We start from the raw sequence: 121,896 nt of genomic DNA, 5'->3' as shown, positions 1-121,896 counted from the left end.
TTTTATGTGGTTATAAGAAGGTGCATGTTTTATGAATATAGTTTGGTATATAATATGTGCCAATAGCAAATATGTGGTTTTATTACTGGTTGTCTAATTTGCAAACTTAATTTTCATAACTGTAATGTTGGAGGCCATATTTCCTTGGCATATTAGTAGACCAATGTTCCAGCAGTTAATGGGTTAAAAGTTCCATCCCAATGCCCTGCTTCTCATCATGTGTTGTTGTGCTTGGTGTATGGGAATGTATGCTTTCCTCATTGCGCCTGTCAATACAAGTATGCGGTTAATTAAGCACACCTGCTTCTCATGCATCATGACTACAGTGTCTTCTGTCTTTGCCAACAAATTCTTGCTTCATCCTCAACCAGGTCTTTAAAAGTCATTCCAGTGTTTTCTAACACATAACTCTGTTCACACAGAAGAGAATAAAAAAAAATAAAATTAAAAAAAAAAGGAGCTGTGACTAACGTTTTTAATGCCAGTCAGGAACTAATCTATTTTTATCTTTATGATTGTCATCCTAACTTCCAAAATTCCAAATACCCATCTCAGCTTGGGTGTCTATAAAATCAGCCAATCTAGTGCATATGTCTAAATAGCTAACTTTTTTCTAGCAAATGTCTACCCATATCCACTTTATTTTTGCCAATCTCCTGCATGGTTATATATAAAATAAAACTGTAAAATGCTACGATCTTGCTAATAAAATGGGCTGAAACTAAGACTATTTCCTGTTTTTCAGACTTAGTAATTATGTAAGGAAATTAATAAGATTTGCTAGGTTGTGGAAAACTAGTGTAGTTGGGTATGAGGTTGTGTGACTCACTGGCACTTGACACCATTTCCCCATGAGACAGTAGAAGGAATCTAGCCCATCCCAAAAAATTAGAATAGCTGACTGTTAAAAAGCCCTGCTGAGCTGCTTACACATACCTGATCTGAAAACATGGCTCCACTATAGAAGAACTGAAAAGTACTATTATACGTTTGGAAACTCAAAACAAAAAGAAGGCATTAGAAAGTGCAAAGAAACCGTGGCTTCTCTAATTTCAACAATGACTGTAGACATCCACTATAAACCAGTTCCCTATATGTGAATTTTAGCCTTTGGTTCACACTTTAATATGGAATTGTTACGTTAAAAAAAAACAAAACAATGTACATATCAACGGATCTACACAAAAAAGTTTATTGAGTTTGTTAAGAAACCCATTGTAACATAAAATGTATTCATCCCCTATAATTGAATTCAATTACAATAGCACCGAAGCCATATGTTCAATTGATCACCCAAGCTTTCAAAAATAATAACCCAATACAATAGTCTTTTAAAATTTAAACACTTACAAGACCCTGAATAACTGCTGCTGTGCCACACCCAGGCAGTGCAAGTATGTTGCAGCTATACTGGTATATGTACTGGTATGGTGTTAGTTTAAGCCCACTGCAAAGGGCGTTGTTCCTCTGCTCCAAAAGGAGCCCATTTTAAAAGTTCACATTGGCAGGCACTCGCAGAGTCACGAGGTATTGAGACAAATGCTCACTGCCCAGTAACACAAGCAGTGTGCCACGGTCAGTCCGAATCTGAGAGAATGATCACCTCTTCTGGGTCACACTGTGTTGCCACATTCACCTGTGGATAACAACATAGGAAATACTTTATTCTTTGTTTTACATCCTTACATCCAGTCATTGTGCTTTTGCAAAATCTCATAGGAAAGCAAATCTAAGATATTTAATCTCAAATACTTTAAACCAAATTAATTGCATAGGAGGAAATATCAGACAACTAATATAGGCAGAAGTGGCTGGTTAGAAGTGTCCAAGTGTAGTGAGTATGAGTCAATACAATATCTGTTTTGTGTGCATCATCATTCAGGTTATTATAAATTATATGGTGCAGGGCAGTAACACACTGTGTTTGTTGCCTAAAACACTTGGCTAATGCTGCTACTAAACCTTGCATAGATTAAAATTTATAAACAGAATTTCTGTATTGGGATTTTTTTCTTTGCTAATAATGGTCATGTTATATTCGAAGAGATTCTTATGTTCTATACCTTGTCAGAAATTGTAGCTATTATTTCTTAAAATTGTACAGAAGTAAAATTTAAATTCATTATATCCATCATTGGCCACACTGCTCTCAAAAAATCAGTATAGACAGTGGCCCTTGAAAAAGACATGAAGGTAATCTACTACCGCATCTTCTTTCATAGCCTACTGAAACAGCATCAGCATGTTGGACATAAGTGGGTCAGAGTGGAACCCTGAATGCAAAGACATTCATTTTTTTTCAGTCTCTGTTTTGAAAGCTATAGCCAGATAGCTACAGTGATGGAAAGTCAGTCAAATAAATGTAAAAAAAAAAAAAAGTGACTTCTTCAGTTTAGTTCTGACAAAGAAGCAAAAAAATGAATAAATAATGCAATTCCTAAATCAGCAAAATGGAAGAAGCAAGAGTCTCTTCTTGTGTGTTCCTAAAGTTTATTGCAAATCTTGAGTGAAAATGCCTGTTTTATATTTCACTGCTCATGCACCCTGTAGCCTAAAATAATTGGTCTAGATAATGTGAGGGTACATAAGTTCTTGAGTATACACTGACTAGTGGTTATCTAAAGAACTTCTCATTGGTGGAGAAGTCTATCTGCACATAGCATGTTCCATTTTTGTTCAGGTGGCCTGGTTATATGTAGACGCCCAGGTTCCAAAGACTGACCATATCCATATATGGTGCCTATACATGTCTACATGCATTTTCAAATGAGATGGCTGGAAAAGAAGGGGCTCTACATGTGTGAGTACGTCTGTCAACTCTCAGTTCACTTTAAAGGTATATTTTGAAGAATTTTACATATTTCATTAAGCATTTTCCATGCTGAGTACCATCATTAAAGGTACCATTAGCGATTTTAATGCAAATCGGAAGTTTTGAAAACCAACAGCTAATACATCCACTCTCTTCAGTTGAATGGAGAGATGCTTCTTTTTCATGATTATTTGCTTTCAGTCTGGACTAATATTTAGAGATGGCACAATACCATTTTTCAGTACTGATCTAATACTGATATGTTGCATTTGAACATTGCCCGATATTAATACTGAGATGATATTTTTTCCATTAAAAACCAACCCCTGTGGAGATTTTTGTGTGGGATGTATTATATATGCTATTTCACATATTATGCACTGATAGGATAAAGTTAAATAATTTTAAAATGTTACACACACCAGTCACTAAGTGAGCTGCAGAGGGAGTCTTCCTGTTCTACTAGTCTCTTCACTTTTCCTCTGCTTAAAACCAATAGAAATTTAGTCTGATAACTAATAGTGTTTTTTTTTTCTAGCCAAAAAAATATCTATGGACAGAGTTCTCTGAAGTTTATTCTCCAATTTCTTATTCACAATTTCCAGTCCACCTTAAAACTCAGCAGGCTAACAGAAGACTGCACTATTTACCATTATTTCATGCAGTTTGAATATGCTAAAGCCATAGAATAATTAACTTCATGAATTTAGAGGAGAATGCTTTACTTGTTTGGTTATTCTTTCTCTCCTCTGGCTCAGTTTCTGAACTTTTTTTTACTTCATGGCCAATCTAGAAATGTTATCATTTGTTATTTTTTATAGAATTAATAAGCAAATAACCATGTGTGGCAGATGCATGGCAGTAAGCAGTAAATGTTACAGTTAAACTCTACAACTATATAAAAAGTGTTCAAACTAATCTGGTTGTTATCACGTGCTATGTGGTGTGTTGCTGCAAAGCACTGCTGTGCTTTTTTCAGGCTGGATCTGTAACAGTATCAGATCATTTCCTTAAACATTTCTCAACCAAAATCTGATCCAGCAATTTTTTCTGATATCAACCTGATGGTATTGGATCAGTGCCATCTCTACTAATTATATATGTAACTGAATACAGCCCGAATTAATCCATCAGCTAGGCACTGATTAATCATATTGGATTCAGAGCTTTCTACCCCAGTGTTGGAATTTTCATCTGGTCTGGACCCCAGGGGTGTTTACTCCAACCAGCTATTTTTTTAACATTCATGTTAAATGTGAATCGGAACCAATGTGTGTATTTCTTTAACATGATATATTTCTGAGTGAAATATCGAAAAGGTATGGGTGGGACATAATTTTAACAACTGATATTTGGATTGTGAAAACATTCAGATCTGAACACTAGCCTGTACTCTGTCATGTAGGAATATGAATACATTTATACACTCTTTACCATTACACACTGTTAGATGGTCAGTAGTTAGGTGAAAAATATTAGGTTAATAAGAGTGAAAAGGGGAGCAGAGCATTGCCAGGGAACCTATATATAGGCTGTCATGATTACTATGACAAAGGACATGAGTTAAAATGGTAAAAAAGAACATTTGGTTGCCTGAAGAAGTGTGCTTATTTATAAACAACCAGGGCAAATGCTGGATAAAAGGTTTGAGTTCAGTCATATTCACTTTATTTCAATGCAAATCTAATCTAATTTTGTAGTGTGTACAACAGGCAAACTATATTAAAGTCCTCATGATGAGGCCGTTTATATTATTTACAGTATAGTAGCTCACACACATACACATATAGACTTGCCTTGTTCTTTTTAGGGGGAGGTGTGGCACGAGAGCTGCTGACCAAGTCCTGAGTTGGTGTGTCAGCCCGGGTGGAATCTGCTCGGACAGGACTGCAAGCTACTCCCATATCCAGAGGAATATCAGTCTCACTAAAGAAAACCACAATGTTTACAGTGAATAATTTACACATAAAATACCCAGGACATTACACTTACTTAACTCTGAACCATAAAATTAACAATTTGTGACCTTCAAGCCTAAAGTACTGAGCAAAGATGACAGAACACCAGCAGCCAGTGCAGAAGAAAGTTCAGAGTACTGCTGCAAAATTTAGATGGTTAAAATCACATTTGAGAGAAGTGAGAGAAACATTCAGGGACTTGTCTACAAAGGTAGGTTCTGCATATATGGCAAATAAAGAAAATATAATATAAATAAAGGATTATTGCAAAAATAAAAATAGTTTGGAGATTGACTTACAGTATAGGAATGAGATACTTATAAGATATTACACATCCCTGAAACCTAGGACTTCTCTTTAGTCATGTTCAACTTTACCTGGCACTGTTCCGTCTGATGTTGCCATTTTGGACCGTCATGGATTTCATCTTTGAATCACGCTTCCTCTTCCTGCCATTACATATGTCAGTCACCCCAGGGCTGTGTGGCAGTGGACTACAACTGGCTGACACAGTTATTGGTGTAGATGTGGAGTTCTCATTAGCTGACACAATCTCTGTGAGATCACTGATACTGTCAGGAGCAGATGCAAGATGATTTTGGGAGGCAAATTTGTCCATGTCAGACTGAAGTTTCCCCATCTCTGATTGGCTGGGGCTTTCTGAAGAAGAAGGACTTTCTATGCCATGCTTGCTGTCAAGTGATTTTTCGGTGGTCACATTCCTGCATACTTCACTGACAGACTGCAGGACATCACCACCACTCTCACTTTCATCTTCAACCTGGCTGGGCAATATGACTGATGGGGAAAACCCATCTTTGTTGGATTTTTCAACATCACAGTTGTTCAACTGCTCCTCTTCATTGTCACTGCAGTCATCTGAAATGTTTCACAAATAAATAATTCCTGAAAAATGTATTCTGCCATGAGAAAATGACTTTAAAATTAAGTCTTATGAACAGAAAAACCTAACAAAAAAAACCATCTGGAATTTAAACATCAAATTAGGACACCAAATGTCAGCTATCTTGGTCTGCTGAGCCAGACTTACTAGTCAACCAATTTAGAACAGATTCAGAGACCAATCTGGTGTTCCAAATGACTTAGTAGTGTGACTGATGGTGCAGCATTTTAAAATCCAGAAGTAGAAGAACTAAATGTAGAAAAAAACTAGGGATGATATCATTTGGAATAGAATTTAACCCATAAATACTACCATTTCTCTTATTTTACTATTATTTCTTTAATCATCTAGGCCACTCAAAACATAAAATGGAACATAATAACATACATAAACCTGTATGGGGGGAGACACGTTTGCTTTGCAAGTCTACTTCAAGAAATACTGTAGGTTTTAATTAGACATTTGAAATTCTTGCCAAAATAAGTTCTGTTTTGCCATTCAGTGCACTTCAGAATGTTTGCATTATATTGGCAATAGCGCTGGAGTAATAAGGTTTAAGATGAATGCATTCAGCAGTCATATGTGCTTGCTTGTGTTTTAATCAACTGTGTCCTAAATTAAAAAAAGATTATGTAATTGCTATGGAACATAAAGCTCATGGAACTGCTATGTAAATAAATGAGCTATTACCTTCTTACAGTGTATATTGATGATTAACCTTTTTTTTTGGATTGAGAAAGCATTTAACTTTTGATATATTTTGAAACAGGTATTTTGAGAATGTCTAATACAGCTGCTTGGAGGTTTGGGATCTAGGATGAGAAAAATAACTTGACTGTGATTTTTTTTTTTTCTTTTATCACAAACCTTATTTTTTTAAAGCATACAAAAAAGCAACCATCCAGTTTTTTATTGGATGAGGGCTGTTGAAGATAGGACAACTCGTTAAATGTGAATGTGTTAAATAAAAACAAGGCAAATTAGACTTTGATTTGTGAGCCCATGATTCACTAGATATGGGTTTAAAGCAGACTAAAATAACATTCAATAACTGTATCCTTTGATTTTTATAACCTTGGAAATACACAACTGTCTTATAATGTGTACGTCTTCATTAAAATGTCTGTGCAACTTGGAACAGAGGAGCAACAGACTACTTGTGGTTCATTTAGGAAAAAAGGAGAAATTTACCTTTTCAATGCCACATTGAACCTTAATTAAGTTTAATTCTGAATACAAGATAAATATTTTAATTTGAAACCCTTAATATTTGCATCTTAATATTCCACAATAATTAATTAATCACACATTTAAAACACATCATTAAACCAAATGGGCCAGTTGGGTCATGACACTTCTTAAATCATTTTAAATGCGTGTCAAACAGGATAATCATATGATTACACAAAATTTTACTTTTATTTTTTTAACTCATATTTCTTCACAGTAATACATTTTTTTTTAAATACATTAGTTTACACATTTCTTTTCTTTGGACAACTGTCTATGTCCATGACAACAGGTCTAAACCACTTCATGCCTAAGATAAAATTCTAAATATGGGAAAATCAGTGAAAGTTGGAAGTCCTTTTAAATCTACTGCATGAACTATTTAGAAGTGAGTCTATTCAAATGAGTGATTCTTGAATAAGGCTCAAACCATTGATCTAAACCCCAAAACAGGCATTAATGAGTGCGAGCTTTATACTCAACATTTCTGTCCCCATATTTAAAACATAACCACAATCAAAAAGGACAATCCTGAGAATACCCAGGATATTAGAAGTTCTTTACTTGGAAGAATGGTCTACACCAACTTTACTAAATATCTCAGGTGTAGGATTAATTGCAGAGGCTACAAAATATCTAATTAAAGTTTTCTAAAGTTCAAGTTTGAAATTAAACTTAATTCTTAAAAAAGTTACTTTCTACAAATTAATTTAGGACCACAAAGTCTATGCTACACTTCAACAATCTACTGGTGCTATGTTGTACAATGTAAAATGTTTAGATCCCTTTCTGATTAAACAAACAACAAACCTTACACCTTTAAGCTGTTATTCTCCTTTACTTGCTTTTCACATCTAGGTCTCACCTGCCCCCAGTTGTGCCTCACTGGCCTGGATCTCCTCCTCAATATCTACATCTGAAGAATCCTCATCTTCCTCCTCCTCCTCCTCCTCCTCCTCTACCTCCTCCTCCTGCTCATCTTCACTCTTCTCCTGCTCGTGTGCTTTTGTTTCACTCTGCTAACCATGTTGTGCCAAAGTAAGAAACAGTACAAGAGGGAGAGACCAAAAATCATTCAGTTTTGTATAATGAACCTCACAGGAGACCTTTAAAAGAAAAACGTCATTCTCCACCACTTAGGAATTACATGTTGTAATATTTTGTTAAGGCTCCAAGTTAAGATCTAGTTTGTGAAGCAAAATCACATATCCAAAAATTTCATTTAGTTTGCTGTTAAAAATATCTAATGATTTACCTGGAGAACTGCAGAACAATTGCAACATATAGCAAATTACTCAAATATGTCTGCCATAGGCATATGCATGCACATTTTTGTTCAGCTGTACACAAGTCTATTAACAGATGACGACCCAACACATCTTGCCTTATTGTTTTCAACCGTACCTCTTTCTTTTGTCTCCCCTTTTCCTGACGTTTTTTCCTCTCTTCTTCCTCAGTGTCATCCTGTTTATTGGCATAACTGCTGATAACCTCCTCCAAGTTGGTGAGAGCCAGCTCTCTGTTATAGCGCAATTTCTGAGCCAACACTGAGTCACTTAGGGCAGGGTCTGAGGCTAGAGAAATAAGGAGACCCAGAGTTTAGCATTGCCTTATAACTTATTGAGAAATAAAGAGACAGAGAATTTAGCAATGCCTCATAACTTAGTGAGAAGAGAACCAGAGTTTAGCACAGTCTCAAAACCCAGTAAGACCCAGACTTAAGCACAGCTTCATAACTTCTTGAAAAATAGAGAACAAGAGTTGAGCACTGTCTAATAACGTAGTGAGAAACAGAGACCCAGAGTTTAGTACTGCCTCACAACTTGGTGAGAAATAAAAGAGACCCAGAGTTTAGCACTGCCTCATATCTGTGAGATAAAGAAAGTAGTTCCTTAAAGAGGCCAAAAAGATACCTGTAAAAAAATACCTGCACATCACTGCTCTTGTTATGGCTGGCTATTATGTACTTTTATATGGCTGAATAATAAAGTGACCATAAAGTATTTGTGTCATGCTACTGACCTGTTCAATTATTCACACATTTCAATTATTCATTTTCCATTTTAAGTGTTACAGTACATAAATTCAAGAGACATGGAGAATGATTACATTAGTGAGAAATTTAACAACCAAGGTGAATTACTGGTCTTGTAGAAATCTGTTATGTGGGAGCCAAAGTTGTACACCATGTCCAAATGCCGTCTTTCCTGGAGCCGATTGCCGGTCTCACGGAATGCCTCCTGTGCAATTTGTGCCTGTTGCTTACGGCTGAGCAGGAGTTCATATCGATCATTGGCACGCTTAACAACCTGCAGGATGTCACTGTAGTCTGGAGGATTATGTTGGGCTTCCAGTCTGTTTATGAATCGCTCAATCTGTCCAAAAAGTAAGGAACATAAAGGAGAGACAAGTTAGAGAGAAGGGAGCTATGACACAGGTAGCAAATGGAAAGGTGGTGGGGGTCCTGAAAGAGCTGCACTGTTACCATCTTAAAATTACAAATAATTTGGAAATCTTATAAGCATTAAGGGTGCCCATTTTAGTTCTGCATTTTAGTTCACTAGTTGTTCCCTGTCTTGGAAACAGAGACTGACTCTGCAAGAAGAGTAATGCAAGTAGGGTAGTGGATAAACAGAAGGTTGCTGGTTCAAGCCTCACCACTGCCAAGCAGCCACTGTTGGGCCTCTGAGCAAGGCCCTTAACCCTCAATTGCTCAAGTTGTACTCAGTCGTAATTGTAAGTCGCTTTAGATAAAAGCATCAGCTTAATGCCATAAATGTAAATGTAATACTGGTTGACAAACATGCCAAGGGTAGATCTCAGACCTGGTTTGGAACTTTTGAGAAAACACAATTTTCCTTATAATATTGTCATGATTTGGCGGCTGTGTGGGAGACAGCTGAGAGGCAACATGTCCGGAAACAGTAGGCTCTGCAGAGAAGTTGATGGAGGTGCTAAATATTTGCCTGCACAAGAAAGCTATCCTTCACAATCATGTCATACCTTCTTGTTGATCTCTGGGTAACGTGTGCCGTTGAAGGGGATCCTCTGCTCTATCACTCTGCCAGTAAGTGTGCTACAACCCTTTAGCTCACATAGTTTATCATAAATCTTCATCATCTGAAACAGAAGAGATGGCACAGTAAAGTGAACATTCCAACTAAAAAGTAAATAAAAGATGTACATTAAGGAATAACACAAATACATTAAGTAAAACTTACCATATAAGAAACAGAAATAAAGAAATTAGCAGATACATACCCTGAGGGATTCAAAACAGACAGTATATTGCCAAAAAGAATCGCTCACCCATCCAAATCATTGAATTCAGGTGTTCCAGTCACTTCCACAGCCACAGGTATATAAAATCAATCACCTAGGCATGCAGACTGCTTCTACAAACATTTGTGAAAGAATGGGTCACTCTCAGGAGCTCAGTGAATTCCAGCGTGGTACCATGATAGGATACGGCCTGTGCAACAAGTCCAACAAGTGAAATTTCCTCACTACTAAACATTCCACAGTCAACTGTCAGTGGTATTATAACAAAGTGGACGCAATTAGGAACAACAGCAACTCAGCCGCAAAGTAGTAGGCCATGTAAAATGACAGAGCAGGGTCAGCGGATGCTGAGACACAGTGCGCAGAGGTCGCCAACTTTGTCAATCGTTACAGACCTCCAAACTTCATGTGGCCTTCAGAGTAGCTCAAGAACAGTATGTAGAGAGATTCATGGAATGGGATTCCATGGCCGAGCAGCTGCATGCAAGCCTTACATCACCAAGCACAATGCAAAGTGTCGGATGCGGTGGTGTAAAGCATGTCACCACTGGACTATAGAGCAGTGCAGACGTGTTCTCTGGAGTGGCGAATCACGCTACTCCATCTGATGGATGAGTCTGGGTTTGGTGGTTGCCAGGAGAACAGTACTTGTCTGATTGCATTGTGCCGAGTGTAATGTTTGGTGGAGGGGGTTAATTATGGCATGGGGTTGTTTTTCAGGAGTTGGGTTAGTTCCAGTCAAAGGAACTGTTAACACTTACGTATACCAAGAGATTTTGGACAATTTCATGCTTCCAACTTTGTGGGAACAGTTTGGGGATGGTTCCTTCCTGTTCCAACATGACTGCGCACCAGTGCACAAAGCAAGATCCAAAAGGCATGGATGAGCAAGTTTGGTGTGGAAGAACTTGACTGGCCTTCGCCTCAAGTCACCTCAACCCGATGAATTAGAGCGGAGACTGCGAGCCAGGCCTTCTCGACCAAAATCAGTATCTGACCTCACAAATATGCTTCTGGAAGAATGCTGAAAAATTCCTATAAACACAGTCCTAAACCTTGTGGAAAGCCTTCCCAGAAGAGTTGAAGCTATTACAGCTGCAAAGGGTGGGCCAACATTATATGAAACCCCATGGATTATGATTGGGATGTCATTCAATTTCATATGTGTGCGAAGGCTGATGAGTAGTACTTAATAGGTAAAAGGTACTTAATACTAAATTAATATCTGAGATAAAGCATGAGGAAAATGTGCATCTTCAAGGAGACATACTATACATTATATGTATATAGACTACATAATACAGGTTTTTTTGAACAATTAAAAGGTTCCCCATCTGGTAAATTAATTGATTTTCCTGCCCTTGTTACATTTTACCCATATTTGGCAGATGGACAGATATTTATTTTCATTCCTGCCTATATTATGTATTTTCATTTCTAACATGTCTTCCATTTTTGAACATTCTGAAGCCAGACAACCAAAACCATTTATGCCTTAACTATATTCAGAGGTAGATGAGGTGAATATACTGATTTATGCAGAGTATTATGACAAAATACATCACAACTAATTTAAGTTAATATTTTGAAATACCAATGGAAATATCAACAACACATGCAAAATTTGAGACTGTGTGCTGCATTTAATTCTTATTCATAAAGTTACTGTGTTGATAATTAGTGATAATTGTCTTGTACCCTAGATAAGAGCCAAACAAAATGACATCCAAATGAGGCAATGCAGATTTAAGACGCCAAAAGACATAAGACTGACTAACCTAATTATGAGACCAGTGGTATGCTGAAAACTGCCAGTTACATAAAAATTTGATATATTTTTCACAAAGACAAGAACTGCATAGCTGCACTGAGCTGATGAACTCTTCTAAATAATGACAGATCAGCAAAATTATGACTCTCCTCAGTCTATATCCATTTACAGTTTCTTCCTTTCCAACACCCGAATTTACATTTCTTAAACCAAGTCACCTTCCTCTTTGTGTACTCCTACTATTGTAGTTGTAAATTTACCATCATGCTTACTCCCTTGTCAAATAAATCTGTCAAATAGCTAAATCAATACAAAATACAAATGGTTAAATTAGTTTAAATTAGATTAGATTACTGTCTGTCATACTTCAAACTAGAGTACTGTTGCAAAAACATAAAATTTTACTAATCCCACCTGAAAGATTTAAATGACCTATTTATGACTGAGGCTTGTGGACATCTATATTTGATAAATTATTTGATAAATTAATCCAGCTACGGACAGTGTTTTATATACACACTAAGAGGTGCACCTCGCAAATTATTATATTTTTTGGTTTTACAACAGAATTAATACTCTCAAAATAATAATGAAACCATGACTACAGTTTGTATTTGAAGTAAATAGACTCAATCCTAAAATGAAATAACTGTCTACCTGTGTGAGCTGTTGGGGGCTTTATCTGTGTCCATGGTTGGGTGCAATGACTGTAATTATTTATTTTACTTAATTATTTTGTCTGAGTGAGTTTAAAGCTAAAAAGGTATTTGAAGTACTTATTTTATTTGTTTACACAACAAATGGTCAGAAACCTTAAATTTCAATGTGTAATATTCCTCATTTATAAACTTTATATGCAACTGAAATCTGGTAGTTAATCACTGAAATATAAATTCATTCAGCTCAAAACTAGTTTAATTATTATTTCTAAACACTGTAAAATGTTCAAAGAATAGCAAAGCTTAGAAATTATAGGCAAAAGCAAAGCACAAAGGTAAATAGTGCTGCTATCTGGGCTATATATCAGAATCAAGTAAATGTTACCTGAGCAAGTGTAGACTAGCTTTCTTTGTAGATTATACAGCAATGCTGTTGCAATGTCCAAATAACGTTCAATAATGGATTCCATGAAACATTCTATTTTATAGTTTGGAGGGTTTCCTATTATTAAATGTGTCCCTAGTTGACAAATCATTCTTGTGTGCACTTTTACTAAACCTTTTACAGGAAGTATGATGGTAGGAGGGGAGTTAAGCAGGATTTTATCTGAGGTAAGCAAAGGTAAAAAGACAAGTATTGGGACAAAAGTCACAATGTGTTACTGCAATATCTGAACACAAAGCCACAATAGGTTTGAAAAATTCACAGATAACAATAAATTGCCATTGACTGGGAGCAATCATTGACATTGATGTTATATCTGTACTTCAGAACACAGTGGTAATAATTCTATTGGCACAAAATTTACTCTTTGACTATACGTTGATATCTGATTATAAAAGATTCATTATTGAAAAGTATATAATATATAAAATCTCCAAGATTGGAAAAGGTCCAGTTGTTCTCAGCAGAGAAGAAAACAGGTTTGGAAGTATGATTGATATAATATAAATACACACTGATTGTCACAAAAAAGGCTATATCTATAAATCTCTGAAAATGAAAAAACTACTTTTGTCTTAGTTCACATATACTTGTTCAGATTAAATGACCAAGGTTAACCAAACAAAGCAATGTGAAAGAAATACCCAAGTGAAAGACTCTCAGACCTCTAATCTGTGCTTCTGTATTCAAATAATAACAATAAGAATAATAAAGATGGATATATTGAATGACTAATTTAAGAGAAGATGCATTGTTCTATGGTTGAGTGTTGGAACTGATCAGCAAAAAGATAAAAATCCATATGATACCAACAAGCCAACAAGCCAATTTCCGAGAGAATTTTAAACCACATTCACAAAATACGTAGCTAGCTACACAATTATAAATTGAATGAAACATGCTGAGATGGATTATATGAGTGCAACATGATGATGTTCAGATGAAACAGCCTGAATAGAATTTCTGAGTTGTCGAGTTCCAAAACCACTGGCTAGCCAACTAGGTTAAGTTATGGTAACATTAGTTCACTATCTAGCTTGCTAATGCCATTTGTGAATGTATTTGCTAAGAAGATTCAACAGGACTGAAGAATTTTATATGATAAATCTTACCAAATAGATTTTTTTCTCATGTAGATACAAAATCAGTGTTATAGGTTATTCATAAGAGGGCTACCTGGCTAAAGTGCTGACAGACTAAACTCTAATCAATCAGCATCATGATAGCTGTACGAAAACTTTGGTGCTGACCCATTTATAAAACTTTCTAACACAAATATGAGGCTTCCAAGGTAGGAACAATAAGTCAAGGTAACTGTTTCAAAAATGCCTTAGCAACCTCAGTTTACTGAGTGATAATGTAAAAGCTTGACAAATGATCAGTTTACCAGGTGTTTTGTCTGGGTGTGAGTGAGTTTTTTCCCCTAATGCAAGTATGGAAATAAACCTGCGCCATACACCTCTTCACTAGTTACATCAAAATTTAGTTTGTCATGTTCACTGGGCAGTTTTTAGATTTACAATTGGGGACTGGGTAGCTGAGTTGGTGGCAAAAGTTTAATGGACCGACAGCAAAGACACACCTGAAGCATAAAATGTATGACCATGCAATTTTAAATTTATGACAACTTAAGACTTAATGGATTGAATTTATAAAAATGTTATATATATTATTTATTTATTTAAATAAATGAAGACTTTTTAAGGACCCATGGGCATCCTTTTGATAAGTTAGATCAGAATTATTTTCTTAATTTTAGTCATTAATAGTTGGCGTTTCAGTGTACTTGGTAGGACTAGCTTCTCACTGCCCATAATGGTTGTGCCCCTGCCCATGACCTATGCCTGAACCAAGACCAAGTGAAGGACCTGAAAAATACTGAATAATATAGGAAAGGCATATGGAAGAAGGAGGCATCACATAATGACCACCTGAGAGCAGAACACAGGAACCAGTAACCATCTAGCAAATATCCAAGAAAGGGTCTCAAGTATGAAGAACTAGACAGCTCCAGGCCCTGACATGGCCCAAGCCTACTGGCTGAAGAAGCTGCCTACACTCAGCAAAACAAATGATCCAGCTGCTAATGGATGGAACCCACCTTGAATAGTTAATTGAAGGACCCCAAGTCACTTGAGACTCTAAGACAAGACAGACCAACCTGATTGACACAAGAAAGACTATAATTCAATGTCCAGCACAGGGATCCTGGAATTCCTGAGGCCTTATAACATCAACAGAACTCTAAGATGACATCAAGCTGTATACCAGACAGTGAACAAGACATCAGCTCACTAATCTTTCTCACCAGGATATACAGCAATGACACTGGAGTGTCATTTGGACTGGATGGTTACAAGTAGAGGAAAGGTAGCTAGAACAGAGGGGATTGTACTACCAGAAAGTAACATAACAGTTGTTGATGGCAGCTACAAGTGCCTTGGAATCCCACAGGCAAAATAGGGATCATGAAGAGGTTACAAGGAAAGCAGCGACAGCCAAATACCTTCAAAGAGTGAGGTAAGTCCTGAGAATTTAGCTGAATGGGAGAAACAAGCAATCATTGCCTATACTCTGCCAGTCATCAGAGACCTTGCGGGACTAATAACAATATACTGGCCTACAGAGGAGTTAGAAGCCAGTGATATCAGGACAAGGAAACTTCTCAAAATGCATTAAAGGTTTCATCCCAAATTCAAAAATCTGAGACTGTACAGTAAGTGGAAGGAGGGGGGCTGAAATCTAGTGAGTATCAAAGCCTCTATCTTCATCTTCATGGAGAATATACACACCAATAGCCTGTAGTCTACAAACCTTGCAACAGCACATATGGATGTGTCATCCTGCAGGAGCTGGAGTATCTGTGCAACCTAAATGCACTGCAATTACCCACATTATACTACCAGTAGTAAAAATGACACATGAGAAAAATAAGATGTGACCATCCACTAAGACAAATTTTTTTTTATCAATTCAATAATATGATAGGGTATATGTATAAATAGCACATTTTGTTAACAACAGTCCTAAATAAGTATAGCCTATATTATTTTAGGCCAACATCATTACTGACCAACTTGCAAATTATTTAGGATGAAATCTCTAACAATTCATCATACTGTAGTGGTTAGGCAGTGACTTGCATCTTGGTTTCACAAATGCAACCCCAAGTAGTTAATATTCTTGAATAATTGAGTTCTGCTGATGTGCCCAATTCTTACAGATATACTGTTAGTATAAGTAGCTGAGCTTTAATACTGAGTAAAATATAATTTAACTGATTATTAACTTATTATTTTTCACAGATAAAACCAGTCACACTGGACTTTTGCCTCGCTATTTTCATTGCTGGGGTAGAACAAAATCAAGCAGTTGCTCTGCAGTTATGTGGTTTTGGAGTGCACCTTTCTCATAACCAAGGATGATTTACAATTGACACACTACATGATGCTTTTACATCCAGTCAACACACCAGTGAGTAAATGTAAATATACATCTACCTACCACATAATCCAGTAGTAATGCGCAGTGCATTCCGGCTATTGATGTCTTTGTTTTCCTTAAAGATTCAGCTGTATACAACAATGAGCAATTCCTTCATTTTGTTTGGGTTTTTTTTTGTTATTTTTTGAATAAGTGGTCATAGCCCCACATTCTTGTTTTGTATTGGCCTACAAATCCGAGGTTCATGATTTTGTATGGTTAAAACATTTACAGCTTTTAGCTGAAAATTCACCCAGATGAACATTACACGAAGAAAAAAATAACTGCTACCAGAAACAATTTTTTTTCACAGTTCTATGTCATGTCCCATTCATATTGTTTTTGCCATGCAGATTCTATTTGCATTCAGTGTGATCTCATCTTAAGTAGAGAGGCGTGACACTAACTTTGCGTTTGAGCTTATGCTCCTGGATGTAGCTGGAGTCCTCCTTTTCCAGATCCTCCAAACCCAAATCCCTCTCCTGCAACCGTCTGATTTCATCATTGTAAACTTTCAGGAGGTTCTCCAAATATGCTATCTGAGTAAGAGCAAAAGAGAGAAAGAGTCAGAGGATGACATTGAATCCAACATTACTGTTGTATGACATTTTGTGTTTAGGTGTACCACTAAACTAGGGAGCACATGACATACTTTTCATAGAATGTAAATGTTTTACAGACCAAAAGATCACAAAAATTACTCAGACTGAAACATGTATGTATATACCACCATAGTATGATAACTGAATGAACAATATTAGGATTGTGGATTTTTTGATCCTAAATGACAAATAATTGTCTTTAAATATTAAAATATGGAATAACTTATGGAAAAATATGGAATAATGAATGTATCTTTGCACTTTTTTAAATACTATGCCTGTAAAACATTTCACTAAAAGAGAAAAACATCATTGCTGTGAAGTGCTGTGTTAGATTTGGCCCTAGTAAATTCACAGGAAAAACTGGTACGTTTCAAGGATCTAGTTTCTCAAAAATTGGACTTCCCAGATTTTATAAGACAAATGCAACATTTCACAACTTTTCTTAAACAGCTTAAACACAACTACACAGCTAGGATAATAAACCTTCCTGACCTGGTAAGCTAAGAGTCTATCTTAATGACTGAAATGCAAGCATGGAACATGAGGAGATGGTGTTTGCTTTCATTCTCTCTCACGGACATGAAAACTGTCTTTTGAAATGATTCCATATCACAGAATTTGTTGATAAACTGTGGCATCCTAACATTCATACAGAAAGATGCTAGAGCCTCAAACAAATTCCAGAACATAAGTGATGTTTGCAACCTCAGCTAAAGTTTTTGTTAAAACCAGTAAAGTCAGTGTTTGTTAAATTTAATTCCACATCAGAGGTCCAAAATATAACTCAGGCACAGGTGAAAAATGGTAGTTACTTTACTATTTTTAAGAAATTCCCTGTGCGATGTTCTTGTTTGACTAATTTCCATAGCAACAGGCCAAAGCAACAAGCTCTGGCATTTGAATCTGTGCTGTCGAGTTATGACATGTATCCAACAGAAATGTATTCCCTGCCCCCACCCAATATTCCTGCATTTGATGGAAAATTTGATATGTCCTAGGATAAGGCTGATTTTAGAGTCTTTGACAATTTTCATGGCCATGGGTTTGGCACAGGCCCAAATATAACCATGGCTCATCACCTTGTGTGTGGAACAGTGCTAAATTAAGCACTACATGATTCTACATTCTACATAATATTGCAGCATTTAGGTATCCAGTGAGGATCTTTATTTTTATAGATTTTCAGATTTTACAGTATCCTAAACCATGCCAGAAAGTCTGCAATAACAAGTGTTTACAGAAACCATTTTGGTGTACTGCACTCAAATACATGCTATCTAAATCAGCATCATAATTCCAGTATAAAGGTACTAAAGGAAATGACCATTACCAAACAAGTCTTTGTGTACTTGTGTAAATTCCATTTTTACCCATAAAAAAAATCACTAATACCACAAGGAAACAGAAAGCCTTTCATTCTTCATTCTTCTGGCTATCTGTACAATGCTGTAATGAGAGATCTATACCTGTCTCCTGGAAGCTCTTTTTTTGATGTTCTCCTCCCCCCCCTCTAGCTGCCCTGATATAGTTGGGTCCGGTCCTTCTACATTCCGTTTCTCTTTTTCACATATGCTCCACTTTGTCTCTTGCTTTTTGACATTGGGCTGTATTAGGGCCCTCCTCTTGGCTGAGTGCTGTTTGAGCACAGTGCAGAGTTCATTGATGTAAACAAAGGTTTTAGCTGTGTTGGCTTGGGCTCGTGTAAGACAGCGGCCCAGAGCATTCCGGAACTCTACTGAGGACAGGTAGTCAGGTGAGGCTTTGGAGTACTTCATCTGCAGGAATGCCACAACCTCTGGGTGGTCCTGGGTGTGTGTTTTGCAGTGCTCCACAAACTAAATGGAGTCAGAAGAAAGAAGGACCCATTAGTGACATTTGCGCAAACTCACTTGATACATCAAATACAAACACAAAAGGACAAATACTATAACAAAGTAATAATGCATTAACCATCATGAGGTAAAAAGCATCCTGTTTCATCCTTAAAACCAAAGACTGAATAGTTACAATTGGGATTAGCATGTTTATTTGGTTGAGGATTTAAGAAGTATACTATTAACTGGGTTTCTTCATTTAGCAAGTTGGATTTGACTATAACTTTGGGCCTGATGACACCAGCACAGTATCCTACCAAATGTTCTAAATTAAGTAGCAACGTTTTTTTAACTGATCAGATACGTCATGTGGTGATGGTCCTTCATTGCACTAAATAAAGCAGACACTTTTTAATCAAAAGTTAGACTTGAGTAATCCACAAAGCCTACACAGACTTAATGCATCCTAATGTAGCCTTTAATGTTCATCTTTCCTCTGGACAACAGATTTTACAGGATACCATGGTTTTGTGCTTAAAGGAATTATTTTGCAAATATATATGTATATTACACACACATACACAAACAAAAATCAGATTTCCATAATTTTCCAATTGTAGCTGATTAATCAAGACATGTTTTCGGTCTGACATTTCCTTCATTAGTTTACACTAGAAATAAAAGGCTACTCTAGTTAGCAAGAATCTGAAACCATTTTTAAGAAAAACCTTTGTAAATACATCCTAAACTTTATACAGTTCCCTCAATCCACATTAGTTCTTAAGTAATGTTACACAAACTTGCTCATCACAGTGTAGAAAAATAGCTTTTTGGATGAAATGGGAAAAAAAAAAAAAGGTTTCCAAGTCTTGCTAGCTGGATTAGCCTCACAGCTCCCAACGCAAAACTAATTAAAGGGTAAAATTGTGTAAACAATTTTCCATTATATATAGCTTATCATTTCTCTACTAAAAAGAAAACAATACATTTGTACAAAGTTTTGAAAAAGAAATTGCTTCTTTTTGAGTTTGACTTATTACTGTGCTGTGTCTCCAGGAAGCACCATAAAATAAAATTAACACAGCCTACATAACCACCACAACAAAGTTAATACATCAGTAATAAAGTTACTCCAAACTAAAAATAGACCCACCTTACAATCCCAAAATCTGATCTGTTAAAACAGAGAGTGTTAAGTCCCCAGATGTAGTAATTAAATGAACTGTACTGTCCTGTACCATGTAATTCATGTTTAATTCAGCCATCACTGGTTTTGTTCTTATTTATACACATCAGATTGGACAAAATGGGACATATGTCATCTCAAGGTGCCACCTTTCAACCCATAATTTGTCTCCTTGCCACAGGTTTTCTGAACATGAAAGTATAAATAGTAGCCAATTTTGCCAGTAAAAACAGAAGCTAATTACCCTGTTTTTATGACTAGTTAAAATCTATAAAGGAGGATAACATTAACAAATCTGAGTGACAGGAAAAGTACTAAGGAGTCATCAGTTACCAGTTATGATAATGTACAAGTCATAGCTCAGAAAGCCATCACCGACTGCAGATAGGCAAGACAAGGTTAACTTTATTCAATAATACCCATTTTCTTCAACTGAAAAATTGTGTGAATCACTAATGCACTTGTAGACGTTTCTAAGTAATGTGAGCAGCTTAGGTCATTTTTATTATTGTTCCAAGTAAAAGACTAAAGCAAGCACACATTTTTGAACACTGAAACCTTAATATGCAGGACTAAAATCTGAGATATCTCTGCAGTCGAAGTAATGATCAATGTTACTATGAAGTTATGGCTTAAGGAATCTAGTTTTAAGAAAATATCTTGTTCTTTCCATGCGCACAAGTTCCCCCACATACCTCTCCAAAAAGCTTCTCATTCTCTGCTTTCAAGACATAGCCCTCCTTCTTAGCAGTGCCAAAAGGTGACTCTGTGATGTGCATTGGCTTTGACAGTCCAACCTTAGATGTACTGGATACACAGGATGTCGTTTGAAGACACAAAGTGGATGAGGAAGGTTCTTCATTATCATCATCGACGATCACAATGCTGTCCATTACCTTTATGATTGTTGCAGAAATCTTCTTCAGATCTCAAGTAAGAAGGGTATTAGAATATAATTTAAATTAAACAATTATATACTGAAGTCATACTAAACAACTTGCACACTACTGAAGTTACTCTATTCAACAAAATTGTCCTTTGTGGTCTTCTTGTATCTCTCAAAACTCAGAGTTGTGTTTTTATTTATCCTCATCTCCATAAGTTACTGCGTACCATTACAGAAGGGTAATTTAGGCAGTAATCATTTACATTTATGGGATTTAGCTGACAATTTTATCCAAAGCGATTTACAATTATGACTGAGTACAGCTTGAGCAACTAAGGGTTAAGGGTCTTGCTTAAGGGCCCAACAGTGGCAACCTGGCAGTGGTGGAACTTGAACCAGCAACTTTCGGATAACAAGTCAAGTACCCTAACCACTAAGATAGCACTGCCCAGAATCAATATTTCATCAGTTAATTTATAAAGTCCCGATAGCTTCTAGACATTTGTCAACAGCATACGGTACTGTCATGGAAAAATACTGTAAAGGCAACTTCCTCACTTTGCGATTTAACTTCTCAAACGAATACCTAGTCTGCGCTCTAGCTACCGTTAGTTAGCTAGTTAGCAAGTCGTCGTTACTAACCATTTAACACCTATAACGTATTAATATAGTTAGCTTGCTAGCTAGCTAGCTATAGCTAGAGTTGGGAAGAACAGCGTGGTAAGATAGATAACTAGTTAACCTAGCTAGCGATTTAGCGGTGTGGAATCTTTACAATGTTGGTCGACTCAAACAAATGTACTTAATTCCAATGTAAATCAGATTAATTTATTTTAGCTACCTATGTAGCTAATGCAGCTAGCTAGCTAACTACTTAGCTATCTGAATGCAAATTAATAGCAATGTTCAGACAGTTAGCTAGCTACCTTGCTAGCTACCCCACTGTTAACAGACTTGAAGCACAGAGCGATGGTAGCTAACCAGCTAACTTGCTGGATCTCTTTCTTGTTGTGTTTCTTAGTTAACGCTAGATCACCCGCCAGTTAGCTAACCTATTTTAGCTTACTAGCCGGGAAGCTGCCTACAGCTACCATTCCTGCATTCGGATTTCAGATGGTGAGCAGTACTTTGAGCAGATCACTGTGAGCAGAATTTTAAATGTATTAAAGTAATTATACAGTACATCCTCACTATTCAAAACAAATTTGGCTAACAGATTCCGGTCAAATGTTGTTTTATATAAAGCATTGTGTAACAAAATGCAACTTACGCGCAACACTCTGGAACCCAAACGCTGAATTTAACTCCGCAGGTTGCCAGGTCTTTCAGATCTAACCCACCCTTACAACTGTGATACAAATAGTCCTGCGCTAGAACTTTGAACCAGTATAAATCAAAACTATGCTTTATATTGTATATTGTACAAATATTTCACGTGATGGCTTTAAAATACCGCGGGAAATATCTTTCCTGCAAGTACAAAAGTGGACAATACAGCAAGTGAAACGCTGGTGGCAACACTGATCATTCCTCAACAACGAACTGTCTGGTTGGATAGAACCCAGTACTCTCTTTGGTAATTGGATAAAAAAATTTCTTCTTCGTTTTTTGATATTTAATGTCTTTTGGCGCTCATTGTCGCCATCTACGTTGAAGGGACGGATGGATGGATGGACGGCCGGACGGACATTCAAAATTGAAGCACACAAGGTTTCCAGGAAACAGAACTATTCTGACATAGGTCCTTCATTAGCTGTGGTTGACATAGATAGATCTATGAATGAATTCGCTTGTTTAATTATTTGAATTATGCTATACAAGAAAACATCCTTAAAAGTTAAACTTTCAACTATTAAAGTTGGGAAAAAGTATTTCTGATGGTTAGTCTTGGCTGTTCAGAATACTTCAATAAAACACAGCTAATTTAGATGTGATGTCTACAGTTAAGATAAGTTAGGGCGAGTTTGTGTTCGCTGGGTGAAAGTGAGTTTAAGAAATCTAGGGGAATGTCCCTATATCATTAAAATACCTAAATTGTTAAATAGTTAGATAAACACATTTACTTTACACATTTTTCAATTTTTCATTTTCATAATTTTCTTTCTCAAGTGCATAAGCCATATTTGGATCTATTATATATGAAAACTAAATGACACGGAACGAAAACTACAAATGCGAATACACAAATAATTACACAATTGGAGTTTTATTTAAAGCATATTGTCAAAACAGGGATATTTCCTTCTGCTGTTCTTAAGAGACATTTAGTTTAAGTTCAAAATGTACATAGACAATGATGGACCACTCCAGAATGTGTAGCATCATTTTGAGGGGATTATTTACAGGACTTTTTTCTCAGGTTATTTGAACATCCAGGAAGATATTTGAGCATCATGGTTACTTGTCCTTTTAAAAGAGAGATACAATAGATTTTGGTGGATAAATATAGAAGACATAAATATTTTTATATGATTTGGAAAGAGCTAGGCAAAAATTTGAAATGAATAAGTGGATTATGTGTTGTCATTTCTAGCTATATATAAAGAATATGTATATTACCTTTCGGTCCTTTGAATCTATGCTGCTGGTATCTACAGGGATACATGAATTAAATAAAGGCATGATAATATGAATTTAACAGATTTCACATTCACACATTACTCTCCAGGATAATATGCAATATGCAGTGCATGCTAATATGTACCAACTACCAATATCCTATAACAAGCTGAGGGATTTTTCATTTCCTAAGTAAATTTATCATTAAATTTATGAAGCTCAAAGCACATTTGGTGAACTCTGGCTTACCAACAGAACTGAATGTCCAGAAAAAAACCTTTATTACACCATAAAGCACAAGGGCTACAGCAACCATTGCCATAGAGTCCTCTATGGATGGAGCACTGACACCTGAAATATTTAAATGAACAATTAACATTTTTGGGACCTTTCTTTCAGATTCAAGCAAACATAACATTTTACCAAAAATGAATCTTCACACAAAAAAATAGAAAATGACAGGTATAACAAAGAGCAAAAGGCTACATAAATATTATGACTTCAGACACCATTCCATCTTCATACTCTTTGTACTCTTTTTCCTCTTAATCACCTCCCTGGCTATAATATCAAAAATAACAACATCATAAAAAGTAAAGCGCTCATCACCTCCTTACTCACCAATGACATTCAGAGTCACACTAGCTCGTCTAGATCCTCCTTGGTGATTGGCAACACAGCTGACCTCCCCTCCCCTTCCGAGTCCTAGCTTGGTGGGCTCCAACTCCAGACGAGTGCTCTGGCTATAGGTGCCATCACTGGCCTGCCTGTGCCCAGTCACACTGCCTTGATCAATGTGTCGCCTCTTACCATCAGCCCCAGTAAACTCCCAGCCAAGGTCCAGAGTGAGAGGAACAAAACCTGAAGCTTCACAATGGACTGACACCACCTGCCCAGGGACAGAGAAAGGAAGTGGGGAGGGGTAGATGGCAAGGGACGGAGGTTCTGGAAGAAGAAGAAGCAATGGGAGATATACAAAGGAAATTAAGCTACTAAGCATTATTTCAGTAACTAATGTGTAAGTGATATGGCCATACCTCATATATTTAATTAATACAACCAGAAATGGCAGTGTATGTTGAAGGGAATCAGGGAATAAGACACATCAAAAGACACTGGCTATTACTTAGCATGCAGTTATACAAATTATAGAAATAATTGAATGATTGGGAAGGACAAAGGCAAACACATCACATTTAGGAGGGATAAGAACCTGAACCTGAACACCACTGGGCTAATGTCCAATTGGACATTTCAAGTCCACTTTCTCCCTCTGCTGGTTAATCAAGCTTTTTAAAAGCTGATTTAAGGTCTAACTCAGTCACTAATGAAACCCATCCTGAGTTGAATAAAGTGTGTCAAATCATGAGAATCACTAAACAACTCCAGAGCCTTCCAGAGCTGTGAGTAGAAAACTCTATTTAAATGTGTTTAGTCAAAAAATGTCACTAAAAACATACCGACTATCTCCAGGTCCATGGCCACCTGAGCCAAAAGGTGTGGTAGATAAATGGTGCAGATGTAGGTGCCAGAGTCCCTCACTTGTGCCTCCTCCAGGACCAGTGATGCATTTCCTCTCTCATAAAGGCCACTGATGTCCAAGTCAACCCCTGTCTCTGATGTCTCAGCAAAGCGATCGCTCTTACCGTCATAGGCCACAACCAGCCTCCCCTCACCTCGGAACTGGTAGCGCCATTCCACAGCAAAGCCAGAACCATGAAGAGGTGAGGTTGGGTCTACCCAGAACCCACAGTCTAAAAGAACAGGCTCCCCCATTCTAGAGCGTACTGAGGCAGTTTTACTGGTAACACTGAGGATTACTGCCAGAGTGATAAAGAGGGAGACAAAGCAAAAAATATACTTTGTGTTAAAAAACCTCTTTCCTACTGCTGTCTTGTTTCTTTCCACTACAAATAAAACAGCTGATGGATTGGTATAACAGTACAAAGAGACAGACTGGAATAAGTGAACTTGAATTTAAAATGTATATAAAATATAAATCATATCGTAAGTTCGATGTTGTTTTTAGCCTTGTACATAAATCAGTGACGCTCATGCAAAATTAAAGCAAAACTTTACCATTTGGCTCATTAGATGCTGATGAAGCTCGCATTAGATTTGACAGTGTTAGCTGTCCATCAAGGCCCTGTGCTGCTACAGAAAACCAGTTAGCATCCAGATATACTGGGCTTTGTGCAGAGTTTGTGAGTGCAGCAGCCCATTTGACCATAGATGCTTGAGGAGTGAAAGGGTTTATTTCACACTGAGGTTTTGTTACAGAGCCCTCAGGTGGATGGAGAGCTGATCTGCAGAAAGTAGCAGAAGGATCTGGAGAATTGAAAGTACAGTTTATTATTAATCAGATTTTGCTTGTTGAAATAGTCTAAATATAATGAAATTATGTTCTCATTATATATGTACATTTTTACATTAGTGTTCAATGTTCACTAATACTAGTCACTTCAAGGGCATTCGTAAGTGTTAAATGTTTACTCTTACAAGAATATGTTATGCTATCTTCTACAAAAAGATCTGATTGCTAACAGTGCCTATAATGCTGGTAATCTAGTTATTGATTTGAGCAAAACTTTGCAAAATAATTGCTACATTAACCACAAATAAGTCAATACCTACCAGTCACATAGTAAATTCTGGAAGGGCTGATGTCTGATGGAGGTTTATATTGTGTTTTGTCACTATCCAGGTTGGTTCTGATGTACATCAAGGATTTCTCCTGGCTCATTGCAGCAGAGAAACCCCCTCCGCGACCAGGCTTTTCCTGTACAAACCAGCACTCCAATACCACGCATCCCGAACAAAGGGCTGCAAACCAAGATACTTTTATTCACACCCAGTGCAGGTCTATAATTGTTTGCATATTTCTAAAGGCTAGCTGGACGAGTCAGATAGAACGCATCAAAACACTAGACGGAGCCCAGACAGAGCACGCTAATTTATGCTGAAGTGTAGGACTTCTAGCACGTCTAAACAGTAGAGCTAAAAGTAGACATATAAAATAAACACAAGTGCCACACTTGCAAGGTAAGATACCTACATAACCTCCACTGACAAGTCTTTTTAGACGTCTAGCCATCTGTTTCTCATGTGGCGTAGGGTACATTGCGCTTATATTTTATTACACTTTTAACACGTTGCGTTTGCGTTTAGTAAGTGAGAATGTATAATGCTGTGAATCGCTACTTACCACCGAAGAGCAAAAAGACGACAACAAATATCGCTGTCTTGAAATTGGTCGAAATATTGGACATGACTTTTTTCTTTATGATCAGGGAGCAGAACTATGGGTTAGGTGTTGTCGAATAAATTGAAAAGCTCAACGGACGTTCCTCAGAAAACACCCAGCGTCATATCTTAGTTTCGCTTTTAAATTTAGAATGCGCAAGCGCATGGCAATGTCCTTGGCGATCTGGGGCCTGCCATTTGTTTAATTTCATGAACGTGCGACATCGTTAATTTTGTAAACTGTATTTTGAGGTCTAAGGAAGTAAAAAAAAGTGAACTTTCAATCTTTAAAAATCTAAATCTAATATCCTGCACGTTTCGCACGTCCACCACTAGAGGGCATATTGACTCCATTTGATCTTATTCTTACTGTTTGGATGTTACATGATTTATCGGAACAAGGACGCACTCTACGTTTACAAAATACAATTTGGCATAACTGAGTGCCAAGAGAGTCCACATTAAATACTGACTTTTGCCTGTAGAAGCCTTTTTTTCCCCCTTCGAAAACTGTTAAAAAAAAAAAATTGTGTACATATTTCCTGCATTTTCTCTTTGTATCTTTGTATCTATTGAAATAATTAGATATGGTCACTATATTTGATATGCATGTCTTAAGCTATATAAATGCTTGTATAAAAATAAATAATATCAAGCTTCAAAGTGTACTCTTTAGACTATTTTTTCTTATTTTGTAAGTTAATGGCATAAATTATTTTAAACACTTTTTAAATACTTTGCAAAGTGATATCAGATACTTGGTTTTGAATATTTTTAACTCCTGACTCATTACTAGTGTGCATGCACATTTTAGACATGAGAATACTCTTTGTGGATACAAAACCAGAAAGATGCAAAGGCTTTGTATTTTGTTACATGATAGATAAGATACTTTCATTATATAACACAGCTTATATCTTAGTTTTTATAGTTTTTGAGGAGTACATAACAGTATTGTCAGATGGCCTTGTTAATGACCAGATAAGTGAATTTTTAGGATGAACACCTGGAAAAAAATAAGGTAGTAAAAAAAGCAATAAACTCAAGGGGTAGACATATCATGCCAACTATGAGCTCTCTGCACACAGGCTGTACTGTGCTGCAGTGATCTGTAAACTTTTTTTGATGAACTTTTGTATGCCCAAATATATATCTATGTTGTTTAACTTTAAATATTCTTTAAAACAAGACCTGACATGACAGCAAAATATGTCCACCTAAGTGAATAATATAAGACCAGTTTAATTCCGATTGGAGGCATGAGCTTAGGTATGCATCCCCAACTGTGTGTTACCAGACCTTCTCTATTTTCTCACGAAAGAAGAAGTTTCTCAATTTCAATGAGTTGAGTCTTTTGGGTCGCAGAATGACATTTAATTCAAAATTCATTCACCCAACATCACTGACCAGATACACCTTTGCAGACTTTAAAACCTTTGCTACAATGCTAGCTGTTTAAACTGTGGTGACAGGTAAGGTCCATATTATCTATCTTTCTGTGTGAGGAGGCTTTACTCCTTTAATGTATGAATGTCATTTACATATTTGATGAATCTCTATCTGAATGTAGAGAATCAGCAACAATCGTTCCAAAATGTGTGCGCTACAAAAGATAATAATAATATAATAAAAATAATAAATGTTTTACATTGTGTATCTTTACCTTTTATTATCAAATCCAGACATACAATCCTGCGTTCAAACTATGATGACAACAAGATAAATCATATTGATCACACATTACAGCTGCAATTTAAACTACTGAATATCTGAATAATGTAAAGGATATTGCTATCTAACACTACAACTGAATTTTAACACTTTTAGCATTTTTGGACTTTACTGTTAAGATTTCTATGCAATATCAACAAATCCGTTTACCAAGACAGCTGGAGTTGGATCACTTATAAGAAGTAAGTTACAAAGCCCTTTAAACAATTTGGTAATTAGGTTAAAATCATCTTTATTTTGAATTGTTTCAGATAGAATTAAGTACAGTAGCAGAGCGGTTTTTGTGTAAATAAAAGGACAGATCTTTGATCAGAACATCCCTTTCCTGTAATGATGGATTAGTTCTGATACATCCTCCTTGCAGACCTTAATCCAGCCATCCTCCTTCATGTGATAGACTGAGAAAATATAAAAGAGCATACAAGATAAAGATGCTGATAAATAACACACACATACATATCCACACATAGAAAAAGACTCTTTACTTAAAAAGTACAACACAGGCTGAATAAGGGCTTTGTGGTGTCTTGTTATTGCAGGATAACTACTTCCTGAATGCCACTTATGTTCAGCGACCCACTAACCATAAATATGCTTCAGAGCCCCTTGTTTTAAAAGATCCTTATACAGAATCTGATCTTATATGTACTGATCGACACAGTATCTGTGTGCAATTAGTGGATATCACTTACGGTTGACGACTCCACCAGAGTATGCATCCCTGTGAGTAGCATGTGCAATACCACGGCGGCCCAGCTCATAGGCCTCTTCAACTGTCATTTCCTCATAGTAGCCACTATCCACCACTCCATATGCATAACTGTTCCCACAGCCCGTGGAAAACATTCGCCCCGAGAGTCGGGTGCCATTGTCATCAACATAATACAAACCTGGACCCTGGGTGTGCCAAGAAAGACAATTAACAACTGAACAAAGCATTTAGGACCAATTTAGCAGTTGAAGGTAGATTAATAGAAATGTTACCAGGGAATGTAAACTAAGTGAAAAAAACCTCTACACACGCAGACACACATAGTTGTACCTTCTTGTCCCAGCCACAGATCATGCTACCCATGGAGAGTCCCATGCCTTTATAACCTAACATCATGTTGGACAGCAACTTTGAAGCCGCAGACACTGAGATCCTCTGCTTATTACGTAGTTTGTAAAGCCTAATTACATACACAAAGCACACATCCATTAGACATTAAAAATTATATTACTGATGCGATTGGCATATTTTTGATGCTAAATAGTCATTTATTTGATGCCATTTTAGTCTAGAACTTGTAATAATATAGGTTGCAAGAAGTGTGTTACAAACTCAAGTTGATTCATAGCCTTTTTTCTACTAATAAGCAGTGCCATGCTGATTTTCTCAGACACTTACCCATTGGAATTTACAGGTATTTTTGGTGTAACTAATTTATATATGTGTAGTTTTCCTTACTATTTTCTATATTACTGTATACTATTCTATATTGCTATATTACTATATTGCTATTACTATATTTTCCTTACTATAATTTTGTAACATACTTTTTTATTACCACTGGGAAACTTCAATTCAAGCAGAACTTGTTGCTTCTAAGATGTGAACATTTAGTACTAGATCTAACAGTCCTCCTATTACTATACAATTATTCTTGTTCAACAAGCCTTTCTAATGCTAGATACACTAGTACTAGACATGGGATTTATGAGTTGCCTATTAGTATTATGAAATTCTTATTCTTTTAAAGTTTACAAATCATTCCTACTGGATATTTCTATGCCATTGAAAAGGATCTTTATCCATCGTTGGAATAAACAAATATTCCACTAGATACATTTCCTGACCTAACTTCACACAGACACACACACACACACACACACATGCACACACAGAAGGGTAACATTACCCTGTGCATGGACTCAAACACTCCCCTCTGCCCATACATATATTCATGCCCAGACAGACCTGCACTCTTTAGCCAGAAGTCTTTCCCAGTACTGACAGTCTGCCGCACTGCCAGACATGGTACCTAGCAGGTAAGGGTTGATTTCAATCACCTTATTTGCCTCCTTTGATGCTGTCAAAGAACAAAATCATTGAGAGTAAAAAGAATATAGAATATTAGAAGATGATGAAGAAGTAGGCTGTGTATAAATATGTGCTCTGGCTTGTTGTCTTGCAAACTCTGCGTCATTGTAGAACCCAGTGGTAGCCTTTAACATGTTCAAATACATTTTATATTTGTGTAGTGATGTGAGCATACCTACCAATATAGCTACCAGATGAAGCCCTGGAGTCAACTGCCACAATGACACCATGACGGAACTTAAAGGCTAGTGTTGTGGTGCCATGGTTCATGTCTATTGATATGCCGTCCTCATGACTGCATGATTTCAAAAAGGCTGAGGGCTGAAATAAAATTAAGAAACTTTCCACTACATTACTTTACCTATGTTTTATAACCTTAAGGGTTGAGAACATATATTTGATATAGTATGTGCTGAGCTAATGTCTCCAATATGAAGAACTTCCTGCTCTTAAATTCAGTGATTTAAGCCAATTTAGCCACTTTTCTCAGCAGACAGAATTCAAAAAACAAAATCATAACAAAACTTAATGTTATTTTTTCACTTATCAAACTTATGAAACTGGAACCTCTATTAACTGCATTCTACCTCTGCTGAAGTACAAGACCAAACTAGGTGGCTAAACATGCATCTACATGTAGGCTAACAATACACCTACAGGATAATTTAACATGAGGGGGGCAATGTATAGGACTATTGGGCACATGGATGTCAGTCCATGTTGTCTTAAGTAAGGAAGAATACAACAATCATATACCAGTGGGAAAAATTTTTGCATATTGCATTCCTCAATAATTTTCTAATAATAAAACATTGCTTTGAAAAACAAATATCAATTCATCAAATTCATTACTTACATCATTCCCAACAGGTACAGCAAATTCTTGAGATTTCGTCCCAAAAATGTAGTGATTCGTTGGGCCCACAAGCTGCGTTTGCCTTGAACCAACGTGCTGTTTGCCGAATCCGGAATGGGACAAGTATCCACTTACTTCCAAAAGAGCCATGCTCTGCTTAAATCAAGACAAAAATATTAGGCTAATGTGAAAACAAATTCTGTAAAGAGAAAACGAGTTCGTTTAGCGCCGGTGAAATATGATCTATCGGCTGAAGACAATACCCTCGAAGGGTTTTGAAAATATACTTTTCGAAACCGAAAGTTTAGAGATGAAGGATTAGTTTATTTAGTTTCGTTTATGATCACATTTTACCATTTTTATTAAAATAATCTGTTTCATGAAAATGTTGAAAAATAGGAAAACATTCACTTATATATAACTCTCTTTTTACATTAAAGTCTTTAAAGTAAATAAAACAATTTTCAAGAGAAAAAAAACTAACCTGACAAGGTCGCATACACGGATGTCCAATTGGAACTTTTGTTTGTTCGCGTCACCAGTTTTTAGGAAGATTTTTTTACTACAGTTTGCCCCAATATCGTCATTAACGCTACATAAGTAACGGTAATTAATGAAAGTGTTACGTGTTATAAGTAACTTATATGTAGCTTTAGTAGCATTTGTACCTTAATGAACCAACTTATTAGATTCATGAAGTAACAGAATTTAGAAAACATAAATGAATATTAGTTTGTGTTTTTCATACGCTGTCATACTGATCCAGTGATATTTACATATATAAGATACTGAACGCAAATGGAACCTAGTCTTGGTTAACTTCATAATCATTTGATGCCACTTAAGTACATTAATGGCTAACTTTATTGAAGAGAAAGAAATCACTTTAAGTAGAATAGTGGTAGGCTATATTAGCTTTAAGATGTGTATTTGTCCTGATTGTGTCTTTCCAATGTTGTATACAATCTTCATAGTCCACAATCTTTACAGTTCTTTTTAAAACTTATGGTTTATTAATGGCTTTGCTTGTCTTTGTAAAAAATACATGGTTGCTTTTTACATGGTAGTAAGGAAAAAAAACAAGCAATACATTTGATTTGCTTTATCATGACAAAGCAGTGCTGCCAGACTAGAAACATAAGGATTTTTCACTCTTTTTTTAGGCTGTTTCCATTGTCTGAACCATCTCATGAACCAGCTCCAGCTCCAAAGGAACTATGTTTTCTGTCAAAACAGGGGTTGTACCTGGCTTATATTTATACTTCTCCTGCCTGAAAGAGAGAAGGAGACAAAGGGACACCAAAAGAGAAAGTCATAACATATTACCCAAATCCATCCAGGAATTTGAATGTGTTCCAAAATTAGAAATATTTCATTAGGGGCTCCTGTCAGATATAAATGTAGTAGTATGTGATCTATATATATTCCAGGTGAGTAACTGCTATGTTCTGTAGTAAGACATGTAGATATTCAAAATTGTAGTGAAGTACACAAAGTTTCCGGAGAAACAGAACGTTTCAGACAGAGATCCTTCATGAGCTCTGCAAACAAAGTTTATATTATCTTGTTGTATATTTACCTTATATTTATAGAGTTTTATATTATCTTGCTTATAGCCCCTTTTCTTGTATATATACAAAAAAATTACTCAAATTATATGTATAGTTTGTTTATCAAGGTGGCCTGCACATAATGCACTTATGAGAGATGAGGAGTTATGCTAGATTTTTGGTGCTACTGTAGTGCTTTAGCATATCTAAAGGGAATAAAAAAATTAATCTTTTAAGACCTTTCTAATATTAGTTGAAATGCAAATTAAGCAACCATTTGGCATGCACAGTGACACCTCTATGGTGGTGAAATGTAGGATTAAATTTGCAATACTGTATCTTCTCAGTGTAACAAATAGTTGATAGATACATTGGCCACAGTAGCATAAGTGCCATTAGATTATTTAATACTAATTCTTATTTAACAATAAAAAATCTAAAAATGAAATATTTAAAGCCTTAAATTGATTCAGTTAAATGTAAGATTTTTAAATACTTCTTAAGGACCCACAGACAGTGGGCTTAATCATATTGTATGTTAATTTGTTAAATGGTCTTCTTGATATATGTTGTCTTACCTCCTTTGCTTGTATTCAGACTCCTGATAGGGTCTAATGTAGTCCACCCCCCTCCTGGTGATGATACACAAATCTATGTTGTTGCCTGAACCAAGGTCAGTCATGATGCCTGCATGGATGGCATCACACACCAATGTCTTGGCCTCCTCTACCTGGAGAACAGTATGAGTGTGAGTGTTAATTTTTAAGCCTATTCAGCCATATACTACATGCCGTTCTGTGCGAGCTTACATCTGAATTTTAAAATCTTAATTAAAACAACAAATTATCTCCAAATTGACTTAATTAAAACAACCAATTACCTCCATATTGACTTTAAACCTGTCCTCCAGTATACCCATAGCAGCCAAATCACCAGATCCTAAACAGACCCAATGGACCATCAAAGAATCACATTTCACTTAAACAATATAAACAAATAAACAAACATAGAATAAGAGTATAAGAATGAAGTTGTTGTTCTTGTTACTGAATATAATTGATTTATTTACTGAACTATTTATACTCTTTTTCAACAAAACACATTTTTACTGTTGAATCTCACATGCTTACCCATGGCAAGATATGGAACCTTGTCCATGCTCCCAAAGGGCCCCACTCTGTAGAGGTGATTCCCAGTGCAGTCCACTCCTCCAAGTATTAGATTTGCTCCAATCATACCTCGATACCTGAGATATGACATGGACAAGCAATAACAAACTGGCAGCAACAAGCTCTCACTTAATTACAACACTCTTGCCCTGAAGAGCCTCACATTTGGAAAGCATTACAGAGCAGGCTGATGTGATCAGTACCCTGGTGTCTTGGTGTTCTGGACATGAGCATCCAAGGATGCATGCACTCAGAGGCCCCAGGACCCTCCCTTCTCCACAGTATAATGTTTTTATTTTTCTAACAGGCACAGCTAAACCTATGATCAACACCTACAAAGAGTGGTGCTGTTTCATAACCAGTGTTAAGTCTCTTCAGGACTGGGAGTGAAGAAAATGGTTTTACAGATGCATATTTTAAATACTGATTGACATCTGACATGGCCACCCCCACACACACCTGAAAAGCATATCCTGTAGTATGTTAGCTGCCATGACAACCCTAGGGTTTCTGCCACTATTCATGGAGAAAATGGTGAGGTTGGATGATAGCAAATCTGTGGTTTTCTCTGTGTCTGCTGCCGTCCCTGCTCCACAGCAACTAAAATACATGAAAAAAAGCAAAAATATGAATGTACTCAGGGGTTAGGGGGCATTATTATAATTATTAAAATGAAAGCGTAATTACATTTCAGAAGAGTACTTACTATATGTTGGGAGCAATGTAGTGAATTTTGGCACATGTTTTGTCTGCCACTACTTCACTGGAGGTGGCCCTTGTGTCTGCTCCGAGAACCACACCATTCTATACATGCAAATTCCCAGTGAAACAAAGAAAAAGAGAAGGAAAAGGACATTTGTGTCATAGTCAATAAACAACAAAGATAAAGTATATTATCCTACACTTTAACACTTTTTTTATATTTATACCTTATACACCACTCCTGCGATTGTGGTGCCTGTCTTCAGAGGTTTAGGGGCCTTGGTTTTTCCCTCATCCAGAACATTCTCCAATAAAATATTTCTGAATGACAAAGTAAAAAATTCGGCATGAGATGAGACATAACAAGGGAAGTCACGGCAGATTTCCTGATGATTTCATTCGAGAATAAAACATTAAATGTTTCAACTGTATAACCAACTTCTGGGATTTGACGCTACAGTATAACCTAATAACCTGTTTCGTTCCCTAGAACAGTGCGTTTTACTAAAAGCGGTTGTTGATTTTTTTATATGGAGACGAACATACTTTCGTTTTTGACAAGACAGCAGATCTTGTACTGTAAAGCAAGGCTTAGATGTTTTGCCCACTATTATCCACCATTTACTTAAACAGATATCAATTTTACTTACCTTGTCGAGTTCTCAAAATTAAAACCTGATACAGGTGTTTCAAATACATGCGATAACGCCATGTCCACCGAGAGCCTATTTTTTTTGCCCGATCTATTAGGTCGCAAGCTAGTGGGGATCTCTGTAATTGCAGTTCCGTGTCCAGTGGTGACGCTGTTCAACTGTTTGGTAGCACAGGTTTCTGGGAAGTTATTCATATGAATGAGGCGACACAATACAATTTGAAGTTGGAACGGTTAGGCTACCACCAATTTAGAACTATGGAAAGGCACCCAACAAACTATCTATGTAAAGGTGTCAGCACAGGTGTAAGTACAGCTTTACTGTATTAATGCGCTTGCAGGCTATTTGATCGCTGTTGCTATTTCAATGATGAGTCAGACTAATGCAAAGTTGCCTTGTCTGAAGAATTAAAAAAGGGATAGACGTCATCTGATGAAAGTTTAATCGTTTATTATAATTGTTATTTGTTTTTTAGTCACTTTGCAGTACAGTGTTAACATATTGTGATTGTGGAAATATGTTATCGTTTTTAGAGTTACTTTCACTTTCAAGTACAAAATGGTTTACCCTGTTACTGATCACTGCTTGTTTGCAATGTGATAATATTGTTCACATGTGCAGGCCTACTGCAGTCATTAAATTCATCAAAACTTATACCATTAATTCCTTTTAGTATTTATGATGGACAAATCACTTGGATATTTAACACATGAAGGTATCTAATTTGACTCCCACACATATGTTTTCACACTTCCTTTTTGGTAGACAACTATCCTTGCAGTAAAGTTTAATGGAGGCGTTATCATTGGCTCTGATTCTAGGGCATCAGTTGGTGGGTGAGTGTTATAAAAGTATTAATCCTAGATTATAGATTCTAATCATTATGTGCTTTTACAAATACAAGATACACACACACACGCACACACATACACACAAACACACACACATTGTTTATTTGTTGTTTATTTCACTGATGTTGACTGCGCCTATGTTGACTAACTCTAGTATTTATTTTTTATTGCACTCATTGTTGTCTGAGATAGATTTTGTGTTTTGCACTTCTAGGCATCACCAATGATCCGTGTATTTGAACAATATTCTATTTCAGTGGTATCTTGGACTCTGACCTGCTGTACTGGCTAGGATGTATTCTATGAGTAAATGACAAAGTACTTTTGTAAGTCACTCTGGATAAGAGCGTCTACTAAATGTCATAAATGTATTTTTTTGTTCTGTTTTTGAAATTCAATTCATAGGTCTTATGTGTCCTCTAAAGTCATAAACAAGCTGATCCAGATTCATGATAAGATATTCTGCTGCATAGCTGGAACACTGGCAGATGCACAAGCTGTAACAAAAATGGCCAAGTTCCAGCTATCTTTCCACAGGTACACTTACTTATCCTTTAACCTTCCAAAGGATTTTGAGATTTTCATTGTGAGATCATGAAAGTATATTTTTGTATAAACCATAAGAAGGTTAAAGAGTGTGGAACCAGGGATACAGCGCATCCAGGAAGTATTCACAGCGCTTCACTTTTTCCACATTTTGTTTTGTCTTATTCCAAAATGGATTCGATTAATTTTTTCCCCTTGAAATTCTATACACAATACCCCATAATGACAAAGTGAAAAAAGTTTGTTTGAAATTGTTGCAAATTTATTTAAAAAAAAAAAAAAATCACATGTACATAAGTATTCACAGCCTATGCCATGACACTCAAAATTGAGCTCAGTTGCATCCTATTTCCACTGATTATCCTTCAATTGCTTCGACAACTTGATTAGAGTCCACCTGTGGTAAATCTAGTTGATTGGGCATGATTTGGAAAGGCACACACCTGTCTATATAAGGTCCCTTAGTTGACAGTACATGTCAGAGCACAAACCAAGCCATGAAATCCAAAGAATTGTCTGTAGACCTCTGAGATAGGATTGTATCGAGGCACAGATCAGGGGAAGGGTACAGAAAAATGTCTGCATCATTGAATGTCCCAATGAGCACAGTGGCCTCCATCATCTGTAAATAAAAGAAGTTTGGAACCACCAAGACTGTTCCTAGAGCTGGCCACCCAGCCAATCTGAGTGATCGGGGTAAAAGGGCCTTAGTCAGGGAGGTGACCAAGAACCCAAGGGTCACTCTGACAGAACTTCAGCATTGCTCTGTGGCGAGAGTAGAACCTTCCAGAAGGACAACCATTTCTGCAGCACTCCACCAATCAGTCCTGTATGGTACAGTGGCCAGACAGAAGCCACCCCTCAGTAAAAGGTACAAGACAGCCCGCTTTGAGTTTGCCAAAAGGCACCTGAAGGACTCTCAGATCATGAGAAACAAAATTCTCTGGTCTGATGAAACAAAGATTGAACCCTTTGGCCTGAATGTCAAGCATCATGTCTGGAGGAAACCAGGCACCACTCATCACCTGGACAATACCTTCCCTACAGTGAAGCATATTGGTGGCAGCATCATGCTGTGGGGTTGTTTTTTGGCAGCAGGGACTGGGAGACTAGTCAGGGTTGAGGGAAAGATGAATGCAGCAATGTACAGAGAAATCCTTGAAGAAAACCTGCTCCAAAACGCTCTGGACCTCAGACTGGGGTGAAGGTTCACCTTCCAACAGGACAACGACCCTAAGCACACAGCTAAGATAACAGAGGAGTGGCTTCGGGTCAACCCTGTGAATGTTCTTGAGTGGCCCACTTGAGAGTCCAGACTTGAACCCGATTGAACATCTCTGGAGAGATCTGAAAATGGCTGTGCCCTGACACTCCCCATCCAACCTGATGGAGCTTGAGAGAAGAATGGGAGAACCTGCCCAAAAATATGTGTGCCAAGCTTGTAGCATCATACTCAAAAAGACTTGAGGCTGTAATTGCTGCCAAAGATGCTTCAACAAAGTATTGAGCAAAGGCTGTGAATGCTTATGTACATGTGATTTATTTATTTTTTTTAATAACTTTGCAACAATTCCAAAAATTTTTTTTCACTTTGTCATTATGGGGTATTCTGTGTAGAATTTCGAGGGGAAAAATGAATTTAATCCATTTTGGAATAAGGCTGTAACATAACAAAATGTGGAAAAAGTGAATACTTTCCGGATGCAATGTATATAAAGTTTCCCTGGATAAAACCTCTCAGTCTCCATGTCTACATGGCATGTCATATGGATCACAATATGGAACAACATGATTAAATTCAGTATAATTTTATATACTTGAGAAGATGTTCCACCTTTAAGTTAACTTAGTAAATGTTAACTTGCAATAAATGTAAATTATAATTAACTTGTAACTAAGGAAATACCATTATACCAAACTAAGAAAACAAATATTAGGAGTCACATTAAGTATATGTTTTCATACTTGGGGTTTTTAATAGACTGTTTGCGCTGTTTAATGGGTTGTTCAATCTGGATATACACACGCAGTATGTTACTCTTGTTAGTTAGTTAGTAGTTAGTCGAATTAGTTAGGTAGTGGTTAGTCTTGTGCTAACACATACCAGTCTTGATTCAACCACTGGTCAAGAGTGAACTTAAGAGTGTAGCTGTAAATACTAATAAACCTGAACATTTAAATGAATAATAAGGGGAACATTAAAAATTATACAATTTTCCATTTGCTAAAATGTATTCTGCTAAAATGTATTTAATTAGCCAAGACATGTTTGGTATCCAAATTTGACTTCTTTTGTGTACTGGGACTTTGAGCCTAACATTGGTGACAAACAATGCAATGATCACCAATTACCATCAGGCAAGAAAAAATGAAAAACCAAGCATGTCCTTGCTGATCGACTACATGTATTTTGTGTTAGCTGAAGATACAAATCAGATTGAGTTCATACTGGCTAGTCATGCATACTTGCATTTTGTGTCATAAACTACTTCCCTTGTGAAAAGAGATAATTAAATTGGAAAATTCAATTAGCTAAAATCTTAAATGTCAAAAGTATCAAAGTTGCTTTTAATGATGCTATCTTTCTCTAGTATACAAATGGACTCACCTCCCTTGGTTAAAGCTGCAGCATCTGTGCTGAAGGAGCTCTGCTACAGTAATAGGGAGGATCTTGAGGCTGGTTTCATCACAGCAGGTTGGGACAAGAAAAGAGGGCCACAGGTACTTTCTTATAGGAGGATATACACTGAACATATTGTAGGACACTGCATCTAATCTAGATGAATATACGATGACTATATAATAGTTTAATGATTTTTTTTTTTACTACGGAAACAACAAAGCACTATTGTAAGTCACTGTGGACAAGAGCATCTAGATGAATATACGATGACTATATAATAGTTTAATGATTTTTTTTTTTACTACAGAAACAACAAAGCACTATTGTAAGTCACTGTGGACAAGAGCATAACTGTAAATATAGTTGTAGGGACATTTGCATTTTGGAGTACTTAGCTGTGTAAAGTTTCGTCCTGCCATTGGGAGATCATGAATTTGACTCCCTGTGATGCAACAGCCTTGGCTTTGAGTCCAATAAAACACAATTTGCCCTGCTCTCTTGATGGGAAGGATGATCTACTTCTTATTTATTTGTGCTGATTACAGTAACGGCATCCAATAATGGGTATCTGCTCAGTAATCTATTTGGAATAAGTTATACTAGGACTCTCCTAGTATCAGAATTAATGAAAAATAATTATTCATTATTCTGTATTATTTATGTTTAAAATTTAATTTATATGAAGACTGTATATACACTCTTTCTTTAATCATCCTGTTTGACAGTGTAACATTTCTAGTAGGAATCAGGTGAGAGGCAGAATGCAAATGGAGGAGGCAGTTCAATGAGTGAGGGTAACAAAACACAGGAGGCTAATAAACAGAGACACAGGGAAAACAATGAGGCAAAGAAATAGACGAACTAGGCCAAAAAGCGAGGGTGATGACAGAGATAGCAAAAGCAAACTTAACAATGACAGAGATAGCAAGAGAAAACTGAACACAACTGAACAAACTACATTTTCCACAATAACCGAGACAAAACACAGGGCTTAATTAAATAACCAAAACAATTAAGGACTAGCCAGACAAAGGTGAACATATGAACTGGGAAACCAAAACAAGGACTGGACTTCAGGAACAGACAAGGGGCGGAGAAAACGAAACCAAGGAACAGTCAAGCAAGTAAAGGAAAACAGACACGACGGGGAAACTATGGAAACAGGGATATCAAGAGGGTGGCCAATCATTACAGACAGAGCCTAGCTAGGTCATCTGTTAACTTATGTGTATAGAATTGGACAGATGGACAATCCTACAAGCAAGTTTAGCTGTTCTATGACATCTGATCGAGCTTGCACCCACATCTTTTTCCAGATTCACAGGAAGCGCATGTAAATTCTGAACCTCTCAGATTGGTAGTAGTGGGATGCTACTGGGAACTGGCAACAACTAAACTGAAAGAAAAGAATTGGGTGAAATAAGTACAATTGCTATTAGGAGAGTATTGTCTCTTTAAGAATACATTCCCAGTGTATGCATATATATATATATATATATATATATATATATATATATATATATATATATATATATATATATATATATATATATATATATATATATATATATATATGTGTGTGTGTGTGTGTGTGTGTGTGTGTGTGTGTGTGTGTGTGTGTGTGTGTGTGTGTGTGATTTATTTATTTATTTTGTGCTCACTGACTTAAGAGGAAAACAGAGTAAGTGTTTTAAGGCTTGGTTTGGGTCCAGGCTTGAATTTTGACAGTACAAATCAAGCCATTTGGCCATTAATTTCTTGGGCCTGGGCTGGGGTTGGGCTTCTGTTTCACATGTCTTGGAAGCATGTGAAATCACACAACAAACATGAACATTTTGTAAGTCAAGTTTTTTTATATATTGTGCATCTGTTTAGGTATACACAGTGTCCATGGGAGGGATGCTGCTCAGTCAACCCTTTACCATTGGTGGTTCTGGTAGCACCTATATCTATGGCTATGTGGATGCTAAATATAAACCTGATATGAGCCGAGAGGAGTGCCTTCAGTTTGCTACAAATGGTACGGTGAAATTTAAAATACTATATGGAATTGGAATGCTATATTTTTGTTGTTCTTTTGTTTTTTCACTTACCTAATAATTGTCTATGAGCACACTGCACACACACTAATGATCCAATTTAGTGGATCATTGATGGAATATCAATACAGAATGGCATGGGCAAATCACAGTACTTTAAAGAATAGTATAATAATTTTCAACCTAATCTCTGCCTAGCACATAGTCAGTTATGAGGGACAATATTTCCATGTTCTTTTAAAATAATGGAAAAACTCAAAACCAGAAGCACAAATACAATATATTATAACCATTTTATTCCTTTACATTTTATGCATACTACAAAAATATTTGGTATGTTTACAAACCAATGTAGCATCTATCTATCTATCTATCTATCTATCTATCTATCTATCTATCTATCTATCTATCTATCTATCTATCTATCTATCTATCTATCTATCTATCTATCTATCTATCTATCTATCTATCTATCTATCTATCTATCTATCTATCTATCTATCTGTGGTACATATGTAAAAAGAGCTATAAGTGAATGATGTATGTTTCTTTCATCCCCAGCTTTGGCGTTGGCTATAGGCAGAGATAATGTGAGTGGTGGTGTGGCCCACTTGGTGGTGATCACTGAGGGTGGAGTTGAACATGTGGTTGTTCCTGGTGAAAAACTGCCAAAATTCCATGATGGATAGAATATAAGCAGAAAATTTACACTCTACATTTTAAAATAGCTAGAGTAAACATTTCATCCCTATAGCATACTGCTGAAGGTTGAAGTCTTGTTCGCATGTTGTCTTCAATACACTGCTCAAGAGTAGATTTGATTCCTCCAAAAAATATCTGTTTATTGTGAATTTTTTGCATTCTGTATCCAAATATGTTTTCAGAATTTCTCTGTCACACATAGTTTTTGTTGTTCTGGTATACTCTACATCGATGTTCCTGAGGCCAAATATAGGCAAATCTCATACACTATATATTTTAGAATTCAGTTTCTGCATATTTTAATTGTAATAATGTCATTATTTATTGAATAAGTAATATATAATTGATGTAAAGTATAATTGCCCTGTCACTTAAAAATGATGCATGATAGAAAAATTCTAAAACCAATCAAATTTAGCATAAAAAGTACAATAGGTTCCACCTATTAAAAAGTTTTGTTTCCCAGGGATATGTTTCATAGTCAGTTTAAATATATACTTTCTTTCTGTGCTTTAAGGTAATGTTAAATTAATATTTCCCTTTTAGTAGATATGTAGTACATTTCTGTTCTAGTAAAAGTCAGAATGTGGCAAAACAATAAAGTTGTTTTCTGGAGTAATCATTTATAACCCTGTCTCCTTCAGTTATCTTGTTGTCTTAACATAACCTTTTACGTAGGGTCATACATCCTCTTTTTTCCAGACGTCCTCTTTTTGGGATCTAAAAATGTATCCTGCCAGGATACATTCGTTTCATGTTGACGTTTACATTCTACAGTCGACATACTCCGTGCTGGTGTCTTTGACCATTTTTTATAGATCACACCTTCTTGCATGCCACAATTGGTCAATTATGTATATACCTTAAATGTAATCAGTGCTCAGACTGCTTCTGAGTGTTTGTGCGTATAGCTGCTTCACAGAATGCTTTACCGAAATGTATGAAATGGCAGATTGATCTTCAGGAAAGTTCTGAAGTACATCAGAACTGCCAGTTGTTTCTCTGGCAGCAATGAAATTAAGAAACTCAAAGAAAAAGAACTGATCTAAACTCTTGGAACTTTAGAACCCCATAGAATGAGTGATTTCAATGTCTTTTTCTAATGGAAATTGATTCTTCCAAGCATTTGCTTGCATAGCTCATGAAGGACCTCTGTCTGAAATGCCCTGTTTCTCTGAAAACTTTGTCTATGTCACTATAAATGGGACAGTACAGAATTTATTCAATTAGAAAATATAGTCATACCCAGCTAACACCATGTCTTGGGTTGTCTTAAGACATGTTGAGGGGTCTCACAAAATGAAGACATGTCTTTAAGGCCATCTCTGCATCTTAAGATGTCTTGATCATAACAACCACCCAAGATGTGACAAGATGTAGGATGCACATTATTTATTTTTTATTAAATATTCCTTTGGAATATAACATAGCAAAAACTCTAGTAAAGAATATTATTACTATTTTTTATTTTATTCTAAACACAAGTTTAAAAATGTGTAGTGTATACACACAAACATTATTATTTTATGCACATGACGTTAATCATATGTCAGAAAGTGTCTTCTATAAGATAAGATTTTTATCGTAACCTTTTTTTTTACAAACACAAAAAGACTCACGAGTGCAAGGGCTATGCCATTTGGTTAATGCCTACGCTACAAAACAGCTTCATGGCACGTACTCAACTGTGGCTTCGCGAAGCTAACCGGAGAAGAGCGTGAGAACTGCTTTCGTTTTCAGTTTGGAAAACGGAAATAATGTGATTCGTACGTGAATTCTAGGCCTAGCTAACTACAAAGGTGTTTTCAGATTTAGGTCTAATTATTTCCTTTTCCTTCTTTATCTTTTTAAACAAATCTTTAAAAGTGTAGGAACGCGTTCAGAAATCTTGTAATTTTGTAGCTTCATATCGAATTCCAAGCTGATAAGCGTCAGACGCGCAGGTTTGTCAAGTAAAAGTAACAGCAGGCTAATTCTGGAGCAGTTTTCGACGACTTACTTTTCAACATAATGTTGGAACAAACGCCCTCGCAGCCCGAGTGGTTGTGTGATCAGGTTAAAACAGGGGTAAGTAGTAGGCCTAAATCTGTAATCATCTAAATAGGAAAGACCATAATCGCATTCTCTAAAAGCGTCGCTATATTGATTGCCAACTGTCAGTTTGATAGTCGAATAATTAAGCTAATATAAGGATACATAGCCTTAATGTATCTCTTTTAAACCTATTTTCACTTGTTGAACCTAAATTCAGCTTGCACTATTAAGTGTATAATATAAATGCTACTTATCTTTCTGGGGGTTTTTTTTCCCCCAGACCACTATTATAGCGATTGCCTTCGAAGGCGGAGTCGTTCTCGGCTCCGATTCACGCGTGTCTGCGGGGTAAGAGATTTATTTCAACATTAACAAAACTCACAATATCTTCAAAGGATGATAGTAATGGAGAGAAATGCAGAAAAGGTTTAAGCTATACACTGAAAAATGTAGCTGTTATAATAATACTTTTATAAAGCACTTTATGAGGTAGAATAATGAACTTGTTTGGTCACAGGCCATTCTTAGTACTTAGGCTTTCAACTATTTTTAGATATATCAAAAAGCATGCTAAAATAATGCATCACGTGGTGTAATGTCATTTTCCAAATAATTCTATTTATGACACAAAACCAGACACTTTTTCCAAGTTTAAGGATAAGTCCTTTTTTACTAATTTTCAGTTCCGGTGAATGTAGCACTTTTGAGTTACTGTAGTATGAATACAGAAGATGTGAAGACTTTAACTTACTAATTTTATATGAGCAGTCTGAGTTGTGATCTTGGAACTGAGTCTACAGTAGTTTGTCATATTCTGCTTAAACCTAATCCATGCATCCTGAGATGGTGTCTATAGATACAATTTTACTTGCTCAAAATTTGATTAATGTTGAGGGCATTAATCTTAAATTAAGATATAATTGTTTAGTTCAAATTCTCACTTTATCTTATTTCTGTGATTACACTGAATTCTTTTGCAGGGAGGCAGTAGTGAATCGAGTCATGAACAAGCTGTCTCCTCTCCATGATAAGATATACTGTGCTTTGTCTGGATCTGCTGCTGATGCCCAAACAATAGCTGAGATAGTCAACTACCAACTAGATGTGCACAGGTAGAGTACTGATCACGTATAAACTACCTGCTCTGTTACATTCCTTTAATTTGCACAAATTATACAAGTGTGGTAATAGCAAATAATTTGCACATATGCAATATGATTTAAAATACTGGATATACATGCAATGTTTTTACCACAACTCAAAATCTTTCAGCACCTTCTGAAGTCTTACTTTTTACATTACACTCCAGTTTCTTTCAGTGCAATGAGCATATTTTCAAATCCATTGCAGGATATTACCAACTTGAATTAAAACTGGCAAGTATTAAATACATTGGGCCAGATTTATCAAACTTACATACTATTAAATACTTTGGGCCAGATTTATCAAACAACACAACTGTGCTACAATATACAAAATGTATGACTCCATGTTTAATTTCTATTCCTAAAGTCACCTTGGCAATAATTTGTGTGCCAGTGTCAACTTACCTTTGTGGAAAATGTACTTTTTCACAAGATGAAAGCCAATCAAAATCAACTTGTAAATGACAAAGACCAAAAGACTAGTCCTAGTCTTAGGATTAGTCCAGTGATATGATAAGAATTAAATAGATTTGTCTGTTAGATAAATGGGTTTAGAATATTGTTGAAGACTTGCTTGTTTGACCAAACATTGTTAGAAGAAAGATCATCAAATTCACTGTCACGATGTAAGAAGGCAGAGGGAGGATGCAAAGGCGAGCATTGTCAGACAAACATTTATTTAGCATGCAACAAAACCCAAAGCCAAAACATGAAGAAAACACTGTGCATTAAGAAGACACAACATGATGAGTGATAAATGGTATTTAGCGTAGTGACAATAGGCACAGCACAACAGGGCAGCTGAAGCACAGTGTTGACAAGGTCAAACACAGACAAAGGACACTCACAAAACAGGACTTTAAATATATAAACTAACAAAGACGATAACAAAGTACAGGTGTGAAAAATAATTGGTTACCAAAGGAAGGGGCATGGCAACGAAGAGACAAACTTACACACACACACCAACAAAAACCAACAAGACATCACACAGATTGGTGTAAGTTTCCAAATAGCTGTATTATATAATGAATAACTGTCATCATATAAATAACAGGACAAAATGCAGTAGATAGTACCATGCAAATGGTAAAGTACGCCAGAAATCCACATTTCTGGAAAATGAAATGTGTTTCCATGATGCTTGCTGTTAATTTTATGTTAAATCTTGCTATATGTTTTATGGATTTGGCCCATGATCTCTTGTTAAATTAGCTACTCTGTTTTCTATGTCATCTAACTTCTGTACACAACAGTGATGCTGAACAAAACAATTGATATCTAATAATTAGTAGTACCAGGTGTGCCAGCCTAAAAGGTACACTTACACATAACATTTCTTGGTAGCCATTGGGTCACTGCATAGGCAAGTATTCCAAATTTGTGGCAGTTAGGAAGAAACACAAGTCATGGTGGCACCATCTCATATGCCTAAGGAAGTTGTTGCATCCATTTATTTGTACGTGTGTATGTATGTATGTACATAATAGCATTGAGGTAGGAGAAGACCCCCTAGTTCGTTCAGCTGCTACATTAGTGAAGAACATCTCCTACAAGTACAAAGAGGAACTATCTGCACATCTCATTGTTGCAGGCTGGGACAGGAGAGGTGGAGGACAGGTTAGTGACATCCTGAATCAGAAGAGTGTAGTTTTAATTAAAATATGAACATTTTCATTTGCAAAGATTGTGTCTTCTGTATTTTATATTTTTTCCCAAAATGTTGCCATATGTTTATAGGTATATGTGACACTGGATGGCCTTCTATCTAAGCAGCCGTTTGCTATTGGTGGCTCAGGAAGTTCATACATCTATGGGTTTGTAGATGCAGAATACCAGAAAGGCATGACAAGACAACAATGCCAGGAGTTTGTTGTTAATGGTGATTATTTTGACCTGGGCATTATTCTAGGCACAAAATATTTATAATGCTGAGTGGATATGTTTTTTTTGTTTTGTTTTTTGTTTTTACAATTTTTCTTTGTTTTGTCTTTTATATGTATTCTTTCTAGCATTGACTCTGGCTATGAACAGAGATGGATCCAGTGGAGGTGTTGCATATCTTGTTACCATTGACCAAGAAGGAACAGAGGAGAAGTGCATTCTTGGAAATAAACTACCCGTATTTTTTGATGAGTGAAATATAAAGAACTATAACAATCCTAAGAACACCCATATTTTTTTCAAAAATAACCTTTTTATTTTTTTCAAACATAACATTAAACACTTTGCTTATCTACACTGACTGATTGCAAATTTCAATGATTGACAATAATAAAAAAGTTACAAACTATTGTTTATTCATGATGACTCATTTCATAAACTATAACATTTTTGATCAGTTAAAATATTGCATTGAGCCAAGCGCTGAGTAATGTCACAAACGAAAGGTAGAAAGAAAGAAATGCAAACCTGTTATGCTAGTTAAAAATATGCTTTCATATTATGCAATATTTTCTGAATTTTTACTAGTTCTTTCAAACGTGTATAAAAAGTGAAACTTGGGCACCTTTAAGGACTCAACAGTTGCTAGGTATACATAAAAAAGCAGGTTTGTAATCCTAAAATTTGAAAGCCTCAGGTGGTGACAGTATCAGGTATGTTCAAATATAGGTAGTATTTTCCCATGATGTAAATGGATATTTTCTGAAAGTATTTTGTGTGCATATATATATATATTTTCTTTTCTCAAAAATGTTCTCATATATATATATATATATATATATATATATATATATATATATATATATATATATATATATATATATATATATATATATATATATATATATATATATATGAGAACATTTTTGAGAAAAATACATCTAATATGTAAATTACTTCAAGCATGCTCAAATTAAAACATTACAAATTACAAAAGTAGGCTACATTTAAAATGATATCTATCAGGAAAAAAACATTGTGCTCACTAGTACAAATGGCTCTCTGGTGAGGTAATTTCCAGTGTACGATGCCAAGATGTGAACCTAGCTAAAGTTAATCTCACTGACTGTGACTGCATCAAAATGCAGTTAACGTCCATTACAGTGAACATGTGCATTACTGTGACAATTCTGATAGAAGCACTGGGAATTTATTAAACCATCAACCACCAAAGTAGTATTAGCTAGTCAATCCAGTAACACAATACTCCGATTTTGTGTGTAAGATTAAAACTGGTATAATATATCACAAAAATTAATAAATAAAACTAAATAACAATTGAAAAATCAAGCGCTCTTGGGGGTCCTCTGGTGGCCAAGGAAGGGTCAGGGCGGCCCAGCTTGTCAGTTCTTAATGGTTCTAAATGCAAACCACATCACATCTTCAATGTCAAATCATTAATGACCCAGCGCATTAACCACAGTGCAGTAACATAATGCTGTGAGTAACAAATTATATGAGCAATAATGAAATGCCTTATACATAACTAGAATTCACCCAATAACTAAAATAATTCAGAATATGTGCAATAAAATATATCTATGAACTACATAGGTGCAAGTAAGTATATCCAGTCCTAACAACAGGAAACAACAAAATTTCAATGGGATACCCTTCTTGGGATATAGCTAGATGACGGAGCGTGAGTTTGAGGGGACTGTACATCCTTTCACTTTTAGTTTTATTAGAAATTGAGAAATTGCGTGAAGTTTTTTTGTTTCTCACGTTTTCGGCACTTCTGTAGCATACTGCATTTCACATGTTGCTTTGCCATATGTTTTTAACTTTTTTTCAATGACTGGCACCACTGCCATGATTTCTGTGCTCTGCAAACAGTTCTCAAATTTGTTACGCCGCGTTTTTAAACGTCATCAGTTGCTAAGCAAACACGAGATTAGCAGGTTTTACGACTTATCAGTAACTGGAAAGAGTAAAATAAGGCTTATCACTTTTCGTAGTTTCAAATTCTAAACAGATTTTTAAAAATTATTCTGTCGTGTTTTTAAGTTAGGCTAAATAATATCTTAAATAGCCTACTACTACTACTACTACTACTACTACTATTTTACTACGATACATTTTTGTAAATGTAAATGTTTATCAAAACAGGCTTAGATTGTATTGGTAAAATAATATTTTTAACCCTAGCAATACTCGTTTAGGGTCAAATTTTAGGGTCGTTTAGGGTCAGTTTTATATTGCCTGCAAGTGGGGGGATTCCCCTCTGGTGAACGTCAACATGAGCAGCTCGAAGCAAAGAAAATGAAATTGAAACTAGCTCATAATCAGCACGTTATCATCTTGCCCGAGCTCACTTGTTAGTACTTAAATTGCCGTGAAACATGAAAGTGGATTTATTTTAACGGATTAAGCATACGAATACGCTGGAGTCCGTGTTTAGATATTTAAGCGCCTTCACATCATAACCTTTATGTACGAAGCTTCGGCGGTCTATAACCAATAACATGCGGAGATATTTGGTGTTCGCTTTCACTATATGTACGGATTTTTTCATGCTCTATATGCTGGATTTCGTAGACACATGTTTGAGGTGTCGACAAAGGAGTTTAGACGGTACTGATAAACTGGTAAGACAATGGGTTAAGTCAGTACTGCGATGGGCACTGCTATACACTGCATCTATCTTCTACACAGACTTGAGAGGGTCGGTGGCGAAGCGCTGGATTTTGACCCACTGTTTCATTGGTCCGATGTACGAAACTGGTCGCTTAGCTCTTTTTGGAAACTATCCGCTAGCGAAGTTTGATATGTGGTTGGTTGGTAGCGTCGCTGCTGCCTTGGGGTGCTTGTTTTGGGAGATGCTTTTTCCTGACTCTAACGGAGAAAGTAACGGAAAAGAGAGGAAACAGAAAGCCAGGGTGCTCTTTATGAGAGTGATCCATTTATACCAACCTGACTACCTGTTATTGATTGGAGCATCGGTCTTTCTAGCGTTAGCTGTTCTCTGTAAGTAGTTAGCTTTTTGTATTTAAAAAAATCGAAGGTCAGTGATTGAAACACCAATGCTGACGCGAGATATTATTTTATTTTCAGGCGAGATGTTCATTCCACTATACACGGGAAAACTGATTGACATCTTACGTGTCGATTACCACTGGGAGGAGTTCCGAGCGGCAATAATATTCATGACGTTGTACTCATTTGGAAGGTCAGTAAAACGTACTACACGTGACAATAATCTATTTATATTATTAAAGCTGCACTATGTAAGATTTGTTAATTAAAATTGTAAGAAGTATTTCTCAGTCAAGAGGGAAGATGTCTGCTAAATAGTGTCTTGCAGCTGTGAATCACCCTGTAAAGCATGAAGTACTCATTCGAGTCATAGGTGTCGGATATGGCGGGATTTTTTTTGGACTACGTCTTTATGTAGGCTATTAACATCACATGCACAGGCTCAACAAAAAAGTCCGGCTGGTTAACATTAGTGGGGTGTGTGACCTGTACATTGCACAAAGTTGGAAGGAGATACTGCTGAATATGGAGACATTGGAACAGTAGATCCTGTCATCCTCTACGACTTCAGCCATGGTCAAAGTAAAGAAAGCTGGCCACCTAAAAGCGACAGACCTTGAGCTAAAATCAGAATAAATATTGGCTTAGATTTTCAGAGTTGATGACAGCTCTGTGACCTGAAGGGATTTAGGAGTGATGCTGAGTTGGCTTTTTTATTATTGCTAAACAAGTAAGTTATGTGGGTGGCTCAGTACCTAGCTCGCAAACCACCAGGATGCCGAGCACCCAGCTGGAGGGACACGCCCACTGACACACACCGCACCTGCCCCACTCCCAATCACCTAAGTACTCACCATGAGCACTTGTGATTTGTGTGTTTCTCTTCTATTTAAGCCTACAAATATCTCCTCCAGCCCTGTGCACTGCTCGCTCACAGTGCTAATGATGACGCCACGAGTTGTTAGACTCTTTAACGTCTACGCACTGGAGTCATTACTGCCAGCATGTGTTTCCTTTTTTATTTTCTAGTTTGGCCAGCTCTCCGCAGTGCACTGTTATTGAAAATGAAGATACTCCTTACCCACACTTGTGTCTCGCTCCCTCCCTGCCGATGTCACATTGCTTTTGTAGTGTAAAGCAATGTACCATTATAACTATTAAGTTGATTTAGCTGTACAGACAACAATTTGTATAGACTAATTAGCTAATGTTAGCCAGTTACTTTGCTGTCTTTTTATGGTTGAGTTTGTCTTCTGTGGTTTGACAAACAAGACTAGTCATTATTGTCAGATCATTTCTAGTGTTATCATCTGTTTTTGTGTAAACAATGATACAGCTACAGTGCATCCAGAAAGTATTCACAGTGCTTCACTTTTTCCACATTTCGTTTTCTTGCAGCCTTATTCCAAAATGGATTAAATTCATTTTTCCCTCGAAATTCTACACACAATACCCAATAATGACAAAGTGAAAAATGTTTGTTTGCAAAATCACATGTATATAAGTATTCACATTTCCATCACCGAGTTCTGATCAAGTTCATTTTGAGTACTCATTCAGCATGAATGCATTCACTATCATCAGAGAAATTTGCTCAGGGAAATGGATTGCTACGGTGGATGTCGTAGCTCATAGCACTACAACTCTACAAAAAATGTTTTTCTGCACATTTCTTGCAATTACATATTTCCACTGAGAGGTTGCCAATTCCCCAAACTTACACAGTGCAGCTTTAAGTTTCATTTTTAGAAGCCAGCACTGTTCACTTTGCACCTTTCGCATAACTGTCAAAAACTGTAACCAGTGCTGTAGCTATTTGAATGATCATTGTATGATAGATATTAAGATATATATAGACCTAATGCTTTTTTCTCTTTATTCAGCTCGTTCAGTGCAGGCTGCCGAGGAGGCCTCTTCATGTGTGCTATTGGCAGCTTCATTTGTAGAGTAAAGCTTCAACTCTTTAGCTCCCTGGTCAAGCAGGAAATTGGATTTTTTGAGACCACAAAGACAGGTAGACTTTTATCTGCTCATGCAATATTCAGCTGCTTGAAAACTGAAACAACAAACCTCTCCATGGATCGACTGCATATTTTTTAATAAAGGCCTATTGGGCAAGTGATGTTTGTTGTAACTTTTTGCTTCCATAGTGATACACTGCTACAATATATCTTTTACTTTTTCTAATGACTGTTGTTTGAGATTGAAAGCCAATTATGACATTTTCTGAAATGTGCATATTTTCTGTTCTGTAACCCTTACTCAAAACATAACAGTAGAAGCTGTAATGAGTTAGGAACATTAGCCTGCTGCCAGTTATGATCTTGACTGGGTGGAGTGGAGCAGTTTTGGATATCTCTGTTAAAGATTTGTTGTGTAGTAATATTTGGTGGATTTGTTTTTTTTTAAATATTGTTTATTGTGGCACTTATGGCTCTCTTTATCTTCCTTTCTGTTTAATTACTGGGTCCATTGTCATGCCTTCCATAGTGGAAGAAGTAGGAGAACCAAGTAAAAAATGTCAAAATGTTGAATGATGTCACTTTTTGCACTTACCAGCCTGCTCTACATATCATCCATGCATGAACAGTGCACTGCCTCTCATTGCATTTTTTGTTGTGAACTCAGTTTACCTAGTTGAAGTAAAAGTGGCTAATATAATCTGGAAGTGTGTGATTTGTGAAATAGCTGTCCTGCTATCCTATCCAAAGAAAAGTTAAAGCAGCAAAGTGACTCACAATAGGGCCCCCTGCTTGGTCACAGTTAAAATTTCTTACAAGAGTGTATGGAAGTACAGAGATGTTCATAAACAGAATATTGAGTGTCTATGATTCTTACATTTGGACTTACATTTGGCAAACTTTGTGTATTCTAAATTTGTCATACAGGAGACATCACATCCAGACTATCCACAGACACCACTCTGATGGCTCGAGCTGTAGCTCTAAATGTGAACATCCTTCTACGGACTTTGATTAAGATCCTTGGCATGCTGTACCTGATGTTCAGTCTTTCCTGGAAGCTTACACTACTGGTGCTGATGGAGACACTTTTGACTGGCCTGTTACAAAACATATATGATACTCACTACCAGGTATTGACCAAAACAGAACTATATATTATCTCAAAACATGAACCTTATCATCTAGTAAGATAAATTTGGAGTGGGTTTTGTATGTCTCTGTCAATACTAGTTTAAAACAATGTCCTATTCCTTCTTTGTTACAACATATAAAGAAATGCATAATGTCCACAGATGATCCACTTTATTCTTGATGTATGAACCCTACTTTGTCCTCCATCATGATTCCCTTTTCTAAGGCCTAGGCCACTCAGAATTTGTGTAGAATATTTACCAAAGTCCTCTGAGGGACAATTGCTCACAAAGGATTAAGTCAAACTCAATGTCAATTTATTTACATAAATTTTTTTCAATTGCTGTTGTCACAAAGCAGCTTTATACATGTCCAAGTCCAAGCCTCCAGTAAGCAAGCCAAGGGTGACAGTAGCAAGGAAAAATTCCTTAGCGTATGAGGAAGAACCCTAGAGAGGAACCAAGACTCGAAGGGGGGCCCATCCTCCTTAGGCCGACAATGGACACTACAGTAATAACAATATAAACAACAAAGAGCAGAATAAGTAGTGAGAGAAAATAATAATAGTAAAAATAAAGAAATAAACAGTTAATGTCTATTCCAATTTTCTAGAAGTCCTAGTCTGGGTTCGACGGTATATGTGTGTGCCAAACCCATTTTGCATGAGACCGTCTATCAAGGTCAAAGGAGAAATAGCAGGCATCAGCGGGTGGTGGGAGGCACCATAGCAGCTGAGACAGGTTGAGGCTTAGTAACAATATGACATCAGGAATAGGTGTACCTCAGCAGAAAGCGTGAATAGATTAGGCATGTCCAAGTACAAAGGTGTGTAAATTAGGGAACTATAATTTGCAAAGATAGAGTCTGGCAGATCTAGATATAGCACCACAGTCAAAATGTTAGAGCAAGAGGGAAACACAGGCATTAGGGCATCCTGGAACATCAGCAGGCCACTGCTCTGAGTCAAGCAAACCTGAGTGACAAACAGAGGTGAAGTAACAGCATCATAACATTACCATAACTCTCAATGCCCATGGACTCCCAGATCTACACCTTTACCTAAGATGGAAAGTAGTTAATAAAATACCTGACTGTACAGGTTTTCAGCCTAGCCTTAAATATTGAGACTGTATCTGAATCTCAAACATTTACAAGAAGGTTAGTCCATAGTGTGGGAGTTTATAGGAAAAGGCACTGCCTCCTGTGGTAGATTTTCTTATTCGTAATTAAGCATTATCTTTCAAAATTCTACTCAGTTGAAGATAGTTTGAAAGTTTAAAGCCAATTTGGTTGAAGCAAGCATCTGTAACCATGTAACCTTTGTAACTTTCAACAAAAGGTTAAAGTGTTTGTGTTGTCATGTCTTTCTTATTTTTGTTCTTCATATAGAGACTATCAAAGGAGATTCAGGACTCCATAGCTAGAGCAAATGATGCTGCGAGTGAGGCAGTGTCTGGCATTAGGACACTTAAAAGCTTTAACACAGAGCAGAGTGAGTCCCATCGTTATAATGACCGGTTGATGAATACTCATAAACTAAAGACCCAGCGGGACATAGTCAGGGCAGTGTACCTACTACTGAGAAGGGTGAGTATGAATTAACCACCTCCAGTGTTTTTTTTTTTTATATAATATTATTTTTCAGGTTTAATGGCACTATAAAAGGGCCAAGTGCATACGTAAAAACAGCAGCTATACTGTTTTGTTCTGCATAGTGAAACTATGCAATGCCAGCTTTCCAACCATCAGGTACCAAAGTCTTTTTAGAACATGTTGTACATGTTGCAAAATCTTGCACAGCCTTAGTATCAGCTTTTTCTCTGTGTGCTTCTTTTTACATTTGTTTTTATGTGAAATTGCATTTCTATTGTTTGTGTCAATTGCAGCTGATAGAGTTGGGAGTGAATGTGGCTATGCTACACTATGGCAGGTTGTTTATCCAGTATGGTCAGATGAGCACAGGAAATCTGGTCTCATTCATCCTTTACCAGTCAAACCTTGGGAACAACATCAGGGTATGTCTAACTAAAGGTGCAAAACTAACAGAACTAAAGTCTTTAAAGAAATTATTCTGTGCCTTCTATAATAGTTTATGAAAATCTTCTGTGGCTGTATTCTTTCAGACTTTGATTTACATATTTGGAGACATTTTGAACAGTGTGGGTGCAGCAGGGAAGGTGTTTGAGTACCTGGACCGCACGCCTGAAGTGAACTCTGATGGGATCCTGCAACCAGAGGAGCTGAAGGGACATGTCTGCTTACAGAACCTCACCTTCTCCTATCCAACACGTTCTGACCTCAGTGTGCTGAAGGTGCAGCTCTTAGATCAGCTGACACTTGTAACTTGTAATGTTGGAATCACACAAAATTACATTTAAAATTATACTGCACAAAATCTTGATTATTTCTTACTGATTGAGCACATTTAACATTTATTGATAACCTCAGTAGAAACATTTTTAGATAACAATTCACATTCATAAATGTTTTATTCCATACACTCATTAATGCTTGTTATAAATATGTATTGCAAGAAATAGTTTCAAAGGTAGCTTTAACATTCAGAAATCTATCTATCTATCTATCTATCTATCTATCTATCTATCTATCTATCTATCTATCTATCTATCTATCTATCTATCTATCTATCTATCTATCTATCTATCTATCTATCTATCTATCTATCTATCTATCTATCTATCTATCCATCCATCCATCCATCCATCCATCCATCCATCCATCCATCCATCCATCCATCCATCCACCCACCCGTCTGTCTGTCTGCCTGTCAGTGAAAAAAAAAAAAAATCAGCTCCATGTGTTGCTTTATTCAGGACTTCTCTCTGGAGCTGAAGCCAGGTCAGATGACTGCCTTGGTAGGGAAGTCTGGTGGGGGCAAAAGCACATGTGTCAGTCTACTGCAGAGGTTCTACCAGCCTCAACAAGGGCAGATCTTACTAGATAGACAGCCTCTGGAGAACTACCAACACAAGTACTTGCACAGCAAGGTAAGACTATACTTTACTTTTACCATACTGTTTCCAACATAGTTTCACTGTGCAATTAATACTTGTTCTGCACATTTTTGAAAATGTAACAATTTATATAAGTAGTAAGCCAATGTATAATAGTAATGACTGTAATGATATCATAGTAGGGACTGTTCTGAATTATTTGTTTAATATCATATTCCTTGCATTCATATTTACTGCTTCAGATTGTTGCAGTGGGTCAAGAGCCTGTTCTTTTCTGTGGTACGGTGCGAGAAAATATTGCCTATGGCCTACCACATTGCTCAGATGAGAGAGTTGAAGAGGCAGCCCGCAAAGCCAATGCCCACGACTTCATCTGCCAGCTACAAAAAGGTTATGACACAGGTAAGTACACATGTTAGATAAATCTTAAGTCTTCACATTCTCAATGTAAGTATATTAATTGCATTTATTATATCCAATATTAATGAGATTAAAACAATAAGTATAATGGAGTTTAACTATGATCTTGACAACATGGAGCATTAAGAATATAGATTTGTAATCATGTACTTAATATTTTCTGTATGACAATATATGCCAGTGAAGATGAAAATCTTTATAAAAAGATTCTGAAGAAATGTTGTTCATCAGATGTAGGTGAACAAGGAAGTCTTCTCGCTAGTGGTCAGAAGCAACGCATTGCCATTGCCAGAGCTCTGATCAGACAGCCACAGGTTCTCTTACTGGATGAGATCACCAGCTTTCTGGACACTGAGAGTGAACAGATGGTAAATATATGCATAGACACACACACACATACACAGTAGAAGGAGCAAAACTGCATTTATTTAGTCAGTGAAAGTTAATTAAATTACATGTAGAAAAAGTGAACAGAATGGCTATAACAAGACTGTTATGGTTTACAGGTCCAACAAGCCTTGGCCAACTGCCCAAATCAGACCTTACTTGTGATTGCGCATAGACTGAAGACCATCGAGAGGGCAGACCAGATAGTTTTGATTGACCAGGGGAGAGTGCTAGAACAAGGCACTCACCAAGAATTGATGAAGAAAAGGGGTCATTACTTTAAACTGAAAAACAGGCTGTTTACTGAAGAGTCCACTCACAGTGAGATCTCTTAGTAGCTAGCTACGTCAGAGTAGTGTGGTGCATGTGGATTGTGGGAAGACAACTTGATTTCACAGTTTATGAATTTGCAGTATGAGGTAACCCGTGATTAATTGCAGTCAATGTATGTTGTCTGTGATGTCTAACATCACAACAAATAAATTTGTAAACATTGGTTATGAGGAATTATTTTTAAAAAAAGAAAACAAAGCAAAACTTCTGTCCAGAGGACATTTTCTGCAGTCTAGAGTGCACAATAAATTGCACTGATGAGGAAGTATGAAAATAATCACATATTTCATGCTAATAAAAAATGTGAGTAAGGAGGAAATACACTATGCTGCATCTTTACGATACAAAACAAATATACACCATAATGTATATTGACACCATAATGTATATTGAGGCAGTCTGAAATTATATTGAGGCACTCTCAAAGACTTGAGAGCCTAAATACTTGCATTCCTAATTTCCTCCAGTGTCTATCTTCTAAATCTACTTGCTATAAAATGAAAATGTGCTGTATATACGTAAATTGCAAATTAATGGCTATAAATGTTGATTTTGTTGATTATTGAGTGGATGATGCTAGAATAATTGTTCTTCATTAAAGACAAATATTTGAATAAAACAGAAATTAGATATCAGATGTACTAATTTATGTAAAAGATTAACAAAAAACTCATTCATAACATGAACATCCCCATGTATTATCAGTGCTAATAAAACTTTTAATTTTCCTGCTTTGATGTAAAATGGTATATTATATATGATGGTGCTATCCCCCTGCTGAAGCCACTGGCATTCGGTAGAGATCTTGCATGATCATTCAGGTGTTTATGTTGTTTTTATGTTAATTGTCACTTGTCTTTATGTTAGTCCACTTCTGCATCAGGTGGCGTTTGCTGTCCATCAGTAGCTATTGGGTTGGAAATTTGCATTTGCTTTCTTTTTTCTGTACATTCTTTGCCCATAACATGCATTTTCTGAAACTCTGCCTTTGAGATTAGGGATAGCATGAAAATGTTTACTAGAGTTCTGTGTATGTTCTATGAGCTCTGTGTATGTTGCTATATTAACAAAAATAAAAAATAAAAAAAAATAAAAAAATAACAAAAAGTCATTATGTCTCCCTAGTTCCCTAGACTAGAGGTTCCTTAGACTTTCAAGCTTTTTTTTCCTCTTCATCGTTGTTTATCTGTTTAATTAGAAAAATTAAAACGATTGGAAAGGAAAAGGACTTCAACATTGTCAAATTTTGTATTGGACAAATGATCATGTTCTGTATCCTTTGTCTCCATGGTGCATTAAATGAGCAGTTATGATTATAATGTGTTTTGTTTGCTTCTACATGCTGGACAGTTGCTATTGTGTTGTATGATATTGTTGCATTAACTACTATTGTGATCATTTAAGTTCTTGTGGACACTAAGGGTTAATTCAGAGAATCTTATTAAAAGCATACTGTATGATAGACACACCCAGATTGCTAGACCTGCTTGTCTGAAACTACAGGTTTGGCATTGTCAGGGTGCACCTGCATTGCCATGGTGTAGTCTGCCATTTTGTGATCATTTTTTTGGCTGCATCAAAATGGCAGAGAGTCTGTCCATCACAATCAAAGGGACTCTTTGGAAAGTCCCTTGTTCTCCCATTTCACTTTCCTTTTGGTGTTTCAGTTGACCCTGCCAGCAACTTGCTGTGGTGTCTAAATTGCTTGCACTTGGTGCAAAGCCAAAACCATGTCTAATGTTTCATGTAGGTCAGTGACGGGAGGGGACGCAGAAGGATAATGAATTTAATATAAAATAGCAAGATTTTCATTGCTTTTTTTTCTTCTCGCTCTTTTAACATAGGAGACAGTATGATATTGTTATATCCTTTTATGATTCAGCATGTGAAGGAACAACAAAGTGAAACTTACCAAGCCCATCACACACAGTAAACCTCAGCACCATAGTCTAAATAAAGAAGTACAGTGGTTTTGCTAAAGATTATTATTTTATTTCATTTTATTCCTTTTCAGAATGACCTGATGCCCTGATTATTAATACTAATTATAAATACAATACTAATATTAAGACTAATACTGATTCTAAAAAGACTATTCAAAATGCATGCACCACTTTCCTTTTATCCTTTACTTTTATCTTATTTTAATTTGTTTTTTCTCTCTCTCTCTCTCTCTCTCTCTCTCTCTCTCTCTCTCTCTCTCTCTCTGTGTGTGTGTGTGTGTGTGTGTGTGTGTGTGTTTCATATTTCATAGTCAGTAGTGCCATCTTGTGGAGTGGCACACATTTTTTGAAAAATACAAAACATTGGTAAATAAACCAGTTAAATTTGGGGCAATGGTGCACACATTTCTGGATTATGCTTAAATTACATTTTATTAATATTTTATGTGCATTAAAATTTTTACTGCCTTTATTCCTATCATTGATGCTGCAGTATAATTATAGTTATTTGCTATAATTATTTGCTATATATAGTCCTAAAGTGACTATGCACAATTTGTGCTATAATCATCTTGTCACTGATGGTCAGTTCATGTGTAGAAGACTAATGACTAGATATTTCTTGGTGGTGTATTACTCTCAACTCAGAAGTGACAATGACAACATGTAAAGATTCGAGCGTTGCTGTGCCTTATACCAGCAAAATACTCACTACTGTAGTCGTGTATAGGCTGAAAATATTCATATACTTGCTCCGATTTCCACTCGACCTGTGGAAAGAAACTCATCCCTGATGGAATTGAGGTTAGCAGGTGTAATTGTACATTTGTAAACTGTACGTAGGTAGGTCTATCTAATAAACTGACCACTGAACATGGCTACCGGTAAGTGTTTTTTATCTGTTCTGTGTGTTTTACCTCTTCTGAGTGTTCTGTGAGTGTATGGTGTAATAAGCCATGTGTGCAATAGGCCATGTGTGTAAAATAATAATATTTTCTCTCAAAAGCGGGTACATTTAGGTATTCTATAACCAAGGCAGGTAATGAACATTGGAACTCATAAACCTCCATTTAATTGTCCTACCAATAATATAATCCATTACACTCATACTGTAAATTAGATGGATACAGATCCATCATCAGAAATTGTCAAGTCAAGTCAAATTTATATATATAGTACTTTTTATAACAGATGTTGACATGAAGCAGGTTTACAAATGTCCAAGTCCAAGCCTCCAGTGAGCAACCAACAGTGACAAAGAAAATCTTGTTGGACCATGAGGAAGAAACCTTGAGAAGAACAAAGACTCAAAGGGGGTGCCCATCTTCTGGTCAACCACGGACACTACAATGGTAATGTGTGTGGCTGAAACAACTTAATAATTAGGAGGGGTATCCACATACTTGGCCATATAGTGTAGTTCTGTTTTATTTGTGCACACATTTATTAGTAAATATTGTCACAGTGTACAATTACAGAGATCCGAGTAACAGGCACTCACTCTTAAAGAGCAGTATGGAAAAAGCTCTACATTTTTAATCAATGATAGCCTGCGATTTACATTGTGATTGTTACGTGTATGAATGAACGCGTGTTTCTGTTTAATGCGACTCATCTCCGCATCCTGCTTAGCCTCCAAGTTACAATGTTATAAAAATGAAAATAACTGTATGAAAAGACCATGCTATAATAATGAAAATAAGTGATAGAAAAAAACCCGGCTTGTTAAAAAACAGTTAACCATCAGATGAGAAAATTCTCAAAGATAAATGAAAGATCTCAGAGTAAAAAGGAAAATGCACATAGAGTACTAATATTGTATTTTAGCAGGCTACAACTAAAGGGAGAGGAAAGTAAGAGTTCTAACTGCAGGAAAGCGCAGTCGGGGGAGAGAAAATGAGCATCTTCAGACACACCTGCACGACTCCTTCCAGCTGAGGAATGGCCTTACACTCACACACATACAGCCCCTCCCAACTGATAGAAGCCAATCACAGACACACACAGCTTCATCCAGATGACAGAGAGGAACAGCAACACCCAACAGATACCAGAAGTAATCAGAAAATAAGATACAACAATTTTATTGTTTTTTATTCTATTTCATTAATTTTATCATTCCACTCCATCATTTCATCAAATAATATACATTATTTGCCAGTAATCAGTAAAGCATAAAATAGAAGAAGGAAGGACACCCCTTATCTTAACTAAGAAGGAACTGGAAAGTCTTGAAGAAATGAAGAAACGGAACAAAATGATTAGCAAGAAAGAAAAACAATGGTGAATGAGAAGATCCTTTGATGAAGAATTATGCCAAATAATAAGAGACACTGAAAAACAACAGAAAATTAGAAAAAGAGCTCAACTAATTGAATAACAGTGGGAATTAGCAGTATTGCAAGCCTTTTGAAAACATGCAAAGCAATTGAAAAAGAAAGAACTGGAATACAAGCAGAAGAGTGAAGCAGAGGAAAAATGTGAACAATATTTACAACTACAAAAAGAGATACTAACACCATATGCCCCAAGACAAGATGCTACATAAAATCTATATCCAGTACTCACTACAAGAGAATGGATGGAAGTAGAAGTACAGATGGAAGGGAAAGTGAAGATAAGGGCTACTAATGAAGAATGGAATGGAGGTTTGCTGAGAGAAAGAATTAACACCAGAAAGCCAGAAGTAAAGGAAATCCCTTTATAGTTCCAAACTCAGGGCATAACCCTAGTTAATAGTCTATCGACTATTTCAGAGGGTAAAATAAAAGAAAAGTCTCCACCAGCCAGGTTAAAAACTCCATACTGGGAAAACGAGAACTATAATCAGAATCGAGAAGTGATCCATACAAAGAAGGAAAAGGCCTTCTTTTGGGCAAATCAAGAAGAAGAGCAGGCTAAAAGAAGACATGAGGTTGTACAGAAAGAGTAGAAAGAAATGGAAGAGCAAGTGAAGAGAAGAGACATGAAAGTATGTTGAGAGAGTTGGGTAAAGTGAAAGCTCATCATGAAGAACAAAGAGGACAAGAAGTTCAAAGACAGCATTGAAAAGAAAAAGAGCTTCAAGAATTCAGAGTGTTTTCAACAAGATGACCAAGAAAATTGCTGGAAGTGAAGTGAAAAGACAAAAGAAAGTTATGAAAGAAACTTAGGTCCAAATACAAGAAGAAAGGTCCAAATACAAGAAGAAAACTTAATGTATCCCAGTAAGCTAGAAAACATGGAACTGTATATGGCCTCTTCCCTTTAATTCCACTGATTGTAATAATCATAAACCTTGTCCATTCTGGTGTTTACTGTACAGAGGTATCTCACACTTAGTTTAAACAATGAAAAATATGTCATCCTGTCAAAGGTTTATTGAACAATATAACACTATTCTTTCCCCAGAGCATTACTGTATTATTGATGGATTTAATGAGGAATATAGTGAAAGTGAAAGTGAAGATGAACCACCCAGACCATCTGCAAGATTAACACAGAAATATCCAGTTAGAGAATGTCCACTATCACAAACAGTATATAAAGGACACAAACACACTTATATGCCACGGTCATTTATGGATTTAAAAGGACTGATTAAGCAACTGCAAAACTAGAGCAGGTCAAAGATGGATTACAGCCTTTGAAGAATGCACAGCAGGACATCAATTGGCTATTGGAGATATAAAAGCTATCTTGTCACAAACAGTTGGAAAAGGAAGGATGGAAAATATTTTCTCAATGGCAAAAATGGACAACCACATCAAGAATGGATGGGATGATACTCCGTTTGACCCACACAAAACAAGATGTGGGATGCTATCAGACAAGAATTCCATCAAAGACGGATTCCAGTCAGCTAGAAAACATGGAACTGAAGTCAAGCACATGTGTCAATGGGCACATCAATACCTTTCAAAAAAAGTAGCTGGAGGAAACAGGGTCATCATGGAATCAAAATGAAACCAATCAAAGACTCTTTCAAATGATGCTTAAGAAAAGCCTGCCTCAAGAAGTGCAAAATGCATAAAAAGAATTTGTAGGTTTAACTGAAAAAGAAAGAGGAAAAAAAGAGGATGCAACAACTATAACTGCTGTAATAGTTAAGCCACAAATTGAGACCCCAGTAGTGCCCCATCCAAGTGACACCATCTCTCAAGATGCAATGACAAAGAGGTAGAGAATGAGGAGGAATGCAAAGACTAAATGGTGTGTACCAGCAAGATAGAAATCAATAAGTTCAACAATTAATAGAAGAACAGCAAGATCAGAGACCTCAGACATATTGCTAGACATGTAGACAACCTGGACATATAAGCTGCATATGCCCCAATGAAGGATGGTATTGAAGGGGACCTAAGGGGGGAGCACTTGCAATTTTTAACTTCAACCTCATTGGTAGGGGAGCCCAAAGTGCAAGATTCAATTAACAGTCAGCAAAAATCTCTGTTCCTGGTAGATACAGGTGCCACACACTGGACCAGAAGGCACTCACCTCCCCTGTCCAATGAGCAGATCAGGACATAAGGTTTCTCTGGGAACACAAACACAAACTGGATTATCATCCAGAACTGTTTGGTATTAGAGGACCATTTGTGCAATGGTCTTGATTGCTCATGTTAAAGTTCAAGTTTGGTTTATTTGTCACATACATAGTCATACACAGTATAGCTCACAATGAAATGGTTTGAGAGTGCTCTGTCCAAACTGAGGAAAAAACAAGGGTGTATAGGGAAATATATATTTATATATATACAAAATATATTAACAATGTATGTACAATATATGTATGATATGTTTATATACACAATGTACAATGTATATATGGATATGTATAAATGTATGTACCCAATGTACAGTTCCAGCTTACAATTGAATATTTACAGTTACATTGTGGTGGTGGTCCCCACAGTTTATCAGTTTCCCTGATTCAGAGCCCGAATGGCCTGTGGGAAGAAGCTCCTCTTCAGTCTCTCTGTCTTGGTCATCAGGGAGTAAAAGCGCTTCCCTGACCTCAACAGAGAGAAGAGCCTATTGTTGGGATGGGTGGGGTCCTTCACAACCTGGCCTTGGTCTGGCACCGGTTGTAATAGATGCTCTGCAGGTCAGGAAGTTCCATATGAGTGATGCGCTCTGCTGAACGCACCACCATTTGGAGTGCTTGTCTGTCCTGCTTGGTGCTGTTCCCAAACCAGACTGTGATGTTCCCCGTGAGGATGCTCTCGATAGTGCAGGTATAGAAGTTCCGCAGTACCTTGGAGGGCAGTCTGAAGTCTCTTAGGCGTCTGATGAGAGGTAGGCCCTCTCATCGTTGTCCGAGATCAGGCCCATGACAACGGTATCTTCAGCAAACTTGGCAATGATGGTAGAGCTGGAAGTGGCTCTGCAGTCGTAGGTGTACAGTGAGTAGAGCAAGGGGCTTAGGACACAACCCTGAGGAGCTCCATTGCTGAGGGTGAGGGTGGATGAGACACAGTTACCCACCTGTACTGATTGTGGTCTGTCTGTTAGGAAGTTAGAGATCCAGTCACACAGGGATGTATGCAGTCTTAGATCCTCCAACTTAGTAGTGAGTAGGGAGGGGATGATGGTGTTAAATGCTGAAGTGTAGTCTACAAACAGCATTTTAACATAATTACCCCTCCCTTTGTCCAGGTGGGTCAGTGTGGTGTGGAGCAGATGTGCAAATGCATCATCAGTGGAGCGGTTGTGGCGGTATGCAAATTGCAGTGGGTCCATGGAGGCTGGCAGTGAAGACGTGATGAAATCTCTGACTAGCTTCTCAAAGCACTTCATCACGACTGATGTGAGGGCAACAGGGTGGTAGTCATTGAGGCCAGAGGGTCGAGGTTTCTTCGGGACGGGGACAATGGTGGAATGCTTGAAGCTGGATGGGACGATACCGAGCGTCAGGGAGAGATTGAAGATGTCAGTGAATACCAGGGCTAGCTGGTCTGCACAGGCTTTGAGGACTCTCCCGCAGATACCATCTGGTCCCGCTGCCTTCCTGGTATTCACCTGGATTGTCTGTGTTATTGCAACCTCAGCTGTTTTTACCAACAACTGGATATGGTTAAGTAGGGAAGATGTGCATACATGCATCAATCACACACCTGCGGTATGATTAAGAGGCACTACCATATCACATTTGATCAATTACACAGTAGAAACAGGACTAGGACAGAATAAACGGAGTGTTATTCACTCTCTAAAAAACTTGCTTGAAGTCTTCATGGAACAATTAGAGGTTAATGCATCCATATACACTGATAATGTATGGCTGTCTCATGCCAGTTATATAGCCGGGACCATAACAACAGATAATTGTATTGTGTGTGCTAAAAGTAGATCCCAGCCAATTATATGGCCTCGTCCCTTTAATTCCACTGATTGTAATGTTCATAAACCTTGTCCATTCTGGTGTTTACTGTACAGCGGTATCTCACACTTAGTTAAAACCATGAAAAATATGTCATCCTGTCAAAGGTTTATTGAACAATATAACTGTGATGGTAGCAACTGCACAGAGGAAGCGAGAGGCAAGGTCGAGCTAAAGAGCTCTTTATATTGGTCAAATGAAAACACTCATAAAATGCAAAAAAAACCAAGTATTCTTAATATGAGGATCTGGGGAAGCAATGCACGGGATGAGCCTCCCATCTGGCTTAGTCCACTAATGTGCAGCGCCTTCTCCAGAGACCTGTAGGTTTAAATAGCAAATGCACGTATGCACAGGTGTAATTGATTAAAACTCCGGTGATTGGGAACGAGGTAGGGGTGTAGGACAGCCCCTATCTAAAGTGGGTGTGTCCTCTCTGGCGGATGACCAGCCAATCGTGACAATAATACTACTCTTTCCCCAGAGAAATACAATAATACTGTATTATTGATGGAAATCAAACTGATGTGAGGGCAGTATGGACCAATTCAACTATATTTCCTGATTGTTGTATTCTACAGAAGGATCTGGTCACAGTCTATGAAAATTTCACAGGTTTGTGTAAAAGGATTTGGGTTGTGAATCATGCCAGTTGAACGTTTTGGGGTTCTTGTCATTTTAATGCTAGTGGTCACTTAATAGTTGTACAACAAACTGACCATCCTCTTAGTGTGGTGAGGGGAGACAGGGTGATATTGTCATTTGGGTATGTGGTCATGATGAGCTGTAACACTGGTAGTGCAATGGGCAAGTCTTTGTGCAAGGGTGATGTTAGTAGTTCCCTTTTCCATGATTTCTGTCCCTGTGGGTGCATTGACCGGACACAATAATCATCCTGTTCATAAGTGTGCTGGGGTATTAGGTAGCTTTGATGATAAGGTATACATAGATGCCATTGGGGTTCCTAGGGGAGTACCAGATGAATTTAAGGCCAGAAATCAGATTGAAGCAGGTTTTGAGTCTTCCTGCTTTTGGTGGGTTACCTTCGATAAGCATGTTGACTGGATTAACTATATTTATTATAATCAAGAACAGTTTATTCATTTCCCCCCTGATGCTTTGTCAGCTGTGGCAGAACAATTACAAGCCTCCTCATTAATGTCTTGGCAAAGGTTGTGGCTTCGGATATGCTGTTGGCTGAAAGAGGTGGTGTTTGTGTTATGTTTGGTGAAACATTGTACATTTATTCCAAACAATACAAGCATTGTCTAAATTAGAGTCATTGCACAATGCATTAGCTGAAAACTCTGGTGATAACAGTATTACTGGATAGTGTAGTGGTAGGGAGGCCCTCCTTGCATTATGTGGGTGTTGTATTATTCCATGTATCAGAGGTCTAGTAAACCAGTATCATCTCAGATGTTTGTTGCTTATCAAGGTATAGTGATGCCACCAGTATATGATAAGCAGGTACCCTGCTACGTCACACCTGCATCTGAATATGCATTTCAGGCTTTCAGAGGTCTTGATACTCTTAATGATTTTGTGTAATTTTGACCCACGTTATGCTCTGAATTGAGCTTTTTCTACTATCCTTTGTTTTTTATTTTAGTTATGAAGGTTTCACTTATTCACTTGATATGGTTCGTAAGTTTACCTTGTTCCACATTGCATATGGCAGACAGGTGCCTTATTGGTGGGCAACTGGTACGGAAAATCTGGCCACCGTACTGACATCGCCTGCATGATGAGTGAGTGATGATATTCAGTTGAGAAAGGCATGTGACCGAGGACGGGTAAGATCCTGGGTGTGCACTACCTAAGGCAGGCACTGTTGCTGTACTGGCTCGAACTCCTTGTGGCAGCCTAAGTCCACATGTCTCTTGATGTATGGCCAGAACTAATGATTCATCTGGAAGCTAGTCCTTCTGCCTCAGTTTCTGAGGTTTGGCCTCTGTCTTCAGTGGTCTCATTGATGCACAGTATGGGTTTCATACGGTGGAGCAGGGGGAAATGAGATGAGCTTTATCAAGTGTTTATCAAGTGTTTATTTTGTTCATTTACTTTATTTATTTTTGTTTGTTTATGAGTGATTATTTTGTTCCTTTATTCTTGTTTGTTTATCACTGTTGACACTACCAAAAACAGAGATAACATAGTGTTGCTATACACAATATTAAATTTGCCATGAATTATATTACACATATTGGGATAAGTGTAATCATACCTATCCTATGAATAGACTGTGTGTTTAAACACTTGTTAAAATGTTTGAAAAGAGTAGCAAAAACATAAAGTCACAAAAGGGGGAAATGAGGTAATAAAAGAGTGTTAACAGGCAAAAGACATATTAATGACATAAAACATAAAGGAGTATAGAAAGTCTTTGTCCTTTTAGAATGATTTGCATACAGGGCCTCTGTAGAGGCCTCTGCAGGCTTCAGCAAAGGATCCTGGTTAGGCTTTGGTGGAACTCAGGGTAAGATATAAGACCTCTCCACCAGGCTCAGTATGGTACAGAAAAACAATCTACTTTAGGACAAGGTTAAGAGAAGTCTTCTATTTGAAAATGGTGGTAAAGAATTCCAACTGATGTAGGTGTTTAATGTCAGTTTGCGTATGTTGACTAATGTATGGTTTGGATGTAATGGTGGCGAATGGATACACTAGTATGTAAAACGGTGGGATGAATGAATAATCAATTCTGACCAATGTATAAAAACGTGGGTCCTATGTTTGGTTGTTGGACATTCTCTGGAGGGTGCCTCAATAATGCTTGTTAATGTTAACTTGCAATAAAAGATGGACCAGCTATTCTCTTTAACTAATTCTGAAGTTTGCATCCTCATTTTATATTTGAATGTTTAACTTTACAACTAGCTGACTGGGGATTTAGGAACGACAGTATATTCACAAAACACCATTTTCATGTAAGAAATCATCATAAGGAACCGAGTGGAACACATACAACCATTCCCTGAGTAATCAATGCCCTCTACTCCACCATCAGCAAATCTGAATGAGCAGCTCCAACATCTCAGTTTGTCTGAGGCTTCACTGTGTCCTTGAATACACATATCTGCACCTTTGTCTGTAGCAAATAAATAAATAAATAAATAAACAGCCAGCCTGACAAACTGGATATGTACCAATATAAAGATTGAATTCTTCCACAGGTGGAGACTTTTAAGAAGAAACATGACTTCTTCCTGAGGTTGTTTTGATTATCCTAAGTAATTGCTGTAGTTTTTCTGGTGAGATTGAATAGCAAATACAGACATTTGAAAAAATCACAGCTATAAGAAGTGATTAACATTGCTGTCAGATGTAAGTTGTTTGTATTTTTTCTGGGTTTTGTTTGGGGAGGGGGTATATAGATTAGGAGATTCTTGTCAACATGTTTTTTGTACTGTGCTCAGCATCTTTTTCTTTTTTTGTATCACTGCGCAATATTCTCTAACTTAAGCAATTTAATGGATAGAATTGAACAGAAGAGGTGCTAAATATAATTATACAAAGTACATGAAACAAATCATACTTGGCTGAAGTTTGGGCTGCACACTGCACACATTTTTTGCAGACATGAGGCATTGTCTCCAGTTGTATTTGTCAATAAAAGGTTTTAAAAACTTATGAAATGCTTATAATTCTACTTCACTATACCATATAAACATCTGACAAAAGGATATAAAACAAACAAACAAACAACAAAACCCGAGACAATAAACTTTGTGAAAACTTGCATTTGTGTCAGTTTCAAAACTTTTGACGACTATAGACTACCAACAATGAGCATCATTTTCTGATGTAAAACCAATTGATGTACCTAAACCTAACATCCCAGGCAACACAACTCAAGCAAGTATCCAATAAGATAGCAAAGACCTGGTTGATATTTTTAACAAATAAGCTAAATGAGTACAAATACTCATATTTCGTATAGGATAATTTCAATTACAATCACTACCGTTCAAATTATTGGTTAAGACAAGGCTTGCTTTGGGGCACGACATATTTTTGTATAGGTAGGCCTAATTTCAAGTCTCAAAATAATCAGTGGCTACATATTTCTGAATGAGAGAATATTTAAGTCTATAGATCAAAACTGATGTAAGTCTTTACATCAAAACTGATGTCTCAGACATCTGGTGGCGAAATAACTTTATTACGGTAGCCACGTGGTCACAGATAAACAAGGAATTTTCATGTCAGCGATGGGGATATTTATTCACTCTCTCCAAAAAAAACAACAACCCACATACGCAAAGAATCACTGTCATGATTTCTTTAGCTATTAAATGATTGGAATTTATACAGCTATCTACAAAAACAGTAAGCATGGTGGACATACAGTTTTCTTCTGACAGTTACGGCAGCCTAATTCACGTGATTCTTTTACCCAGTCAGAGTGCGGCTGACGTCACTAGCACCGTTCTCTTGGATAATTCTTTGAAGATATCGACAGATGAATCTGTAATACGTTATGCATTTATTTTGGGTTTGTACCAATCATAGTATTTTAACGGTAATTGTAGGATGTTCACGGGCTTTCAGGTTTTGCAAAAATCTGTGAGTAGCCTTTGCCATTTGTAGTTATGTGAATATCACATGACTTTTCCCTCCCCCTACTTCGATCCAATGAATGGAGAAGAAGAAGTCGGACATGTTGGAAGGAAATGTATTGAGTAAAGAAACGTGGCCGAAGAAAAGAAGAAAGGGGGGAAATGTGTGAAGTATGAGGATTTCAACGTCAGCCTTATATATATATATATATATATATATATATATATATATATATATATATATATATATATATATATATATATTATATATACACCTTCGATAGATGTATAGGTTGTATTATTTTACTAGCCTTATATATTGAAATGAGTAGGGTTTTTTAAATCGACAATGTATATATTTTAAATGTAAAATAGTGTGGAACTTTTTTGTTGTTTAAATTTTGCATAATTTAGATTTAAACTAGCTCTAGATTTCGTTCAGTGACGTTAAAAATACGTACCTTTCGTAGTGGGGGATGGGTAAGAGTAGTAGTCTCTTAGGGAAATTGTTTCAAATCGAATCTTGGCGGCTAACTAGCTATCTACGTTGCACAAGAAACCTTCAAACTTTAGCTAATCTAGCTAGATAACGGATGATTACCCTGAAATATTTTCAGTATTGTAGCTATGTGTCCCTCAGTTTGATGTACGTAGTAGTTTGGATTAGGCCCCATGCAAAAACAATATGCATTTATAGGGACTGTAGCCTATTTTGATTAACCCATGTTATTGGTAAATATTGGGATATTTTTTTTTACTATTGCAAGTTGTAGTTTATTACCTTGTGGCCATGTGGATTCGAGTAGTCATTGTGTGGGACGACTGTCCTTTAATTGTTAAATATGAAACACGTGTGCAGTCTTTGTTAAGATTTTTAAGAGAAGAAACAAGTGCTGAAGTTGCTGCGTCATTTTAGGGCAGACTGTGTTCCTAGGCCACATAGGGGAGACTTTGACGCTGGTTTTTGTTGGCTACGTTTTAGAATTTACCTGAGGTGTGAGCAACACTAGGATTGCGTAGACACTTCGTTTTGCAGTACATGATGGCTGGCGACATACAAATCATATTTTTATCTGGTTGTACAGTACGAACGTGGTTATTTTACATTACTATCGCGGTGATGTTCTAAAATGGCGACTTCGTTGAGTTGGAACCGCTTTAGCGTGGACTGAAGTCCCGAGTGTCGCTTTTGTCCGATATCCGTAACTGATCGAACGAGCCAATAGCATACCTCGAATCGTCCACGGATAGTCGCGCCTGCGGTTTTGTGACCATTGAGCAATATGTGTGTACGCATATTTACCGAATTAATTGAAGATAATTTATGGATTTATACCGAACTTAATCGCCTAATACTTGTTTTGTGTTGTCTGCGTCTCACAAGGAATGGCGAATTCTAGCCGTTTTTGTGAAATCGTCAACTGACATGCATGCGTCAACCTTTGTGCGTAGCAAGGCGTGGCTTGTGTGATTGACGAGCACGGTTGCGTATAGAATGCGCGGAGGCGTGCGCGCGTGCAGTTCCATTAACCAATGAAGTTGTTGTAAGGTTTATAAAGGTTCGGGCGGAGCCAGTGCGTCGCCATTTCACTGTAGCTGTGGCTGGGGAGTTAAAGGAAGTTAGCGGTGCAAGGTCGGGAGGCTCACAGCTTTCAAGGGACCCGGTTTTAATTCATAATCCAGATCCATCCTGATGAAGGCGGCCATAAGCCCGCCCCTTGACAGGTATAGAATGAATTAATTGGTGTTTAATTTAAGATCAGTACGAATATTGTAGCTGGCTGGTTGTCAAATGTTCATATTTTGTGTTTTTGTTTTTACGAATGAACTCTTACTTTATCGGTGGTAGGTAGGTTGTTTTTGGTTGTGCCATGTCATTACGTTTTGCGTTTGTTTACTTCTCGTTTATTTGCGCTTATGTTGATACTTTTGCTAGCTATAGCTAATAGTATCTGAATACTGTTTTGAACTCAGTCACACTAGTGCGCAGGCGCCATCAGACAGCTAATTGCCCTTCCAATCTTGCAACACGAATAATTTTAATGTAGAAGAAAGTGTCGTCGGTGAAAGTAAATGACAACAGCCTCCTTTTCACTTAATTGTTGATAAGCTTGTGATATCGCTCTTATTAATTTAAAATGGACGTGGACGATAACGTTCAACACTATGGTAGATGCAATGTTCTCAATATTCTCAGAAATCCAGAATCACTCGCTAATTAAAATGTAAGTTTTAATTCGTTAAACAGCCTGTCGTGTGGCAAATTCTGTAATTGCCTGTTTTGAGACCTTTGGGACCTTGGTAGTAGCTATGTGGTGTTTTTGCTAGCTAGTTAGCTTACTAGCTATCTAAATAAACCGAGATAGCTAGCGTTAGTTAGCTTTTGGTAGTATTAATGGCAAGTGTGTGTCGGTCGTACATCGCAAAGTTTTAACTTGATCCTAAGATGGGTAGTTAATTAAAACTCGGGTTCACTACAATAAGACCCCATTGTCATCCTAAATTCTGAAATTTACTCTTGAGATAACCTTTGTGAGGTAGCAGCTGTTGAAGCTAGCGTTTTTACGCTTCCGGGCAACAAAACGGTAATGGATGCCTAGCTGGCTGCCTAGGTTACCAGAAGCCAGACAGCTAGACACCTGCGTTGTATACATCTAAACCACCCGAAACCCATTAGATGTTAACTGTCGGCTATATTTGACATTGTTTCTTTATTTGCCAACCTGAACGGCCAAACAGGAAGTTTTCCGTCTTGTCTCATAGCCCAAACTCTAACGTTATAACTAGCCATTTATGCCGCTAGCTATGCTTTGAATCTGTGTATCGTTTTCTATATACATTTTGGCTACACCTATTCTAATCACAAAAAGTAAGTTTTTCTTCAGTTGATGTCATTATACTAATTATGATAGATTTTTTTTGTGTGAATTTTGTACAAGTATAACTTTTTTTAATATATAATAAAGTGTTTCCAATGGCAACCGTTTGAAACTTGTGTCATTCACTAGGTTAAGATATTACCTATTTTATTATGCCAAGTGGAGTTATTAGACACTTTGCAACATTAAATTAGCAAATGAAAATCTTCATAATGTTAAAATATTGCTCATTCCTTGTGTAAATAAAACATGACTTATTACCAGATATTTCCATTGCCCCTAGGACAAGTGAACTGAAGAACATATTAGACTGAAATACAGTTCAGTCTAGTTAAAGGGCAAGGTTAGGTTTTTTTTGGGGGGGGGGGGGTCCACTAGGGACTGCTCACAACACACAGCTCATGGATAAAGAGGGGCCTTTCTTAATTTAGTAATGGCTTAGATACTTGTATTCAGGTAAGTTTGGGTTGGATAGAAGAGCAACCTTGGCCAACCATGGTCTAGTTCTGTTGAAGGAAAGTTGCTCATATTCTCTCAATTTCAGATGATTTCTAAAGCTGCACATATTCTCACATTCATTTCTATAATTCTATGAATTACAACTTCCATGTCTTGTAGGGTCGCTTAGTTTCCATAGTAATGGCTGCCAATGAAAAGTGCTATTAGTTTTATCATCAAGTGACAGAAATGAGCAGTAAAAACATCTTTATTGGTGTATGAAAAAAATATGAAAGAAGGTTTAAGTTATTGAAATGTATCCTGATTTGCTAAAAAATATGTGTAAAGCCATCTGGAGGTTGCAAGTTAATGCAGCATGGGTCTAGGTAATGAAGCATGCCCTCTAGTCCATTTTTTACTATTGAGCACTTGTAATACAGTATTTTCTGCAAATGTCAACTGAAGTTGACAGTGGATTCACAAGTGTCTTGTAGTTACAGAGTACACGTGACCCAGTATAAACCAATCTTTGGTTCATATTTTACTGACCTTTTGAGCATCGAAAAACTTCTTGATGTGTTTAGTTTAATAATACATCTAATGTGAGAATAATGCATATAAAATAAGTGGATCTAGCTTTCCTGTTGGGGATGAATATTGCATTATATTAGTGCCAGGGATCTCTGGTAACAAAATATTTTCCCTAACAAATAATGTTAAGTACATCACTGGTGAACTGAACTGCAGTCAAAGAACCACTTTCCTGTGCATATGTATATTATACACTATATATTCAAGACTGCCTGTTATGGAATAGAGATTTCTTTTTGTCTAAGTATTATGTGCTTTCTTGATAATATTTCCTTAATATATTTTAATTTTAATCTCTCCGTCTTTTCTTTGCAGTGACATGGGTGTTCAGGGGTTCACAATGATGGAGCAGCCTATTTCTGGCCCTGGGAAGCGGATACGCAAGCCATCACTGCTCTATGAGGGCTTTGAGGGCCCTGTACACCCACATGCTTTCTCCACTGGACCGCCCCGTCCTCCTACTCGAGATCCAAGCCGGCAGGGTCGAATGACCAACCAGCTCCAGTTCCTCCAGAAGTCTGTCATGAAGTATCTCTGGAGGCACCATTTTGCTTGGCCTTTTCATGAGCCTGTTGATGCTACAAAGCTCAACCTGCCTGTGAGTTATTTTACTGTCTGAATGATGCAACAGTATACAAAAGTTTTAAGACATAAGCAATCAGAGAACGTGGGTCACTTAACTACTTGATGGATCAATATCATGGTAAAATACCTCCTAAGAGAAACAAGTATAATTATCTAAATATTTAAAAAAAAGCAATATACTCTTAATAGACTACATCAGTTACATTAAATTCTCGAAGGAAATTTCCACATTTAAGTAAATTAATGTAATTTTATGTGGTGGAATTTGGCACAAAGGCCATATTACTGATATTTTCCCTTTTTTCTTCTGATATAGGACTACCATAAGATCATCAAACAGCCGATGGATATGGGCACGATTAAGAAGCGACTAGAAAACAACTATTACCGCAGTGCTACTGAATGTCTGCAAGACTTTAACACCATGTTTACTAACTGCTACATCTATAATAAGGTCAGTCATTTTTCTCTATATGGAGCTGTTTGTCAGAAGACAACTCGCTGTGGTCCATGTGGTTTAATTTAATGCTTTCATTTCAGTCATTCAGTTTATTATATCTTTTTGGAATGGATTAGTCAACTTATTCAGTGCATGCCTTGGTAATCAAGATATTCATAATTTTATCTCGTAGTCTTATCTGTATTGCCTTGTCTGTGCATGGATTCTGAATCTATTGTGAATGTCCCCAAGTCAACAGATGACATAGTTTTGATGGCTCAGTCTCTGGAAAAGGCCTTCTTACAGAAGGTAGCACAGATGCCACAAGAGGAGGAGGAGCTACCCTCACCTGTCCCAAGGGGCAAACCTGGCAAAGGCCGCAAAGCCATATGTACTTTACTTTATTTGCCAATACAGCCATTACATCAGATTTCTCTAGTATCATGGAAGTAAAATTTAATGCTTAATACTATATTATAATGTTGTTTTCTATAATTTGTTATAAAATTGAAACTTGAAATTTGCTCTTTGTCTGTTTTTCTTCTTTTTTCTTCTCAGTTTCAGGTGGGATAACGACTGTTCACCAGGTCCCTGCTGTATCTTCAGTGTCTCAATCTGCATACTCTCCTCATACCCCGGATATGCCAGACTCACTTCTCTCCACCCCACCACAGATGCTACTAGCCAAGAATCCACTGCCCACTCCTCTCAGTGCCCCTGCATTGATGGGTTTGCCCCCCACCCAGCCCACTGCAAAGGTAAGGTATAGGGCTTGGAGCATTGCCCATAGCAAGACCCATAACAACACAACCTAGATTCAGTAAAATAAGATTTTGACTGTATAATCTGTATACTTGGAGATCACACCAACATAGAGTTTCAATCAACTAGCCAAGCTGTGCTAAAAATGGGACTGTAAATCAGTCCTTTTGCAGAAGATTTGTCATATATTGCTTGGCCTTATTTTTCTTTCCATTTATTTCCAGAAAAAAGGAGTCAAGCGCAAAGCTGATACCACTACCCCCATGGCCATGCCCCTTACCATTGGTGTTGGCGGTATGGGTCTAGGCATAGGCAGTGGGGGTGACTCTCCCCTGACCCTCTCTGCTCTTGGAATTAACCCAAATCGTGACCTTGGCCTTGCCATTGTCCTTGGAGGAGGTCTGGTTGGAGGGAAAGTGCCAGCAAGACGAGGAGGCAGTGGTAGACCCATCAAACCACCACGGAAAGACTTGCCAGATTCACAGAACCAGCATCAGCCAGTGCGGAGGGGGAAGCTAAGCCGGCAGCTACACTACTGTAATGGGATCCTTAAAGAGCTGCTATCAAAGAAACATGCAGCATATGCCTGGCCTTTCTACAAGCCCGTTGATGCGTCATCATTGGGGATACATGACTACCATGACATTATCAAGAATCCAATGGACCTCAGTACAATTAAGGTACTTAATATAATTTAGTTTTAATTTGATTAGCTTGCAATTCTAAATTATAATAAAGCAATACTACTAGCTCTACTAAGATCTTAATTAATTTCAAAATGTTTTTTATAGTGTAAAATAGATCAGCGAGAGTACAGGGAAGCACTTGAATTTGCAGCTGATGTTCGACTAATGTTTTCAAACTGCTACAAGTACAATCCACCTGACCATGATGTGGTGGCTATGGCTAGGAAACTACAGGTACAGTATTTGGTCTTTTTTTCTTTGTGTATTGTACCTTGCACAAAACCTATAATGCTGAAAGGCTTTCATAGCAGATTATTACATGGCACAGTTGAATGTTTGAAATTGAAATGCTTCAAATTTAGTTCACCATTTGGGGGTTTATTTTGCTATAATGACCAACTAGTTGTATAATGTCCCTTAATGAATATTCTCTGTCTGTTTCTCATTTGTATTTAAGGATGTGTTTGAGTTCCGTTTTGCCAAAATGCCTGATGAGCCCCAGGATTCCCTCCCATCTGCCTCTCTAGGCAGTGGTCTAGGTGGTCATTCTTCGTCTTCCTCCTCCTCTTCCTCGTCTTCATCTTCTGAGAGTGAAATAAGTAGTGAGAGTGAGAGCAGTCCTAGCTCAGATAGTGAGGAGGAGAGAGCACATCGTCTGGCTCAGCTTCAGGAACAGGTCTGTACGCAGGTAGAAACTGAGCCTGAGCATCTAGACACGTACAGCATACCCACACACAGATATAACTATGGCCATACAGGCACCTAACAATTTCTTGCTGCCTGTTTACAACTTCCAACCATATGTGGTACCTAATGATGCATATCTACATCCCTCCATAAAACAGCTGAGGGCAGTACACGAGCAGCTGGCTGCTCTTTCTTCAGACACAATAATCAAGCCAAAGAAAAAGAAAGACAAGAAGAAAAAGAAAAAGTCAGAGAAGCATAAGCGAAGCAGGGCTGTGGCGGATGATGAGGTGGTCATCCGGGCATCCAAAATGCCCAAAATCACAAAGACAGCGAAGAGTAGGAACAACAGCAAGGCAACAGCGTCCTCCACACAAGGCAAGAAGGGACCCAGCAGGAAGAGCAGCAAGAACAAGTATGGATGTTACATTAAGCTTTAATAATAAATTTGCTGTATTTATCAGGGTTTTGTTTGCATTGTCTGTTTCTATGAAACAAAATGCTTTTGGTCCTGCAAAACAGATAGTTTATCTCATTTTCTTTGACCAAGCAGAATTGAGTAGCAGGCTGGAAAACCTGTTTTGAAATGTCCAGTTTTGGTTGTAAGATTCATTAAACATGTTATTGTTTAATCACATCAACAGAGTTAATGTGACAGTGACAGAGTTGCTTAATTGGACTCTGTTTCTCACTCTGACTGGATGTTATCTGTATATTGATCTATTTTATCATGCATGCATTACATTTGGTGATTTGTTGTAGATGATTGTTACAAATATTTTGTATTTGTGCACTTTACAGACCACTTTTAAACAGCTCCATAAGTTACACAGTTGACACTAGCTTTACTGTGATGTTGTGTAAAACAAACTCTCTCTTCATTTGCTCTTCAGATCCTCAAAGAAGTCTCAAGCAGCATGTTATGGTTCTCAGGCCATGGCCCTTCCTCCCCACTACGACTCAGAGGAAGAGGAGGAGAGCAGCCCTATGAGTTATGATGAGAAACGACAGCTGAGCCTGGATATCAACAAGCTTCCTGGTGAGAAGCTTGGTCGCGTGGTACATATAATTCAATCACGTGAACCTTCATTGCGTGACACCAACCCAGAGGAGATAGAGATTGATTTTGAGACACTCAAGCCATCCACGCTGCGGGAGTTGGAACGCTACGTCATGACATGCCTACGCAAGAAACCTCGAAAGCCATACCGTAAGTGCTTAATTAATTAATTAATTAATTAAACAAACTTACCAAGCATGAAACAAAATGTGTTTATATTTGATATGCTTTGATAAATTGGATTAGATCTTACTTAAATTAACTAGCTTTCAACATCTGCACATATTCTGCACCACCAGATTTTACTGATGGGTTCACCCTTGCAAAGAGTTCATAACAAAATCAGGTGGCTATGCACAGGGTTGGACTAAATGCTACCAACATAGTTCAAGCTGTGTACATGTAAGATAGAAGCTAGCAAATATACTTTGAACTTTTTAAAGACCATGTGTCCCAATTTTGCTCCTCACTTGTCACAGTTGACTTTATGCTTGTGGGGAAAACAAATACACACGGTTCGCCTCATTTTTGATCTCAACTTTGGAAGGGTCCGAGGGAGTCATCTTGGGTTCAGTTTATTTAACTTCTTTTAACAGAAGTTAATGGAGGAAATGGTTACTATGTAAGAGTTGCATGTACTTCAGTTCTAGAGTTTTCAAAAGTGGTTTCCATTGGGAATGTGTACATCAGTACTAAGACTTGTAATAAAGGGAACATCTCATGAATAAAATGGTGACAATCATTTTTGAAATTTCATTAATAATGTCTATGAAGTAGCACAATTTATTAGATGAACAATTAGGGGATCATTGATCAATGATTCCTTATTATTACAATGTAATGCATAAGTTGCTTAGTGTTTAAAACAAAGACAGTATGCAAGAGTATTTTTAGTATTTGTGTTTTGTAGTAGCAAAGAAAGGTGGCACTGGCAAGTCCCGTGAAGAACTGGCTCTGGAGAAAAAGAGGGAGTTGGAAAGGAGATTACAGGATGTAAGTGGGCAGCTCAATTCAACCAAGAAACCTCCCAAAACCAAAGGTAAGAGATTAACCTTCATATTAACAAATGAAAAGTGGATGATCCAGGTCCAGTGTGAGACTACTGTACTGACTTTAGTTGACTAAATTAATCATTTACTTAAAAAAATATGTACATTTCAAACAAGCAAGATATTATCAAAGCAAAAGGATGTCGTGAGTCAAGGCAAAAGACAATTTGAGTTTGTTCTTAGAATTCCCTGTCATGCAGCTGGTCAACACATTGCTTAGTTGCTTGTGACATGATTTTGTAGCTTTAACTTATGGTTTAGTCAGTTTCGCACTGGAATCATGTTTTACTTTGATTTGTTTAGATTACTTTTGAGAGAAGACTCACATAACCAGTACAGGGTTAGCCTTCTATATGGCAGATTATGGAGAGATTTCAAAGATGTCAGGATAGGTGCCAATTGCCCAGACAAAAAACATGCAGACATAAATGAATAAAGAAATGTATTATAACTGGTGCTAGTTTTAGCTACCACAGTCGTTCTGCTTTCCCTGTGGGTGTTGACATAGTAGGGAGTGCACTTCTTTTGACATATATTTGCAACAGGTCTTGATGTTTGCTGTGTATTTCTTTTGTGTGTGATATTTTTATTTCTGTAGTTTGAGGTATAAATTGCATAGAGTTGCACATTATGATGACATTATGAATTGCTATTTTGTAAGCTTTATTGTTCTCTCTTCTCTCCTCCCCCCCCCCAGTGGACAAACCCAGTGTGGCAGAACCTCATGCTATGGCATCTCGTCTTAGTGCCAGCAGTTCTAGCTCTGACTCTTCCTCTTCCTCCTCCTCCTCCTCCGCCTCCTCCTCAGACTCTAGTGACTCAGACTCAGGTTGAATGAGCATTTAATAGAAGTGGACACACTTGCATGCACATGTTCTACTGGACTGACAAAAGAGCCACCATTTTGTAATGCACTGGATGGCGAGGAACTGGAAATAGTGGAAGAAGGTAAATTAGCAAAGGATTAATGAAAGTTTTCCAGGTATCTATGTTCATCCAAGTTGGTGGATGAACAGAGTAGCAATGCAAAAATAAATGCTCTTGCTGCTGGAAGAGAGGAAAAGTTTTGAAGGAGGGATGATTCTGAAATGTTGTGTGAAGAGGAATGGCATGCTCCCTTTTCTGCTGGAACTTAATTGCTTTGTTCATCTCTATAAATACACACATACATATTTCTGTGTGTATGTGTGTGTATGTATATGTATATATTTGTTTCTTTTATAAAGAATTTAAACAAATTCCCTAGTGGGGAACATCAGAATTGTCTTGGGTGGATTGATTCTTTTTTTCTTTTTTTCTTTTTTTTTCTTCTTTTTTTTAAAGCTGTTTTCATAAAGAATAAGATAAGGGGTAGAGCTGTTGTCAATTTTGTTTTATGAGTGGGTATGTATTTGTGTGTGCTTGTGCTTTATATTCAAAATTCCAACCTAGTTATGACAGACTTGCCCATACAAAAATTGAAGTAATGTTTTGTAGCTTGACCCTAAATTCTTCTTTTGAATAAACTTCAACAATTACATTTTGGACCATGAAGACTTCAAAATGGACTATTGAAGGTGCAATTGATCCAGAAGGATTCATGGATCAAACATACAGTTTGCTTTACTATAAAACTATAGCTATACAAGGAAAGGAATTTTTTCCCTGAAAATATGTACATATGGAGAGTCATACAGCTTTTGAGTATGTATGCAAACCACCATGTTTACTGCTTTTTGCTGTTTTTCCTTTGTATTTCTTCTTTAAATTTTTTTCTCTCTACTGTTGTATCTAGTAGCTTTCCCTGTTTATTATGACTTTTACTTGTTAGATTACAAAAATGCCACCCTCACAACAAACAACTCCACAAACCAAACATAAAGCTGAAAGCATCATCTGAATAGGTACTTTTTACGTCAGACTTTTCATTTGAAAAGTTGTCTTAATAAAAAAGATGTGCTGTTCATAAAATAATGTTGATTTGTTTTTCTTACTTTTGTTTTTGATTACATTGTATATAGAGTAAGTCGAACAGCGTCCCTCAACGTTATTAATGAGAGAATCAGAGTCTCTATCCTGGGTTAGTATATGTAAGTTTCTATAACAAAACATTTACTTCATTTAGTGTGTACTGAGTCCATGTTAAAGATTATCAACAGGAGTCAGCTAATCATGTTCGTTTGGTTATGAATAGCAAAACACATAATCAGTACTCTCATTAGAGTTAATAATACAGGGGGAAAAAAAGGTTTACAGAACTAATAGTTTGAGACCAACCTGTCACATCTGTACCTGCAGTTTGCAGGAATGATCATGAGAGGTTCTTAGCTATTGATCTGTACCCTCTGCAAAATATTTCCTGCTACATATAGTATGTTTCAGTTTCTGGTTACACCTATGTTTTGAACCCTAGCATTATTTTATTTATTGTCTGCACTTTGTTTTGGTATCTGCTTGTTTTGGACAGGTTTTTGAAAACCAGGTTCTGGATTGTTTAACAAGACTTCTTTGTTATTGTGCTACTTTGTGAATAAACCCTTCTGATGGATCCAGCCAAAATATCTGAGTCTTCATCACACATTATAAAATAAAAGTAAACAAATAAATATGAAACGATATTTTTAACTCCCTTAATTCTCCATGTGTCTTGGTTAATGCATTACTGCCTCAAAAACATTGTTTTATGTACGTTTCTATCATATTTTGTTATAAAATTATTTGTGTCTGGCATTTTCTTTCACTTTGTGGACTGTTGATTCCAGTTTTTTTCCTCTTCACTTGATCACTCTCTTAAACTTTCTATGTGCATCATGCATATGTAACAGATGTCGGCTCATTAAAGGAATTGTGAGAAAAAGGAATGTTAAGTTTGCTGCACATTGTAATCTGAATGTCAGTGAGATATTTTTTGTAAGGTCCCAAGTGCCAAATAAGTCCGATGAGAAATAACTGACATTACTGACAATGTTAAAGTTTGCTAGTAACTAAAATAACTGGTTAGTCATTAAGGCGGGGGGAACCCCGTCGGTTATGAGTACGTGTAATTAAGCGCGAGGAATGGAGCAGTATGAAAAAAGGCACAGGCTAAAGTGTGGGTGGATGGCGTTTGGCAAGTGTTTTCGTCGGCGCTAACAGACACGGGAAAATAGCAGTGTTGCAGCTGTAAGTGATTCGGGAGTTTTCTTCTTAACGTGACCCGGTCCCGGGGCTGGTATGGAATCGTGATTTGTTTAAAGTGCTGATGTATTTGTTTTATATTCAATTTAGCAGCAGAATGAAAGGAGAGCGGTGGGGAAATTAAAAATATTTTAAGCGAGTAAGCGTAATTTCGGTAAATCAAATATGGTGTAAGGTGATATGATATTTAAATATAATGTGTTTTAATGTTTGTTGATTTGGGATTAATTTGTTATGGTGTGGCATAATCTGCTTTGTATTTTGTGCGCAGCGGGCTGTCACGTTTGTTCCCGCTATGAGTGTTTCCTGATTCTATGAGCTTTTGTGAGGTAGAATTTTATGGCTTGGTGTTATTAGGTGTATTTAATTTTATTGTAATTAACTTTATGGTTCTTAAATTGTATTAATAAACCTGTAGTTTGCCCTGGCACTGGTGGTGTTGCTTTTTAAAAGGCCTAAGGTGGTACCTGTTACAATTGGTTCCTGCAACTTCTGTATTTGACATGGAGTCAACTCCTGGAGGTTGTCTTGTACAGGCACTGCCAATGGTTCAGAAGTCTTAGACTTCTGGATTATGCTTGGCTTTATTTCTTTTACATGCAGCTCTCCCTCTGTTTATCCTATTTAATTCTGCCATTCATGCACTTGGGAACAACTTTATAGCCTTCTTAAGCAACTTCGCTGGAACTGTCCAATCAGCTGCATAAGTTAGGATATTTGCAACCAGTATATCACATGGGAAACCCAAACCTGCATCAGGCTCTACCAACACTCGGCACCTTGTTTTTGGAGGAATCCTGAACTTACCAACAATGACCTACTCAGACCCCCCCCCCCCCCCACAGCTGATCTTCCCATTTGGACCCACACAATACTCTTCTCACTCAGTCCTCACTAGGACACAGCTTAGGCTAGCCTTCCCTGCATGTACTCTATTAAGTTCTAATATATGGACACTCTTCAAGTCAACAAACAGTATTATAAGCTCTCACATTCATCGCCAAAATAACTGGTACCATTTTTCTTTTTTTTGTACCAGGATGGCTGACATTCAGCACAAAAAAACGCATTTGCCCAGCCACACCCTCCCCATAATGTTGACATTAAACAATGGACAATTGAGAACATTTGCCACTTTTAGCTGTGTCCATTTAACTGGTGATACACCTGCACTATTGAGAGCATCCTCACGGGGAACATCACAGTCTGGTTTGGGAACAGCACCAAGCAGGACAGACAAGCACTGCAAAGGGTAGTGCGGTCAGCGAGCGCATCACTCACACGGAACTTCCTGACCTGCAGACCATCTATTACAAGTGGTGCCAGACCAAGGCCAGGAGGATTGTAAAAGGCCCCACCCATCCCAACAATAGGCTCTTCTCTCTGTTGATATCAGGGAAGTGCTTTCACTCCCTGAAGACCAATAGAGAGAGACTGAAGAGGAGCTTCTTCCCACAGGCCATTCGGGCTCTGAATCAGGGAAACTGATAAAGTGTGGGGACCACCACCACCATGTGACTGTAAATTTGTAAGATGGAATTGTACATTGTGTACATACACATATATCCATATATACATTGTACATTGTGTATATATACATATTGTACATACATTTGTTACATATATTTTTGTATATATATAGATATATATTTCCTTATGCACCCCTGTTTTTTTTCCTCAGTTTGGAAAGAACACTCTCAAACCATTTCACTGCGAGTTATACCGTGTATGACTATGTACGTGACAAACCAAACTGGAACTTGATAGAGAACTCTGTCCCCTCAAAGTGTTCTCTGAAGTAATTCTCAGATCCTGGCAACCTCAGACCGCATATCACAAAGGAAATATGTCTTCATCTGTTGCAACATGTGTAAAAAACTCCCAAATGCATTGTCTAGAGAAGGTCAGGTCTGCTCACCACTCATGAGACAATTACACCTGCAGAAGCCATATTGGCTGTCTCCTGTAGGTCATATTTAGCCTCATCCTGTTGTGGCAACAGCTGCTGCATTTGATATAGACTCTGCTCCTTTACTTTGATTGGATACTCAATTTGTGTGACCAGGCTGATCACGGGCAAAGCAGATGAGTGTTCTGTCACCATCTTTCAGTTGTGGTCTCTTTGGTCTAGCAGGCAATATGCCAAGACACCATACTTCTTGCACTGTTGTGAAGAGTTCCTCCTGTCAGGAAGCTAGTTTCTTTACAGCCTCATGAAGTTTTTCAAGGGTCAGTGGAAAGGACATCCTCTTCAATGTCCAACAACAGGCATGGGCACCTCTTCCTCTTCAGACTATGGAATAACAGCTTTCATAAGGTCCAAGAAAAACTGAGAAGGCTGCTCCTTTTAGATCCCGCTTCATCTCCCATCATAGAAAATCATCTAGAGACCCAAAACTAGCTGTTGTTTTAACATTTATGTCAGAATTAGAAATGCATTCTGGAGTCTCACTTTATAGAACCTCTCCTGTAGAACACTGGTATACATATGATTATGTTTGCCCAGGCATCTGTGTCCTGTCATAGAAATCCTTGAGCCTGGTACCAATGTGAACTTTGTCAGCATACATCAGCTAAAGAATTTTAAAGACTTTGTTCACATCAATCATCCCTCTGTATATATTTCACTCAGGCAAGATGTTGTCTGATTAGCTCTATCTGATCCTCCTCATGGACCTTGGCTACCCTAAAATAGGACGTCATGAACATTACCCACTGTTCTCATGGGTGGGGAGGACACCCACTGAAATCTGGGCATTTTCTTTCTCTTGGGATATACATGGCCACTGGGGACCTTGGTACACTGGCCTACTGCTCAGTGAGTTTTTCCATGAACAATACCCCCCTTTGATATTGCTGGGTTAACTCCTAGAGCACTGTCTGCTGTTCTATTTTAGCTAATTGCTCTGCTATCTTGGTCTGCAGGGCTGCAAACTGCCTGCATAATTCCTACATTGCCAATTGTAAATGAGGCTGGTGAGAAAACGGACTCCCCCTGTACTTGTGTCAAGGCTAATATGAGTTAAGTGTAATGGTGAGTGGTTAGGAGGTGGTGGATGCATGTGCAGAGAAGAGCAAGATTTATTAGGGGCAAATCCAGATTCAGAGTCGTAATAACAGTCCAGGGTCATTGAGCCAATACAGAAAGTAAGAGGATACATGATTAAACAAACAAAAACATACAAAGGCAAACAGGGGAAGCAGGCTATAACAGAGGCTAGGAAGAACTCAGAGGCTAAGACTAGGATACACAGAGTACAAACTTATGGCCATACAGATTCAGACATTCAATGAACAGCAAAGACACAGGGCACAAGCCTGAGTTTAAATACATGAACTTAACAAGACTAGAAATGAAGAACAGGTGTGGAAAACCAAATGACAGGCAGAGAAAATGAAACTATGGAATGGAACCAAAACACAAGGCAAGGAAGCCATGGAACAGGGAAGCTAGGAGGGACTAACTATGACATTAACACTAATTAACCAATGTTCAGGAAATTCACCTGTTCATGATGTCAAATGTGGCCTTGTTCTTATCTTATACCAGGCTTGCGGTAGTCATCAAAAATAATACTACTGTCAATGAAAATGAAAATACAGTAATTTTTTCCACTTTGTTCACTACCATCTCTCTTCTGTCTTGATCGTATTTTACCTCTTACCTTCTACCTTTTAGAATTTCCAACACACCTATCCTCTGTCACATAGACAAAAAAATTGAAAATTAGAAAGGGAACAAACTCAATTCAAAAGAAAAGCGATGCAACAATAGAATTGTAAACCAAGGTTCCTACACACATGATTGAGCAGGAAGTAGTCACACTTGCCTGGTCCAATTTATAATTAACATCTATCAAGTAAGCATAATCATTGCTTTAACCATATGTTCTGTAGATCTTAGGAAAGAAAAAGAAAAAAAGAAATCAAACACTGTGGCAACTAGAACATAAACAGAAAAGTATTGGACTTGAAAAAGGTGTTTGCTATGGTGCAGCATCTCCCAGTGAAGGAGACTTTGCAAAAAAAAAAAAGCTCATAATCTAATTTTACCATAGACTGAGCAGGTTATGTCCTTTTCAATGTCACACTGTATACTCAGTAATTTAAAAGTTATTTTGTTTTCACTCACATTTGTTTTTTGTCAGTGATGAATGATCTGTTTAAACTGACCTCATCTCTATGTTCTGCAATGATTTTACTTGGTAATTTTAACCTACGTACTAGGTTATTATAATTTAACTGTAATATTAACTTAGTATGTACGTTATTACTAGCTGTTCCTTTTCTTATGAATTGTTGTCTGCTCTGAATTGTTTTCAACCTCACACAACATGTAGATTTTTCTACCCATATCCATGGTCATACACTGTGCTTACTGTGTTCTACTGGCTTCATGACTGTTAGTGTTTTCCATTCTGTTATTGGTATTTATGATCACAGACTCATCAATTGCTCAACCCCCTGTGTTTCACATCCCATGTACTACTGAACAGTGTCAAGCTTTCCTACACTTTTACAGTGATAAAGTAAGATCTATCAACATTTTCCCACTACTATTTAACCATCCATCTCGTTTTAATCTTTTTCTATAATACCAGTATAGATCCTATTTCTGTCTCTGAACTTATTACCAAATCTAGCGCTTTATCATGTCAGCAAGACCCCACCCCTACCTCTCTTCTCAAGCTCTGGGCGCATGCCATCTTTATTTCAATTGCTCATTTGATGAATGCAAGCCTGTCTACTAGTTTTGTTCCTTTTACTCTCAAAATTCCAGCTACCACACCTATTTTGAAGAAACTCATTTCTCTTAGTACCTATACACAAATCCAATCTACATTTTAATAGCTACATTTATGTAAAAAAAAAAAATTGTAGCCGTGGAACTTACATCAAATCAAATCAACCGGGGATAGTATTGCAGAGGATAGTATTGTCAGTGTGAGTGTGGATATGCAAGAATACAGGCCATGCTGGAGTACTATGCACTGTTCAGCAGTCTGGTGGCTTCCTGTTTTCGAAATTGTTTCACACGAACACCACTGTGTAGGCATACTAGCTCTTACTGCTCTCTTACTGTTCTCTAAAAATATACATTTTTAGACATAACTATAATTAACCTGGAAATCAGCAACCTCCACCAGACATCCAATACTACTCTATCATCAAAAACTACATCCAAAAAAACTACCTAAAACCGTAAGTCATGTTAGCATTTTTCTTTTATGACCATGGCCACTTCCTGTTCTTCTTAATGTGCAGAGTGCAGCATGTTTAGCTATTCTTCATTGTTAGTGATAGTTTTATCTGTGAGAAGTGTAGATTAATTGCTAGACTCATGGAGAAGATTCTAGCACTAGAGGTGCGCATACAGACCTTAGAAAGTGTTAGATGCTCTGGATACCTTATGCAAAGTTAATGAGCCCTCAATTCTGCAACAGTCCGAGCTTTGGCTCCGAGAGCACCGCGCCCCTCCCATTCACTGGTCCAACAGGATTTTGTCCCTCTCAGCGTGTCACCTGCTAAGATGCCTGTTGAAAAGGTTCTAGTTATAGGGGACACATGAAATTGGCTAGGCTTTTAGGGACACCAGCAGCATTAGTTAACCGTATACCGAGGGGCCACAATGCTGGATATTGCAAGTAATCCTAAGGTCTCAGGCAAGCAGAGATTATCTAAAATAGTCATTCACCTAGGAGCTAATGATATACACCTTCGCCAGAATTGCAGAGGTGTTTTAATTAGTGAAGGTGATGTCTGATGCCATAGTTTGCTTTGGTTCCATCCCAGTGCATTGCAGCAATATCACTTACAGCCGGTTATTTTTGCTGACCTGCTGGATGTCCCAAGTGGTGCTCACAAAACAATGTTGGGTTCATAGATCATTGGACCAAATTTGAGGGCAAGCCTGGACTTTTAGAGTGGGATGGTATCCATCCTACTAGGCAGGGCACTGATCTCCTCTCTACTAACATAAGTCACAGACCTAGTTAATCTTTGACAATCCAGAGTAGAGGCCAGGAGCAGACAAAGTGGCTAAACCAACCATCTGCTATGAGGTATCGCCGAAGGTCCAACATATTGATGCTGTGTCTGTTCCCAGAGCTAAGCAGAAATACAGAAACCAAGAAAAACATGCCTAAATAGCCTAATTAGTATTAAAGTAAGTGACTCAGAGAACGGTGCCTATACCTTTGAACTAAAACTAGGATTACTAAATGTTAGATCCTAACACATAAAGTGCTAATAATAAATGAAATCCTCACAGATCATAGATTTAATGTATTCTATCTAACAGAATCCTGGATCAAACCAAATGAGTACATAGCTTTAAGTGAAGCGTTACCTTCCGGCTACAGCTATGTACACTGTCTTCGTCTAACTGGCCATGGAGGCAGCACTGCAGTTATCTATACTGACAAATTAAGCATAAACCAGAAAGCTGGTTATGATTTTGAGTCCTTGGAAATTTTTACTAACATAAACAATGCAGCCAGCGATAAGAAGTCTGTCCAGCCTCTTCCACTAATTTGGCATCTACAGCCCACCAGGCCCTTATTCAGAATTTATTAATCAGTTTGCAGATTTTCTCTCTAATCTACTCACTCTTGTAGAAAGAGCCATTATTGTTGGTGATTTCAATATTCACTTTGATAGTGCCAATGAGGTCAGTCTTTAGTACTATATTAGAATCAATTGGTTTCACCCAGTGTATAAGAGAACCCACACACTCTGGTGGACATACGCTTGACTTAGTACTGACATACAGTGTAGGCATAGAGAACATAATCATACTACCCCAGTCCGATGCCATCTCAGACTATTTGAACTACATTTGAACTACATATGAGCCACAATATAGTAACCTTGCCTCACTACCACACCAGACACAAGATCACGTCAGCCACTGCATCAAAATTTATTGCGAATCTCCTACACTTATCATTTGTGACTGGAATACCGTCAAACTCCAAGGAGCTTGATCAAATGACTGAATATTTATAATCAGTATTTCACTGCACACTCAATTATATTGCTCCACTTAAGAAACAAAAAAATTAGAGTAAAACAATTAGTAGATAGAACACAAATGGCATTATACTAATCTTGTCTTCCAGCTCTTTTGCTGATGTACACCTACCTCACCCCATCACAGCTGCCATGGCACCTCCCACAACTGTAGCCCACCACAACTCCATCCCAGCCAACTACTTCTACATTGCCCTTGATGGACGTTCTCATGTGGGATGGGTTTTGGATATGCACACAACAGAGACCATACTAGGACTACTAGAAAATCAGACAAGACACTGATTGCTTATTTCTTTTATTATTATTTTTTCTCTCTCTCTCTCACTAGTTATTCTGCTGCTTATTATTTATATTTTTGCTATTGTAATGTCCATTGTTGGCCAGAGGAGGATGGGCCCCATCTGAGTCTTGGTTCCCCTCAAGGTTTCTTCCTCATGCTTTAGGGAGTTTTTCCTTGCCACTGTCGCCCTTGGCTTTCTCACGGGGGGCTTGGACTCAGATATGTGTAAAGCTCTTTTAGGATAACAGCTGATGTAAAAAAACACAATATAAATAAATGTGACTTTGACTTTGATGGCCTGTATAAAGAACCTGTCCCTGAGGCGGCTGGTTCAGGTTTGTATGCTTCTTAACCATCTGCTGGATGGAAGCAGCGAGAACATACCACAATATTGGTTAGACATGGATGAGTGGGGCCTCATGGATTTCCTCATACAACATTTGGTGTACAACTCCAGGAGTAATACAAGTTCAACCCCAGCAATGTGTTGGGCTGTCCTCACCACCTTCTGCAGAGCTTTCTAGTCCAATGTGGTGCAGTTCTGGTTCAGGTTGTGATGCAGCCTGAAAGGATGCTTCCCACAGTGCAGCTGTACAATGTCCTGAGGATGCTGGACCTCCACAACCTTCTTAGATAGAAGAGATGCTGTTATGCCTTCTTTACTACATTATCTATGAGAGTGGCCCATGTAACATCCCCTGTGATATTGTATGTCAAGGAACAGATCTTTTCTACTCTAGTGCCAATGATGGTACTGGGCACATGCTCCCTTTCCTGCTTCCTAAAGTCCACAATCAGCTCCTTGGTCTTAAATATTTCATATCACAGTACTGAAACTTCCCTCTTGTGTGTTGTCAGTGTGTCATTAACCTTTTGCTGCCTGCTGATGTTGGACATCTAAATATTGTTTCTTCTAGACTTAAGTATGCATTTAATCACAGTGTACTGTTTTCCATTCTATCTTCTATTGGTATAAAAGGGTTACTTTATATTTGTTTAGGACATACCTTTTGTTATGAACCTCCATCTAGGCTTGGCGGCCGTAACAAGGAAAAGGAATTATAAATGGCTAATGGAACAGATAATGGCACTGGTAAAGAGTAATAAAAATCAAGGGAAGCACAAATGGTGGTGTCTTTCTTTAATGTATTAGTGTATAATACAAAGGGTTATTATTTACATACAAGTAAACACACTGGTACAACTGCTTCAGAAGTGACCCAGGACAAAACAATAAACAAGACCCACACTAATGAAAGAAAACACACTAAATAATCCTAACACAAAAGAAACATACAGAAGACTACCCTCACTACCTAACATATAAACAGAGGGAAAAAAACTAAACTAAAACTAAAATGGCAGCCACTTCTTACCACCAGTATCCAACCTCAAAGTACCATATAAAAACAATATTTACACTACATAATATACGACAGCAATCTAAGCAGGAGGGATGAAGCTACAATTCAAGGTCCAAATAGGGAAAACAAGGTCATACACGAGTATCAAAGCCACAATATAAATCAAAATCTCACAAGAGTAATCACAGCTCAAACACCACAAGTTTCTGCTCTATTTCTCTGTTCCTCCTTATCTCTCCTGAGAGGGGCCATTAAAATATGGCTGGCATGAAAGCCGAGCAAGGAGTGGGGCGGAGTCTCGAATGGGGAAATCCCGGCAGTGAACCTGGAACATGCACAGACACAATACAACATACACACATATCCATCTTTCCATAACACTTTCCAATAGAAAACAGTCTGTCTCCATAGGAAAACAAAAGGCATTCATTTCTCCCATAACTCAAGATGTTCCCCTTGGATCAGTTCTTGCCCCCCCACCTTTAAAATGTTTTTAAATATTCATGTTGCCCATTGGCAGAGGTGGGTAGAAGTGTGCTATATTTACGATGGTATAATTATAATTAAGTACCTTTTGGGACAGATTGTACTTCTAAGAGTTGTTTTATAAGAGGGTAATTTATACTCTTACTCAAGTATATATGCAAAATCCAAAATGTACTTTTACTCTGTTATATTAATCGACGTTCCTTCTGTTACATTTGAAAATTATTTTTTATATTTCATGTTTTCCTACAAGCTGTCAAGTGTGGGAGGGTTAGTGAAATCCCTAAAGATGATCGCCGAGTACCACGGCTTTACTTCAGTAAGTTGGGTGGGTGGGGGGAGAGAGAGAAATGCATGCCCCATATTGAGGCATATATTCAAGATAATAAAGATTATAAAGGTTTCAAAGTTTTACTAATGAATGTTTTAATTCCCTTTATATGTTGAAATTTATTTTGCCTACATACAGATGCAGTTGTTAGCTAGGTAACGACGGATATCTAGCTACCTAGCCAGTCAGTCTGACTAATCGGTCGCCCATTGCAATGTAAATACAACGAAAAGTAAAATGTCAAATACATTACCTTGGAAAAGAGCGCAGAATATTCCCAGAAACTGTATTAATCACAAAGTGATAATCAAATCCAGTGTGATGCTTGTGACTTCTGTTATATGCACAATACTAGCTGATATGAAAAACCTCATGTAGTTTAAACATAATGCATGCACTATATAAGACAAATACCCAGAGCAAAGAAAAACAGCTCTTTATTAAATGTTTTTGCATGCTGGATCCAATCTCTTCCCATATGAAATATAAAATTATCTTTCTTACATTAAAAAAAACTGCTCCTAATTATCTTTCTGAACTCCCTCATCTTTAAAACACTTATTGCATTTTTAGATCTTCTGTTAGTAATTTGCTCACTGTACCGTACACTAGGTTGTTGTCTATGAATGTCAGGGTGCTGCTGCAAAAAAAGTGGAATTCTGAGCATACTGCATGTTAAAAGATTTTTGCTGTATTTCGCCATCTAGCGGACTTCAAGACGCTTGCAGCTAATCATGGCGGCGCCCTGTCGACTTCTATCAAGGTTGGCGGTTGTGTCAGGTTAGTTGTTAACCGTCCCATTTTTGTTATACTGATTGGGAGATGAAGGTTTTTAAACAATAAACACTTTTTCCACGAAAAAAAGGTTTATTCGAAAAGCATCTTTGTATTTTAACAGCTTGTTGAAATCTTGTAAAAGGCTAAACGGTTCAGGGAGATAACATCTGAATATATGTTGTCATATAAACTAAACTATATGTTGGCCGTTTAAATGTGAACGATATTGCTAGTTAAAACATCTAAACATCTAAACCTTTAAGTAGGTTGCGGTAGCTCATATGCTATCTAAGCTAGCACTCGTGAAATAATTGGTGCTGTATCAACAAAAGGCCGTCGCACAATCGTAGTTGTTACTAAGCATTTGTAAAATAACTTTATTGTAGTTTCCTCTTGGTAATATTGTAGGTGAAGTTTTTAGAGGGTCAAAACAATCTTAAATAAAGTCATTTTATGGGTATTGCTTTTTGGTTGTTTGTTTGTTCTTGGTTTTTTGACGTGGATATTGCCTTGTCATTTACAAGCATATTTCCTTGTCTTAAATCTGAAGGGCAGATCTGTGAAATTACTTCATTTTTACGCGCACACAACAGTTAACGTCTGTATTAAAATGTTATTATTAAAATAGCCTACTGCCAACAAATTACATTGCTTGGCGTAAGTTTTTTAAAATTGCGATTATTATTCATAATAGAATAATAAAATAATTAATTAAACACCGGATTATATTTATTCATTGTTTTCTGAAAGTAATACAACTGCTGGGGCTTTTATAATCTTTTAATAAAGCATTAGAGAGCACAACCTCTCTCATGGGTTACATTGCTTTATTCATCTTAATTTGCAATTTTCCTGAAATTCAGTTTAAATTTATTTCAGTTTTAGCATTTCAGTGATATGTAGGTTTCATACTTCAATTATATAGGATAAGAGTCTTTAGAAGATTTAGAAGGCTATAATGAACATAGGTCATGCCAAGACATCACCACATTGTTGCATTATTACAGTATGACAAATGTTGCAACCAAAAAAGCAATGTTTTCCTTCAGCAAGCTCAAACTGAGAGAGTGAAAGAATTTGGAGATCTGATGAGTAGAGGGGTGTTGATATGGAGATCTGAAGAGTAGAGGAGTATTAATGTGATATCCAGCATGTGGAAGGGCTGAGCTATGAAGTTTTTATTTGTTCCAACAGTAATGAAGTCATTTATATACACACAACTACACACAAAATACAAGATAAAATAACATTTATAGAAAACCAGTTTTTAATTATATTATTATTATTAATTATTATTCATTGTAGTAGTAGTTTTACTGTTATTATTAATTGATAGCAAAACAGAAAAAAATGAATGAATGCAGAAATATAATTGCTAGGAGATTCAGTAATGTTAACAGACATCACATTATATTAAATCAAACCAAATAAGTTCCTACAGCTTTATTTTTGCGAGACCATCTTACTTTAAATCTCGTAAGTTATACTGTGTTTGTCACTATATTAATACTGGCAGTATTAACCATTACATCTTTTACATATATGAATATGTTTTCTGCACTTAGCTATATCAAGGTACTCAGAAATCAATGTATCTAACATTATCTAGACAGCAATAAGAAAATTGTGTGTATTGGCTGCATTTGTAATATCTGGATGTGTTTCTAGTTACATACTGACCATATTTATCTTTTATCTTGACCATTATGCCGTTTACTTAGATATATGTGTAAGTACATATAATGCATTTGGCTTGCTATCCAGCTATTTTTCAGTCTATCTAGCCAGCAGTGAGTGATACCAGGGGCATTTGGTGATACACATTTTTTCTACTTGTTTCTACTGCAGTGCTCAGAGTCTAAGCAATATTTTCACACAATGACTGATCCTTTTATTTATTTATTTCTTTGAAAGTGCAGTCCTGGCTTATGAGCCTGCATTCCTAATGTTTTCTTTTGTTTGGAATGTACTTGTTGGATAGACAATATGTTCTAAGCAAAAAGAGAAACAAGAATACAGATATCTACCCATCTTTAGGGAGTAAAATACAGAAGGAACAGTTTACATAAATAACTTTTGTAGGCTCTTCCTTATACTGTTTCCACAAAGATGAAAGTGTATTCTCTAAAATGTCTTTTTTACATTTAGCATTAACTTTACTCTTGACTGAAACTATTGGGCCTAGCCCAACCACTAAATACCAGCCACAGATCATTATCTCTATTCCACCAAACATTACCAATAGCTCTATGCATTCTGGTAGGTAGCGTTTCCTGGTATTGCATGTAGTGATCCTAAGCTTGTGTGCAGCTGCTTGGCCATGGAAATCCAATTCATTAAGCTCCTGGTGCACTGTTCTTGTGCCAATTGTGCTTTCAGAGGCAGTTTGGAACTCTAGTGAGTGATGCAAAAAGAAGTGGGGCAATTTTTATGTGCTTTACTCAGTCCTGCTGTGCGAGTTTGTCTGGTCTACTGCTTTGTGACTGAGCTGTTGCATCGAGATATTTCCATTTTACAATATTGGCAATTACAATTGACCAGAGCAGATATAGAATAGCAGAAATGTCACAAACTGAAAAGGTGACATCCTATGACATTGCCAAATATAAAATCACTGCAACCATTCTGTTGCCAGTGTTTGGAGATTGAATGGCTGTGTGCTTGATTTTAAACACCTGTTAAACACCTGCAGTCTGTTTGTTTCAAACAACTGAACTCAATAATTATGAACTACTAAATTGGATTGACCTTCTGGCTCCTTACACTGTGCCTTGCACCATTTATGCAGAGAAGCCTCCAGAAGCAGTATGTGTGAAACCCTAACTTATCATTTTACATTAAGAAATAAGTTGTACACATTTGTTATACACATATTTCTATTTCCTTTCTACTTTCACTCATTAATAGTACAACTTTGACCATACTGCGCATATGCTGTTCCAAAGATTCCACCGCTCTGCTTAGGCTAAGTAGGCTGTTTCCACAGAATCTTGCAGCACATTTTCAATCAGAATACTTTTATTATGTCGAACAGGTCCAACTACTACTTGTTATTGCATTAAATACATTTTTGGTTGAGCAACAATATTAAATATACCCAGCAATTTTCATATAGCCCCATTGTGGCTTTTTGCAAAGTAGCAACATTTTTACTGAACTATTCCAGAAATATTTCAGCTACTAATAATTTGTTTAATTGGATTAACAGGTACAGTTCTGTATATTTGATTAGTGCAGGCCGGAGGTGGGTAATGTAGACAAATACTGTACTCAAGTAAAAGTGCTACTTCAAAATAATAAGTACTCAAGTAGAAGTAAAATTAATTTAAATTATTACTTAAGTAAAAAAGTAAAAGTGCCATGTGCCAAGCTCAAAACCACAGCTGCTGACCTGAGATTGAAAATCATGGCCAAGCTGCCAAGCTGTAGCAGAATACCAAGACCATGTGAAGTACCCGAAAGGTACTTGTGAATGCAGCTCTACAGGCAATTCCTAATGTGTCCATCACTGAAACCAACAAGCAACCAGTAAGGGCCTCTCGAAAGGGCAATTCTATTGAAGTACCATCCAACTACTACTATTACTAATAATCCAGCACGTAATAGCAGGATCCAAGATGCTAGCAGGCACCAGATAACCTGCCTCTGCACAACATGGAAGCTCTTGTCAGGCATCTTTTTGGCTAAGATAAATAGGCACATGGCTCAATACATTAGCGGGGCTCAAAAAGGCATTGGCAAGAACACCAGAGGAGCCAAGCACCAGCTACTGGTGGATAAAACACTCAAGACTTTAAGACCAGATAGACAAACCTGTGCACCACCTGGATTGATTAAAGAAAGCCTATGATTCAATGCCCCACACATGGATCCTGGAATGCTTGAGGCTGTATGCCATCAACAAGACTCTTAAGAGCCTTCATCATGATGATGAGGCTGTGGCAGAGGACCCTCGAAGCCAACTTTAAACCAATAGCACAAGTCACCATCAAGTATGGGATTTACCAAGGATTTACCGCTGTTGTTCTGCATCGGCCTGACCTCTCTGAATTAAATCATCACCAAGAGTGGCTACAGATACAGATAATGATGCAATTATTTGCCACTTCCTGTACATGGATGACATCAAGCTGTATGCCAGAAGTGAACAAGACATTTCACTGCGAGTTATACTGTGTATGACTATGTATGTGACAAATAAACCAGACTTGAAACTTGAAACATTGACTCTGTAATCCCTCTCATTGGGATATACAGCAGTGATATTGGAATGTCATTCAGACTGGATAAGTGTGGTTGTATGGTTATAAGGAGAAGAAGGTTGGTGAGAAAAGAGGGGCTCACACTACCAGAAGGTAATAAAACAGATGTTGAGGGCAGCTACAAGTACCTAGGAATCCCACAGGCGAATGGGAACCATGAAGAGGCCACAAGCAAAGCAGGTACACCCAAATAGCTACAAAGACTAAGGCATGTCCCGAGAAGTCAGCTGAATGAGAAGAACAGGATCAAAGCTATCAACACCTGTGCCCTGCCAGTACCGTGCTGGCATATTAAGATGGCCTAAGGAGGAGATAGAAGCCACTGACATCAAGACAAGGAAACTCCTCACAATGCACAGGGGATTTCATCCCAAATCCAGCACTCTGAGACTGTACTCATAAGTGGAAGGAGGGGGGGCCCCAAAGACTAGTCTTTGCCCTTATAGTTAGTTAGTTTGCTATTGTATATTTGTACATATTTCACTTTGTTTCATTGTTGTGTGTTCATTGTGGAATGACTTCCATTTTGTTGGGGGGGGGGGGGGGGGGTGGTCTCTGTTTTTCACTTAGGGAGTAAGTGTAGTTGTGTGCGTATTTTCTTTGGTCTGTGTAGGTTTAGTTAGCATCTTTTTATTTCTAGTGTATGTTGGTTTGTTATTTTGGCCTGGGTCACTCCTGACATTACATTCCAGTGTCACACTGTCTCTTTTACAATACACCGGCTATCACTGAACAATTTTTTTCTTTCGCAGTCTGTCTTCATTTACACTACACAATTGACTAGCCGTATTCCTCACACTTCCTGGTTCAGTCTGGAGCCTAGACAAGGGCGTAACACAGATAATAGTTGACTTGTAAGAGTATAATTGCTCTGTGGGGAATTATTACTCAACAATATCTGCTATATTCTTAGAAAAGTCTATAGTGAAGTATTTTTTTTTATGGTGATAGAACATAGAAAAAGGGCTGTATTTCCTAAATGGTCAGGCCAATATGGAAATAAATATCCTGAATTTTTTGATGGTCAGTTTTATAGTTACTGTTTCTTTTCTGCTGAACTGAAGTTTTAAAAAAGGAGTCACTTACAGTCATCCTTATGGGTTTTTGGTTTATAATCCAGTAAATTTCATGTAAAGTCAAAGTCAAGTCAAATTTATTTATATAAGGCTTTTTACAACAGCTTTACAAATGTCCAAGTCCAAGCCCCCAGTGAGCAAGCCAAGGGTGACAGTGGCAAGGAAAAACTTGTTAGAGCATGAGGAAGAAACCTCGAGAGGAAGCAAGACTCAAAGGGGGGCCCCATCTTCCTCTGGCCGACAATGGATACTACAATAGCAACATTATAAACAATAAGGGGCAGAATAAGTAATGATAGAGTGAAGAAAAAAAACATTAAAAAATAAGCAATCTGTCTATTCCTGTATTCTACAAGTCCTAGTCTGGTCTTGACAGTGTGCATTTGTTCGAAATCCCTCCTGCAAGAGAATGTCCATCAAGGGCAATGGAGAAGTAGTTTGTAAGAGGTGGAGCTGTGGTGTGCTACAGCAGGGTGCATTAGGGGGTGGTGGGAGGAGCCATAGCTGCTGAGACGGCTTGAGGCTCAGTAACAACATGACGTCGGGATAGCTGTACCTTGGCAGAAAGAGAGAATAGATAATTATAAGAATAGAGCCAGATAAAAGGATAGACCCAGAAGGAAACACAGGCAAGAGGGCACCTTATGACATCAGCATTCCTGCCTTTCTCAGTCAGCAAACTTGAGTGACAAAAGAGAGATGAAGTGACAGCATTATAACATCCCAGTTTACCATAACTCTCAATGCCCATGGACCTCCAAATCTACACTTTTACCTAAGATGGGAATTAGTTAATAAAATGCTTGACCATACAGATAGGCTTTCAGCCTAACCTTAAATATTGAGACAGTCTGAGAACATTTACAGGAAAGTTATTCCATAGTGTGGGAATTTTATAGTCTCTGCCCTCTGTGGTAGATTTTCTTATTCTTGGTACTAGTAAAGAGCAAGTAACTTTTGATGTAAGCAGACGTGGTGGGTCATAAATCAATAGGAGCTTTTTTTTCTCCATCTTTATTGTTATTGTAAAGCAACCTTGAGTCTGTGAAAGATGCTATATAATTTAAATGTATTATTATTATTATTATTATTATATTATTCACGAACTCATTACTACTATTTGATGATGTAGTTTGAGCATTGGTTGCAGTTAGATGTGCAATTGTACTAAATAGAAATGTAGGGGTTTTGTTATTTTCTATTAGGGTCGAGAGATAAGTAATAAGTACCTTTCTATACTTGAGAAGGCTCTCCTTCCATGTGAACTAGAAGACTACAAAGTTTAGTGTGGCGCCATTTACGTTGTATTTAATAACTGTTCTGGTAAAAAATTGCAAAAGTACCATGGTACAATTTTTTTTTTTAATTCTTAAGTGGAGTAACATCATTGACTGTACAGTGAAATACTGATTCTAAGCATTCAGTCATTTGATCAAACTCTGGAGTTTGAGGGTATCCCAGTCACAAATGATAACTTTGGGAGATTCTCTATAAATCTAGATGCAGTGGCTGACATGATCGTGAGTCTGGTGTAGTAGCGAGGTGAGGTTACTATATTGTGGTTCATATGTAGTTCAAATGAACTGAGGGAATGGTCAGAGCTGGCATCAGACTGGGGTAGTATGGTTATGTTCTCTATGTCCACACTGTATGAAAGTACTAAATCAAACATATGGCCACCAGAGTGTGTGGGTTCTCTTTTACATTTGGTGAAACCAATTGATTCTAACATATGACAAAAGGCTTGATCTCAGAGGGTCTTTGGCACTATCAAAGTGAACATTCAAATCACTAATAATAATGCTCTTGTTCATGTAAATCTGTAAATTCAAGCACAATGTTGTCTATGTTGTCATTCAATTTTTTATGGGATATTCAAAGCTTGTTAAAATGGATTCCACCATATTTTTCTTAAGATTGAATGCTCACAGATTATTTTGACTTACTTCTTCTTTTACCAAAAGTTTAAAATTCATTTTAATGAGTGAAAAGACTTCAATTTTTGGGGTTGGACCCCAAAATATTATTCTTTTTATTTGAAAAAAATGTTTGCTGTTTTTGCAGGAGGAGGCAGTGGCATTGGAAGAGCTGTATGCCAGAGGTTTGCTTCAGAAGGTGCTTCAGTAGTTGTAGCTGACTGCAACAGAGAGTCAGCCTATGAGACACTTGAACTCCTTTCGCATGACCACAGAGGACAGGAACATATGGTTCTGGGAGTGGATGCATCATTAAAGGATAGTGTGGAGAGACTACTGAATAATATACAGGTCTGAAATCAAATAATTTACTATGGTGATGTGCATAATTAATTATTTTTGGAATTTCTACATCAAATATTTTCAGAAATGTATGTCCAGTGGCACTTTCTTTTTAAACTTTTACTTGAAATCCCAGTAATGGCATAGTAAGTAAAAAGTAAAGTAGCAAGTAAAAGCCAACACCCTCTTAAATTGTTAGCTACTGTGAAATGTGAGAGATCTAGCTCTTAAATGGGAAATGGTGTAAATAACTTGGGAGAAACTTTTTTTTTAACCAAAATAAAAAAGGGAAATAATGAATTTATTACTTATTTATGGAATTCCAGAGTCATTACTTCCAGCCACCCTCTGTGTGTGTGAGTGCTGCTGGCATTACACAAGATGGGTTTATACTGACAATGCAGGAGGAGGACTTTGACAAGGTCATTCAAGTTAATCTTAAGGTAATTTCCAATGTGTAATGCAGTGCCAACAATGCAGTTTCTTTCAACAAGAATGATGATGGGTTGACATCAATATGAAGGGAAAATAGAGTAAACACTTTAATGTATGTCAGATTGCTCCATTTTTGCAAAGCTTTAAATTCAGTTACATTCCACTACAAATCTGGCAATGCAATTCTAGTCAAGGCAGGCTGGACAATACAAATTTTGAAAATCAATCTGAAAATAAACTGCAATTGTAAATGAAATCTATATTAGGTAACGTGTGTTGTAATGTGTTAAGTAGTGGTGGATAAAGAAGACAAATTCCATACTCGAGAAAGAATAGACAAGCTAAATACCCTTGATGTAATTTTAGTTGTGCCAAAATAGTGAGGTTTTGTACCTGACATAACAAAATACAAAGTACTTTGCTAAGATAAAAGTAAAGGTAAAAGTACAATGAATATCAAACTGTATTAAAGTTATTACATTATTTTCATGAACAGTTCATATTAAGGAGGCCTAACCTGTGGCTGCAGACAAATACACACAGACAAATACAGACCTGAGTATTTAAAAATGGCATTAATATTTCAAACATACCTTTTGAAATAAGGTCGGTGGACCTGCAGCATTCCACTGATCCCAGTCTCTGCAGGTGATTCAATATTAAACAAGTTGTACATTTTTTGCATGCAAAATTTGAGGTTGTATAGCTAAAGCTAGCTTTCTAGCTTCTATTTGGGTGAAACAGGTTAAACAAATCAGAGTTAAAGAGAACCTATTATACTCACTTTCAGTGTTTAGAATTGTATTTTTGGGGGTACTCTTTACTACTGATCCAAAACCACAATATTTTTCTCATACTGTACATCTCTCTCACCCTCTGTCTGAAATATTCTGTTAGAGCTCCAGATGAGTCCAGTCTGATCTGATTGGTCATCTTACCCACTCTAGTCTGACTGATCTACCATCTGATTGGTCAGCTTGCCCACTCTGTTCTGACTGATCAACCAACAGTGATTCCTTCCGTACATGTTCCACCCCTGTCTAGCAGTCTGCAGACTGCCACTTAGTGTGTTTGAAATGTTAGAAATCAACACAGTATTTTCCAGTATTTTCTAACCTGTTTGCCTATGAACAGACATGCAGTTCTTTGCAAGCAGAATGCAGCATAATCCATGTGTAAAGATACTGGGGGTCATAAGCAACTTATCTAACTGGTTATCAGAAGCTTACTGTGAGTTGTGACCATAAAATTACAGCTTGTCATAAAAAAACAGCCATATTTCCACACAGTTTTAGTAAAACTGGGTCTAAAACTTGGTTACAGTCCGCAACTCCACACTTAATCACTTGTAGTAGCTACCGTGTTTGCTTTAAACATCCCAAATCTTACCAATAATAATACTTGATGGTTGTAAACCTGGATTTTACATTTTGCCACACAACAGTGGAAATGCCCTGTCTTTCAGGAGTAAATTATGTGAAAATGCAGAATTTAACTGCACATGAGTTTTGAAGCAGTCCTCTATGAAGTGCCAGGTAAACACTAAAATACCTGAAGCAGTGGTAAAAATTTATTTAAACCACTCAACATGACTACAAAACTGAACAATCCCTTTCTGGCCTTTGTGTTGTGTGAGGGCATGCTGGTAGTTTACTGGTAGGTGGGCAATATTGGATGTATTATCTTATAACAAAGAAAATGACAGAAATTTCAACATGGTATTTCAGGTAGCTGAGAAGTAGGTTACTTTGAGAGAGTTACTCATTCTTGATAGTTACTCTGTGTACTTTGCAGACATTTTGGATGCACAAAAAGTTATATAACACTAAAAAAGAGGAAAATAAGAAAAGCATAATAGATTCCCTTTAAAAGGTGCACTACATTATGAATGCTTTGCTTGATTTTAAAGTACATCATATTCTTTCAATATAAAAACTTTTCAATAATTGTAATATTTTGAATGTTATATTAATATTAATTTTATGAAGACAGTTTAAAGTAGTCATGAAAAAAGGTTATAATTAATAACTGTCCAACCATGTTTGTTATTCCAACCTGAATTCAAGTGTGTGCATTGCTTAGCTGATGGCATCAAAATTAAAATAGTTCAGTTTTTAGAAAAATGTTCAGGGGTCTTTAATAACATTGCTCATGAATGTACTTTTTTTTTTTTAGACAAAAAGACAGTCAAAACAAAAGAGGCAGTGTTTATTTTAATACAACTGTCTTTCTCTGAACCATGCCAGCTAGTAATAAAGTGAATAATAATAAAGTCGATTGCTGTAGCCCACCACAGCTCCACCCCATGTTTGATGGATGTTCTTGTGTGGGATTGGTTTTGGACATGTGTACACCATGTACATCGTCGGGACCAGACTAGGACTTCTGAAAATCAGGACTAGACATTGAGTGCTTATTTTCTCATTTTAATTATTATTTATTTTTTTCTCTCTCACTACTTATTCTGTTCCTTATAGTTTATTGTTACTGTTGTAATGTCTTTTGTTGGCCAGAGGAGGATGGGCCCCTGTTTGAGTCTTGGTTCCTCTCAAGGTTTCTTCCTCATGCTCTATGGGAGATTTTACTGGCCACTGTCACCCTTGGCTTGCTCAATGAGGGCTCGGACTCAGACATTTGTAAAGATGCTTTGTAAAAAGTGCTATATAAATAAATTTGACTTTGAATTTGATAATGATTGCACTTCGTGTAGCACTAGTAGGTTAACCCACAATATCAAATAAGGTGTAAGTAGTTTATGCATCAACCATACTCACCCCACACTTCACATTAGGCTTGGGTGATAATGTAAATTTAAACAAACTCTTATTGTTTCAAGATTGTGATAAATTATATTATCTTGTTACAAATGTTTCATCTGGTTCTGTCATGTGACATTTTTCTGGCAATAGTTTGTTGAAGTGATATGCTGCATAGTGAATCTTAATTCTCGAAAAACAATGAATATAAATATTAATTAATATGTTATAGAAGATTAATGTAAATGTATATGTTACAGAATATGAATATTAATTAATATGTTACAGAAAAAAACTGCTTTTGAATCATATATATCCCAATAGTTGTCACGGAACGCACGGAACGCTCGCCTCCCGCGAGGCACGTGGTTTGGCCAGCCACAGTAGGAGTAGGAGGACTCGTTTGTGGCCACGCCTGCACACACCTGTACTTCGTTTTGTCTGTGTGTATTTAACCTCACGTCAGGGTGTGCGGTGTTGTTGGTCATTGTCGGCGTAATGTCTGAATGTAACGTGTTTATGTTAGATATATTCTTGTGTATCGTGTTTGTTTAACGTCATTCGTTTCATGTTGATCGTTTGTAATACGTGTGAATGCTGCTGTCGTTTATGTTAATAAATGTTCGTCCCTGTCGAGGAAGTCTGTGCGTCCTGCCCCTGGCCCTACGGCACTAGGGCCAACACACGTTACATAGTTACTGATTAAACGTTCATGCGGATGAGCAATTTAAATTCAGGGAGCATCAGAGTACTTGTGTTGAGATTTTCTTTGCATTTATGGCAATAAATGGTAACCTTCAAATTATGAACTTTGAAAAACAGGTACATCATCTTTAAGAAATGAGTAAATAAAATGAAATATAGTTTAAACCTTAAAGGTATTCATTGATTCATTTTAAATTTTTAAATGACAAAAATGACAACTAAAAATACAATTGTAATGAATGCAAAGATGAAGCAAGCTTCAGTCGTGAACATTTACACACTTGTTAATGTTGTTCCCACAATCCAGTGTCCAGACATGGTGAAATGGCTCAGTTAACAAACAGGGAGCAAGACATGGGTTTTACAAAGAAAAAACACAAACCTGAAATCAGACAAAACCAGCACTCACTTATACAGAATGGTAAAAAAAATCCTTGCAATGTTGACAGGGAACAGAGGAGTATAGATACACAAAAGTTAACAAGCTAAGCACAATCAACTTGAGAAAATTACGACAGTAATGACTAGGATAATTGATATTGACGGGGTGTAGACCAAGGCATGGCTAAGAAGTAAACAGGACATGGCAAGACTGATAGGACAACAAACAGAACTGGAAAAGAGGAGACAGGGTGGAATTGTGACAATACAAGCAAGATAGCAGACATATATATATATATATATATAAAGAAATGACAAAAGTTAATTGTGCAAAATTGCACTGTACATTTTGTAACAAAATTTTGGCCAAAAACCTTTTTTCACTACCTCATGCCAGTGCATTTACACATTTTTGCAAAGATGACTAGAATGCTAACCTTGTCAGGCTTAAGATTGTCAGCTGTCTGCTTTGTCAGAACTTTAATGAACTGTTAAAGCAAACTTTTGGGGAGCATTTCAGCCAGCTGTAATTGTGCAAGTTCTTATCAAATGCTCTTTTCTCTTTTAGGGTACTTTCCTTCTAACTCAGGCAGTCTCCAAGGCTCTTGTTGCTGCTGGTGCTACTAAGGGCTCCATCATCACTGTGGGTAGCATAGTGGGCAAGGTCAGTTAACCTGTTAAAAACTAAGAAACAGACAAACATGCATGCAAGCAATTTTGTTTTTAACCCACAGGCTAAACAGCAACTATACATATAGCAATAGGCCAAACAGCAGTAATACATAGTGCATAATACATAGTGCTTATATGAAGCTACAGTTTAAATACATATATTTCATTTATTCACAATTCATTATGACAGTACATAACATGCTGTCCACTGGTAGTAGATAGAGAAATATTATGCATTAGTGATCCTTAAATCTGAACTTTATTTCCATCTGTTTTTCTGTCTTTCTGAAGTTTTGTACACATTTGTTTTGTACACATTTTTTTTTTCATTGTAATTTAACATAGCCTTCATTTCTCTTTGTACTTGCTTGGCACCAGGTGGGGAACATTGGCCAGATTAACTATTCCGCCTCTAAAGCTGGAGTGGAGGGGCTCACTAGAACTGCAGCAAAAGAATTGAGCAGGTAGGTAGTTTACTAAAGTTCTGTATTATTAGAATGAAGTTTCCTAAATTGACTTTTCAAATTCACATTCTAGGGTTCATTACCAGTGTGAGAGTTATGATTTAAAAAAAAATTATATTTCAGATATGGGATCCGTTGCAACTGTGTCTTACCAGGGTTCATTGCCACACCTATGACAGAAAAAGTGCCAGAGAAAGTCATGAATAAGGTATGATATAAAAGTGTGTCATGCCATGTGTTACAAAATTTTTCTGTAGATATCTAACTAATAAATAGTAAAAAAGAGGTAAAACGACTGAGACAGACACAAGTCAGAGACTGTTTAAGTTTAAGAAGAATATTAAATCCAAATTTGAACACATATTTACTGCTGTGTAAACTTAAATATATTAAGCGATATGAAAGAATTCCATTAATTGTGCTAAACTAAAGGTAGGTAGGTTACTTGTATTTACTTGTGGGTTACTTCATTAAATTTTATTACTAATAGTGATACTAATATCACTAATAGTAATTAAGTAAGGTTAACTTTGTCTTTTCACCAGCCATACTACTTTTAGAAGGTCAAGTGTGTACTATTGATGGGATGTCCAGTTTATCTTAGAAAAAGTTTACTACAATGCAGTTACTCACCAGGTATTTTCTTTGAATGTGTGTGTATAGAAAGAGAGAAATTGACATTGTAGTAAAGCACACAGAGTTTCAAGAGAAACAGAAAATTTCGAACAGAGCACTTTGCTTGAACAGATGATGAAGGACCTCTGTCCGAAATGTTCTGTTTCTCTGGAAACTTCAAATCTTTCCTCAACCATCACCAAACTTCCAAACTGCCATCACTGCTCTAGAAAATAAATGATGTTTGTTACTTTTGTGATGGCATAGTATTTTAAAAGCCACAGCATTTTAACAGGTATTTGTTGTCACATTTACCATTTTAATATACTGTTTATATTTAATAGTAAAAATTAGTGTATGAACTCTTTACTTTTATAGAAGTAGGGAGAGAGAAATGTTTTAACCTTGTCATTTACTTCAAAAAGTTACAATACAATTGGATTGAGACTATATTATACTTTATATACAATGTTTAATATAGACTGTAATATTGTTTATTAGCGTCTTTATTTAGTTTCCTTAATATTAGGGTCTTCTTTTTATTTTATATTATAAAAAAATCTTTCTTGTCTTGGTCTTGCCCACATGCAGTCTCAGTCTAGACTTAGCCCAGAATTCGTGTCTGCAGATTTTTTTTTTTCTTGAGTCAGAGTCAAGACAATCTCTGTCTTGACTTTGACTCAACTATTACAAAGACTTGACTCAGACTCAGTGTTTCTCAGTCTGCATACATATACAGTTCTAATGGTCTTCAACACTACCCTCTTCTATTGACAGTGTGAATGAAGATGAGTCTTCAGAATAGCATGGAGACAATCTGTCATTAACTATAATCAGGCTCCTGATACTCCCAGAACTATTTAACTGAAAGAAAGCAACAGAAACAATACAGATATTGAAGCAATATGATTTTTTTAGATTAGCAAATATAGATTAACAAATGATCAGCCATTAATTAGTCTTAAATTGTGTTTAGTCCTTAGTAGCTATAACTCCACAGGCTTCCTTAATAAGAGAATAGAATAAATAAACTGGAGGTGATTGAAGTGGTTTTTCATTGTGCTTCCCATTCACTTTATTTTCTTTGGAAACATGGCTTGTATGGTCTTGTATAGGACAATGGGAGTGAGTGTGGTGTGAAGCAACCTGTGGGGGGAAAAAGGTTTTAGATGTTTTAACTTTATGTAAATGAAAATCTGTTGGTGGAATGTATCATGCCCATGACTGATAACTTGATAACTTTATAGTGCAACTCAGTTGGTAGTAGGTCTTTTCCTTATATAGCTCCTAATTTCTGGAGTAGGATTTTACATATTAAGAATGCTCTAAAGGGGTTTTAATCCCTTGCTGGCCTTTATTAAATTTATTGGGTGTCTTTAAAAATGTTATATTTAATCAATATTTGTAGTAATATTGGCCTACTTTATTGATGTACTTGATTAATCTTGAAAAAAAAGCTTAATATTATTGTCGTCATTACTATTAAATCATTTCATTTTGTAGGGAATGTTTTCATTAGAACCACATGGTAGTCAGAGAATCTTATTTAAACTGTTAGAGAGCTGGAGTTGCAAATGCTCATTTTGAAGTATACTTAAATACAATATTTATATCCATATTTCATATTTTATATAGATCACCCCATATATTCTGATGGGCAGGATGGGGAAGCCTACAGGTTAGTCCCCTTATCAATCTAAAATGTAATCTGTGCCCTGTCAAATTATTTATTAAAATATAAAACTCAATTTTTAAGTCCTTTTTTTGTCCTTGGTATGTCTTTGTAGAGGTTGCTGATGTTTGTGCATTTTTGGCATCAGATGATAGCCGGTATATAACTGGAGTCAGCATCGAAGTTGCAGGTGAAGTGTTTTTTTACTGCTTAATGCCTCTGCAGCGAGTAAAATCAATATGCCACATTTTTCTACTGTTGAATATGGAAATATACTAATTTTTAAAGTCCAGTATTTTGAATTTTACTTTTCTCCTACGACTTCTCTAGGAGGCCTGTTCCTTGGCTGATGCTTGGTATTCCACACTCCAATGCACTGATAAAATATCCAAATGTTAATAAAATATATGTACATGTAATTTTTTTGTCAACTGTTCTGATGTAAAAATGTTATGTAATTAAATATAAAACAATCTTATTTAAATATTTTTTAATAATGTAACAGATATTAATCTCCAATGTAGGATGTACAGTATATAAAGTCTGTGTGTTGGCAACATTGTTTTACATTAAAAACAATATTGCTAACAATATTGTGATACCAAATTAAATTTTAAGACTTTGGTGCAAGCAACATTTGACCATAATTTTGAACAACATCGTAAATAAAAACAAGTGAGTCATGAATGCCTTTTTTAAAAGATTATATATTACAGTATTGTCCTACTGAGAAGATCAAACAGACATTGTTTAATAATTCATAAATACTGTTGCATTTTCCATCCCCTTGTGATATATCAAGAAAAACAAACAAATTCACAATGTCTCATAAAATGGCAGATTGGCCATATTTTTGGTTATGTATAATTTTTATTGTTGATATTTGCCCTTCCTCCCACTTGTTCACCGTCCTCGTTGTGGCTGTTCATTTGTGGTTGCATCCCCATGCCTCAAGATTGTCTTTCTACAACTAAAATCCACTAAATCTCCACAATGTCTCCTATGTATTTCACAAGCAAAGAGTGTAATGTACAGAGAAAAGTGTACATAGAAGGCAGATTAATTGTCTCAGGTTTTAATGTGTAATGAATTAGAAAACTACAGGAAAAAAAATACAGATTAAATACCACATTTTAATTTGTACTGCAAGTGTTTTGGTCTTTAGTAATCTTGTTTGATTCTGTTAAAAAATAAATACATTAAAATAGTTTTCTATACAAATGGTTTCTTATGCACATTTCTAGACTGAACACGGCATCGATGACCTGAAAAGTGTTTTAATACTGATGGCCTTTAGAGGAAATAGCACCTTGATTAACTGCTGTCATTGAGTGCATGCTGGCAAATCTATACAAAACAAAACAACTCATACTGCTTTAAGGCACAAATTTTGTTTTATATAACATCTGCATGTGCCTCTCACGGGAATGAACAGTAAACAATGTATTAAGGAAACTACCTTCAATCTCTTCTTCATAAATACTAAGTTGGATCTGTGTTACTGGTTTGCTTACAAAACCTTAACTTGTCTAAAACACTCAGATTTAATCACTCTACAAGACCTGTACAAAACATCAATACAATTCACAGAGAATTTAAATTCATTGCATATATTAGGCCCAAGAAAACATACAGTACAAAAACATTGCTGGTAGGGTTTTATTACAGTATAGAAAGGTCAAATGTAAAGTGTAATCATCAAACCAGAAACAATAAGAAACTCTGCATTAACTGATATGGCTTAATTTAACCTTATTTATAAATTATCTTTAAATTAAAAAAACTAAATTAAACAAATGAAATCAACAAACAAAAATTTTACTTTGCCTCTGGTCCTAACTGAATCACCTGCTAAAAATACGCAGCTCATGTTTTTATAACGAAAAGTAAAAGGGGCATGGTTTGTATAAGACCATAAGTGTAAGGATAACACATGGAGGTAGAGAGAGTAAGGATGCTTTGAAAGAGTAACAGCGAGGATGAAAGATGAAGGATAGGGAGATCAGAGATGCAGGGGTCTTTGGTGGCTTTGCATTGGGAGCTGCCACTTTAAGGCAGCATCTCATGCCAAAACACTCCTCTTCGTAATATGTTGTTACACACTGACCTTTACTCCTTTCGGATGAAAGAGTATTTCACCTTGGTCCAGCAGGTGGTTTGGAGTCATTTTCCCTGGGCTTGTACTTGTCTGAGTTTAGACCTTCCTCACAACAGCTTCTGTGTGTGTTTATTTGTGTGTGTCCACGCGCTCATGTGATGATGTCATTGATCATGACAATCTGCGTGATTTCAATTAATCATTGCCTTATACAACTGCTATTGAACGTGTATGTGTACACATAGATAAGTGCCTATGTCCAAGTTATTTTGTCTGTGTTCTCACTGGCGTTTATATTTTTGCTCCTTTGCATGTCTGTACGTTTATCCAAGAAAACAGACAGGTCCCACTTCAAAACCAAACTTCTGAGTGTTCTCTCCAAAGTCTGTTATCTTGATGTCCAGGAGAGGGAGCTGTTCCACCTGAGGTGTATTTAACTCCAGAACTGTCCTGTCATAACCCTTGCGATACTGGGTAGAGAGACAAGAGAAGTATTAGAATCGGAAAATGAGGTAATTTAATTACTGCATTTTTACAGTGTAAAGTGCCTTCAGATGTGAAAACCAATTACTTAGTTCTTCCTCAGAATAAAACCTGTCTTAACCCTCCTAACTTAACCATCAAAAAAGTACTAAGCCAGGGATTATATGGAACTCACCTCTTCTATGATTTGACTGGAGGAGATTCTTAGGGCCCTTGTTATTTTATTGATTTTTATTTACATATTTATGTTTTTTTTAAATTATTTGTTTGTTTAATAATTTGAAAAGAAAAGGGCAAAACTTACAGAACAGCCATCAAAGAGGGCCTTGATATATGGGCTAGTCTCATAACTAAGGTCTTCTTCATTAGCACCCAGGAAATGCAGTGCCCTCTGGTAGCCATTGTCAGCAGTGCTGTCAGCCCAGGCCACACTGCGGTGGCAGTGGTAGGTGAGATTCTGACGGGCCTGAACACTAAGCAACCGCAGGAAGCCCAACTGGACCACACCCACAGGCTCACCATTTGAATCAACATATGAGAACTGTAAAGACATGGATAGCAAAAAAAAAAAAGAATTTTACAGTATTACACAGTGAAATTGAAGAATTTGGTCTGTGTCATGTTTATGTTTTATATGGTCAGATAAACTTTAAATAAATAGATTTTAGATAAATTATGTGTAATTTTAGTTGGAAGAAGAAATGGTTACCTTGCTTCCTTTAGCAAAGTTGCTGTACCAGGACCCAGACTTCTCTTTCGGCCAAGCATTCATCTTTACCTGTAACAGACAAGGAGTAACTACACATTATGCATTCTGTTGAACAGACCTTTTATAGATTAGAGGGTCTTTTTCTTGTGTAATGAGGTAATGTAGACATTAGACATGCCAAAATGTGACCTCCATGTCCTTACGTTCTCCACTTCCTTCCCAGGATAGAGACATGTCTCCGCACCAGCTGTGAAGTTGCAGTAAACCTTAAAAGAGTCACGAGCACAGCCCTGGTTGGGATCAATCCAATATTCACCTGAAATAAAAAACAACAACATAATTTTACTATTTGTTGAAGATATTGTACATGAGGATGAGCTAGGATGTGATGTGTGAACGACGGAGGGCAGTCTCAAAACCATTTCTGAATGAGCAAATTTTACTATTAGTGTCAAATATTATATCACTATAACATATCTTGATTTTGTTACCATGACTAAATAACTAATGAAAACACAAGTTTCTATTAGTCATTCAACAATTCACAAATCTCTGCAACCACCATACCATCTTTGTATTCCGGTTGACTGAGGTGGAGGTCCTGGCAGGTGCGGGCTGGACTATCTTTAGTACCAAGTGGTAACCGCATAGACTCAATCTCCTGGCGCAGTGAGTTGAGAGATCCAAAGATCTCCTCCATGCCCTCATTGCCCGTCTCAATGCCTGTGCCATCAGCTAAGGCAACCTCATCATCTGTCTCAGAAAGCATCTTACTAGCATCAATGGAACGTTTGGATTTCTTAGGGATTTCAATGGGCAATGGCTGGATGACATCACCAGGAGGTCCCTGGAAGAAGAGAGAGAAGTTCAGCCAGTAGAAAAGATGAGTTCACCAGTCTTCTGCTTTTGCAACTGTGGTGATGATTGTTTACTCCCCTGCATGATATAACTCTCTTGGCATGCACATGTGTCTCAAACACACAGTACTCTCAATGTTGAAAGGCATTTTTTGCAACTTCACTGGGGTTTTTTCAAAGGTGCAACACAGCAAACTACTGAAAAGACATCATCATGAAATGTAGAAATTACTTCAGAGTGGCATTTTAGATGTTATAACAAATATGTGGCTAGGCCAATCATTTAATACTTATAGATTAATTCACTTTCAACTATGGGAAGTACAAAGTGTTTTAATAATACAACTTGAAAATGTACTACTGTTAATGATACTTTAGTGCTCTCTATGTTGTCAGTATTATTCTCATATAGCTTATGTATGCATACATATGTTTCTTGCTTAGCAAGAAAAAACTCAGAATTTGCTGCATGTTAAGATTAATGTATCAGAAGTTACCTAAACATAAAACATCAGAAAGTGCAAATGACATCAGACAAAAACAGCACTTTCCTGGGGACTAAGAATTACATTGAAAGTCACAATCAAGTTTAGTATATTTTTTCAAAAAAACCTACAGGGGGTCCTGGAGGCCCTTGTACACCTTTTTCTCCTTTGGGACCACCTCCACCCTATTACATAAAAAAAACATTAACCAGTATATTGCAACTGAAATAGCTTTGAAATTGTTATTTTTAGATATTACTCACAGTAGCACCCTTTGCTCCCTTAATACCCCTTGGACCCTGTGTGAGACAAAATAAGATTCTTAGAAATGTATGAAAAAACTAATTTAACCTTACACCAGTATAGGAGCTATACACAGAAAATCTTGTAGTGCAACACTCACAGGCAAACCAGCGGGGCCAGCAGGACCCAGAGGGCCAGTTCCACCAGGCATCCCCTGTAACACAAGACAAGACAACATACTATATACACAACACCTGTTAAAATGTATATACTATTTACAATACCTGTTAAAATGTACAGTTTTTATTTATTAGTTATTTTTACTAAAAAAAGTTCATAATGTAGAAATATGCCACTGCCAGATATTTGTAGGCCTGGTACTGCATGCTCCAGTCATCTTACAATGCATTACTTCATAGTTGCCTTGTATTCACCACAATGTCCATAATGTACAATTCCTCCTCTTATACTTAATCCTCAGATTATACCATTGGAACACAAACTTGCGTAGGCCACAGATTTTACATTTCCAATCAATTTATTCACCATAAACTTTTAGTATTTTTAAACTTTGGCTCAAGTTAGACTCATTTCTCTTTCATTTGTTAAATACTTATTTATACAATTTTAGCTGTGATTTTTTACCTAAATATTTTCATAATAAAATACACACTGAAACCTATACTTAAAATGTGTGGCTTCACATTAATTTAAATAATAAATGAACAATAATATTCTCATTTTATTTTATACCAACTAGTTTATAACTGTTATTTAGCATACCTCTCTGGGTCCCTCTCTTTCTCTGCAATTTTTTTGTAAAGTACTCAGGTCTCAAAAAACCCTGAGAAACAACCATTTTGAAACTTAATCTATTGTTAAAGCATTTTCATTAATTGAAGTGTCAACATAAACTACATTTTTGTTTACAGGTAATAACATTAGTGTACATCTCTTAACAGTTCCGCATGTAATTTAATAGACCCTTTTGAAGAGACAATGTACCATTATACCATTGTGCTCATTCTAGCTGAACAGCAAAGTATTACAGAAAGATTCATTGCCAGTAGCTCTGAGTGCAGTTGAGAACCAGTCTTGTTACTGCTAGTAGGTCTAGTCTTGCAATACAAGCTTTTATGCAATGTAGGCTACACTCCACCATAACATTATGAAAAAGTCACTGTTTACACATATAATTTCATAATTAAAGACACTATGGAAAAACAAAACAACTTCTGAAACCACGACAGTCCAGATCTCGATGTCCTCATAGCTAGTTATAGCTCTGGGTTTGTAAATACAGATATCAACATTCATAAGGCTGTCATAAGAGTGAATGTTGATTATATGTTGAATGTAAAAGTGGTGCTTTTACATTTGGTTAGTGGTTGAGTCAATATACAGGACACTGTGAACGTACAGTTTCTCCCTTGGGCCCTGGTGATCCTTGAGGACCTGGCAGACCTCTGTCTCCCTTTTCTCCCTGTTCTCCTGGAGGTCCAATCAAACCAATCAAACCTGAGTGTCCCTTCTCACCCTTGGCACCAGGGTCACCATGCAGACCTGGCAAACCCTGAGGACCCTGAATGGGGTGAAAAACAAAATGTGTTTAATTTCAGTGATGAATTTATTTAACAGAATAGATCAATGAGTTATAAAGTGTAAATGGCTGGATTAAACATTTCCCTGTGCTAATTTTCATTGTATAAATACTTACAATGGGTCCAGGAGGTCCTTTCTCGCCTGCAGATCCAGGAGCACCTTGCTCTCCCTGAGAGAAATCAAAAATTAATTCAATTAAATAGTAAAGCCATAAGTATATTATTATTGATGCTATTGAAAACAACATAAAGCATACAGGCAAGTCAGAAAACAGACCTATGCCAATTAGCAATTTCAAGACACATGAAAGAAAAAAGAGGAAAGAAAAAAAACTAGGTGGCCAAACTAATGTGAAGGGACTGTTATCTTACCACTGATCCTGGCAGCCCTCTCAGACCCTCTGTTCCTGGTTTGCCTGGAGGACCCTGTGGGCCCACAGGGCCAGTCTTTCCTGGGGGCCCAACAGCACCTGGACCTCCCTAAGGAAATATTGAATGGAAAAGGAAATTAATTTATTCTATATGGTGTGAAAACATATCATGCTTTGGGGACATGTCATGAGGGATTAGGGCAAAGAGAGGGAGGGAGTCATTTCCTCTTCAGGCAAACAAGAGGAAACCAGACTTAGATTCATGTCAAAGTGAAATTCCTGGTATTTCAACAAATGTTAGAGATTATTTTCCCCTTCAATGATTAGCGTGAGCTTGTGGTCAATTTGTGATTGCTGGGATGTTGTGGCTACACAAGCGTTTTCCAATCAGCTGCTTAAAAACAACACTTCTGTTTCAGGTCTGTTTATCTAGTTCCTGTGGTTAACACAATGGGAGGAATTAATGGTGCAGGAGGGATGTGGACAATGCAAGGAAGCACACCAAGTAACACAGACAGAAACTGTAACACAACCTGTTATACAGACAGAAACTGTAACACTCTGCCTTACTGACCAGAACAGGAACACAGCTTTAAAATACCTTTTAAATACACTTTTTTTAAAAAAAGAGGCTTCAGATGAAAAATAACTTAATATTTTACCTTGCTTCCTTTCTCTCCTTCACGACCTTCAGGTCCTCTTGCTCCTGGAGGACCCTGGAAAAAGTGAAATTGGATATACTTTAGAAAAGGTTTGAATTCCTTTCTAGAAAGCCTATGGAAAGGATTAAAGTCATATGAAAATCCACATCGGCCACCTGTAAAGGCACTGTTCAGCACATCAAGTCCGAAAAACTACAAATGAAGGCGTTATATCATGTTATAAAATATTACATGGCTGAAGTGCTATTGATTTTATTTATTCTTACTCTCTTTCCAGGAGGCCCTGGTGTTCCATTCTCTCCAGGAGGTCCTGGAGAGCCCTAATGTCAGAAATAAAATTAAAGCAAAACTAAAATCACATATACATTTGCAAATCATATAAACTACAAGATGTGTAAAGACGAAATAAAATTCATAAACTGTCCAGATTACTCTAAATTAATGTACTACTTGCATTAAGATCACAAGTCTTAACTACAAAAAAAAAAACAACCTACAAAAGTCCTACAAAAAATTAACTTCAAAAACCATTGCTTATTTTGGTTATTTGTGAGGTCAGATTTAATTAATCTGTCTACCCCTCCTGTATCGGATTTAGTTTTCTATACAAAGTTTGGATGGAAATTTTGCTAACTTTGTAAAATATTTGGTGCTTGAAAATTTGGTTTCACCCATTTGAATAAATTGCCACTTACAGCCTCTCCTTGTTCACCATCCTCTCCTCTCTCACCCTTTGCTCCATCTTGGCCCTTATAAAACACAAGAGTTGGGACTATACAGTTTTATCAGATGAGCAATATCAGATGCAATAGTGACACAAATAAGAAATATAAACAAGCAATCAGACCTGCCCCATCTGACTCTGAGTTTACTTTTGGGTCTGATGAGAAACTTCAGTTGTGATGAAATTTCAGCTATCCTAACCTACATGACAACAGCACAAAATATCTACTCTATTTTACTGACCTCCTCTCTGTATTTATGTATCAATATACTTTAACCAATGTTCAGGACCCCAGAATCCACAGAGTAGGAGATTTTCCCCCCCAAAAAAGCTGTCACAGATTTGTCAGGGGATCTTAGGAGGGTATCACTATAGTCAGGTGAAGGAATGACTGTCTCATGCCCTGGCTGATACCCAGCCAGCTCTCACAAACCACACAAACCAATCACAATACTCATTCACTTCCCCAGACACAATCATCCACTTACAAATTTTCACCTACACCTGTTCCTTGTTTGTTTTCAAACTATTTAACCCCCAAGGTGCCTGAGTTCAGTGCATTGCATTAATGATCTCTAGCCTGTGTATAGACTTGTTTTTTGCCAAGACTGTTGTCTACATCTGTTAAAGATAAGCCTTTATTCTTTTTGATTGCTTTTTGGAAATAAAATAATTTTGAGTTCATCACTTTTGCCTTGCTTCTTCTTTCCTGTGTCACAGGCTATAGGAGAAGAGGGAGGCTGAAGACGATTATTAATTACTGTGATGAGAGTTGTGGACTTGTTCTACTGATCATAGAGTATGACAAATGAGATATTTAGGGGCACACAAAGTTGAAGTAATCAGGAGAAAAAAATAAGGACACAAAGGACAATAAGGCCAGTATTAACAAAGTGTAAGAACCCACACTAAATTCACTGATTAGAATATATCTATATATATCTATATATGTGTGTGTGTGTGTGTGTGTGTGTGTGTATGTATATGTATGTGCGCGCGCGCGTGTGTGTGTGTGTGTGTGTGTGTGTGTGTGTGTGTGTGTGTGTGTACTTACTCTAGGCCCAACTTCTCCAGGGGGTCCAGGATCACCTGGGAAACCAACAGGACCCTTACAGAAACAAAAACAGGGTAAAAAAACTCACTCCAGAATCATGCAAGGAACTATTTTTTGGGTCAGAATTTATTTTTTATTTTTATTTTTTATTTTACATACAGGGTTTCCTTTTGGTCCATCATCTCCAGGGGGCCCCTTTCCACCAGGAGGACCAGAGGTACCTGGCTGTCCAGCCTCACCCTTCTCACCGCGTTCTCCCCTTGGGCCCTGGTATCAGTCACAGCAGATGCACAAAATGGTGAACAGTATGAGAGAAAAGAAGAGAATTTCCATGGCTCAGAACTGTTGAAAGATTTATAATTATTACAACTTATTAAAGATGTATAATTACAAACTATTAATTCTCACCTTCTTTCCTGGCTCTCCACCGATACCAGGTGGTCCAGTTTCACCAGGTTCACCCTGTCAATAGATGTTAAATTTCAATGCAACTTCTGAACCATACATACATTTTAAACTACATGATAACCAACAAAGATGCACAAAAGGTCTACTTTTTTTTATTAACCTTCTCTCCAGGGGGACCAGGATTTCCCAATCCACCAGGAGGACCTTGAGGGCCCTATTGAACAAAAGACATGTGTTGTGTAAGTGATGGAATTGAACATTGCAAAACAGTAGTAAATAACCACTGTACAAATTAAAATTGTATTATTATATATGGGATTACTCACATCAGCACCATTAGGACCAGCTGGCCCACGTGGTCCAGGAGGGCCAGGGGGACCCTAATAAGTAAAACAAATGAATGGATCAAAAATCAAATATAATGTATGATATTCTGCAGGATCCTTGCATATAAAGAATAACTGTTTACAATACATCTATTAAAAATTGAATTAAAAATGGTAAATGTGCATACCTTGAAAAATGCAAAGGGCATCTAATTTTCATTAGGGCCAGAAATTAATAGCAAAATTTCCAAGCAAGACTCACCATTGGTCCAACATCTCCAGTCTCACCCTTTTCCCCAGCTGGACCTGGCAATCCCTAGACAAAAACATAATTAAAAAATGAAAATGTTCATAACACTATTTTGTATGAAAATGTCCTCTGCGGAATGGGCATGGTTTTGAATTTTGATTTGATACCTGTAGTCCAATTGGCCCTGGGGGCCCAGGGAAACCCCTTGTTCCTTCATCTCCTTTGGCACCAAATGGGCCCTGCTGACCTCTGGCACCTGTTTCACCATCAGCACCCTGAAAAAAAGATAAATTGTCATGATGAGACATAGGCAGGATGCAAATGCATGAAGTGGATTTTTAATAATACAAAAGGGAACAAACAATATACATACATGCATGAGAAAACTAACTAAAAACTAGGAGGTGTGTGACAGCAAGACAGGATTAATATCATACAAAAACTTTTTGAGGATATTTAAATCGTGTTTTTAATGTATGAATATTAATTGGATATTTTTCATACTTACAGGTGCACCAGGTTGTCCAACAGGACCCATTGGCCCAGGTGGACCAGGAGGACCCTGCAAATAAACAATTATACCACTACAATTAGAAAACATAAACTGCAACTGCAATATACTTTGTGGAAAATGTACTTTTTATTAGTATTATACTTTAATATTAATATTTAATACTTTAATATTATACTTTATTTATTATGATTACAATATATTTGAGCACATCACTTACTTGCTCTCCCTTGGATCCCTTTGCCCCCTTTTGCCCATGCTCTCCAACTTCACCCTGTTAGTTGACAGGGTACATAATTACATATTGTATCTAGAGCAAAAACTGCCTTTGAAAGCAATGACCACTTATACTCATTTTACCTCCAGGTTTCAATACGAGCATTGGTATTAGTCAGTCATGGTCAGGCTTATGTTTAACCCCGTTTGTTCACTTTAAAAAAGTACACTCTAGTCCCACTCTTAACTCGGTGTTAGAGGAATAATATTATTATTATTTGCTTAGTAGCATCTAACATGGCTAGTCATAATGTTGGTTATACAGGTACCATAACATTATAAAATAGGCATAAAGCAATAAAGTTTTAATGTTATACATACAACAGCAGCCATGTCACCTTTTAATGATGTTGACATGAATATTTTTTTTTTAATTTTAGGTGACTTGTTGCTAATATTTGGTTTAAATTGTCACAGGAGTAGATCAATGACCTTATCACCATCCTCTCCTGGAACTCCTGGGGGTCCAGCAGGGCCTGGAAGACCAACTGGGCCTTGAATGCCATCACGACCAGGTGGACCTATTGGGCCTTTCTCTCCCTGTAAATTAGGAGAATCTTGTGTCACTGACAGATGTAGTTTATAGTTTAATATTATTTCAGTACTACAGTTGAACTGAACACGCACAGGCACTCCTTTTTCTCCTGCAGTTCCAGGGGGTCCCTGAGGTCCTGGTCTTCCAGGTGGGCCAATAGGGCCTACTGTGCCTGCAGGGCCCCTCTCACCTGGTGAGCCCTAAAAACATCACAGTAGTTTGAGTTATTGAATGAGAAATTAAATTATAAATATGATTAATTTCCTCACATCATTATACCGTTACCTTACATCATTGTACTATTTGACAGAGTAAGACCTGGTGATGCTTTAATGTGAGCAGTGCTTTTTAGATTAAATGAACAGTTAACAGACTTTCAGTAATATCAGTGATGTAGCTGTAGTGAAGCATCTGAATATATTCAGTAGATTCATCAAGAGGCTTTTAATGAACTGTTTAAAAGATTTGTTTATAATCTGATGAATTCAGTTGTTTTTCACTCCTCCTGGAGTGTTCCATCTTAGCATACTCAGCAAACTGTTATAGACATGCTGTTGGCAACATACTGTGACTGGATTTGAATTAGATTTTGGTAGGGATTAGGGCCAGGTTGAGGATTTCGGTTGAAGATAAAGTTGAAGTTAGGGCTAGGGTTGGAGTTAGGGTTAGCATCAGGTATTGGGTTGAAGATAAGGTTAGTTAGGTTGGTTTGAGGTCTGATTGGTAGTTCTAATTGTGAGTAAACTTGAATGCAATTGTATCCAAGATCACCAATGATTCATCCATGACAATGTTACAAATGCTCTGTTCAGAGTTTATTAAACATCTATAAAGACAACTTATATTAAAGTGTTACTGACATCATTGAAAAAAAAAAAAAACTTACAGCAGGTCCAGGAGGTCCAGCAGGGCCTTCATTGCCTTTTAGCCCACCGCCTCCCTGTTAGTGGTGGAGGAAGTATATATTTTTCACTGAGTAAAAGCAGACTTGTCCGGCATCTAAGAATCAACTTGAAATAAACTATTATAAAATGTGAATTACTTGTAATAAAATATTTAAATATCAAAGTATCAATTGGCAGTTTCAATTTGTAGTTTACTTAGGCTTTAAATATTGAGGTTATGAGCTCACCAAAGTAATCTGTACATAATTGTAAAGGAGCCAAAAGTACAACAAATCTCTTTTAAAGGTACTGCAAGCACTGCACATGTAGATACGTGTACTGCATTATTGCACATACATGTACTGCACACAATACTAACACATATCCTTTTAAAATATAAAGCAGGCAACAGTATTGTCTCAACATTTTTAGATAACATGGAGCCATCAACTTCTCTATTAAAAATAAAGGCAGGGTTTTACAATTCCAAAGCACAAAACAATTATTAGATGATATATTTTTATTTGGGTGCATGGTTCACATTGTAATTTTTAAAGGTTTTTCTTATTCAGCTTTTGATTCATTTCCTTACCGGAGTTCCTGGGAGTCCTCTCTCTCCAGGAAAGCCTCTCAATCCAGGAGGTCCATCTTTTCCAGGACCACCAGGGGGACCAGGGTCACCCTTTGTTCCCTCCTTACCAGAAGGGCCAGGAAGGCCTTGCTCACCTGGTGGTCCTGGAGGTCCAGAGTGACCACGCTCACCCATTTGGCCAGTCTCACCTGATGGACCCTATAATTAAGAATCACACACACAGAAACACACACACACACACACACACACACACACACACACAGACACACACAGACACACACAGACACACACAGACACACACAGACCCAGCTTCTGCAATGTGAGGGTAATTTTATGTTTTCCATATAAAAAGAAAGATATTTAAAAGCAATATAATTTATAAAATTTTAACTTTTTTAAAGAAGGTTGT

The 121,896-nt window shown here is 37.1% G+C and overlaps 10 protein-coding genes and 1 long non-coding RNA gene across 26 annotated transcripts in view; 6 read left to right on the top strand and 5 right to left on the bottom strand.

The window, feature by feature from the left end:
• Positions 1-1,166: 1,166 nt before the first annotated feature.
• Positions 1,167-22,521, bottom strand: daxx (death-domain associated protein). Of its 4 annotated transcripts, none has more exons than XM_027016266.3 (11): positions 22,306-22,521; positions 20,845-21,077; positions 18,616-18,984; positions 16,952-17,083; positions 9,908-10,024; positions 9,048-9,279; positions 8,309-8,478; positions 7,770-7,923; positions 5,148-5,649; positions 4,609-4,738; positions 1,167-1,636 (listed from the first exon to the last, which is right to left on the bottom strand). In XM_027016266.3, exons 2-11 carry the CDS (start codon positions 21,040-21,042, stop codon positions 1,577-1,579), a joined length of 2,064 nt encoding a protein of 687 aa, XP_026872067.2. In that variant the 5' UTR covers positions 21,043-21,077; positions 22,306-22,521; the 3' UTR covers positions 1,167-1,576. The 4 variants fall into 4 exon arrangements, with proteins under 4 accessions (XP_026872067.2, XP_026872070.2, XP_026872068.2 ...); XM_027016269.3 differs by having other exon boundaries at positions 7,770-7,920; XM_027016267.3 differs by having other exon boundaries at positions 20,845-21,069.
• On the top strand, positions 21,694-23,023 carry LOC145651223 (uncharacterized). The gene is made up of 3 exons (XR_014117030.1): positions 21,694-22,151; positions 22,513-22,611; positions 22,692-23,023. It is a non-coding gene; the product is annotated as an uncharacterized LOC145651223 (long non-coding RNA).
• A 202-nt stretch (positions 23,024-23,225) lies between these two features.
• Positions 23,226-26,983, bottom strand: tapbp.1 (TAP binding protein (tapasin), tandem duplicate 1). 2 transcript variants are annotated; one of them, XM_027016289.3, is made up of 8 exons: positions 26,800-26,981; positions 26,229-26,417; positions 25,674-25,922; positions 25,055-25,414; positions 24,216-24,539; positions 23,844-23,945; positions 23,595-23,626; positions 23,226-23,441 (listed from the first exon to the last, which is right to left on the bottom strand). In XM_027016289.3, the coding sequence occupies exons 1-8, from the start codon at positions 26,861-26,863 to the stop codon at positions 23,433-23,435; spliced, it is 1,329 nt and encodes a 442-aa protein (XP_026872090.2). In that variant the 5' UTR covers positions 26,864-26,981; the 3' UTR covers positions 23,226-23,432. The 2 variants fall into 2 exon arrangements, with proteins under 2 accessions (XP_026872090.2, XP_081552838.1); XM_081696712.1 differs by lacking the exon at positions 23,844-23,945 and having other exon boundaries at positions 26,800-26,983.
• Positions 26,984-28,783: 1,800 nt separating this feature from the next.
• psmb8a (proteasome 20S subunit beta 8A) lies at positions 28,784-31,814 on the bottom strand. The gene is made up of 6 exons (XM_027016290.3): positions 31,508-31,814; positions 30,831-30,972; positions 30,529-30,640; positions 29,611-29,740; positions 29,261-29,465; positions 28,784-28,966 (listed from the first exon to the last, which is right to left on the bottom strand). The coding sequence occupies exons 1-6, from the start codon at positions 31,655-31,657 to the stop codon at positions 28,878-28,880; spliced, it is 828 nt and encodes a 275-aa protein (XP_026872091.1). The 5' UTR covers positions 31,658-31,814; the 3' UTR covers positions 28,784-28,877.
• A 683-nt stretch (positions 31,815-32,497) lies between these two features.
• psmb13a (proteasome 20S subunit beta 13a) lies at positions 32,498-35,722 on the bottom strand. Its single transcript, XM_027016277.3, has 8 exons — positions 35,579-35,722; positions 35,156-35,249; positions 34,933-35,030; positions 34,686-34,826; positions 34,188-34,303; positions 33,938-33,996; positions 33,636-33,787; positions 32,498-32,778 (listed from the first exon to the last, which is right to left on the bottom strand). Exons 1-8 carry the CDS (start codon positions 35,638-35,640, stop codon positions 32,667-32,669), a joined length of 834 nt encoding a protein of 277 aa, XP_026872078.3. The 5' UTR covers positions 35,641-35,722; the 3' UTR covers positions 32,498-32,666.
• Positions 35,723-35,727: 5 nt separating this feature from the next.
• On the top strand, positions 35,728-42,971 carry psmb12 (proteasome 20S subunit beta 12). Its single transcript, XM_027016278.3, has 6 exons — positions 35,728-35,886; positions 36,347-36,417; positions 36,838-36,969; positions 39,570-39,699; positions 41,477-41,621; positions 42,202-42,971. The coding sequence occupies exons 1-6, from the start codon at positions 35,776-35,778 to the stop codon at positions 42,327-42,329; spliced, it is 717 nt and encodes a 238-aa protein (XP_026872079.3). The 5' UTR covers positions 35,728-35,775; the 3' UTR covers positions 42,330-42,971.
• Positions 42,972-44,028: 1,057 nt separating this feature from the next.
• Positions 44,029-47,814, top strand: psmb9a (proteasome 20S subunit beta 9a). The gene is made up of 6 exons (XM_027016293.3): positions 44,029-44,409; positions 44,657-44,724; positions 45,357-45,488; positions 47,012-47,141; positions 47,262-47,403; positions 47,534-47,814. The coding sequence occupies exons 1-6, from the start codon at positions 44,353-44,355 to the stop codon at positions 47,659-47,661; spliced, it is 657 nt and encodes a 218-aa protein (XP_026872094.1). The 5' UTR covers positions 44,029-44,352; the 3' UTR covers positions 47,662-47,814.
• Positions 47,815-49,685: 1,871 nt separating this feature from the next.
• tap2a (transporter associated with antigen processing, subunit type a) lies at positions 49,686-59,119 on the top strand. The gene is made up of 11 exons (XM_027016283.3): positions 49,686-50,432; positions 50,520-50,634; positions 52,325-52,455; positions 53,330-53,535; positions 54,926-55,123; positions 55,423-55,551; positions 55,660-55,848; positions 56,371-56,544; positions 56,754-56,913; positions 57,163-57,299; positions 57,438-59,119. Exons 1-11 carry the CDS (start codon positions 49,931-49,933, stop codon positions 57,651-57,653), a joined length of 2,157 nt encoding a protein of 718 aa, XP_026872084.3. The 5' UTR covers positions 49,686-49,930; the 3' UTR covers positions 57,654-59,119.
• An 11,284-nt stretch (positions 59,120-70,403) lies between these two features.
• On the top strand, positions 70,404-83,279 carry brd2a (bromodomain containing 2a). Of its 5 annotated transcripts, none has more exons than XM_035528928.2 (12): positions 70,404-70,688; positions 74,741-75,023; positions 75,327-75,464; positions 75,702-75,840; positions 76,008-76,207; positions 76,436-76,891; positions 77,003-77,131; positions 77,355-77,585; positions 77,743-77,999; positions 78,478-78,794; positions 79,555-79,683; positions 80,391-83,279. In XM_035528928.2, the coding sequence occupies exons 2-12, from the start codon at positions 74,745-74,747 to the stop codon at positions 80,525-80,527; spliced, it is 2,412 nt and encodes an 803-aa protein (XP_035384821.1). In that variant the 5' UTR covers positions 70,404-70,688; positions 74,741-74,744; the 3' UTR covers positions 80,528-83,279. The 5 variants fall into 5 exon arrangements, with proteins under 5 accessions (XP_035384821.1, XP_026888290.1, XP_026888289.1 ...); XM_027032489.3 differs by lacking the exon at positions 70,404-70,688 and adding an exon at positions 71,345-72,242 and having other exon boundaries at positions 77,355-77,573; positions 79,558-79,683; XM_027032488.3 differs by lacking the exon at positions 70,404-70,688 and adding an exon at positions 71,345-72,242 and having other exon boundaries at positions 77,355-77,573.
• A 9,763-nt stretch (positions 83,280-93,042) lies between these two features.
• On the top strand, positions 93,043-109,626 carry hsd17b8 (hydroxysteroid (17-beta) dehydrogenase 8). 2 transcript variants are annotated; one of them, XM_027032491.3, is made up of 9 exons: positions 93,043-93,125; positions 100,525-100,727; positions 101,045-101,161; positions 105,564-105,659; positions 106,046-106,131; positions 106,255-106,339; positions 108,382-108,424; positions 108,534-108,608; positions 108,749-109,626. In XM_027032491.3, exons 1-9 carry the CDS (start codon positions 93,080-93,082, stop codon positions 108,766-108,768), a joined length of 771 nt encoding a protein of 256 aa, XP_026888292.1. In that variant the 5' UTR covers positions 93,043-93,079; the 3' UTR covers positions 108,769-109,626. The 2 variants fall into 2 exon arrangements, with proteins under 2 accessions (XP_026888292.1, XP_026888293.1); XM_027032492.3 differs by lacking the exon at positions 101,045-101,161.
• A 152-nt stretch (positions 109,627-109,778) lies between these two features.
• The window catches only part of col11a2 (collagen, type XI, alpha 2), a 58,927-nt gene continuing 46,809 nt past the window's right edge, over positions 109,779-121,896 (bottom strand). For all 7 annotated transcript variants that reach the window (XM_035529249.2, XM_081696654.1, XM_081696650.1 and 4 more), the window contains 27 exons: positions 121,488-121,685; positions 120,898-120,951; positions 120,104-120,211; positions 119,909-120,016; positions 119,421-119,474; positions 119,198-119,251; positions 118,857-118,964; positions 118,702-118,755; positions 118,440-118,493; positions 118,274-118,327; positions 118,114-118,167; positions 117,865-117,972; positions 117,706-117,759; positions 116,623-116,676; positions 116,194-116,247; positions 115,928-115,981; positions 115,267-115,374; positions 115,011-115,064; positions 114,714-114,875; positions 113,454-113,507; positions 113,314-113,349; positions 113,182-113,235; positions 112,276-112,555; positions 111,912-112,024; positions 111,709-111,777; positions 111,304-111,540; positions 109,779-110,986 (listed from right to left, as the gene is read on the bottom strand). In XM_035529249.2, coding sequence (XP_035385142.1) covers positions 110,840-110,986; positions 111,304-111,540; positions 111,709-111,777; positions 111,912-112,024; positions 112,276-112,555; positions 113,182-113,235; positions 113,314-113,349; positions 113,454-113,507; positions 114,714-114,875; positions 115,011-115,064; positions 115,267-115,374; positions 115,928-115,981; positions 116,194-116,247; positions 116,623-116,676; positions 117,706-117,759; positions 117,865-117,972; positions 118,114-118,167; positions 118,274-118,327; positions 118,440-118,493; positions 118,702-118,755; positions 118,857-118,964; positions 119,198-119,251; positions 119,421-119,474; positions 119,909-120,016; positions 120,104-120,211; positions 120,898-120,951; positions 121,488-121,685 — 2,538 coding nt within the window. In that variant the 3' untranslated portion in view covers positions 109,779-110,839. The remainder of the gene's footprint in view (positions 110,987-111,303; positions 111,541-111,708; positions 111,778-111,911; positions 112,025-112,275; positions 112,556-113,181; positions 113,236-113,313; positions 113,350-113,453; positions 113,508-114,713; positions 114,876-115,010; positions 115,065-115,266; positions 115,375-115,927; positions 115,982-116,193; positions 116,248-116,622; positions 116,677-117,705; positions 117,760-117,864; positions 117,973-118,113; positions 118,168-118,273; positions 118,328-118,439; positions 118,494-118,701; positions 118,756-118,856; positions 118,965-119,197; positions 119,252-119,420; positions 119,475-119,908; positions 120,017-120,103; positions 120,212-120,897; positions 120,952-121,487; positions 121,686-121,896) is intronic.

Source organism: Electrophorus electricus, chromosome 2 (assembly GCF_041902795.1).
Source record: "Electrophorus electricus isolate QZ-2024a chromosome 2, ASM4190279v1, whole genome shotgun sequence".
In the NCBI taxonomy this organism is placed as follows: domain Eukaryota; kingdom Metazoa; phylum Chordata; class Actinopteri; order Gymnotiformes; family Gymnotidae; genus Electrophorus; species Electrophorus electricus.
This window is presented reverse-complemented; position numbering and strand designations above follow the sequence as displayed.

What these genes read in the sequence shown, in the direction of transcription:
- tap2a (XM_027016283.3), top strand. Translation starts at nt 49,931, where the DNA reads ATGCGGAGATATTTGGTGTTCGCTTTCACTATATGTACGGATTTTTTC. An exon ending in ACGTTGTACTCATTTGGAAG is followed by an intron (nt 50,635 to 52,324) that starts GTCAGTAAAACG and finishes CTCTTTATTCAG; the next exon opens with CTCGTTCAGTGCAGGCTGCC. An exon ending in ACCTTGGGAACAACATCAGG is followed by an intron (nt 55,552 to 55,659) that starts GTATGTCTAACT and finishes GTATTCTTTCAG; the next exon opens with ACTTTGATTTACATATTTGG.
- psmb8a (XM_027016290.3), bottom strand. Translation starts at nt 31,657, where the DNA reads ATGGCTCTTTTGGAAGTAAGTGGATACTTGTCCCATTCCGGATTCGGC. An exon ending in TTCATCTGGTAGCTATATTG is followed by an intron (nt 30,641 to 30,830) that starts GTAGGTATGCTC and finishes GTTCTTTGACAG; the next exon opens with CATCAAAGGAGGCAAATAAG. An exon ending in TCTGTGGCTGGGACAAGAAG is followed by an intron (nt 29,466 to 29,610) that starts GTACAACTATGT and finishes TGGCACACCCAG; the next exon opens with GGTCCAGGTTTGTATTATGT.
- hsd17b8 (XM_027032491.3), top strand. Translation starts at nt 93,080, where the DNA reads ATGGCGGCGCCCTGTCGACTTCTATCAAGGTTGGCGGTTGTGTCAG. An exon ending in GCAGCAAAAGAATTGAGCAG is followed by an intron (nt 106,132 to 106,254) that starts GTAGGTAGTTTA and finishes ATTATATTTCAG; the next exon opens with ATATGGGATCCGTTGCAACT. An exon ending in CAGAGAAAGTCATGAATAAG is followed by an intron (nt 106,340 to 108,381) that starts GTATGATATAAA and finishes TATTTTATATAG; the next exon opens with ATCACCCCATATATTCTGAT.
- psmb13a (XM_027016277.3), bottom strand. Translation starts at nt 35,640, where the DNA reads ATGGCGTTATCGCATGTATTTGAAACACCTGTATCAGGTTTTAATTTT. An exon ending in AATTTTGAGAACTCGACAAG is followed by an intron (nt 35,250 to 35,578) that starts GTAAGTAAAATT and finishes TTTGTCATTCAG; the next exon opens with AAATATTTTATTGGAGAATG. An exon ending in TCGCAGGAGTGGTGTATAAG is followed by an intron (nt 35,031 to 35,155) that starts GTATAAATATAA and finishes TTGCATGTATAG; the next exon opens with AATGGTGTGGTTCTCGGAGC.
- brd2a (XM_027032486.3), top strand. Translation starts at nt 72,211, where the DNA reads ATGAAGGCGGCCATAAGCCCGCCCCTTGACAG. An exon ending in ATAAGCCCGCCCCTTGACAG is followed by an intron (nt 72,243 to 74,740) that starts GTATAGAATGAA and finishes TTTTCTTTGCAG; the next exon opens with TGACATGGGTGTTCAGGGGT. An exon ending in CTACAAAGCTCAACCTGCCT is followed by an intron (nt 75,024 to 75,326) that starts GTGAGTTATTTT and finishes CTTCTGATATAG; the next exon opens with GACTACCATAAGATCATCAA.
- psmb9a (XM_027016293.3), top strand. Translation starts at nt 44,353, where the DNA reads ATGTTGGAACAAACGCCCTCGCAGCCCGAGTGGTTGTGTGATCAGGTT. An exon ending in ACAGGAGAGGTGGAGGACAG is followed by an intron (nt 47,142 to 47,261) that starts GTTAGTGACATC and finishes ATATGTTTATAG; the next exon opens with GTATATGTGACACTGGATGG. An exon ending in CCAGGAGTTTGTTGTTAATG is followed by an intron (nt 47,404 to 47,533) that starts GTGATTATTTTG and finishes TATTCTTTCTAG; the next exon opens with CATTGACTCTGGCTATGAAC.
- psmb12 (XM_027016278.3), top strand. Translation starts at nt 35,776, where the DNA reads ATGAATGAGGCGACACAATACAATTTGAAGTTGGAACGGTTAGGCTAC. An exon ending in TTCCAGCTATCTTTCCACAG is followed by an intron (nt 36,970 to 39,569) that starts GTACACTTACTT and finishes ATCTTTCTCTAG; the next exon opens with TATACAAATGGACTCACCTC. An exon ending in CCTTCAGTTTGCTACAAATG is followed by an intron (nt 41,622 to 42,201) that starts GTACGGTGAAAT and finishes TTTCATCCCCAG; the next exon opens with CTTTGGCGTTGGCTATAGGC.
- daxx (XM_027016266.3), bottom strand. Translation starts at nt 21,042, where the DNA reads ATGGACAGCATTGTGATCGTCGATGATGATAATGAAGAACCTTCCTCA. An exon ending in AACAGATTTCTACAAGACCA is followed by an intron (nt 8,479 to 9,047) that starts GTAATTCACCTT and finishes TTATTTCTCTAG; the next exon opens with CCTCAGACCCTGCCCTAAGT. An exon ending in AGGGGAGACAAAAGAAAGAG is followed by an intron (nt 7,924 to 8,308) that starts GTACGGTTGAAA and finishes CAACATGGTTAG; the next exon opens with CAGAGTGAAACAAAAGCACA.
- tapbp.1 (XM_027016289.3), bottom strand. Translation starts at nt 26,863, where the DNA reads ATGTCCAATATTTCGACCAATTTCAAGACAGCGATATTTGTTGTCGTC. An exon ending in AGCATCTAATGAGCCAAATG is followed by an intron (nt 25,415 to 25,673) that starts GTAAAGTTTTGC and finishes TCACTCTGGCAG; the next exon opens with TAATCCTCAGTGTTACCAGT. An exon ending in CTGGACATTCAGTTCTGTTG is followed by an intron (nt 23,627 to 23,843) that starts GTAAGCCAGAGT and finishes GTATCCCTGTAG; the next exon opens with ATACCAGCAGCATAGATTCA.